This window comes from Phyllopteryx taeniolatus, chromosome 12, assembly GCF_024500385.1.
Source record: "Phyllopteryx taeniolatus isolate TA_2022b chromosome 12, UOR_Ptae_1.2, whole genome shotgun sequence".
In the NCBI taxonomy this organism is placed as follows: Eukaryota; Metazoa; Chordata; class Actinopteri; order Syngnathiformes; family Syngnathidae; genus Phyllopteryx; species Phyllopteryx taeniolatus.
The window spans coordinates 26,077,506-26,221,684 of NC_084513.1; the positions used below are offsets into that span (position 1 = coordinate 26,077,506).

The 144,179-nt window shown below is 42.0% G+C and overlaps 2 long non-coding RNA genes across 4 annotated transcripts; one reads left to right on the plus strand and one right to left on the minus strand.

Annotated features, from left to right (window-relative positions):
- Positions 1–21,033: 21,033 nt before the first annotated feature.
- On the minus strand, positions 21,034–110,370 carry LOC133487183 (uncharacterized). 3 transcript variants are annotated; one of them, XR_009791233.1, is made up of 7 exons: positions 110,330–110,370; positions 108,771–108,884; positions 91,042–91,110; positions 45,887–45,936; positions 45,532–45,577; positions 44,308–44,480; positions 21,034–21,350 (listed from the first exon to the last, which is right to left on the minus strand). It is a non-coding gene; the product is annotated as an uncharacterized LOC133487183 (long non-coding RNA). The 3 variants fall into 3 exon arrangements; XR_009791232.1 differs by lacking the exon at positions 21,034–21,350 and adding an exon at positions 37,292–37,487; XR_009791234.1 differs by lacking the exons at positions 21,034–21,350; positions 45,532–45,577 and adding an exon at positions 37,292–37,487.
- On the plus strand, positions 21,344–84,548 carry LOC133487184 (uncharacterized). Its single transcript, XR_009791235.1, has 3 exons — positions 21,344–21,497; positions 84,204–84,305; positions 84,384–84,548. It is a non-coding gene; the product is annotated as an uncharacterized LOC133487184 (long non-coding RNA).
- Positions 110,371–144,179: the final 33,809 nt, after the last annotated feature.

Below are 144,179 nucleotides of genomic sequence, written 5' to 3' on the forward strand. Positions count from 1 at the left end.
GAGCGACAATGACATGGCAAGACATGTGACAACGACAATGAACCGACGAGAACTGAAAGAAACCAGGGAACTAAATACAAACAAATTGACGAGACAACGAGGAACACCTGGACAAGACGAGAACAGGTGGACACAACAACCTAATGAGCACACGACAAACATGGAACACAGGAAAACATTGAACAAAACTAAACACAACCCAAACCAAAACACAGACCATGACAACCACATTCAGATGCATCCAGGAGATGGGCTACAACTGTCGGGTTCCTCGGGTCAAGCCACTTCTGAGCCTGAGCCAACGTAAGAAGCGTCTCAATTGGGCCAAGGAGAAGGACTGTTGGCCAGTGGTTCAAGGTCCTCTTTTCCGCTGAAAGTAAAGTGTCCCTTTCATTGGGGAATCAAGGTGCAAGGGTTTGGAGGAAGACTGGTGAAGAACAGAACCCAAGCTGCTTGAGGTCCATTGTGAAATATCTACAGTCAGTCATGATTTGGGGTGCAATGTCCAGTGCAGGTGTTGGTAAACTCTGCTTTCTTAAATCCAAGGTCACCACAACAGTCTACCAGAATGTTTTAGAGGACTTCATGATTCATTCTGCTGAGGATCTGTATGGAGATGCAGATTTCATCTTCCAGCACCAAAACCTGGTTTGATGCCCATGCCATCACAGTGCTTGACATTTGTGTGTTGTGCCTTTAAATGGTGTGGCCGACAGAGTGATTTGTAGTCCTCCTCTTGCTCTCTTTCTTCCCTGCAAGGCAGCTCTGGCAGAGCTCGGCAGACGTCACGCTCACTTTCCAGGGTTTCGTAATAGCACAATCAAATACACATTTCACTTTCTTGGGAACCATAATAAGGGCTAATGCACACTCCAAAAAAGTCAACCAAATACTGTATGCCTGAAATAAGTGACGCGAATGTTTAGGCTGTGTGACAGAAAGTGAGCGTTACGCATACATGTCAGGAGGTATAGCTCCTGAACCCAAGAAATATTTAACCCTAACCCATTTGTTTGCACTTCTGTGGAGGCCTGAAACTCACTTCGACTTGAGTCATATCTCGCAAGTCAAGGGAAAAAATATGCCAAAAAACCTAGAAGTTGGGGCACCCCTAAGTTAAGGTACCACTGCAGTTGTTTTCTTCTCTGCTTTGACAACTGTTTACAATTTACACCAGGACTCTTAAAATCATGTATGACACTTGCGACACTTGTGACACTTATGTGTGTGTGTCTGAATTTATGCTCTTCTCTTCTGCACGTCTTCCTGGAAGTCAGAGTGGTCTTGTTCAGCCACGATTCAGACTTGTTTTTTCTGCGAATGGGCTCCAGAGAAGCTACCACATCGACAATGTGTTTACATGTGTTTAAAAAAAAAAAAAAACTCAGACTGTCAATAACATTTTCAGTTGTCACAACATTTTCAAGACAACAGACAACTGAGCGGTCGATCATGCAATACACTCTATGACGGCGCTGCAGTTCATAAAGACGTGAAAGAGTAAAATAAAATGAAATAGGCAGATGATCTGCGAAGACAAGAGTCTCATGTCTCAAAATAGCCAACTGAGAAGCCATGTGACAAGATGAGCTCAAGCTTGTGACCAGTATGTCTGTGGGTCAAATCAATCCGATCAAGTTAAAAGTATCAGTAACGTTTAAAAAGTCACAAACCAATGGACTGTTTGATGCAAAATACAGTAAATAAATCTTAAAATTCCCTACACAGTTATACTTTGGCATGATTCCAGCCAGAAGATCAGTGAAACCGTTAATAAAATCAATCATAAAACACAATATTATGTTCCGTTTTAAATTTAATTATTTATGCCACAACAGTTACAATGGAAAATAACGATGGCTAAATGTATTTTAACTGAAGAAGTTTCCAAAGACCGCGACATTTGCACCAAAATTGTGAGGTCTCAGTTATTAGCAGGGCTTAACACTTTTGCAATAGACTTTCTATTATGAACTACTGTCCAATCTGCCTACCCTCTGACATTTTTTCTTTCTTTAAACCTTCCAAAGAAAAGTCATTCACTTCCTTAAAACAGTCTTCATACAGTAATAACTATAATTAACATGCCATACTTGGTTATTTGTGTTTGATTGCCATGACAACCATTTCACCTAAAATGGCTAGAGTAGGCAGCTTTCCAAACCTCCAAGCACAGTAATCATGAAGGAGAGGGAGAATAAAAGGGTGGGGGGAGAATGTATGGAAAGGAAGATCTCGATCGCCAACACACACACACACACACACACACACACACACACACACACACAGTGCTTTGACGGTTTGTCTTATAATTTTCCCTATACTTCATACAACAATATAAATATGTTCTGTACACAGCCTCCAGTACATACAGTACAACCCATCTCCAAGCTTCATGTTTTGTCTCAGTCTTATCACTCATAGCAACCAGACCTTGCGGTTTATGATTCTTTTTCAAATCATACATAAGCAAATTATTAAAGAATGACGTTAGAATGCATTTGATTAACTGTCATAGAAATCAAATGAGATGCTGTTTCCTTCTTTTAACCTAATCTTCATATTTCATTTTGTTCATTCAAATTTGCAAATTTCCTTCAGTGGATTTGTCACATGATCTTGAATATTTAATATCTCAATACAGTATTTAACATCAGTGTTATTTGGAGTAGTAAACATTCATGAAAACACTAGACAATACATACATTTGATCGGTCCTTACCTATGTATTTACCCTTGAGGGATTCTAAGTAAAGTACAATAAATTAAATTTACATACCAGTAGTGCTACATACCTTGGGAGCGGTAAACATTCAATAGCTTTTTTTCTCTCCTTACCTATTTACCATGAAAGATTATGATTACAATATAATACATTTGAAATTACCTGGTGCATATAGTTAAATTTTTTAGAATCATCAAATTCAAAGTTACATATTTTGTTTTTCTGTTTTTCAAATAAAATAGTGTTTCTATGTGTATGTTTGGGTGACCTGGGGCCTGGGGGAGAGGGGGAGGGGGGGATAGACGCAAGTCAGTGCAGGAACCATGGCGGCCCGGCACAAGCATGTCTATATTTGCCGCTGGTTGCTAAGCTACTGAACTGGTTCATTTTCCCGCTGGTTTGGACATAAAGCACAGTAGTTACAATGGAAAGCCCTGGCTTTTCGTATAATGAGGAGCAGGAGATGTGATAGATGTGAAGCAGGTGGGGCTATGCTATATTTGATCTTAGGCTAAAATTTTCATCATAGAAAATGCAAAAATCACACATTTATACCCCTTTCAACCAACCTGGTATATTCAACATAGTACATCCATCGCTGCGCCTACTTTGCATCACAGTACAGCGTTTGCCTTTTGCCCCAGAGCTTTGGACACTGGGACACTGCATTAAGAACTTTTGCCATGTCCATGAAGGTTATCAACAGAATCAGTGACAAAGGGTAACCTTGGCGTACTGCGTCCAATCCTAACTAAACAAATCCTATTTATCACTGGCAATGCGGATCAAGCTCCGACAAAGGTTGTACAGGGACCGAACAGATGGTATTAGAGGTGGCGGTACCACTGACAGCACTCCTGGAGCAGCCCCCAAAGAACTCTCAGAGTGACACGGTCGAACGCTTTCTCCACAAAGTACATGTACAGTATACCGGTTGGGCAAACTCCCATACCTCCTCCAGGACTCTGCTGAGGAGGGGAAGAGCTGGCCTACTGTCCCACAGCCAGGGAGAAAATTACACTGTCCCTCCTAAATCTGAGATTCGACCTCCCGACATACCGTCCTCTCCAGAACACATATCAGTGACGCTGTGGCATGTGATCCACTGTAGTTGGAACACACCCTCCAGTCCATCTTCTCAGAAATGGGGACAACCACCCCATTCAGCCAATCCAGAGGCACTGTCCCAGATGGCCGTGCAAAATTATAGAGGCATGTCAACCACAACCCAACCCCCAACATCCACCAGCTTTTTGGAACGCTGGGTGGATCTTATCCACTTCTGGGGTACAATCAATGAGGAGCTTTTTAACCACTATTTGAGTTTAATGTGGCAGCAATGACTCACATGAGGTCAAATGGGCGCTTATTCATTGCAGAAAAAGAAACCTTACTCAGTAATCTCTACTCATACATTTGGTGAGTCGCAAATTGCTTGAGGATACAAAGAACATGACCAAAATGCTACTGTTTAACACAAACGCCATAGTCAGAGTTTGATTAAATAAATTCACAAATACCAACCTTATAGCAAATACACACATTCATAGCAATATGGACACTGGACAGGAACAAATGCCAGGAAAGAGCAATGCTTAGCCTGATTTTCTGCAACCTGGAGTTAAAAAAAAGCACCGTAAAGAATTCTGGGAAGCAGCAGTATCTGCCCACCCTTCTTCCTACCTACAGTGCTGAGACCGTCACTGTAACACATATTGCCTCATGGTTTAGCCACGAAATTCCCCATCTTTAGCCTCTTCACATAGATCACTCAAGCAGAGCATACCCGCCTTTTAAAGGCATGTGCTTGTGTTGAGCGTGGGGCTGGCGACCCCAAGTGGACAAAAAGGATACCTGCACCTCTCTAAAGTGTCACATATTGATATTGAATTGCATGTAGGAAACATTTTAATTTATATAAATAACGTAATAAATAATTGGGTGTCACTTTGTGGAATTCATCTATTGCAGGGGTTTTCTGGAACGTAACCACATTATAAACAAAGGATTACTATAAAGCGTTTCAGCCAATTCAATTTTAATGAAGAAAATAGCACGGTATTCTATAAAACAGAAAAAAAAAACTGGCTTTATAAAATGTAATTACTACATGGTCGACCATGCTGGAAGTCACATCAACAACGGCGCCTGAGCTATGACATCATAACCATTCTGGATGTGAGTTTTGACTTATTGTAGCGCCTAGCCAGTGTTTTCGCTTTGTATTTTTGTTTTAACGTTTTCAGTCCGTGTGGTGAAGTGAAAAAAGACAAGAGGCAGAAAATCACATCTACAAGAGTGCTGGGATATTTCAAATACCCATTGTTCAGTCAAGCTGCAGTTTATTAAGTCTGGTTTTGCAGTGACTATGGGTTCATACAGTACATGAACTGAAAAAGGGGACCACATGTTGTCTGGCGTTACTGGGTGAGTTGATTGACAAATAGAGCTACAGGAAGGGCATCCATCTACTGTATCTGCAGGCTCATATGTCAACTGTTTTTTTTTACTGTGGCATATCTGAAGCTTGCTTGTAATTAAAATTTGGGCTCACAACAAAGCAAATAATCGACTAAGTGATGGCTTGTAACTAAAAAAAAAAACTGTAAGTTCGGGCACTCGTGAATCAAGGTGCCTGTGGATGTGAATACACGAAATACTGAAATATTCTGCTGGAGTTTTTCTGCTTTGAATGTAATTCCGCTTTATTTCAACACTGCTTTTGAGAATGCTCCTTCTTTCAGAATAAAAGTGTTGCAAAAAGCCAAAAAAATTAAAAGGGAAAATCGAAAATCACTTGACATTTAAATCGTTGAAGCTTACAGAAATAGGTCGACTCTACTGAGATGCATCTCATACATCATGACATGCTGATGACACATTATTCAATGTCTACAATATGTGCTACATTTATGGCTATTTTCCAGAAAATGTACGTTGTATGTAATTTAAGGGCATCACAAACCCAAATAATGTATTTAGGGTTTTCTTTTTGTTGATCAAACTCATACAGGAGGAAAAATTCAGTGTAATAAATCAAACCAGTTAATCTATCTAGGATAGATAATCTGGGATGTGGGAGGAAACCGGAGTGCCCGGAGAAAACCCACCCAGGTACGGGGAGAACACTCCACATAGGCGGGGCCGGAATTTGAACCCCGGTCCTCAGCACTGTGAGGCAGGTCTGCTAACCAGTCGTACACCGTCCCAGCTCTTAGGGGACATGTATGCTTTAAATTACTGTAACTTATGCAGTTAATATTTAATCAAAGATTTAGCTTTAAGCAATACTATCTTTGTGCAGGTATGGGTTTGATAGTTTCCTGAGATTTGCTCTCAACATGAAAGATGGGTATTATGGAAATGTACCTCAGGGGAGGCTAACTACAAATGCAGTTGTGATGGAAGGATGAAAATAGAGGATGGGGCTGTGCACATCATTAGCTAATGTGACATGACCCTGTCAAACAAATAGTTATGATGATGGAGATTAGTAAGACACACCGAACCACCAAAGGGGTTTCCTCAAATCAAGTGTTGGTGAAAACCATCTTCACTTAAAAGTGCTTTTGAAAAGTAAGGCCAAGGGGTCTCAATACTACAGCTAATATGATTAAATCAGGATTGTGCAGGTCTTGTGCCTTAGGCTTTGGGTAGCTCAGCTCAGGGAATTTCTTTTCTGGGGCTCCGGAAGAGAGTCAACTTCCCTGAAATCCATAGTCCCTTCCAGAGGCATGTGTTTTTTTAATTTAGGCCTGATATCATGAAGAGGTGGTTGTGGGGTTCTTCTGAAATGACTAAAAGAGAGTCACACAACTGCTGATTCTTGGGAAATATAGAGGGCGAGGGAAGTGAAGCAAACCCTGTCTGAAGTTCCTCAGGATCAGGACCCAGTGGCTGACCCTTAACCTATGACCTTTGCAGACTAGTCCCTGGTGTCTCTGGAGTGGCATTGAAGCTCAACTGTGGGCTTGACTACTGTGGGACAACAGGGGGATTTCTAAGGTGAAACAAAAGTCTCCGCATTTAAAAGAGTACAGTCTATTTTGGAGGGTGGGGTGTTGGAAGACTGGCGTGAACAAAGAGAAGTATAAACAAAAAAACTTTTTAACACATCTTTGGTCAGTCAATAATTGTAATCCGGACCATTTTGTTGCAGACAAGCCTTCTGGATGAGTGTTGGTTTTCAGTACAGGAATTTATCCCAACTTTAAAAAATATAAATGGGTGTGGATTTTAACGCAAAGCCCAATATGGACATGGATGTGGGGAATCCAATTTCTTCCCCATTGCAAAAACAACCATGGTAGGTTAATTGAAGACTCAAAATTCTCCGTAGGTTTGAATGTTAGTGTGAATGGTTGTTTATCTATTTATGTCCTGCAATTGGTTGGCAGCCAGTTGAAGGTGGACCCTGTCTCTCGCCCAAAGTCAGCTGGGATAGGCTCCAGCACACAATGGATGGATGGATGTCCAATATGTATTAGAAGCAAAAATAGAAATTCATTGTCTTTGCAACAATATGGAACAATTTAATCTGAACGTGTACGAATTTCGTATTGTTTTTGGTACAATACAGTTGCTTGTAATAAGATCTTTTTTTTTTTAGCTATTTTCTGCAACCCTAATTCTCCTTCTTCAGTTGTTTTCAGTATTTGCAGACTAGTCTGGTCACAGCTTTGTTGTAAAAATTATATGAGAGTGGCACTTGCTAAGGTAAAAGTCAACGGCAAAAGACAGTCATTTAAATATTCAATGAGTAATATCTTTTTGTGTGTGAAATTTATATTTTATTAATTTTGTTCTTTGAACACAGTGATATTGTGTACAACGAATGCATGGTTAAATTTTTTTTTCTTCCAATTAATAAGGGTTCGGTGAATGTTTATATGAAACTTAGGTTCAGTCCCTCCAACAAGGTTAAAAACCTCTGCGTTAAGCTGTATTTTTATTTGTTTGTTTGTAATAAATATTTTAAGTTAATGCCTACAATACTGTTTATTTGCTTGGGTGTCTGACCTGTCACATTTTGTTACACAAGGACAGTAAAAGGATAAAGGTACATATATGAACCTAACACAATGGAATCAAATCGACGGAATAACGGGTGATTATTTTATGGGTCATTGGTTAAATGATGTATTCAAGATTTTCAACAAGGAAATCCAAGAGATTTGTACTTAGAGAGTTCTGAAGCTATGCTAAAAAAGCTTTACCTTTTCTAACTTAAATGCAGCTTGACACTGTCACCGCATTCATCGGCTGATGACACCGCATCGGGAGCAACTGGGGTTCAGTATTTTGGGATCAAGGACGCTGTGATAGGAGGGCAGGGAATCTGGCACTTGACAGGTGACTGACTACATGTTAGAATAAAGGGAGAGAAAATAAATAAAAGCAAATGGATTCCACAGTCCCGCCATGTAAGTCATGTCCAGTGGAATGCAAGGTGAAATGTGTGTGAGGATCATTTTTCATAGTTTGTCTGTGCTTTGCTGGAAATAAGCTAGGGATATGACTTGGCTCTCCTTTATCATCTCTGGACAGGAAAAGAAAACAAATATTCCACTGAGAACAATAGCTTCTGCAAAGTGACAGAGAGAGAAGCTGAGAGGGTGTGACATCATATTCCTCTGCCTGCCTGGGTTTCTTTTATCCTTCTCTCTTGTTTTTATCTGACAGCAAAATACAGCCCAGCTGAAAGCTTTCACATACAGCATGACCTACATCTTTTCTGTTTGTTTGAGATGATTTGGTAATATCTGTATCTTCAAAGGAAGAATACAATTATTATTGAAGAAACAGTTTATAAAAATGTCTTCTGTTAATCCTGGAAATCAAATACGTTTCTACTCAACAAAGTGTGAATTGCACAAGCACTCCTCCAGCAGTGTTGTCTTTGTTTTAACTTGGGAAGTGATAACAAATTATATCATATAATAATCACGTTGCAGCCTCACACTTGTCAGGTGTTTTGACTTTTTTTCTGACAGAATAAGTCAGTCAGGAAGCAATCTTGTCTTTGTGAGTTTATAATACAAAAAAGAAAGAAAGAAATCTTTGCGCAGAGGAAAAGGTACAAGTCGTCACACTTCTTACCCCTTACTGAAGAGCAAGTGAAAAAAATAACCTTCGTTAAACAGAAGAGAGAGAAAACAGAAATACACTCCTCTCATTCCCACACAATCAGCTTGGAACAGGGTGTTTTCAACTCTCACTCACTTAAGTCAGCATTAATTGTGTTATTTATACAGAAAGGGCACACAATTACAACTGCGTTTTTCAGCGAATAGTTTTAATTATTTGCAAATTGGCGATGGTTGACTGGATGCATTTCTCTCTCTTGTCATGCACCTTTTTGGTGTTCAAGGGTATGTTGCTGTCTGCCCCTTGTTGGTTGATCCCGGTTTATGCATTTGTGTAATTCTTTTAAGGTCAACTCTATTGTAAGGAAGCACAAATTAATCACTAGCATGCTTACCAATGCCATTTCTCCTGAAGAATGCGTCCTACAACAGCAAATCAAAACCAGCCATCAATTTGTCAGATGTATACAAATAGTAGGACATGTGGGTTCCCACCAAATTTGTCCTGTATCCCACTGATTTTGGTTATGTATGGTTGTGTATGTACTGCTGACAATATGACCTTTTTCAAACAAGTAATTGATGTGAACATTGTTATACTGCGTGTGTATATATATATATATATATATATATATATATATAGAGAGAGAGAGAGAGAGAGAGAGAGAGAGAGAGAGAGAGAGAGAGAGAGAGAGAGAGAGAGAGAGAGAGAGAGACCCTTTCCAAAAAATTGGAACATCATGGTAAATTTCATTTTCGTAATTCCATTCAAAAAGTTAAACTTTCATAGATTATAGATTCAGGGCCCACAATTTAAACAATTTCAAGTATTTATTTGTTTATTTTTACATAATTTGGGCTTCCAGCTCATAAAACCCATGAAATCAGGAATTCAAAAAATTTTAATACTGTGAAAAAATCAGCCTAAATTTTGCAGGCCATAAATGTTTTAAATTGAGTGTCACACACTAATCATCTGCTAAACTCAAAGCGCCTGCACAGGTTTCCCCAGCTTTAAATAGTTTCAGTTGGGTTCAATTGTCTCAGTTGGGTTCAATATGGGGAAGACTGCAGATTTGACAACTGGCCAGAAGACCATCATTGATACGCTCCATAAAATGGATAAGCCAGAAACGTTCATAGCTAAGGAGGCTGGCTGTTCACTGAGTGCTGTGTCCAAGCATATCAATGGAAAGTGTACTGGAAGGACAAAATGTGGCAGGAGAAGATGCACCAGCAAAAGAGATGACCGCGGGCTTCAAACAGAGAAGATTCAAGAATCTAGCAGAGATCCAGAAAGAGTGGAATGAGAGAGTCATAGATTAAAAAACCACCACATTCAGACGCATCCGAGAGATGGGCTACAACTGTCGGGTTCCTGGGGTCAAGCCACTCCTGCGCCTGAGCTCATGTAGGAAGTTTCTCAACTGAGCCAAGGAGAAGAAGAACTGGAGTGTTGGCCAGTGGTCCAAGGTCCACTTTTCCAATGAAAGTAAAGTGTGCCTTTCATTTGGAAATCAATGTCCAAGGGTTTGGAGGAAGACGGGTGAAGAACAGAACCCAAGCTGCTTGAGGTCCAGTGTGAAATCTCCAGAGTCAATCATGATTTGGGGCACAATCTTCAGTGTAGGTGTTGGTAAACTCTGCTATCTTAAATCCAAGGTCACCGCAACAGTCTACCAGAATGTTTTAGAGGACTTCATGATTCCTTCTGCTAAGGATCTGTATGGAGATGCAATTTCATCTTCCAGGAAGACCTGGCCCCTGCCCATACCGCCAGAAGCAGCAAAACCTGGTATTATGCCCATGCCATCACAGTGTTAACTGGCCATCCACCTCGCTGGATTTAAACCCTATTGAGAATCTATGGGGTATTATCAAGAGGAAAATGAGGGTCACCAGACCCAAAAACAAAGAACTGACAGCATCAAAGAAATCTGGCCTTCCATAACTCCCAGGCAATGCCACAGGCTGATTGCCTCAATGCCGCGGCGCAACGAGGCAGTGATTAAAGCAAAGGGATTCCCAACCTAGTATTAAAGACATATCGTTTTGAAAGTACCATATTTTCATTGATTTAATGTGACCCTAATGTCTTTCTTCACAGTATTAAATTTTTTTGAATTCCTGATTTCATGGGGGCGGCACGGTGGACGACTGGTTAGCGCATCAGCCTCACAGTTCTGAGGACCCGGGTTCAATCCCCGGTCCCGCCTGTGTGGAGTTTGCATGTTCTCCCCGTGCCTGCGTGGGTTTTCTCCGGGCACTCCGGTTTCCTCCCACATTCCAAAAACATGCATTAATTGGAGACTCTAAATTGCCCGTAGGTTTGACTGTGAGTGCGAATGGTTGTTTGTTTGTATGTGCCCTGGGATTGGCTGGTAACCATTTCAGGGTGTACCCCGCCTCCTGCCCGATGACAGCTGGGATAGGCTCCAGCACGCCCGTGACCCTAGTGAGGAGAAGTGGCTCAAAAAATGGATGGATGGATGGATTTCATGGGTTTTTTGAGCTGGAAGCCGAAATTATGTAAAAATAAACAAATCAATACTTGAAATTGTTTAATTTGTGGGTCCTGAATCTATAATCTATAAAAGTTAAACTTTTTGAATGGAATTATGGAAATAAATAAACTTTTCCATGATATTCAAATTTCGGGTAGCTGTTCAGGAATGATGCCGACTTTCGCGAAAGCTCGGACAACAGTCAAAGCACATACCTTAGCGCAGGCATTCATTCACATATGGTGGCGTAACTCGCCTGCCACTGCCCCCCAGTCTTAGTAAAGGTGTTCGCCGTCTCTCATCCATCGCTCCCACGCCGCTCGCAACTTCACTTTGAACGCCCTGTTTACACCAATGCCCAGTGGTTGGAGTTCGCTGGCAGTTGCTGCGCCACGGTAGTCCTTGGCGAGATGGTGCCTTTTCATAAAAGGAAAGCACCAAGACGGACCTCCTTGAAAGTATTCGATCTTCATGTCTTGTGCTATTGTTATTGCTTTCAGTCGAATGGTGACTGTAAAGACGCTTCTCCCCGCTGTTCTTGTGCTTGATTTTGAATTCTCTCGCGGCTGCTCTATTCCCATTTACAACCGTGTGACTGATAGCCTGTAGTTTGAATTGTGCCTTGTTAGTGCTCATAAGTTTACATACTCAGGGAGAATTTGTGAAATATTGTTTTGTTTTTGTTTTTTAATACGACTGATGACTGAACAACAACCATCATTAACTTCTATATGGTTATGTTTTTTTTTTAATGATAATTCTTTTCTGAAATGCTTGACAGTTTAATTTGAATAACATTAAAATAAAATGAAATGTGTTTCGTGTAGTCCTTCATGTTTTCTTAAAAGAATTGTACACATCTTACAAATCCTGCCTGGGTAATCAAACATATGATTTACGAAATAAAAGTAGGGCTGTGAATTTCAAAATAAGAGCAAGTAAATAAAAAGAAAGTACTGTGTGTTCAAATAAGGTGTTTAACTTCAGAACAATTATTTGAAAAAACTAACAAAAAAACATGTTTTGATCATATGGGTAGAAGCAAAATCATGCATTGTAAAAATGCATTATACATAGGTAGAAAGGTTTTCCAGAATTTTGAGGTCAACTTTGGGGGTGTGCATCATACATGGGTATACACGAGAAATTACGGTACATCATATGAGGGCATTCTTGGCAGGCTGTACAGCTTCATACTGTATGCTTTAAATACTGTATATACATTTACACATTTCAAACATCCACAGTTGCACTTTATTTAGTTCCTCTCTCAGCATTGCTGCAGGTCATGGAAATAGAAAGCCTTTGACATTGTATGATATAGATAAATACTTGTATACATAAAATGAAATTGGGGTGCAACTCTAAGAATTTTTTTTTATGACTAAAAATAAAGAGACAATAGATTAGAAATTAATAAACTACATTAGATTAGATTACCTTTATTAGTCCCACCATGGGGAAATTTGCATTGTTTTAGCAGCATAGAAAAAAACAAAACATGCAGGGAGGACACAGAAAATTTACCCATTGTATGTGCTCAATCACATTAACATATATACATAAACGTGTACACAGTGTAGAGGGGAAACAGGTTATTAAAACAACTAGTCCGGTATGAGTCCTGTTAGACACATCTCCGTAAACAACAGCAGGCTTTCCTCCCTGAAGTCCTTCTCATGCCGGGTTTGCATCTCTGCTTGACATCGACCAATAGGATTGTGACCGGCGCATCGCCTCCAGTGCTTGCTGTTGGCAACATACTTGCACGCCGTTGTCAACGAACCACGTTTACTGAAACTTTAGAGCATGATTCATTTTGTTGCTTGCTTGTAAGTTGCATCGTATTAAAAGTATGTGAACATACCTTCAGCAATCATTGAATGAACGTCCTCTCCCGATGACCGATTACGACCACTACATTTTTCCTTATTTTGTTCTTTTTTCCCCCACACAATAGATTGGCGCGATCCATTGTTGTGGGGCAGCGGTGGGGCTCACTGGGTGGCGGATCGAGGAGGGGTTGGGCGTGAGGGGTGGTGGTCCAGTGCCCTTGCCCCCTCCCTTGGGGGCTGTTTGGGGCACTTCAGTTGGGCTGGGCGACCGCCCTAGCTCCTGGGGAGTGGGTGGCGTCCCCCGCAGGATGGGCGCACTGGCTTGGCCCCGCTTGGCTCACCAAACATTACTTTCTTGGTCTGTCAAGAGTACAGGGCACATCTGTCAGTGTAGAGGGACTGTGGCCGCCTTGTGTGCTCTGAGTCAGTAGTGTGTGATTTCAATTGCATGAGCCACTTAATAGTGTGTTTGCAATGCCTATCTGTGTCAGTAGCCTGGTCAGGACGGTGCACAGCTCTTATTTGCCATGTTGATAGACTGTGTAATGAAAAAAGCCTCCCAAGCACAGAAGCCACACACACAGAGAGCAAACACTTAATAGACAATGTAATGTATACATTTCTCTCGATCCTCATCCTTATTCAACTACCAAAGGTTTTTGTACTACTACGTATGTAGAGTACAAAAAGTGTATTGTTGATTTCATTAAATGTAGCAGGAACATGTATTTTCTTTTTCATTTTTCACCAGTTGAAGCCACACCACATGGTTCCATCCAAAAGGAAATAACAGTGGAAAAAAAATCTGGAGATTACATAACTGTATTATTTTGCTTGTTGCTTTTTCATGAGTTGGCAGCTTACTACCTGAGATATGAAGGAAGACAACAAAAAGAAACAAAGAAACAGGCAGTGGTATTTTTTTTTATCTTGGAGGTGAACAGTTACCAAGCCGTGCTTCCATGGTGACTCAAAAGATGAAAAATTCCTGTATCAACACATTTATCCGACCCTCACCAAAAATTGAATTCTTTCACACACACCTGGCCGGGGGTGTTTTGCCAACTCTATAAAATATTGTGTAAATGGGTTGTGCGGCTTTTGCGTAATGTCACTTCGAATTTACAAACAAACACTAAGCATACAACACCTCTCGCCTCACACGATTATAATACCCTAATAAATCTTTTGGTGGGCACATTTGATGGAAATAAATCTTAAAGCCACTTGCTACTGTGAAGTAGTACTAATCTCTAGTATTGTTTCTTTAAAAGGCACTGATTGTGATCGTTATCTAATCTCAAGCCTTTAAATGTGTTTGAGATCAAATATAAGAGTTCAATTATTAATTCAACGAGGATTATTTGTACTCCATTCTATTTGAACCCAAACTCCACCTGTGAACCACCACTCGGAACATTGCCTTGGTTGACAGCTTCTCCTGTTCAGTGATGTGCACGGTGGATTTACTGTAGATGACATCCAATTCCATCGTTGACTTTGACAAACAGCATTCCTTCACTCCCTGTGGTCCAGCTTTGGGGCATTTGAGACTGGTCAACCTACTCATGGAGCACTGGGTTCAACTTAGTCTGTATAGCGCAACAGTAATTTCTATTGTCCTCTATGTACAGCTGCAGTTCCTCCCATATCCCAAAAACATGCATGGTAGGTTAATTGAAGACTCTAAATTGTCCGTAGGTGTGAATGTGAATGCGAATGTTTTTATATATTTATTTATTTTTAATACAGGTATGTGCCCTGCAATTGGCTGGCAACCAGTTCAAGGTGTACCCAGAGTCAGCTGGGATAGGCTCCAGCACGCCCGCAACCCTAGTGAGGATAAGCAGTACGTAAAATGAATGAATGAATGAATAATTTTCCCATGACTTTTGTGCCTTAAACATGAGCCAACCAAGCACCATTCATGAAGTAGCTGTGATATAAATCTTTTTCTTTTTTTTTTACCATCAAGTGCTCAGCCAAAATTCATCAGTACAGGCTTAAGATTAGTGGCACTTGCAGAGCTGATAAGACCTTCTCTGTTGTAACGGCCTTGTGATGAGAGGCAGCCATTTTTGCTGGTTGGATGACAAACTACAGTACTGGAGTTAAAACAGTAGTAGCAGACAAAATCCATGAAAAAATGCAGTGTTGATTTTGGAATATTTTGATATTCTGGAAGCCAATTTCATATAATTGTGGTGGTGGCTCATTTCTGTGGAAATATTCTTTAGTCTTGTTAATGTACCGTGAGCAGATGTGAATGAGAGCCGCTGATGACTGCTTTCTTTGTCTTCTCCATCCTGCACACTTAAATTGACCAGGAGATTTTGTTTCCCTCTCAGATATATAAGTGTGACAAGCTGTGTGCATGTGTGGATGTGTATGTAAAAAAATCTGTGTAGCTAGGTCAGCTAAAATCACATTGGTGGAAAAACTGGAGAAAACCCAAGGACTTATAATAGAGCATGAATTCTGTGTACACAGGGTCAGCACAGATGGCAGAGTCAGGAAGCCATGGACCTGCTGGGAGTTGAAGCCAATAGATTGATTAAACACCAGCCCCACTTCAAGGGGTCTCAGATGGGTCATATGAAGTAGCTCTGCTCGCTGTAATTCTGCTCTGTAACCTATCATGACACTCCAAATGTTTGTATGAACAGGGTCAGGAGGAAAGAGAGTGCATGGTGCTGAATGGACTCATTTTGTGATGTCAACACAAAAGTATCTTTTACAGCTGATGTGTTTTATTCAAAAAAAAAAAATACTTCAGTTGGGAAGGGTGCTCACAGATCAAATAACCAAACCAGTTAAGTTCAAAGAGCAAATGAAAATATTTACTGGAAAAGAGAAATAGGACAATCATGGCAGCATCCTCCATCTCGGTATGCTTTTACTGAGTCCTGGCAGGTTGACAGAGGACTCATAGAGAGTTGGCACAGCTGTGCAGCAGGAAAGAATGTCAACCCAAAAAGATTTACGTACTCTAACATTCACTATACTTTCATCTAATTCATATCGCTCTGCTGCATGTTACCTCTGCAGGAATAGCAGGTCTCCACCACAGCACTGAGGAGTGTAAATAAACATCATTTCCTCTCCTACATGCCCTCAAAGAGTATAAATTATACAGTGACTATCTAACTTTCACTCTTGTAATGAATTAAACAAGGAGGTTTGTAATCTCCCGTTCACTTTTCTAGGGAGATATCCATATAGTCACACAACTGTAGTTTAAATTTTTTTTTTGGTCATTTATTAAAAGGAAGTATGGGTTTTAATGGTTCATATTTTACCAATTTTATGTATTTTTCCTCAAGAAGATTAAACTGGCAGTCATTTCCAATCATCTCAATTCATTTTGGCGCAATTGGCAAATTACTACAGTAATTGCCTTTGGAACCCCCAAAATTTCATCGCCAAAATCAAAACACTGCCCTTATATATATATATATATATATATATATATATATATATATATATATATATATATATATGGAAGTAAAACAAATTTATTTGATTAATTTGTTGATGGTAGACCATGTAAAACATGTCTGCCATAATTAGTCATGGAGAAGTTGGGAGAACCAGGATCTATCAGGAATCAACCAAATTTGCTCCACAATGACCTTACAGGTAAATACCAAATGACCAACAGCTTGCTACTCCATAAAATCCAGGTCGCACTATCTGTGGAAAGAATTTATAAATTGTCAGAAGCAGAGAGATTGAATTTCTTGGTTTGGAAGGGGAACCACCACGAAACATTTTCAAAAGGTTGCAAAATGTCTATGGGGAAGCTGCAAATGGCTGTAGTACAGTCAAAAAGTTGGTGTGCTGCTGAGCCTGCTTTAAGTGACCTCCGTGACAAGCAAAGGAGTGGCAGACCATCATATTGATGAAAAACAGAACATACAGCCTCTAGTAGGACAGACAAAAACAGAGATGGATATAAACAAGAGGGAGAAGTACAAAGAGGGCCAGGAGGTAGGGTAGGGTGTGGTTAGGGAGAGCGGAAGTTAGTTGGGGTTGGCTATGTTGAAGAAGTGGGTTTTAAGGGTGGACTTAAAGGAGGAGAGGGTAGGGGTGGCTCTGATGTTAATGGGGTGTAAGTTTCACAGTGTAGAGGCGACAATGGAGAAGGCCTGGTCACCCCAGGTTTTGCGTTTTGTGGCCGGTTTGACAAGGAGGTTGGCACTGTGGGACCTAAGGAACCGGGAGGGCGTGTGACGTCGGAAGAGATTTGTGATGTAGGTGGGAGTGAGGTTATTCGGGGCTTTGTAGGTGAAAAGTAGGATTTCAAAGTTGACACACATTTTGTCAAGCTTTTGAGAATGTTTAGTGGTTTTTCCCTTTCACAGCAAAAAATTCAATCACAGCTCTGCCTCTGACGGGTATCCAACAATGATGTCATTTCCAAACTGGCCGACAGGAAGGGGACTTGTTTAAACGAAACGTTTTTAAAAAAATAACGTTCAAACTACAAACCTTGAAAAATTCAGAGAAAATTTCAATTATTAATAGGTTTGATTAAATATGGCTCATCACTTTTTGACTGTCACTCGTACAAGATAGTTTGAGCCTGGAACAGGAATGAAATCCTGTGGCATGTCAATTTCAGTGAAATAGCTCCTTGCAAAAACAAAGGAGTCATACCAATGGTGGACTTGGGGCAGGGCGCAACAGTAATGGACAGCCACATCGGACTATACGGGCATTTGGAAGAACAAGTTACTCAAGGAAATGGTGGCACAGACATGGAAGGTGAATTCCAAAGTGATTCGAGTAGCAGAAGAGTTAATATGACGTCTGATTAAAACAATAAATAAATAGACAAAAGTAGGTTTTTAAAAGAGAAAAGTTTTGTTTTGTGCTCTTAATTTAATGATAAATTATATTTGATACTGTAAAGATGTCTTTCTGCCCAAATGGTACCCAAGAACAAAGCCTCCTCCTTTACAACTGGAATGCTGGGATTTCTATCCCCTTCTCCCAGAGCGCAAATAAAATAATTAGATCAATCAGGCATGCATCTGCCAAAGAATGTGTATCACATTGTATTATAATGTTGGTTTCCAAACCAGCATGTAGTAAATGTGAATATATTGCAGAATTCCTTCATCGCCTTCAGCCATACACACTACATACCAACAAAAATCATCATGAAGCATTTTCTTCTGAAACATTGAGTTTTCTGGGACATTATTATAAATTTTGCTCCAACTTGTGTATGTTCAATGACTCGAGTGTCAAAGTGATGGAGCTTAGTGTCTACCGCCTGCCTCTCCTGTACTTAAACAACATTCAGCATAACTTATGTGAGTGCCAATCACTTCAAATGAAACGTGCAAATTAAACTCTCATGCTCAAATGCATAATTAGACCTTGCCTTGGCAGCAGAGCATAAACAGCTGAGGGTGAAGAGTAGAGTGCCTGAACATTTTTTTTTTCTGGAAGCGCTAGCAGTCATTGTCGAACTCAGTCCTCAAACGTAAGCTATACAATTGAAATTTCTGTATATAACAATATTAGTGGTATAATATTTAAAATATGGTCTTCATGTTGTAAATGCCTCAGCCTTGCAACAAAAGTGAATGTGTTTCAGTGTTTCATCCTCATTGCCAAAAAAAAAAAGTAGCAAGGTTAATACGCTGGAGAAACCATCAGTGAATGTCTTCTTGAAAATGCCCAAGACAAACAGTTAATAAATTAATGTTGTCCTTTCTGAAGTGGATCAGATGTGCATGAATAACACATTGCTGCCTTGGAAACAGAAGCCTCGTAGGGCCGAGAGAGCTGATTAGAGAGCGGCAGCTTGTTTCTCCTGAAATCCAATGTCCTCTGTGTTTGCAGGCAGTACATCCAGGTCGCAAAGGAGATCTGTCTTGACTCTTGTGGTTACGGTGGCATTCCAAAGCTGAGAAAATAAGTCCCCAAATGGTCCCCGACAACACATCCTTTTGCCCAATTTTACAGTGAAGGTCTTCACGAAATTATTGTTATAACATAAATACAGTGTTCCCTCGCCACGTTGCGCTTCACGTTTTGCGGCTTCAGTGCTTCGCGGGTTTTTCCCAAATATTCATAAAAAAAAAATAAAATTAAATAAAAAAATTTAAAAATACAGCCATATCGGCAGCCATATTGCGGAAAGAAGCGTTGTTTCATGTTGTTGCACGCGAGAGAAGGTTTCCCTGGATGCCCAACAAAGAGATGAGTTGACTCAGAGGCTTTGTACATGCCTGTACTGTACGGGCAGTCGTACAAGGCGCGTGATTGGTTCCCGGCGCGACATCGAGCAATGAGAGCACGAGAGGCTTTATCCCGTGAGCTGATTGGCTGCGCATCATTGCAGCCTCACCCGGCATCTTCCCTTGTTGTGTCTCGCCAGTCTCGTCCACGCTGTTGTGTTCGCAACAACTTTTTTTGTTTAAGCAAGTGAAGTGAAGCAAGCCCTTACAATGCCGCCGAAGCGCTGTGCCCCTGCGAAAGCTTCCTCCGGGGCGCCCAAGAGGAAGAAGAAGATGACGACCATCGGCAAAAAAGTGAAACTTTTAGATTTGATCAAAGAGGGCAGAAGTTATGCATCTGTGGCACGCCATTATGGCTTTGGTTTTATAATTAAAGATATAAGTAAATACGTGTACTGTTGTAATCTTTGTCTCAAATATGTAAAGTTTAAATACTGTTTACATATTTTAAACATTCTGGTACCCACATACAGATCCACGAAAATTCCTGGGGGGGGGGCAAATCCTACTTCGCGGTTTTTCACATTTCGCGGGGCGTTCTGGTCTCCATGAACCGTGAAAAACGAGGGAACACTGTAAATATAAAGTACAGTAAACCATCACTTATCAGGGTGGGAACATTCCAGAAAACCCCACAATAAATTAAAATTTCAAAGTGTCACACAATTATTTATTATATTATTATGTAAGTTAATAAGTTTCGTATATGCAATTCAATGCCATTATGTGATACTTTAGAGAGGCACAGGTACTTTATTTGTGCACGTGAGATCACAATCCACACACTCTGCAAAAACATATATCTAAGGCAGGTGTGCTGTGCTTGAATGACGTGAACAACAGCTCATGTCGACAGGATATGAACAGGCGATTCCTGTCTTAGGCATTGGCACCAGTCCTTACACTGACAGTCCTGGCAATGTAGTCAGCAAAAAGCATTATGGGGACCCAGAATTCATTGAGGTGATGTTTAAGAAAATCAAGCTAAACATGGCTCTTTACTTGCATTTGTTCTGGTCAATATTGTTACGAGTGTGTGCATTAACTATTTGTCAAGCTAAGGTTGGTATTTGTAAATTTGTTTAATAAAACTATGACAGAAGCTTGTGTTTTAAACATTGGCTCTCCAGTCACGTCTTTTTGTATTTGCAAGCAATTAGGTCAGTTATCAAATGTATGAGTTGAGATTACTTAGTAAGGTTGACCTTATGTGAGTCATTGCTGCCAAATTAATATTCAAGTCGCCAATAATGATTACGTCATCAGAGATGTGAAGGTGAGTAACTGCACTACACTGACCTATAAAAAATTCTGTGATGAACTCAATCTGCAATAAGTGAACAGTGATATAGCCAAGGATTACTGTATAACACTGTATAATGTATTATAATACATTTATTTAGAGTACTGTAATGCTTGTGGATTTTTCTTTAGTTCACAGGGTTCAGGGAAAACTGTGTGACTGTGGCAGATACTGTTGTTGGTTTCTCCTCCAAGTGTTGAGCTCCTGCAGTTGGCCACAGCCTTTAGGAACTTCCTGAGCTACTAAAACACCAGGGAACCATTGAGCTTGAGGTTTAGAGGCATAGGCAGGACAATGTTCAAATACAATCTTTAAACTTTGCAATTTTTATATTGTCAAGCTGTTGTGATGTATGCAATGTTGTGGCCAATTTACAGTGACCTGTTCATGCAATGTAAAATGCAAAACATACTTAAATCAAATCCCGTGGATCAGAAATGAGCTTCATTACCCACAGACATATCATGCACACACACACACAATTTGATATCCGGGCTGAGGCTTGGCATGGTGTCGGCATGCTGCTCTGTGGTGAGCAATGTGAGGGTTTAAAGGGATTTTATGGTGTTGACTTTGCCATGAACCAGCAGAGCCTCTGCACTAACCGCTGCCTCCCTCATCATTTGCGATGGGCCTCCAATCACTGTGGAAATCAAGGGTGAGAAAGACAGAAGATTAGGAATCGTCTCCTTCATTTCCATTCCTCTTGTAGTCTACCTACACTCCTGGTTATATCACACCCTCCAATGGACAAGAGGTTATTGCCACACAGCCAAGTAGTTGTTATATGGTAAGTCACCTTTTGGAATTGTTATTTCAATCACAGGCTCACTGATGGTGTAGTGGTACACTTGCCTGACTTTGGTGCAGACAGCGTGGGTTCAGTTCCCACTCAGTGACGGTGTGAATGTGAGTGTGAATGGTTGCCCGTGTCTATATGTGCCCTCCGACTGACTGGCAACCAGTTGAGGGTGTAATCCGCCTTTCGCCCGAAGTCAGCTGGGATAGGGTCCAGCGCCCTGTGACCATAAGCAGTGGAGGATGGATGGATGGATTTGAATTGCACTAGAGGTACATTATCTAGCGAAAAACGAGTAAGTGACCCTCCCTCCCAAAAATGTTTAGAATTGCCTATGTTAACAGTTTAAACTCTCACTATGCCATAAACTGTGGTCCCAAAACATTTTAACATAATTTCAAGCTTGTAGCATCTTACTTACAATCTCATAACATTACCATTACATGTAATGCCTTATAAAAGCTATTTAATAGCTACTCAGCAAAGCAAAAACAAAACAACAAAAACAGATTCTCTGTAACTTCCCTAACAACCCCGGCTAAACTTAGCTCCTTCCTGACATACAAAGATCTTAGTACTGTATCTCAGTTGAGATGTATCACCACAACATACTTCCTTGATGGTGATTACTACTTTCCTACTAGCCTGGGCTTTGGCGCTACCTTGTGGATACAGAAAGAGCAAAAAGAACGCAAATGGGTGAGTTTATTTGCAAATTTTAATTTGTGTTCCTGTAGTTCTCTGTGAAAGCAGACATCACACATATTGTCTTTCATTTGTTAGAGAAATTAAGATTTTCTTTGAGGTCTCGTTAAAAATAGTTCATATGCTACATTAACAACCTTCAAATTGCTCACATTACACAGACAGAAATAAGACATCTTCCCAAAGCCTTTTTTTTTAATTAACTCTTTCACTGCCGTGGAAGTTTATATTCGTCAACTGGAATCCAAAGGTTTACTGCCATTGATGAATATATTCGTCAAGTACCTTTTTCAATGGCTTGGCGTGAAAGAGCGTCTCACCCAACTCGTCTGTGAAATTCAAGTTTCCACATAACTGTACTGCCAAACATAGGTGTAGCGTTGGTAGATCAAGATACTTTGAGTATAGTGGGTGAATCTGGGCTTTTCAAGTCAATTATGAGGGAGAGAAATACCAATAATGTCGGAAGGCGGACAAATTTAAGTATCTGACACTCAAACATAATGTGCATATATAATGTATAAACCGAGTATATGTTGCGGTAGGTAGTAGAGACTGTGTTGCGATCCTGAAAAAAGATGAGGCAGTTAAATGTGTGAACGGAGAAAGCCATTGAAAAAAAATGCCACTGACATTCAATTCAAAAAGCCCTTTCTGTCTTTGTTTTGGTTTTGCTTTATAGCTTGAGGTGTTACAAAAGTAAAAAATATTACCATCAAAGTCACTGTTTCTTTTCATAGATTTTTTTCCCTCCTCTTTTTGCTAAAAAAAAATCAATTTTTGCTGACACCAACCCATGTTCTAATGCTGATTACTAAAGAATGGAAAAAGCTAGAAACAAACTTCCATCCATCTTCCTGGAGCCTATCCCAGCTATCTTCGGGCGGGAGGTGGCGTACACCCTGAACCGGTCGCCAGCCAATTGCAGGGCACATAGAAACAAACAATCATTCGCACTCACATTCACACTTACGGGCAATTTAGAGTCTACAATTCATGGATGTTTTTGGGATGTGGGAGGAAACCGGAGTGCCTGGAGAAAACCCACGCAGGCACGGGGAGAACATACAAACTCCACACAGGCGGTGGCAATATGGGGAAATCTTTTTTTTTTAAACGGATGTCAGTGAATGAGCTAAGTATTGTGCTCCATAAAATGCTTAATCCAGCATTTTGGAACAAAAACAGGATTTTATGAAAAGCTCACCAGAGACCTAAGGTATATAGCAAAAATGTTGAAAATATTTTATTGCATGCTGGAGTGTTGATAGTGATTAAATAAAAAAGTGGGAAATGTGGTTAAAATTAAAATAACAGAGCAGAAATTATGTTCACCAACACCAGCGTTTTTCCTTTGACATGACACGAAGGTCGTAATTTATTAAGGTCCCATATTCCAGGCTCTAAATTGCGTGTTCACTTTAACAGATTGTGCGTGCTGTTGATGGGCTTGTTGCACGTGACTGACTATGATTGCAAGCTTTTACTAAGACCCCAAATAGTTGGAGATAAATTGTGCATTTACTAACTCTAACAGATTGCGCACACTCTTGACAACAGGTGTAAAAGTGGTGGAGGTGCATTTAAAGAGGGTTTCGCACCTTTGGTAAGCGCTGATGCCTTCCACCATGGAAAATTGATAGAGCATGGTAAGCACAATATGAAGTTTGACGTGGTGGAATTGGTTGCAGTGTAAAATAAACAAACATATTACTGAGTTACAGAAAATGAATCTATTGCACCTATAATTTTGGTGAAGCCAACAACAGCATAAAAAACAAGCTTTTTTCAAATGTATTTATTTATTAAAATACTCACGAGTGGCTATCCACTGTAACATTGCATTTAAAACATGTGACAGCACACTCAAAAAACTGCGCTGGTAGAGGCCAGCTCCAGTCAGTGGTCTCTTTCCACTTAATGTGGTGACGTCATATCCGTTGCGGGTAAAACGGTTTACCCTTTTCCTGCTAAGCAAAATATGACAGGCGTTTATTATAGCTTTGCGTAAACAACAAAGTATGAGCTCTTAAAAAGACAGATTTTTAAAGTAACGCAATCAATTCCATGAACATTGTTAAATTGCAATGTACACCTTGTCAACCAATTGCGACAGTATTTGATCAACTTCTCCATCTGTTTACGTGATTTATCAAGTCAGCACCCGTATTTGCGGGCACAAACCTCTATTAAATCGGGCCCTGAACGATTCCTGGCATTGATACGGTTGGATATTTAGGCTGCAGTTATTAACTGGCCGAAGGCTTATATCTGATAAGGTGAGATACACATCTTTGCCTTGTTCTGTTTTTAAAAACAGGTTTCAATTGGCATTAGCTGTTACACTTAATAACAAAAGTGAGCTTGTTTGCTACTCTTCAAAAATATCCATTCATTCAAAATGACACAATTTCGTACCAACAATGAAATTACAGTAACTTAAAAAGACTTGACAAAATATGAAAAACTGTCTGACAATTTGGGATTCATTTTTATTTGCACTGATTGCCAAAAAAAAAGCAACATCTTCTGAGCTCAATGATCGCCATACTTACTGACCTATTCTGGCAACCATTAGTTACTGAAAGAACACATCTGACAAGAAATGATTGTCATGAATTTTTAGTAGCCTGAAAAAAAGGCTATTGGTAAATATATAAGAAGAGGAGTTGCTGTGTCTTTGGCTCCCTCATTTAATTTTATACCTGTAAGGTGGCCCAGAAACCGCTCAGACCACTGGGACAATTTTAGGTGCAATTTTCAGGTAGGTCTGAAGCAGCCATGCTCAGACCTTTGAGCCAAGTGGTGTAATAAGGACGGCAATGGACCAAGACTTCAACTCATGTCAGTTTCAGCTCATACACCTTACAAGATTTACAATGTGTGATATTACGCTACTTTTCTGAATCTATTATTCTTAAATGACTACAGTGTGTAATGTGTCTCTAATTGAGCCATACTGCGTCTTATTTTACTTAATTTGGGGTCGTTTTTGACAGAAGCAAATTTATTTCACAAGGCACAGATGATGTCATCTTTGACTATAATATGCATAGCTACTTGGATATGTTTTTTTTTTGTTTTTTTTGCTGTTCTATCTCACCTTAAATTTAACTTGACACTTTAGCATGTTAAAGCATTTTTTTTTTTCACCAAAGGGGACTGCAGCATCTGTAAGTCAGATTTCTCAAATACGGGGCTGGTCAAAGTACTGCTGCGCTGGCCTGGGGGCTGTTTAGCCAGAAGTTCCTAATATAGAAATCAAACGTATCGTTCTCCAAGGGAAAATTAGTTGCTTGCTCAAATTTGTCTGGTCAGGGGGAAAAAAAGAATATATATATATATATATATATATATATATATATATATATATATATATATATATAGACACACACACACACAATTGGGAATTTTTTCATTCAGGCGTCTGACCATTGGAGGCTTCCCGAGAGGTCTCCCCCTTATATCCACCAGATTAAGACATAGTGGGTCCAGATGTGGCGCCACGCTGCAGGACATCCCCGAAAAGCCGGTTGACATGTTCGGGAGAGCAGCAGCGTCTCTCGGGCTGTTGCTGGAGTTGCTGGAAGAGCTTGAGGAGAAAGCTGTGCTTTTTCACAATCTCCTTCCGCCAGCAACATTTTCCAGGAGCTCCTGCCTCTGACTTTGGGAAGCAAACAGTCGTTGCTCAGGCTCTTGCTTGTTATTAAACAGGCCAAACTGTTTTCCTAATTTTTTTTTTTTTACAAATTTACAGTGGCCTCTTACCAATAGTAGTGACTTGTTAAATATTTTGCTTAAATTTTAAAATGTAACAGTTGGGCACTGTGATAGTGTAGATAAAGCGTTATATACTGTAAGTGTAGTCCATTTACCATTTACATGAAATCAGACTAAAATTTTCCAATTTCAGGTCAATTAGGATTACCAAAACTATTTGTATTTGCTAAATGCCAGGCTATGTTGGCTCCTGTTGCACAAAATCCTTGAAACTGCCGCTAATGGATCAGGACTGAGACCGACACGAGGGGCCATATTTTTATTATATAATATAATAAACACTACGCCACTTGACGTCATGTTATGTGCAAATGCGTGTCACTTCACGTACACGACTACATAAAAAGATCGGATTTAACAAAAATCCTACCCTGCAGTGTGAATATTTCCAAATAGTCACTTTTTGTCACAAAACAAACAGCAGATGTACGGGGGTGTTTTGACATAATCGCAACGGCCTGACCTTCTCCCCAAAAATGATCGCCACACCGTCGTAACCTTCTTATTTCTTATTAGTTTAAGCTCCTGTATGACACATGCATGTTACAATAGATTATTTAAAAGATTAGGCAAGGGTCATTCCATCGTAAATACAAAACTTGACTGTATACCCAGTTTGCTGTTTCAACTTGTAGATATTGGCTTGGCCTGTGAGGCAACTGTTCTTTTTTAGGTTCACCTCTGCTCTGTGTACTCGAGTCTTCAGTAGAGGATTGCTGCCGAGTATATTATAATATGATGTAGTATTTAAATGGACAAGTCCGCACAGCAATTACCGAAGTAAACTTTTGATTTATGAGCATTTCTTTCTGCATTCAGGTAGTGTTTTAAGTTTTTAGACTTGTAGACTAACTATGTACAGTATTTATTTATTTTTCCTTAGCATAGTGGTGTGATACCAAGCGGATACAGACTATTTTGCATGTCAAGACGTGTTGAAAAGGTGACAGATATGGCCCTGATCTATTTTGCCAGCCATTCACTTGTTTCCTGTGTCAGCCTTTCAATAATAATGCCCCTCCTCTCTGAGGCTTTTGTACTTAATGGGCTTCACATCCACACTTCTTGTCTCACTTATAGCAATAAACACATTTACTGCTGAGTCACAAGCTAATAAATTGCATTAAATTGTAACCTAGATGAATGTGCATACCGTATATGCTTTTCACTCTCCAAACTGACATCAAATTAACAGCCTGGCAGATATTTTAGGAATTTAAAATGTAATTATCGGATTAATTAACATTGATCATACTGTAAAGACAGCAGACTTGTTAAGTATAATGAAAAAGGAGAAAAATCCTGGAAGTCATGCATTTAAACTTTATAATGACAGGAGTCTAATGGCATGCAAGAACTCTTTGATTTTTTACCTTAAATGTCATGAACGGAACAGAGGATAGGACCCAAAAATGCACGACTCCAAAACAAATGGACAGTTTGAGAGGTTTAATAGACGGGCATAGGTCGGTACACAGGCAGGCAATCCAAGAAAGGCAACAGTATCCAAAAACATGAGGCAAAGAGGCAAGGTCGATAATCGGAACAGGGTCAAATCTTACTGTGAGTCTGTGACGTGGAAACAATGCTGGAACACGACGACAAGGTACAATGAACTGGCGACGAGAGGGAATGAGACACGAGGTTAAATACAATAGGTAATTAAGGTGAACGAGGCACAGGTGGTGAAGATGCTCACAGGAGCAGGTGTGTGTGAAACAGGGGGGGAAGACAGAACCCGGAACACACACCCATGACAGTACCCCCCCCCCCCCCCCCCCGGATGCGCAACATGGAAGTCCCGAATGAGCGAATCATCCATGATAAACGCAGACGGCACCCATGAACGTTCCTCAGGCCCATAACCCTCCCAGTCCACCAGATATTGAAACCCCCTCCCCCTCCGATGAGACGACAACAGCCGCTTCACAGAGAAGACAGGGCCCCCATCCACAAACCGGGGGGGAGGAGGGGGCCTGGAAGGCGGGACCAGAGGGGACTCCCGGGCTGGCTTGAGTAGGCTGACGTGAAAAGCAGGGTGGACCCGCATTGACCTTGGGAGCCTCAGCTTCACGGTGACAGGGTTGATGATCTTTGTGATGGGGAAGGGCCCAACGAACCTGGGAGCGAGCTTCTTGGACTCCACCCGGAGTGGAATATGTTTGGTGGAGAGCCAAACTCGCTGACCCACTTTGTAGTTCGGGGCCAGTGTCCTCCGACGGTCAGCAGCGGCTTTGTAGGACTGGCGCAGCAGCATCTGGCGGGCTCGCTCCCAGGTCCTCCTGCAGCATCTCACCAAGGTCAATGCCGCTGGAACTGTGGACTCTGGGGCTATGGCAGGAAACAGAGATGGTTGGTAACCATGCACAACGTGAAAAGGCGATAGACCAGTGGATGCAGAGGGGAGGGAATTGTGGGATAATTTGACCCAAACCAGTTTCTGAGACCAGGATCGCGGCTCCTGTGAAGCGAGACATCGGAGCCCTGTTTCCAGGTCCTGGTTCAGCCTCTCTGTTTGGCCGTTGTTTTCAGGGTGAAACCCAGATGACAGACTGACGGTAGCACCTATGAGATTGCAAAACTCCTTCCAAAATTGCGAAATGAATTGGGGACCCCTATCAGACACCACATTCTTGGGGAAACCATTGAATTTGAATACGTGATTGATCATTAACTCTGCAGTATCTTTAGCTGAGGGGAGTTTCGGGAGTGCAATGAAGTGAGCCATTTTAGAGAACCCGTCAACTACGGTGAGAATTGTGGTATTACCTTTTGAGGCCAGTAATCCTGTCACAAAGTCTACGGAAATGTCTGACCAAGGACGTTGTGGTATTGGCAGGGGTCGCACTCCCCAGAAGGACGTTGACGAGAGGATTTGTTAGCAGCATATACCTGGCAAGCGTTGACGTAATCGATAACATCCCTCCTAACATTAGGCCACCAAAAGCGCTGTTCGACCACTGATTGAGTCCTGGCAATGCCTGGGTGACATACCGTTTGGTTCATGTGAGCCCAGTGGATGACTCTTCCCCTTAAGGTCGGAACCACATAAAGCCTGTTTTCAGGGCAATCTTCAGGGCTAAGAGTGTTTTTCAGAGCCCCTTTAACCGCAGTTTCAATGTCCCAAACAAAAGCGGAAATGAAACATGACTTGGGCAAAATAGTCTTAGGGTCGGACAAAGAATTCTCTTCGCAGAAAATACGTGACAAAGCATCTGGCTTACCATTTTTAGAACCAGGTCGCTAGGATAACATGAAATTAAATCTAGTGAAGAACAGAGCCCATCTAGCCTGCCTAGCATTTAATCTTTTAGCAGTTTTAATATACTCAAGGTTCTTGTGATCTGTCAATACTAAAAACGGAGTCTGTGCCCCCTCTACCCAGTGCCTCCACTCCATCAAAGCCACCTTGACTCCCAGCAGTTCACGGTCACCAATGTCATAATTTTTCTCAGCTGGGGTCAGTTTTTTGGAGAGAAAAGCACAAGGATGTAATTTATCATCCTTGAGAGATTTCTGGGAGAGCACTGCTCCTATTCCGGCATCAGACGCATCGACTTCTACCACAAACTGCTGTTTGAGATCTGGCAAAGTAAGGATGGAGCGGAGGTAAAGCTCGATTTAAGTTTTTGAAAAGCTGCCTGACAAAACGGGTTCCATACAAAAGGTTTGTGTGGCGAGGTAAGATCATGCAAAGGAGAGGCTATAGAACTGAAATTTCTGATGAATTTTCTGTAGAAGTTTGCAAGCCCTAAGAACCTTTGTACATATTTGCGTGACGTGGGAGTAGGCCAATTAATAACTGCATCGACTTTGCAAGGGTCCATTTTGACTTCACCTTGAGCCAGGACGAAACCCAGAAAAGAAACGGACACCTTGTGGAACTCACATTTCTCAGCCTTGACATATAGTTGATTCTGCAGTAACTGCTGCAAAACAGAGCGGACATGAATCATGTGAGTCTCCTCATCCGGGGAGAATATCAAAATGTCGTCCAAATAGACAAAAACATAAACATTCAACATGTCACACAGGACATCATTGACAAGGTTTGGAAAACAGCTGGAGCGTTAGTAAGCCCAAAATGCATTACCAAATACTCATAATGTCCCGTTGGTGTGTTGAATGCTGTTTTCCATTCATCCCCCTCCCTTATCCTGACGAGATGATATGCATTTCTTAAGTCCAGTTTGATGAAAATCTTGGCTCCCTCCAGGAACTCAAAGGCGGTGGAGATGAGAGAAAGAGGGTACCTGTTCTTTACAGTGATCTCGTTGAGACCCCGGTAATCGATACAGGGTCGCAGGGTCTTGTCCTTCTTGTCCACGAAGAAAAATCCTGCTCCCGCAGGGGATGAAGATGGGCGAATGATCCCGGCTGCCAGTGATTCTTCCACGTACTCCTTCATGGCCTTGTGTTCCGGCCCTGAAAGAGAGAACAACCTCCCTCGTGGGGGTGTGGTTCCAGGCAGCAAGTCAACAGCACAGTCATAAGGTCTGTGGGGTGGAAGGGATTTGGCCTTGGACTTGGAAAAAACGTCTTTAATATCCTGGTAACAGGTGGGCACTAGAGATAAATCAGGATCCCCAGATGGGGTCTGTGGATTGTCCTTAGAAACAACATCACATGGCGGCTTGAAACAGTTCCGGGCGCAATTGCTGCCCCATGACATAACCTGCCCAGAGGACCAGTCAATGTGGGGGTTATGTAATTTCAACCATGGGTTCCCTAAGATAAGGTCATAATTCATGGCGTCAAAAACATGAAAACTAATGCGTTCCGAGTGAGAATCAGGAAATGTCAATGTGAGTGTTTGGGTGCGGTGAGTGATCTTGCCCATAAAACTGCCGTCTGCAGCATAGGTGTTGCGGTGGCGTTTTATTTGAAAGGTTCTAAGGTCCGTACGTCTAACGAGGAGGGAGTTAAGTAAGTTAGCGTCAGAACCAGAGTCAATTAATACAGGTGTATGAATTTCTTGATCAGGAGAGCATAGTGTCATTTTAGGAAGAACCCGTGTAGGGTCTTCCTTAATGAAATTCAGACTCACCTCTCCCGTGCCCTTGCTACCGGCACCAGCAACTTTGACGTGACAGTTGCTCACGGAATGACCCAACTGACCGCAGTAGAAGCACAGCCCGAGGTTCGTCCTCCAAGTGTGCGGTGACGCAGCCCTCCGCCAATCTCCATCCAGCTCGCGATCCAAAAGCCTCTTGTCGATCTTTACGGCGAGAGCGATGAGAGTGTCCAAGTCGGTCGGCAGGTCTAGCGGGACTAAATGATCCTTGACGGCGGGGGATAGTCCTTGAAAAAAGGCATCGTTTAGCGCCCGATTATTCCAATGACTCTCAGCTGCTAGAATGCGAAACTCAATCGCCTAATCTGACACCCTGCGCTTGCCTTGTTGTAAGGTGACAAGGGAGCGAGCTGCCTCACGATCTGGAGTGGAAAATTGAAAAATTTGCTCCATAGTCTTTACGAAAAAAGGCGGAATTGCGGCTCCATTCAGCAGTAGCCCACGCCTCCGCACGACCAGTCAGGTGGGAAATGACGAAAGCGATTTTTGCCCGCTCGGTGGCGAAGGCAGCTGCCTGCAGCTCAAAGTGGAGTTCGCACTGCGTGATGAACGGCTGAATGTTCCCAGAATCTCCAGAGAACCTCTCCGGTTGAGAGAGCTGTGGGCAGACAGCAACGGAGGTGGCAGGTGGCTGCATGGTGACTGCTTCACATGGAAATACCGTGGCGGTATTGGGTGTGGTGCCAACTGGTTCCTTCTCTTGAATAATTTTCATAAGAAGTTCAAACTGCGAGGCCACCTGTCTCATCATATTGTCCTGATGCCTTGACAGTCCCTCTAGATGAAGGTGGAGGGCAGCAAGCTGCTCATCCTGCTTCGAGAGGCGTTGACCCTGCGCTTGAAGGGCTTTGCGCACCGGGTCTGAGTCTGCTGGGTCCATGTTATGGCCAGTTCGTTCTGTCATGAACGGAACAGAGGATAGGACCCAAAAATGCACGACTCCAAAACAAATGGACAGTTTCCAAAAAGAGAGGTTTAATAGACGGGCATAGGTCGGTACACAGGCAGGCAATCCAAGAAAGGCAACAGTATCCAAAAACATGAGGCAAAGACGCGAGGTCGATAATCGGAACAGGGTCAAATCTTACTGTGAGTCTGTGACGTGGAAACAAGGAATGCTGGAATGCGACGACAAGGTACAACGAACTGGCAACGAGAGGGAATGAGACACGAGGTTAAATACAATAGGTAATTAGGGTGAACGAGGCACAGGTGGTGAAGATGCTCACAGGAGCAGGTGTGTGTGAAACAGTGGGGGGGGGGAGACAAAACCCGGAACACACACCCATGACATTAAAGGGATATTATTGGAAATTTACTTTTTAAGAAATTGTATAGTTGGGTCTGTGGGGTGCCTGCCCACTCATCAAGTGTAACATTAAACAACCAAGTGAATATTTGAATGAATATTAAATGAATATTTCATTATCTGCCTATTTCTGAAAATGTGTCTTTGCATTATGCAGTATACAGTATAAATCAGATCAAAAATGTAATAACAGGCCAGAAGACTGAGATTGATTTTTATATTTAATTAAACCAGTTTACATGAATAGGAAGTTTGGTAACAAGCACTTTTAAAGCTACTGTATGTTAGTTTGTTGGCCAACCACCATCCATCAAATGGTCCAACAGCCATATTGTAACAAGGATGATTATGTATTGTTTAGACGAACTAAAATTCTCCTCAAATTCTTATATCTTTGCATAGTTTCCCAACTTTAATGTTTAAGATCATCAAAGAAATGTAAATATCAGACAAATATAACCCAAGTGAACTTAAAATGCTGTTTTAAATGGTGATTTCCTTTATTAAAGGGAAAAAAAACTATTCATCGTTACCCAGCCCTGTGTGAAAAGATAATTATCCCCCTTATTAAATGATGAACGAATCGTGGCTAATCACAATATTTTATTAATTTTCACTGATCACACTCAAGCCTGATTACCTCCAGACGTTAAATCAAGAAATCACTTCAACAGAATCTCTCCCAACAAAATCAAGTCGGACAAAAAAAATCTAAAAAAGAAAGATCTAAAGAAATTCCAGAAGAGTTGAGAACTAAAGTAATTGCCATCTATCAGTCGGGAAAGGGTTACAAAAGCCATTTCTAAAGCTTTAGGATTTCAGCGACCCATAGGGAGAGCCATTATCCTCAGCTAAAGCAGCTAAATGGCATAACTCCTCCCCGGTACTCCAGTCATTTGATTCCTTTTCCGTCGTACTCAAGAAGGTCTTTGATCACCCCGTTCAGGGACGGGAAGCCACTCACCGCCTCCTTACGCTCACTCAGGTCGCCAGTTCCATAGCTTCTTATTCAGTCGAATTCAGAATACTTGCAGGTGAATGCGGGTGGGATGACGCAGCGCTGAGGGGAATTTTTTTGAACGGTCTGTCTGAGCAGCTGAAGGACGAGCTTGCTGCTCAAGACGAGCCCTCTCTCTCGAGGATGTCATTTCACTTTCCATTCGCCTTGACAACCGGTAACGGGAGAGAGTGCGAGAGAGGGGGGTTAGAGCACGTAAGATCATTTCCACTGGGGCACTGCACCATCAGCACCTCAACCGCCGCACCTCCTACTGCCCCTTCGTCACCCCCTACTGCACCAGATGAGCCCATGCAACTAGGTAACACACGACAAGACCCCCAGGAACGTCAGCGTCGTGTCACCCAGAGACTGTGTATTTATTGCAGTAAATCCATTCACTTTATTGCCACATGCACCTTCCGCCCAAAAGACCAGGCTCACCACGACCTGAGAGCGCCGTGGTGAGCCAAACCACTACTTCCCCATGCTCTTCTTCCCGTATGAACGTTCCTGCTTGCATTCTTGGTCCCGCTCATAATGCACCCATAGTTGCCCTCATTGATTCTGGTGCAGACGACAATTTCATTAATGAAGGACTGGCACATCAGCTCCAACTCCCTCTCCAACCACTTCCGTCTCCCAAGAAAGGCACAGCCCTGGATGGGCGAGTCATATCTCCTGTCACCCACTAAACAGTTCCATTCACCCTGCTGATTTCTGGAAATCATCGTGAGGACATCCCTCTTTCTGTCATCCCTTCCCCTGAGAGCCCATTAGTCCTCGGAATTCCCTGGCTCAAAAAACACAACAACGCAATTAATCTTTTACCGGGGGCCCCTCTTCCCTCCAGCCGCCTCTTCAACCTTTCCCGCCCTGAGAAAAAAGCAATGGAGGGCTATATCCATGACTCTCTGGCTTCTGGACTCATTCAACCTTCCTCGTCTCTTTGTCGAGAAGAAAAATACCACTCTCCACCCCTGCATAGACTAGTGTGGACTCAATGACATCACTGTGAAAAATAAATCACCACTACCCCTCATCGACCACTCTTTTGAACCCCTCTGTGACGCCCAGATATTCACCAAATTGAACCTACGAAATGCCTACCACCTCATCCGTACCCGAGAGGGAGTTGAATGGTAAACTGCTTTCAACACCCCCCTAGGACACTTTGACTATTTAGTCATGTCGTTCGGATTAACCAATGCCCCCGCAGTCTTCCAATCGTTCATCAATGACATCCTCCACGATATTTTAAACCGGTTTGTTTTTGTTTAATTGGACGACATCCTCATTTTCTCCCGCTCCCCCTAAGAACACTGCAGTCATGTACGCCAAGTCCTCTACCACCTCCTTGAAACCCGCCTGTATGTCTTTTTTATTTTATTTATTTTGTATTGTTTTGGGGGGTTCTGTTCGGCTGTTTGGTCAAGCAGAATGAAAGATCTGTATCCCTTTTATGCCGGAACAGTTTTACTGTTACAGTGGAGTTTTTAAGTTTCCTCTGTGGTTTCTTAGTATTATAATTGAAGTTTATTGAGAATCAGAGTAATGAAACATTAAATATGAGTGTTGCATGGGGCTGTAGTGCTACACCCTGTGAGGGAAGGACAGGACAAGCTAGAATAGGAGAAGGACAGGAGAAGAGGCATGCAGGACAAGGGTTGTGAAGCCGGCTGTACAACTGAAGTGTGGTGGGATTGACTGTGTAAATTCTAAGTCTATAGGACGAGAGTATGAGTGAGGGGATACACAAGCAATTGGCATATTCATGAGTTATTTGTCGCAGTAAGTGAGTGGCCCCACACCCAGTGAAAGAGTCCCAGGGGTGTGTGCCTGCGGACACATCCAAGTGAATTGACGCCGTTTGAAATGCACAAAGACTGACAGAAGTGTCCTGTAATTACTGTGCCTGCACCGTGGAGGCTGAGGACCCCAACCAATCAATTCTAGGGGCAGGATCGGGCTCAGGGATCCACCCGAGAGCAGCCCAGTGGACGGGACACGTCCCACACCGAGGAATCCAGGGCGGTCCGCCGCCCCCACCGAGGCGCCCTGACAACTGGCCACCTGGTGGGGGCCGCAGGGACCCAATGCCAGGCCCCCAGCCAACAACCACCTCCCCCACCACCAATCCACCCCGGCACCCCACCCCACCCCCAGGAGAGCCAGACCCCCAGTAGTCTTTTATAGACTAGTATTGAGACTCCTCTTTGTCAACAGTTATAAAAGGCCGAGATAACCTGAGTGAAATTAGAGTCAATGCGGCATTTTTCTTCTGACTTAGTAAGGTGTGTTTCTTGTAATAGGAGGAGGTCTGTTTTAAGTTTAGTCGTAAAATAAAACCACCTGTATGTCAAACCCGAGAAATGTGAATTCCACCTCTGCTCCGTACACTTCCTAGGCTACATCATTGCCAAAGGACAATTGCAACCAGACCCTGCCAAAATCCAAGCAGTCGTTAACTGGCCCACTCCCACCACCCGCAAAGAACTAAGTTTCCTCGGATTCGGCAATTTCTACCGCCGCTTCATCCACCAGCTCTCAGTTCCAATGGACCCCAGCTGCATCCCAAGCCTTCGACCAGCTGAAAACCCTTTTCACCAGTGCTCCCATCCTATGTCACCCCAACCCCTCCCTCCAGTTCGTGGTAGAGGTGGACGCCTCAGACACTGGTGCCGAGGCTGTTTTCTCTCAGCGGGACCCCTTTTCCCAAAAACTTCACCCCTGTGCCTTCTTTTCCTGTCGTCTATCCCCTGGGGACTGGACCTACGACGTTGGCAACCGAGAGCTGCTAGCCATCATCTGGCCATTGGAGGAATGGAGGCACTGGCTGGAGGGGACTGAAATACCGTTTGTCATCTGGACTGATCACAAGAACCTTGCTTACTTCCGTTCCGCCAAACCCCTTAACCCCGACAAGCTCGCTGGGCCCTTTTCTTGAGCCAATTTAATTTCAGCCTCTCCTTCCGAGCTGGATCCCGCAACAGCAAACCTGACGGCCTGTCTTGCTTATACTCACCCCCCTCCAGCCCTGCAGAACACTAAACCATCATCCTTTCCTCCTACTTCGTTGGGGCAGCCACATGAAAATAGAACAGATTGTCAAACACGCTCGAGACCCACCCAGATCCAAAGACCGGACCTCCGAACCGCCTGTTCGTACCTGATTGCATACGCTCTGACGTCCTTCAGTGGGCCCACAACTCCAAGCTCACCTGTCATCCCGGTACCACCGGCACCATCCATTTCATCCAGCAACATTTATGGTGGCCCAGTCTGGTCAAAGACAGCTGATAATGCTCTGTCTGTGCAGCAGGGAAGGCTTCACACCTGCCCCCTGCTTGTCTGCTGCCCCCTTACCCATCCCGAGCCGCCCTTGGTCTCACATCGCTTTGGACTTCATTACCGGCCTACCCCCTTCTGAAGGTAACACAATCATTTTCACTATTGTCGATCGATTTTCTAAGTATGTCCATTACATTCCCTTTCCCAAGCTTCCCTCTGCATTTGAAACTGCTAACCTCCTTGTTCATCATGTTTTCAAACTCCACGCTATCCCCATCAACATCATCTCAGACCGAGGTCCTCAGTTCTCCTCCCTTGTTTGGAAGGAGTTCTGTAAAGTGGGGGGCGCAGCATCCAGCTTGTCTTCTGGGTACCACTCACAGACCAAGAACCGGACAGAGCGGGCGAATCAGTCCCTGGAATCAGCTCTTCGCTGCATTGCCTCACGCAACCCCACCTCCTGGAGCTCATTCCTCCCATGGCTTGAGTATGCCCACAACTCCCTCACCAGCTACGTCACCAGTATGTCTTCATTCATGGCCTGCTGCGGTTTCCAACCTCCGTTATTTCAGGAACAGGAGCATGCAGTGGCAGTTCCCGCGGTAACGGATCACCTGAAAAGGGTCCAGTCCGTTTGGTGGCCTTGGTCCGGTCTGCGGAGAAAAATAAACGGCTCGCAGACCTTCGTCGTTCCCCTACGCTTGGGTACTAGGTGGGTCAGACCGTTTGGCTTTCCTCCCGTGACCTGACACTCCAGACTGAATCCTGCAAACTCACTCCGTGCTTTATTGGTCCATTCCGCTTGCTTCTGGGTCCAGTCAAAATCTAATCGTGACAGGGAAGGAGGAAGAAGAATGGCAACATTAAGCTGAGCATCATTCCATGATAAGGATTAAGCAGGACTTCACAATTTTTTGTTTAACATGAATATTAACATATTTTTGATGGTGAATATAGAACAATACCTTTACCTACACAATATAAAGAGCAAAAAGTTCTAAAAACATGCAGCCGTTGCAGGCCTGTAAAAAAGCCAACCACTCAAGTGGTAACTGGTTCTCTCCTCCATCCTATACCTTTGCTCAAATTTGACACTCCTCTCTTCATCTTTGTACTTACGAAAGCTGCATTAGCTTGCATAAGCTCACAGTGATAACAGAAAAGGCCACAAAGCCAGAGCTAGTTTCTCTGCAGAGAAATGTAAAATTTGAGCAAAACGATGAGATGGAGAGGAGAACCAATTGGAACTGTTCAGCTTGAACGGGAGCGATTGGTTGGCTTTTTTAAAAGCCTGCAGCCACTCGACAGGATGGATTTTTCATGTGTGTCTGTGTGTGTGTGCTCTTTAATCACATCTAAATGATGTAAATAATGTTAAAGAACTAAAATTTCAGAGTCCAGCTTTATCATATGAAACTATGGCGAATAATACATTCCAACTTAGTGCACTAACATTAGTGCACATACTTACAGTAAACACAATTTACTGATTTATAGATAAAAGTTATTTTTATGTTGTGTTTTAATAATCAACCAAATGTGTTCAGATTTCTGGCCTCACAGCTTTTATATGTTGTCTTCTGACTGACATTTGATCTGGTGTAAACTTTATGGAGGAAGAAGGCAATCCAAATCGAAGTAGCAGCTTACCCGTGTCTCAGTAAAAAAGTGCTGGCCATCGTTCAATCATACTGTGCACAGCAGGCTCTGGAGGCATATATACACACATATACACATTATAGAGTATGTGCAGCAAACTCTCTCTTTCTCTCTCTCTCTCTATATATATATATATATATATATATATATATATATATGAGGCTTCCAGCACGCCCGCGACCCTAGTGAGGAGAAGCGGCTCAGAAAATTGATGGATGGATATATAATGTTATATTTATGCCTTGTGAATGAAGAGGGAGATGAACTTTCTTTCTATCTCAATGCCTGCATTGAGTTCTGTGTGCACTGCAGTGTTCCCCAACCTTCTTAGCACCGCGGACCAGTTAGGAGCCGACATTTTTCTCACAAACAGGCTGTGGTGGCGCACACACACACACGCACACGCGTGCACACACACACACACACACACACACGTTTGCCTCGCTTCTGCTTACTCCTTTGCCATTCGTGGTGCATCCACTGTGGGTGCGATGCAGGAGTGGCGGTCGGAGCTCCTCAATGAGAGTAGACTTTGAACTACATAACAATAGTTCTGCCTGTTATGAGCTCAAAGGGACTTTGTTTGTAATAAATTACCAGTTCCCTAACGAAATCAACGAGAGGTGTAAAATGTTTTACCCGATGATGAAGAATCACTGTGGGAAAGGCAAACAAGCGTCACTTGTTGTCGACGAGCTATATGTCGACGACGACGACGTCACGCCCTGGCTCTTTTAGATAAGTAATTCTTCTGATTAGTTGTCGTTATTAATTATCAAAAGCGCATTGTATTTTGTTTAATTCTTTCCAATTTTGCTTAGACAAACAAAAAAAACATAATCAAGCATGCCCCCTACGACTCCCCAAAAATATCCCGTCTCTGCTGTGGGAAACTGGGAAAGCTGTATTGAGAGGTTGAATCATATCATACTCTTTGTACAAGAAAAAACAAGAACAAAAATTAGAAAATGAAATTGAGGAAAAAATTGAAACACCTCACAGAAGAATATGCAATTAATCCAACAGATACGCTTAGAAGCCAACTTCAAAAGGCAAAACATTAATTAGACGTTATCAAAAAAGGACAGATTTTCTACAACAGTTACGATACACTAACTTTGAGTACAATCAGGAAAATTTCTTCAGCCCAATAAAGAATAGTCATTAATTACAGCCATTCAAGATTCAAGAGTCACTGCGAGAAATAAATGAAATATTTTACAATTATTATAGCAGCTTATACGCATCTTCGAACAACCCAGACCAAAAAAAAATTGAAACTTTTATTAAGGAACTAAATATTCCTCAATTAAATAGAGAAATTAAAAACAGTTTTGATGTTCCTTTAACCATCACAGAATTACATAACGCATTAAAAAATATGCAATCGGGATGAGCGCCTGGCCCGGATGGAATCTCCGTTGAATTCTTTAAACATTTCTGATCAATACTAGCGCTTCTATTTTTCAGAACAGTCAAGGCAATAAACAATAAAGGTCAAATGAATAGCCATATGAACACAGCTTCAATTAAAGTATGACTAAAGTCAGGTAAAGACCCCACTCTCCCAGCTAATTATCAGCCGTCATCACTAATTAATGTAGATATCAAGATTATCTCGAAAGCCCTCGATACTTGAAAAGGTACTCCCGTCGATAATCCACTATGACCAGACAGGTTTCATTAAAGGTAGAAGTTCCACAAATAATGTCAGACGTCTGTTAAATTTAATAAGCATGTCAAAGCATAAAAATGTAAATGCAATCATCATGTCACTTGACGCAGAGAAAGCTTTCGATAAAGTTAACTGGGGTTTGTATTTTGCAGTTCTTCGCAAATTTGGCTTTGAAGACTCATTTATACATTGGATAGCAACATTATACAACTCACCGAAAGCGACAGTCACCACAAATAGGATTACATCACAAGGTTTTACTTTACAAGACAAGGATGTCCACTCTCACAAATGCTATTTGCAATAGTTATGGAACCTCTTGCTACCGCTATATGTCAGAATGGTAATATTAAAGGGATTTGCTCGCTAGTGACAGAACACAAAATCAGTCTGTGTGCTGATGATATTCTTCTTTATTAATGGAACCCAAGTCTTCAGGCAGTCTTCAATCTCATTAAAACATTTTCACAAATATCAGATTACTAGACCAAATGAACAATACTCCCATCCATCCATCCATCCATTTTCTGAGCCGCTTCTCCTCACTAGGGTCGCGGGCGTGCTGGAGCCTATCCCAGCTGTCATCGGGCAGGAGGCGGGGTACACCCTGAACTGGTTGCCAGCCAATCGCAGGGCACATAGAAACAAACAACCATCCGCACTCACATTCACACCTACGGGCAATTTAGAGTCTCCAATTAATGCATGTTTTTGGGATGTGGGAGGAAACCGGAGTGCCCAGAGAAAGCCCACGCAGGCACGGGGAGAACATGCAAACTCCACACAGGCGGGGCGGGGGATTGAACCCGGGTCCTCAGAATTGAGAGGCTGACGCTCTAACCAGTTGGCCACCGTGCCGCACAATACTCCCAATAACAGCAAATTCCTGGAATCCTGCAGATCAAATCCCAGATTACCCCATTTTTATAAGAAACATATTAGTATTTAGGTATTAATATTTCACCAAAACTCACAGAAATAACCAATCTAAATTACACACCACTTCTTGAAAAAAACTCATCTGATTTAAGAGGCTGGAATAATTTGCCTATATCACTACTGGGAAGAATAGGCACAATACAAATGAAAACCTTACCTCAAATAAATTATTTATTTTCAATGATTCCATTGAAGACCACATTTAAATGATTTCAAGCATTAGGTTCTGCTGTAATAAATTTTTATTCAAAAAAATAAGAAAAATAGAATCAGTCTATCTACTCTTCAGAAAAGTAAACAGGAGGAAGGGCTAAATGCACCAAACTTTAAACACTATTATTTAGCTAACCAATGACAATACCTCATCAAATGGCTGCACCACAATGAGGAGCATCATTCTTGGCTAGAATTGGAATAGATAGACTGCAACATCAAACTCCCCAAACTCCCATTTATTTCCACAAGTTTTAAACGCCATAAATGCTTCAAGAACCCAATAATCGCACCCATTTTAACGGCTTGGTGGAAAAGTTTAGAATCTACAGGATCGCAATTAGTTCCCAGTATGCTCTCCCCAATCTGTCATAATCCAGATTTTGAAATTAACAAAACACCCATTCATTTTAGCACATGGGAACAACATGGAATTGACCACCTACAACAACTATTGAATGATAATGTTTTTAGGACATGTGATGAACTGTTCCAAGAATTCAAAATAACAGGCGGAAACCTCTTGAATACAATAAATTAAAAGCAGCAATAAAAAAAAAGAATACAAACACTCCAGAGCACCCTCGAACTGCCGGAGTTTGTCAAGCAATATAGTGAAGCTTCTTCCGCGAAGGAAAAAAATCCCTCAAAAGTTTCAAAATTAATTTCATGCACTAAATCAATGCCCTTACCAATCACTAAATGGGAAGACCTTTCCATGGGTGCTGACCGTAACTATTTAATACAGATATGTAACAATAGGTTTAGAATGACAAAAAAAACGCCTAGTTTGGGGGGCGGGTGGGAAATCCACCTCCCACGCACGGGGGCGTTTAGTGGGTGCTGGCTGGAACGTGGGGGGGTCCCAGCGTCGGTGCTGCGAGGCTGGGTGGGGCGGCCCTTTTTGTCTGTGGTTGTCCTGCCTGATGGGCCCAACCTGCAGGAGCCTGGCCTCTTAATCATTCACCTAGCATACACGCACGCCACTCACTCTATATATTTTTATCCCTAGTCACATCTGGGCACACATACATATCCAGGAGTTCCTGGGGGGCTGGTATGGGGTCGGGAGGGTGCGGGTGTCGGACCGGGTTGCAAAACGTCAGTGCTGTTTCCCGGTCCGGGCGCCCTGCCCCTCCGCCCTACCTGCCCCTCTCCCCCTGGATTTTAATGCATCACACACACTCAACCACATGGTTTTAATGCACTACATACACCCATCTGTGGGGGACGGTGGGTCTTGTGTGGGGGGGATTTCGCTGTAAGGCAGGAGTGCCTGGCAGCCCTCTTCTGTTCGACTGATCGACTCTGATTCTCAATAAATATCTATTATAATACTAAGAAACCACAGCGGCAGCTTAAAAACTCCACTGTGACACAGTAAAACTGTTCCGGCATAAAAGGGATACAGATCCTCCATTCTGCTTGACCTCACAGCCGAACAGGACAAAAAAAAAAGCAACATATGAAGACAGTATACCTATTTACAAGTTAATACAAATATGCGTTGCAAGTGTTGCGCATGGGGTACTGTGGTGAGGGGCTGAGGAAGAACACTCACGATCGGCTCTGCATATCCAGAGTTGTGAAGAATAAATGTGTTGATCATATTTGAGTTGAATTTAATTCCACTTGAAACATAAAGCATAAAGTGAGCAGGTGCTGTGATAGTAATAATTCAGCCATTTGAGACGACTGATTTGTGACACACATCAATGACATGACATAATTTTTATGAGATTGAGGAGCGAAAGTCTCATTCTTGCAGACATTTGTCCTCGCTCCTCTCTTGCTCTCTTTGACTCATCGACTAGATCTCTGGTGGGAGGAGCTGAAATGTCAACAGAGGAATAAGGAGGGGGTTGCAAATAAAGAAATGAGATTTAGATGGAAGAGTCAAATTTGAGAAAAATTGGTGCCTATATTTGTAATGTTAATGATTATGTTGAATTGCCTACTTGCAACATCTTATACTACAATTAAATCAATATACACCAGCAGTAGATTATCAAAACAATACAATTTACTGCTTTATACTGGGGTATAAATGAATATTGAACAAAATTTAGGTTTGCCTGTTGGTGCAAACTGGAACAATCATTCCAATGACTCATGTAGCCCCTTGGAAAAATTAACAGCTGCTTTCCCATCTCCTCTACCCTTGTTCAGTTGGGATAGGATCCAAAAACACATCAGGACATTTTGACTGTTCTTGACCTTAAAATGGTCCCTAAATAGTGCCATTTCATGGGTAAAACCAAAGTCAATAAAAGGATAAACTGGGTGCAGATGGTGATCTGTTTTAATTGCCCCTTACATTTGTTTTAATTACATTTGCAGTGGTGCTGATGGTGGTTGCAGTGGCTGGGCTTGGTCCATCATGGATCCAAAAAACAGTGGAACAGTACAACTTGTCATCCTAACTACTCCACAATAACATATACTGTAGAACATGACGTTGACGAGTCGCTAATCACATATTTTTGCCTTGAGGAGGAGGCAGCTGCTTTCAGCAGCAAAGTGCGCTGAATGAAATGAGTCTGTCACATTAATTAATTGAAATTGTCTCACATTTTTGAATGTGCACCTTTGATAAGTGAGGGAGAAACAGTAAAGGGGTAAAAAAAAGGCAGACTCGAGTAGGATTTTTTCTGACCACATAACATCTGATAATGCCCAGTGTGTGATCTATTGTTGGTGTGAGTCAAAATGTAAAAGTATTAGTCAGCATGTGTGTCATCTGCAATATGGACATCACAGTCCAAAAAGTGCAATTTATTGTGATTGACATCTTCACATGTGAACTTGATGTTTTTGTCCACTGAGTTAATATGCTTGGTGAACGCTAGGACTTTTCTGATTTTAAGCCATCTGTCAGCCTCATACAGTATCTGTACCAATGACTTGAAGCTGGTCCCTAAAAGGAGTTCAGATTTTGGGATGAGGACGACACAGCAAAATAACAATTTAATCGGGAGAAAAATTGTCATGAGAACAGTATGTTTTTTCTGTAAATCGTGTGAAAAAGAAGGATAATCAAACGCTTTCTCGAGAGGGAAGTCGTCAGGGGTCCCAAAGAGGGATGATCTTTTAAAACATGAAAATGTGGTGGTGGGGTATTGGCTTGGTGTTGTTTTTTTCTTTGTCGTCGGTTCTTACATTGGTTTGGGGACTGGAGTGGGCGTTGGGTACCGTCAGTGTGGTGGTGCGGCCGGGCGTTTGCCTTGTTGGCTGTCTCGATGTTGGCATGGACATGTTTTGTGGTTTCATTCACCCGCTTGAGTGGAGATTGTTCCGGTGCCCTTGCCCCTCGCATTGGGACTCCCTGGGTCCTGGGTGGTCGGTAAATAAATAAATAATTAATAAAAAATAAAACATGAAAATACTGCAGACCAAAGGTATGTGTTTTCTATACAGTTTCAGTTTACTTTATGTGTCTTCTGCATATGTTTATAAATTCAGCCCTGGTTTACAAAACGTAACCCCATAATGCACATTGATTGATGTCTTTACTGCAAGTAATGCGGTCATCGTGACATAATGTTATCAAGTTGATGTTTTCACTGCAAAAAAAGCGGTAATTGTGATACAATGTATTGCACACTACATATACTGTATATTGGGGTGGGATTTGATTTTTAAAAACATTTATTTATTAGAGGCTTTGTTATTAATCTTGATTCATCAAATTTTAGTCATATATAAATATTTGTCCGAAAAAGCAACATGCTTTAATTTAAATGGATTTTAGTGGACAACTGAATCAAATAATTGACATAGACAGGAATATTATTAACTCTGGAAAATGCATTTGATTGGATTTCAATACAAAACTATAGAAAAACTAATAGAAAATATTATTTATATGAGCTGTATGCATAAAAACCTTAGTTCTAATATGTTTGACTGTATCTTGATTTAAATGATCTGAATTGTATTAGTATATAATGCAGGGACTCTTGCGGACTACCCTTTGAGAATCACAGATGTGATAAAGCACATGAATATTTCTTGATAAGTAAAATTATAGTTATTTACCCTAATTTCGGAACAGAAAAACTAGTTTTAGTGGTTGAATATTATACTTTATTAATTTCTGACTGGCGGCACGGTGGTCGACTGGTTAGCACATCTGCTTCACATTTCTGAGGACCCGGGTTCAATTCTGGCCTTGTCTGTGTGGAGTTTGCATTTTCTCCCTGTGCCTATGTGGGTGCTGTCCAGGTACTCATGTTTCCTCCCACATCCCAAAAACATTCATGCCTGGTAGGTTAATTGAAGACTCTAAATTGTCCGTAGGTGTGAATGTAAGTGTGAATGGTTGTTTGTTTATACTGTATATGCCCTGCGATTGGCCGGCAAACAGTTCAAGGTGTACCACACCTCTCGCCCCAAGATAGCTGGGATGGGCTCCGGCACGCCTGCGACCCTAGTGAGGATAAGTGGTACAGAAACTGGATGGATGGATGGATGAATCATTTCTGACTTTTCCAAAAAACCCTGTAAGAATTCAGTTAGAAATCCCTCATTCCTGTTCAAAATGGTAAAACGTGGAGAGCATTAAAGCACTTTATGATGCTGGATGGTCTCTGTGACAGATATGATAGTTGGTCTCATAATTTTACAAAGCATTTGTACATTTGAATTATTTACTGTATGTTCTAATACTTGTTCAAATAAACACTGATCATGATGTTGTAAGCACATTCAGTTATAATTTTGTATTTTGATCAAATACCAGTGGCAGGCATTTCGGATGTGGGCCTTCACTCAGCAGCCAAGTGGGTCCTTAGGCAGAAAGAGAAGAGGAAAGCTGATTTATTGACAGACCTCTGTAGGCATTTACTTTTTCATTCACAGAGTTACCATTATGCGGCGTTACGCAAAGTTCGAAACAAGAGGATTAATATACATTGAAAAGCAAGACTTCGAATCACGAGCGAGCGTGGTGGTGGGCTCGCAGAGAGATCTACCACCGCCACGGCGGCAGGGTCAGCAGCTGGCAGACTCGATTCTGCTGAGGAGTGGAGGGCCGAGCCTAAGTGGTTGTGTACATCTTCCTCAGCTGAGGGGAGTGAGGTTTCCAAACACCGATCTTTACAGTTTCCCGCTGAGCCCCACTTGGTGGACAAGCAGCAGTCTGGAAAACTCTGTGCTCACCAAGCTAACATCGCCACTTCGGGCCGGCGACAAGTCACGCCACGGGGTTAGCGGTGAGATCCGCTGCTGCCCCGGCAGCAAGTGTCCACCGATGGCCGACTCGGTCGCTTGGGCTAAGGGGCGTGAGGCTTCCAAACACCAATCTTTACTTATTGCCGCTGAGCCGCACTTGGTGGAAAAGGAGCAGGCTGGACAAACTCTGTGCTTGCCACCAGCTAGGTCCACCTATGGCTGACTCAGTTCCGTGAAGGAGCGGAGGTCCGAACCCAAGCGGCTGTGTGCGTCTTCCACGACTAGGCCAGAGGAGATGAACTCCGGCGTGAGGATGGTGGAAAACAAAAACCCCAAAAAACATCCATCCATCCATTCTCAACACCGCGTATCCTGTTCAGGGTCACGGGGCGCTGGAGCCTATCCCAGCTGACTTTGGGTGAAAGGCAGACTACACCCTGAACTGGTCGCCAGTCAGTCGCAGGGCACATATTGACACGGAAAACCATTCGCACTCACATATCCACTGAGTGGGAACTGAATCCACGCTGCTCGCACCAAAGTCGGGCGAGTGTATCACTACACCATCAGTGACTCACAATAAAAAAAACCTTCCATTCAAAAATAAATATTTGCAATGTACAGTCTGTTTTTTTCTCAAACACATTTACAGATACTAAATAGTTCACACTGCTGTATTTAAAAACTGACTAAGAGCTTTCCATGAAGTCATGTATTTGTTTTTGTTAATTTATTGAACCGGCGGCATGGCGGACGACTGGTTAGCACATGTGCTTCACAGTTCTGAGGAACAGGGTTCAAATCCTGGCCCCGCTTGCGTGGAGTTTGCATGTTCTCCGTGCCTGCGAGGATTTTCTCCAGGTGATCCGGTTTCCTCCCACATCCCAAAAACATGCGTGGTAGGTTGATTAAAGACTCTAAATTGCCCGTAGATGTGAATGTGAGTGCAAGTGGTTGTTTGTTTGTGTCCTGCGATTGGCTGGCGACCAGTTCAGGATGCACTCCACCTCTCACCCGAACATAGCTGGGATAGGCTCCAGCACGCCCGCGACCCTAATGAGGATAAGCGGTACAGAAAATGGATGGATGAATGGATTTATTGAACCTTATCCAGATAAGGTATTTGCAATGCCAACCTGGCTGCAGACAACAGAGTAAAACAAAGCAAAATAGAAGGAAATACATACAGTATACAAACTGTATGTGATAGAGTAACAAGTTAAATATTACATTACATCATAGAACATGGTGAATAAAAGGTCCATAAAAGGCATGTGAGCGGATGTTCTCGAAAACTCGAGAACTTGCATGAAGAAAAATGTAATCACCTGAATGCCAAGAAAAAAAATTCTTTTTGAATAAATAAATATATTAATGAATCTAGAAACCTGCAGATGACTATAGATGTGATTTATTGTTGTCAAAGTTGTAGTGGAACTGTGTAAGGATTCAGGCTTATGTCCCCATTCCATTTTCCATCTGAGAAATCACATCTATAGTCATCTGTAATCTTCTTTTAGATAGGGGATCAGAATCATCTTTATTTTGCCAAGTATGTCAAAAACACACAAAGAATTTGTCTCCGGTAGTTGGAGCCGCTCCACTATGACAACAGACAATTGTCAATTGACTTTTGAGACATAAAGACATTGTGAAACACAGTCACTGAGCAATAAAAGGTTGCTAGTGTTAATGCCGTTGTTTTTGAAATTATTTTATTTTATTATTTTTTTGGACAATTGTGTAAAAAGATGCAGAGATCTCTCACAATGAGAGAAGTTTGAATGACTAATAGAGAAATAGTCCCGTGCAATGACCACTGTGCAAAGGGCGCCGAGATTTCAAGAAATGTATGCAGTTTAAAGTGACGAGGAGTTCGATAATCTGGGACAATGTCGATTGTGCAAATAGTGCAGATGCAGATGCTGCTCAGGCACGAGTGGCCAGTATTGTTAAACAACAGATATGCAAATAGTGCAGCGTGGCAAGACTACTACAGTGAGTGCACGAGTAATGTATTATTGGCCTGACAGAAATAATTTTTTCCTGATCATGCAGATATCGGGATTTCAGGCACAGGGTTCATTTAAATATCCATCCATCCATTTTCTGAGCCGCTTCTCCTCACTAGGGTCGCGGGAGTGCCGGAGCCTATCCCAGCTATCTTCGGGCAGGAGGCGGGGTACACCCTGAACTGGTTGCCAGCCAATCGCAGGACACATAGAAACAAACAACCATTCGCACTCATATTCACACCTGCGGGTAATTTAGAGTCTTCAATCAACCTACCACGCATGTTTTCGGGATTTGGGAGGAAACCGGAGTGCCCGGAGAAAACCCACGCAGGCATGGGGAGAAAATGCGGACTCCACACAGGCGGGGCCGGGGATTGAACCCCGGTCCTCAGAACTGTGAGGCAGATGCTCTAACCAGTCTTCACCGTGCCGCCTTCATTTAAATATGATTTTCATATTTAAATTTGGGCATGGACAGGAAGGGTTCGGCTACTCCAACATGTGCGCTCATTTCCACGTTGATTGGGATGTACGAAGGAAATGTGCTGGATTCATGCGTACGCACTGATTCATACAGCTGGATATTTTTGTGCGTACAACGTTTTCTGGATTTGAACGTACACCATGTTTCAGTAGGAAATTCACACAAGTCATTGTACATGAGGCCGCAGGTGAAGGCTGTGAAAAGTAGCCCCAGTGACAGTGCAGCACATCACAGCAGTGTGTAAGATGCTGGCAGGCAAGGCATCTAGTCCCCTCCAAAGGTATTGGAACGGCAAGGTCAATTCGTTTGTTTTTGTTGTATACTGAAGACATTTGGGGTTCAGATCAAAAGATGATAAAGGTTCTCCCGATTAGTTTGGATGCATTTTTCTTTAAATTGCCAGACAAAATGGTTTGCCAACCTCCACAGGGCAGGGGTGAAGGTATCACAATCCACTGTTCAAAGACTTTGAGAGAAGAAATATAGAGGCCATACCACAAGATGCAAACCACTCATCAGCAAAAAGAATCGGAAGGCCAGATTGGATTTTGTAAAGAAGTACAGAGGTGAGCCACAAATGTTTTGGAACCAAGTTTTCTGGACTGATCAGACCAAGATTAACCTCTACCAAAGAGATGGAAAGGTCAAAGTATGGAGAAAGAAAGGATCTGCTTATGATCCAAGACACACAAGCTCATCAGTGACGCATGGTGGAGATAATGTCATGGCTTGGGCTTACATGGCTGCTTCTGAAATGGGATCACATGTCTTTATTGATGATGTAAATCATGATGGTAGCAGCAGAATGAATTCTGAAGTCTACAAAACCATTTTGTCTGGCAGTTTACAAAAAAATGCATCCAAACTAATCAGGAGAAGCTTCATTGTGCAACAAGACAATGACCCAAAACACACTGCTAACACAACAAAGGACTTCATCAGGGGGAAAAAGGGGAAGGTCTTAGACTGGCCAAGTCGATCACCGGACCTTAATCCAATAGAGCATGCATTTTATCTCCTGAAGAGGAGAAAGTGGGTGCAGTCAAGGCCTGGAAAAACATTTGTCACTGTGCTCTTAGGAACCTTAAGCAGCAGAATTTCTTTTGTAACCTTGGCCAGATCGGTACCTTGTGACAATTCTGTCTCTGAGCTCTTCAGGCAGTTCCTTTGACTTCATGATTCTCATTTGCTCTGACATGCATTGTGAGCTGTAAGGTCTTCTATAGACAGGTGTGTGGCTTTTCTAATCAAGTCCAATCAGTATAATCAAACACAGCTGGACTCCAATGAAGGTGTAGGATGATCAAGGATGATCAGAAGAAATGGACAGCACCCGAGTTAAATATATGAGTGTCACAGCATGTGATATTTTAGTTTTTCTTTTTTAATAAATCTGCAAAAATTTCAGCAATTGTGTTTTTTTCTGTCAATATGGAGTGCTGTGTGTACATTAACGAGGAAAAAAATGAACTTAAATAATTTTAGCAAATGGCTGCAATATAACAAAGAGTGAAAAAATTTAAGGGGGCCTGAATACTTTCCGTACCCACTCTGTGTGTGTGTGTGTGTATGTGTGTTAGTGCGCGTGTGCATGTATATATAGATATATGGAAAAGTGAAAGTTTGTATGACCTTTCTTAGGGTGTTATTCACACCATGAGCCCTCTCCTTTATGAGTGGAAAATGGTGGACGCCCCCAGATGTATCAGGAATGAGGTAAGATGTTGCAAACGGGGGAGTTAGTGGGTCAAGAAGCTTGGGCTTGTTTTCATTGCCAGGTCCAATCCTTTCACACAGTGTGTGATGGTCTTGACTCACAGCCACTTCTTGCTCAGAGCTTGCTATACCCGTTCTATTCCAGAAAATATTTAAACTGAGCAGTTTTACAGATGGTGCTTGTGAAACGTGGATACATAATGGAACTTTTTGAAAGTAACAGTACTCTACTTAAGGTGATGGCAGACCATGTTGTGACTTCGAGACAATTATCACACATCAAACACATATCTACAATGTGATCCAAAACTGTATAATGTAATTATTAGTTTTAGGGGGCTACAGCCAAGTTAATCCCCCAACCTCGTTGAATCTTCGTACGTCCCTTTTTTCATCTTGTGTTGAGTCACAGCCAAAACTCACACAGTTACAGCAATATATTACAGAGTGCATTGACCTATTTTCTGAACAGAGATCATATTTCCAATGACTCCTTTACAGGGGTTGAAGTCAAAATGAAATGAAAGAGAGTTGCCATGTGGAGAACATGTACTGGATACAAGATCATAAACAATACGCCAGCCAAATTTGCCCTAACAGCTAAAGATTAAAGATTCTTCCATTTGATGTCACCATTGTCCTTTAGCCCATTTCTCAACTAACAATAGTGCTTAATGACAGAAATAATTTATTACTTAAGATGGAGCTTGGAATCAATGATCCTCATAAGAAGAAATCAGTCCCACAAACTTTTCAAAATGACATTTTTCAATGTATTTCTTTTTTCTCAAGAACACAAGAAATGTGTATTCGCTCAGCTCATGGGGAATAGCGGTGTGCCGCAGCCGGGCCCAGGCTATCTCCTTATCCTTGAACCCTAGAATTCAAGCCTATGAAACTTTATTGTTCTGCTATATTGTTGTTATGTTATTGTTATTTTTATTTACTTTCTCACTTTTCTTAGTTTTTTTTTTTTCAAATAAATAAATAAATGTAATGAATTTGATCACTTCTGAATTATTTTTAAAAGATCAAGTTATTTTTAGAAAATTAAAAATTCATTATAATAAATAAAAAAATAAAAAAGAACAATACAAATAAAATAAAATTAATATAATCCTCCCATTCAATTAATATCTTTTACAGCAATTGTTTGGGAAGAAGGTGGCGTGGTGGACCACCTAATAGTTCAAAGGTTGTGGGTTCGCATCTAGGCTCCAGCCTTTTTGTGTGGAGTTTGCATGCTCTCCCCATGCTTATGTGGGTTTTTGTCAGGTACAGACGTCCCTCGCTATATCACAGTTTGCTTATTGCAGGTTCAGTGTATCGCAGATTTTATTTATTTATTAATCAGTTTATTTGAAAGGGGACAATGCAATTTCATAAAACACATGAAGTACACATGGTTAAAAAAGCCAGAATTAGCCAGAAGGCTAGTTTTCATCTGTAGTCCTCTGGCCATGATGTAAAAAAGCAGTAAAATACAACTACAAGACAATATAATACAGGATACGTAATCAAAGACTTACAATACTATTAAGAGAGAATAAAACCACAAATCATTTGATCATAACAAAAAAAAAACATCATAGCATACTTGTCCTTTAGTGTTGGAAGCTATAGGTGTTAACATTTTCAGTTTTTTTGTGAAGGCTTTGTATGTTGTAAGCAGTTTAACCTCCTCAGGTACTGAGTTCCACTCACCAGCGCTCCTTACTGAAAGTGCTCCAGCGCAGAGGAATGAGACAGTCACCTCTGACAGAGCCTTGAGTGACACGCTCAGAGCTGTTTCTTTGGCTGATGAACTCAGCCAGAGGAGCTGGAGCCAAATCATGCAGTACTTTATAAATCAAATTTAAATCTGCAAATATGTGAAGACTGTCCCAGTTTAAAAGACTATTTTTTTTAAATTGCACAGTGAGGATAGTGCCTTGGTTTTTTATCCATCACTTTAATTACTTGTTTGTACAAAACTTTCAATGGTTTTTTTTTGCATTCTGACCAGCCTGGGACCAACTGGTTATGCAATAGTTAAAGTGACGAAGAATCATTGAATGTAAGTAAATTTTTGCGGCTTCAGTTGACATTTCATTTCGAATTGCACGAAAATTTGCGAGGTTTAATTTGATATTTTTACACAATTTGTCAATATGGGCTTTAAAGGAAAGCTATTATTAACCCAATATATTTGTATTGGCTGACAATTTGCATTTTCTCTCCATTAACAAGTATGTCGGGGTCAAGTGATACTCTATTTGTTTTAGTGAAATACATGCCTACAGTTTTAGAAATGTTTAGCTGTAGACAGCACTCCTGCAACCAAGTTGTGATACAGGACATTGTATTAGTGATTTTAGCAGCAACAGTATCTTTGGAGCGACCATGAACGAAGAAAACTGTGTCGTCTGCATACATTCCGCACTCTGCTTCAGAACAAACAGTGGGCAAATCGTTGATATAAAGACTAAATAAAAAGGGCCTAATATTGATCCCTGAGGGACTCCAGAGGTTAGCTTAAGAGACTCTGATCTGCAGTTGTTAACTGATACAGATTGTGTTCGGTCATGCAGATATGATTCAATCCAGCTCACAGCTTTGCGAGAGAAGTAAAATTTTGAGAGCTTGGTAAGAAGAACAGAGTGATTTACTGTATCGAAAGCTTTCCTGAGGTGCAAGAACTCCTCCCTTGTCGAGAGAAGATTTTATTTTCTCAATGAAGAGGCATGTAGCCATTTCAGTGGAATGATTGGATCTGAAACCAAACTGCACGGCGTGGAGAGAGGGGGAGCTGCTGTTTAAATAATGGACAATCTGCTCTGACACCCATTTTTCTGCAACTTTGGAAATGGCCAGAAGAATGCTTATAGGTCGGTAGTTATTCAGAGAAGAAGATTATTTCTCATTGTACAGTACAGTTACTCATTTGCACATATTAGGTAAACATCGTTAGCTAATTGAATATAGCCTACCACCACTAGTTGGAATGAATTGCAATCCATGACAGGTGGTATAGACATAGGGAGGATTGAAAAAGACAGTGGTGCGCTTTTAATCACTTTATTTAAAAAAAAGTCACAAAATACAGTAATCAGAAGCACATACTCAGCACATCTGCCTGTAGCCTCTGCTGACACTGTCACTGTCCACCACAGTAGCAAATGTCAGTGCGTTCTCAAACGTCTACTATATATATATATATATATATATATATATACACATATACACACAAACACAGACCCTTTCCAAAAAAATGTAACATCATGGAAAAGTTTAGTTATTTCCATAATTCCATTAACAATGTTAGACTTTCATAGATTATAGATTCAGGGCCCACAATTTAATTTCAATTATTTATTTGTTTATTTTTACATAATTTGGGCTTCCAGCTCATAAAACCCACGAAATCAGGAATTCCAAAAATTAGAATACTGTGAAGAAATCAGACCAAATTTTGCAGGCCATAAATGTTTTAAACTGATTGTCACACTAATCATCTACTAAACTGTCATTAAATTGCTTCAGCTTGGTTCAATTGTCTCAGTTGGGTTCAATATTGGGAAGACTGCAGACTTGACAACTGGCCAGAAGACCATCATTGATACCCTTCATAGGATGGGTAAGCCACAAACAATCATAGCTAAGGAGGCTGTCGGTTCACAGAGTGCTGTGTCCAAGCATACCAATGGAAAGTCTACTGGAAGGAAAAAATGTGGCAAGAGAAGATGCACCAGCAAAAGAGATGACCGTGGGCTTCAGCAGATTATCAAACAGAAGATTCAAGAATCTAGCAGAGATCCAGAAAGAGTGGAAACAGGCGCGAGTCACAGTTTCAAAAACCACCACATTCAGACGCATCCGGGACATAGGGTACAACTGTTGGGCTCCTCGGGTCAAGCCACTTCTGAGCCTGAGCCAACGTTGGAAGCGTCTCAACTGGGCCAATGAGAAGAAGGACTGGAGTTTTGACCAGTGTTCCAAGGTCCTCCTTTCCGATGAAAGTAAAGTGTGCCCTTCATTCGGGAATCAAGGTCCAAGGGTTTGGAGGAAGACGGGTGAAGAACAGAACCCAAGCTGTTTGAGGTCCAGTGTGAAATGTCCACAGTCATTCATGATTTGGGGATTTCTTAAATCCAAGGTCACCACAACAGTCTACCAGAATGTTTTAGAGGATTTCATGATTCATTCTGCTGAGGATCTGTATGGAGATGCAGATTTCATCTTCCAGCACCAAAACCTGGTTTGATGCCCATGCCATCACAGTGCTTGACTGGCCAGCCAACTCGCCAGATCTAAACCCCATTGAGAATCGATGGGGTATTATCAAGAGGAAATGAGGGGCACCAGACCCAAAAAAAAACAAAGAAGAACTGACAGCAAGCATCAAGGAAATCTGGGCTTCAATAACTCCCTGGCAATGCCACAGGCTGATTGCCTCAATGCCACGGCGCATTAAGGCAGTGATTAAAGCAAAGGGATTCCCAACCAACTATTGAAGATTAACGTATCATTTTGAAAGTATCATATTTTGATTGATTTAATGTGACCTAAATTTCTTTCTTTTTTTCCCTACAAAAACTGAGAAGTAAATGATTTCTTCATAGTCATCTATATTTTCGAATTCCTGATTTCGTGGGTTTTATAAGCTGGAAGCCCAATTTATGCAAAAGAAAACAAATAAAAACTTGAAATTGTTTAAATTGTGGGCCCTGAATTTATAATTTATGAATGCTTAACGTTTTGAATGCAATTATGGAAATAAATAAGCCTTTCCATGATATTCAAATTTTTGGGAAAGTGTGTATATATATAATTTCTTCAAAATGGGTTTCATAGTCCCCACTGCTGGTGTGCAATAATTGTTGAGAGAACATCATGCAATTATTTTGATCACCTATATCAACACTAACATACGCAGCTCTGATAACGCTGGCCAGTCTGCACCCAACCACCTTCCCCCCTCTCTCTGAATGGGGGCTTACTCTAGAAACATCAGCCAGGAATCTCCACACAACACAAATAACCATCTGTCACCCCCAAAATAATAAATATAAAACAAAAATCCTGTGCATGCACACCAGACATGAACAAGAAAAGAGCAGAAGGAATGAAAAATAAATAGTATATTGGTTAGAAGCTCCCTCTGGCCTCTTTTTCCTCACCACAGCTCATGACCTCGCTTTACCTACTCCTTCACATTCCCACTTTGCATTCGTCGATTGCTCATAATTAGCCCAGTGAGACCGATTTTTGTTAAATGAGTGGCACTAATTGTGTCTCTGTATTATTTTTGTCCACCTATATGGAAAGAAGTAGTCAAATAGAAAGCAGCTGTTCCATTTTACTCCCCTCCCCACCCTTTTGACTGTCATGTCTGGTTCAGACCTGCTTCTGTTCTTCTCAGTTTGTGTATTTTTGCCTGGTGGTGATGGCAGCTGTGGGTGGTATGATAATGAATATCACAGAGAAAAGAATGCACACATTATACCACCGTTGGTTGCTGTCATTACTCTAAACATTTGCACAATGATACATGATTATACAGTATAAAATCTGCCTGTTTGCATCAGTATTTTATTAATAACTTAACCTTTGCAGCTTTAACACAAGCATGTGTCAGCTCCATCACAAAAGAACAGGTATTTCCATTATCATCGCCACATTTTGTTATTTAATTAAAGTATAATATAGTTTGAATATATTTGAAACAGTGGTTAAAACAAGCATGGGAAGAAAAAACATGTATGTCCACGTGGTTCTATGTGCCAGCTTTAGTTTGCATTCTGTGGCTACATTGTAAGCAGATTTCCATGTTCTCAATCGCAGCCCATTGGAATGTAACTGGAAGTCAATGCAGGACAGGGGCATGTGTCATGATGTGAATAATGCTCATTGGCAGTGGTATGTGCATAATATGTGGATGTGATGTTTGAGTCTTCTAGTGATTTGTATGTGCGAACGGGATGAAGACTAAATTTAAGAGGATGTATTCTGTATACCTCACCAAGTGTACTTTCTAAAAAGAGTACTAGTTTATTTTTTGGCTGTCTGATGTTTATAGTAAATCGTCTATAGTAAAAGTGTATCTTATGTCTTGCCGCAGGAGGTGGTGGCAACCATGCTCTGACCGGACATGACCCTTTTCTTAATAAGTTAAAAATATTGTCATAGGCGAATTAACAGTGCCCTGGAGGACAGACTAATGATTGCCCACCAGCTCAAGAAGGCCAAATACCATGACCTGATTGATGAGGCTGGCATTATTTCTTGCAAATTATCAGGCTGGATCCTAAAAAACTGCGGAAGGTCACTGGGGAGGTTGCCACAGCAGCCGATCCCAGCTCCAAGTGGTTGTGGCTGTCAAGGAACCACAACTGGAAGCCCATCTGCAGGTGTAGGCCAGGTGGGTAGTCATCAGCTAATGGCAGTATGCCCTGGGCTATGCCCCTTCTGGTCTGGACTGCGAGGCGGTTGCATGGCCCCCATCTTTGGGGGGCCCCACCTTTCATCTCCTCCAGCTCGCATGGGCCACGGGGTGGTGGCTGGCCCCTACGGCAAATCTCTTTGTCAGGTTGGGGCCTCTTGCTCTCCTGGGAGTGGGTGGGGGTCGACAGTGGCAGGGTGCACTTGACGGTGGGTGGGTGTGGTCGTTGGCTAGGGGCCGCTGCGGTGGGTTCCCTGCGTCCTTCTTCATGCATGGGGGGTGGGGGGTCCTGTCGACCGGGTCCCTCTGGGATGGGTGCCCTGGCTTGCGCTTCCCTCTTGAATGGGTGTGGCCGAGTCTGGCCATCCTGATTGTGCCTGCACAACAACCTATAGGACACTACTGAAGACTAACATGCATGCATGAAGTTGTTGATTCACTTGCATGTCTCCGTAGCCACACGACCATGGGAATTAGTTGCTTGGTGTGGGGCCACTCCTTAATTGCTATCCACAACCCTTTTGATTTTGTTAACTTCCTGGCTCAACCACTTACTAACTCACAAACTGGTAGAACTGTGCACCGTGACATTTACATGTTGTGATCTATTTATGTCAAAGGGATCGGCCCTCTACGTCATTTTGGGTGTATATCGTTGTTGTGCGAAAGCTCATATATTCACTGTGCATGATTATTGTCACTAAGTGACATTCATTGATAGTATCGTTTCTTTGTACTTTTGAGATGTCCTATTTTATTAACACTCCCTGAACACACATCACTCATGTAAGGCCAGGCAAACAGTAAAGTTTTGTCTACTGCACTTCTGTATGGCTGCGCGTACCAATGGAGTGTAGTTTTCCTTTGCCTTTTACATACCCCACTTGCTCAGTATTAACAAAGCAAAACAAAACTGTGGTTATGATGGAACGGACTGACAAAGAATCATCAGTTCTGTATATGTGTCTTGTCCAAGAGAGCTTGTTGATTAAGTTTTGTCTAGTGTCTGTTTTATGTTTCCTGTTTTATCTACTCTCCTTTCTTTCCTGGTAACTTGTCCTCCCCCCGTGTGTTTCCTGCCCTTCTGATTGTCTTCCCCGCTCTGATTGTTTCCACCTGTTCCCCATTACCTTGTGTGTGCATTCATTATCTCTTTTTCTCTTTGCCCTGTGGTAGTTTCACTTGTTCGATGAGTAAGGCCTGGTAGACAGATAGACTTTTCAAAACTGAAAAGATTTTTTTTTTCTGACAGACCCCGCACATAAAGATAAAACATCTGGCATTTAACAGTTTTAGTCGTATTGTGTGTGGTGTGCTCTGATAATATCAACAAAGAACACCACACACATAAAGATTCTGTTCAAACCCCGAATTTTTTGCCATTTGCCATTTTTATTTTTAATTTACCTTTTATATATTTTGAAATATTTTTGTTTTTGTATGACTACCCCAAACTTCCCTAAGTGGGTCTAAAATAACCCACATTCATTTCCTATGGAATCTGATGGGAAACTTGTATTCTTATCAACTGTGACTGTCAGGAATATGTATTTAGTTGAACACACAGGCTGTTTAAGAAGTATCACCTCTTCCACAACCTATTTGAATTCCCCAAAAAAAACAATACATCTATTATATTCTTTTGACCTAAAAATGTTAGCATTGCATTTATGATTACTGTGTGAACGAGTATGTGTTATTGCAGATCAATTCAACACAATTAGCAAGTATACAGTTAGCTAAAAACATCTAACTCGCTAACATTACTGTATGTGTCAAACTCAAGGCCCAGGGGCCAGATCTGGCCTGCCACATCTTTTTTTTGTACGCCAAAAACTTGCGCCTTTTTTTTTTTACACTGAACTGCTTCCACATTTTTTATCCAATCCAACGTCAATATATTCCAAATATTCATGGGAAATGTGCTTGTATTTTTCCTCATTGAAATATTACCCACATTTCCCATAATTCCACATTTTACACCCAAAATCTTCCATTCATTTCTATTGAGACATTCAACAAAATGGTTCCACACAATTCCCATTCCACGTTTAAAACATTCAGTCATTCAGAACTTCTTCAAAACACATTCCCACATTACCCACATTCCAAATTTTTTTTACCCCTATTTAACATTTTGTCATGTTAAAATACACACATTTCCCCACATTCCACTCAATGCTACCTTGTTTCCTCCTGCTTCCACATATCTTAATCCAGTCGAACCATTCCAACAACAAAATATTTTCCACATTCCCCACATTTTACACTGTGCATCACTAAAATACCCACATTTTACCTACAATAAGACACATTCTACATTATTTAGCGACAGTTTCCTTATTTCTCAACCGATTCGCACCGTTTCAACTTCTACGTGTTCAGCCAACCTGTGAACAATTCCCATTCCCCAAATTTCACAAAATTTCAAAATAAAAGGCTGAAATTCTAAATGTTTACAAATTTAGCAACCGTTTCCTTATTTAGCTACCGATTCGCACTGTTTCTACTTCTACGTGTTCAGCGCATTCAAGTCAGAATTAGAATCGTCTTTATTTTGCCAAGTATGTCACAAAAAAAACACACACAAGTAAATTGTCTCCGGTAGTTGGAGCTGCTCTAGTACGACAACAGACAGTCAATTGACAGAGAATACTTTTGAGACATAAAGACATTGAGAAAAACAGTAGCTGAGCAATAAAAGGTTGCTAGCAATCTGATAATGCCGGTACAATTAATTTTATTTTTTTGACAATTGTGCAAAAAGATGCAGAGTCCTCTCGCAATTAGAGAAGTGTGAATGACTAATATAGCAACCAATAGTCCGGTGCACAAGTTAACCTGGGAACCATTCGCATTCCTGAAATTTCACAAAATTTCAAAATAAAAGCCCGAAATTCAATTTTTTTACAAATGTAGCTACAGTTTCCTTATTTCTTAACCGATTTGCCGCGTTTCAACTTCTATGGTTTCTGCTCATTCTAGCCATCCTATGAACCACTCCCATATCCCAAATTTCATATTTTCAAAATAAGTCAGAAATTCAAAATTTTTGGAAATTCAGCTAGTTTCCTTATCAACCGATTTGAACTGTTTCAGCTTCGACATGTTCAGCTCATTCAAGCCATTCAACTATCCCAAATTGCTAACACTCTCTAGATTTTCAAAATAAAAGCATATCACTTCATTCCATATCATTCAATTACATTTCACATTATTCCATAGTATTCAATATCATTTTATATGATTCCATATTATATAATAACATTTCACAATTTCAATCAGCATTTCAGCATGCACAGTCTAGCTTCAGCTGTTCAACAGTCTGGGGTCTCCGTTGTCGTATTTTACACTTCATAATGCGCTACACATTTTCAATGGGAGACAGGTCTGGACTGCAGGTAGGCCAGTCTAGTACCCGCACTCTTTTACTACGACGCCATACTGTTGTAACAAGTGCAGAATGTGGTTTGGCATGGTCTTGCTGTAATAAGCAGGGGCGTCCATGAAAAGCCGTTGCTTGGATGGCAGCATATGTTTCTCCAAAACCGGAATGTACCTTTCAGCATTAATGGTGCCTTCACAGATCTGTAAGTTACCCATGCCATTGGCACTAACACAGCCCCATATACCATCACAGATGCTGGCTTTTGAACTTTGCGTCCATAACAGTCCGGATGGTTATTTTCCTCTTTGGCCCGGAGGACACGACATCCACGATGTCCACAATTTCCAAAAACAATTTGGAATGTGGACTCGCGAGACCATAGAACACTTTTCCACTTTGCATCATTCCATCTTAGATGAGCTCGGGCCCAGAGAAGCCGGCGGCGTTTATGGGTGTTGTTGATAAATGGCCTTTGCTTTGCATAGTAGAGTTTCAAGTTGCACTTACGGATGTAGCACCAAACTGTATTTACTGACATTTGTTTTCTGAAGTTTCCCTGAGTCCATGTGGTGATATCCTTTACACATTGATGTCGGTTTTTGATGCAGTGCTGCTTGAGGGATCGTAGGTCACGGTCACTCAATGTTGGTTTTCGGCCTTGCCGCTTTCGTGCAGTGATTTCTCCAGATTCTCTGAACCTTTTGATGATATTATGGACCGTAGATGATGAAATTCCTAAATTCCTTGTAATTGTACATTGAGGAACATTGTCCTCAAACTGTTGGACTATTTTCTTACGCACTTGTTGACAAAGAGGTGAACCTCGCCCCATCTTTGCTTGTGAATGACTGAGCAATTCAGGGAAGCTCCTTTTATACCCAATCATGGCACCCACCTCTTCCGAATTAGCCTGTTCACCTTTTTTGCCACCTGTCCCAGCTTTTTTGGAACGTGTTGCATCCATAAAATTGTAAGTTAATGATTATTTGCTAAAAACAATCAAGTTTATCAGTTTGAACATTAAATATATTGTCTTTGTAGAGTATTCAATTAAATATAGGTTGAACATGATTTGCAAATCATTGTATTCTGTTTTTATTTATGTTTAACACAATGTCCCAACTTCATTGGAATTGGGGTTGTAAGCCAAAATAGCATGAACACATTGATTCCTATATGTTTTTTTTTGTTTTTGTTTGTTTTTATAACCCTGTGGTTATAAAGTGTAGGGTCCAGTAACTCATGCCTCTAAAGGTTAAATTAATGACTGTTTCTTACACACATGAAAATGTTCATACAGCAGTATCCCATTCCATACTGTAATTCCAAGATCTCTCAGAATTTTATCTCCAACGTGTGTTTGTTGTTTTGTCCACCATTACGGTCTACCTTTCTGTTATAATTGGATCAGATGACCAGGGAGAGTGTTTGCCATTATGACAGGCATAGTTTTTGGATGGAGTTACTGTATCTACTGTCATTTAGTGCCATAGCGCCACTGTTTCCGTTTTGACATCCTGATACTAGGACAGAACTTCCTCAGTGAGTCTTATCAGGTGCGTACAACCACAACAATTGAACAGACCCAATGACCCACAACCACAAAGCATTGGGGGGGGTCAGCTAGTATTTAGCATGTTTTAGTACCCTGTTAAAACTGTATTGTGAAAAATAGCAGAACATTTTCAGCACATTTACACACTGCACCACATGTATTGAAACTGAGGCCAAATCCTTTATATTTTGCTGGGCACTGAAAGTATTTGAGTTTGACATCAAATGATAAGTATAAGGCAAGAGCTCAACATTTCAACTTTTATGTCAAGGTATTTGCCTCTGGAACTGATGCACAACCTAATGACTGATTAGATCCACATATTTTTCATGTGAGTAAAAGTATTAGAAGATGTGATGTTTTGTTGCCTAAGTGTTTCCTATTGCATTGCTTAGTCAAACAATACATAATGCTGAAAGTTTACACTCAGTTTAAGATTTGGGTTTTGCATGTATTAAAGGTGAAACAAGCATAAAAATCAGAGAGCTATTGTGAAGCTGAGAAACTATGGAAAATCTATCAGTCACTGCACAAACTTGGTTGGAATTTATCAAAAAGTCCAAAGCTGAATATAAGAAAATTATATGGAAGTATTTTATGGACAAGACAAATATTAACTTTTACCGAAGTGATGGAAAAGCTATAGCTTTGTGAAAGAGGATCTGTTCATGATTCCAAACATACTATGAGTTCATCCTTGAACCTGAAGGTGATGGCTTGTGCTTACATGGCTTCTTCTGGGATGGGTCATTATCTTCACTGATAATTCACACAGGGAGACCGCGTCCAAATTCACTCACACATCAGCAGAACATTTTTTTTTATCTGCCCATTTAAAGAAAGATACGACCTAGGTGAACAAAGCCTTCATCATACAGCAAGGCCATTACCAAAAACACACATCCAAAACAATAAAGGACTTCAGGATTTCGACTGGCCAAGTACTTCTCCAATAGAACATTAATTTTAGGAGGAGACTGCAGGGAGTAACCTGCAAAACAAACAATATTTGATGCTTAGTGTAGTTTAATATGTTTCCCTGAAATATTAAACAGTTGTGTCCTCCCACTGTGTTTCAACTCGTCTAGGGTCATTGCACTTTCAACGTGCAATATTTCTTCCTCATCTTGATGATAATGATCAAGCGATGTGAGAGCTGGCGGACATCTGATGATGCCTTTGATGTGTCAACCAGAATATAGTCTTGATCATCTCAATTTGGCTAAAATCATAGTTTTGTGTCAGGGACCCCGGAACAATTGTAAAGTCATAATCCACAAGGTAAATTGGGAGACTTGTTTCCAAAGTTGGCCTTGTACAAGATACTGATATACAGGATTTTGAAATCATATCTGTACAATAATGTACTGTCTGGCTTGGAGGACCGTGGAAAAATAATCCAAAGAGTAGATTGCTGGTTTCATAAACCTGAATCTGTGCAAAAACATGAAATATAGGTTTGGTGGTATTCCTGCTGAGCATTTTTGCCTCACGCACCTTGGCTACTGCCTTTGCACAGGTTTCTAGCTCGCTTCTGCCAGGGAACACCTCACTAAGCACCTCTGAGGGCCCAGGCAAATCATTAGCTGGGGACCACCGATCTTAGATTTTTGGCTCCTTTAGGCTACGTTTATGCTAAGTTCGTGGCGCACACCGCACCCAGGCCACCGTGGACAAAACAGGAGGAGAGACAACGCAGGGGGACAGGCCGTGATTGCTGTTGATGCCTGTCAAAACATTTGCCGTGGTAGTGATAGTGCAGATGAAAAACCTAGTCAGCCATAGTCAAACAGAACACACGTAACTAAACCTGTACGTAATAGGTTATCACACAACATGGGGGCAGTTGGTAGTGGGACAAGAAGCATTTTTATTTCCTTCTCACACTTGCCACCTACGACTCTTCTAAAGTCATGTTTACCTAAAATTCCCTTCCTGGCATACCTGTTTGATACTTTGTGTGTGTGTAAGTGTGTTTGTGGGTGAGACTGTGTGCGTGTGTGTGTGTGAGACTGTGTGTGTGTGAATGAGTGAGTGAGTGCGTGTCCGTGACCGAGAGAGGCAGACAGACAGTGACAGAGACTTATACCCAGTACATCTCCTGTTAGTGGAGCAATGGAATGGATTTCTGCCGTCCACCCACTGTTTGACACCCTAGGTCAGACCTGGGCAATTATTTTCAACCTGCAATGGAGGGCTACACCAACAACAACTTTTTTTTTTAGTATCCTTTTTTTTGTTTCTTTTATTGTAAAAGACAACAACAAAAAATCAGTACACTATGTGTTGTGTTTAGCTGCTACTTCTAATCAGAAGAATAAGGATATTGTCTGAATATAAAAAAAATATGAATTGTGTTTCAGATTAAAGAGGAAAATGTGTGGAAAGTAATTTTCTTTGAGTGAGGAGTAAAACTTAGGCAATGGGACTGATTTAAAGTGCTCTGCCAGAAGTGTGTCAGACTGCATGTCAATGTGCTCCATCTGAACATCACCAGCTGCATTATCCACATTGCAGGTGAAGGGAGACGAAACCATGTTCCTATCACTCAACTGTTTTTAAGTCTTGAAATTGGCTTAAAAACTCAACATGCAGTGATTCTAACATGGATGAGTACTTGTGGAGGTGATCAGATGATAGTGTGGCTTCCTGCAGTGTTGGCATGTGAGTGAGAATGTCTCTTATTTGGCTTGAGAGAAGCAGCAACTTTCTCATGAAAGCCTTCACTGTGCTGTACGTGTCATTCACAAAAAGGCCCTTACATTGCAGTTTGAGATTTAGTTTAAGTTGGTTGTTAGTTAGTTGGTTCATTTCATTTCAGCAGTCACAACTACAGCAAAACAAGTCATTTTACATTTACCACTGCGAAGAAATCGCTTCATGTTGTCCCTTTATTGACTGCATGCAAGATGAGTAGCTGCACACTGACATGTACATCACAACTCTCATCCAGAGCCAGGGAAAATAGTCAAAGTTGAAAATTATTTTATTCAGCTGAAGCCAAATATTTACAGTGCGTTCAGAGAGGAGCATATTCTCAAATGTTCTCTTTTTCTCTGTGGATATCGGGGCAGCGTGTCCACCAAACACTCCTTAATAAACTCTTGACAGAAAAGGCTTTACTTTTTGGGGCGATTTTGTGAGATACGATGTAAATTGTCTTAGCTGCTTCTCTGGGAATTTTTTCTCTCTTTTTTTTTTTTTTTTTTTTTTTTAAAGAGTCCCTGCCTTGTCTGCAGCTAGCTTCCGACTCCTTTGCGTGCTCTCCGTCAGTCAAATCTTGTATTTTCCCCTGTTTTTGGTGACATAGTGGCGATTTAAATTTTAGTACTTGAACACAATCTCTTTGCCACAAACTATGCACACAGCTTTACCTTGGACTTCAGTCAATAAATATTTAGCAGTCCATGTCTTGTTGAAAATGCAGCATTCGGTATACACTTTTCTTTTTTTAACGTGGGCTGACATTTTTGTTGGCCAGCCAGCGGGCAAGTGCTGGCATGTTGCCGTCCGCAGTGAGCACATGCAGACGCATCTCGGGTTTTCAAAATAAAAGCAACACACTTGTTGTGGGCACAGAATAGACGGGGACATATAATACTCAGGTCTGCCCGAGGTGGTACTCAGCCCCCAACTCGTATGCATCTTTATCTTTAATAAAAAACACCTGAAGCTGCATCTCTCTGCCTCCTCTGCAAGCTCTCACACTGCCTTCCGATGCCGGGCTACTGTGTATCCCATATCATAGACAGAGAGGTTGAGAAGCCACTATATCCCACTTCCACAGGGCATAGAGGTATGATGGCTTTCCAGCTAGTTCCAGCCACTCCACTGTCAGGTCTGAGTACTTGGCTCACTTTCGCTCAATGGTGGCCCTCCACCCTCTCCTACCACGAGACAGTTAACACCACAAGAGTTCTGAGTCTCGCTGACTCTGGACCACATCACAATGGCCGGCCAAACAGTTGTTTCCATGATCTCTTTCGGGAAATAGTATTTCTCAAGGCTGAGAACCATGCTCGACTCATTGCAAGATTGATACTGATCTTCTCACCAGATTGTACAAACTGGACAGGGTGCTTTCCTAGGGTTGCAAGCTGATCGGCTGTTTGTAACTTGCCCGTGTGATTCTGCAACTTCTATGTTGTGGTGCCAAAGGGTAAGCAGAGGGTCACCGGTTTATATCCCCGCCTGAGCGCATGTCATCATTGTGTCCCCAGGGCAAGACACTTAACCCACTTTGCCTGCGAATGAATGTGGGTGTGGGTATGGTGGTGGTGGTTGGAAGGGCTGTAGGTGCAGAATGGCAGCCACACTTCTGTCAGAGTGCCCCAGGGCAACTGTGGCTAAACAAGTAACTTGCCATCACCAGGGTGTGACTGAGGAGTGAATGAATAATCTGTGAAATTGTAATGGGTCTTTGTCTAGAAAAGCGCTATATACAGTGGGTACGGAATGTATTAAGACCCCCATAAAATGTTCACTCGTTATATTGCAGCCATTTGCTAAAACCATATAAATAATTTTTTTCCTCATTAATGTACACACAGCACCCCATATTGACAGAAAAAACAGAATTGTTGAAATTTTTTCAGATTTATTACAAAAGAAAACTGAAATATCATACATCCATAAGTATTCAAACCTTTTGCTCAGTATTTAGTAGAAGCACCCGTTTCAGCTAATACAGCCCTTTGCTGTGACACTCATATATTTAACTCGGGTGCTGTCCATTTCTTCTGATCATCCTTGAGATGGTTCTACACCTTCATTGGAGTCCAGCTGTGTTTGATTATACTGATTTGACTTGATTAGGAAAGCCACACACCTGTCTATAGAAGACCTTACAGCTCACAGTGCATGTCAGAGCAAATGAAAACCATGAGGTCAAAGGAACTGCCTGTAGAGCTCATAGACAAAATTGTGGCAAGGCACAGATGTGGCCAAAGTTACAAAAAAGAATTCTGCTGCACTTAAGGTTCCTAAGAGCACAGTGGCCTCCATAATCCTTAAATGGATGACGTTTGGGACGACCAGAACCCTTCCTAGAGCTGGCCGTAGGGCCAAACTGAGCAATTGGGGGAGAATAGCCTTGGTGAGAGAGGTAAAGAAGACCCCATAGATCACTGTGGCTGAGCTCCAGAGATGCAGTCGGGAGGTAGGAGAAAGTTCTAGAAAGTCAACCATCACTGCAGCCCTCCACCAATCGGGGGTTTATGGAAGAGTGGCCCAAAGGAAGTCTCTTCTCAGTGCAAGACACATGAAAGCTAAAAGTTTGCTAAAAAAAACACCTGAAGGACTCCAAGATGGTGAGAAATAAGATGATCTGGTCTGATGAGACCAATATAGAACTGGCCTTAATCCTAAGTGGTATGTGTGGAGAAAACCAGGCACTGCTCCTCACCTGTCCAATACAGTCCCAACAGTGAAGCATGGTGGTGGCAGCATCATGCTGTGGGTGTGTTTTTCAGCTGCAGGGACAGGACGACTGGTTGCAATCGAATGAAAGATGAATGGAGCCACGTACAGTGATATCCTGGACGAAAACCTTCTCCGGAGTGCACAGGACCTCAGACTGGGCCGAAGGTTCACCTTCCAACAAGACAACGACCCTAAGCACACAGCTAAAATACCGAAGGAGTGGCTTCAGAACAACTCCGTGACTGTTCTTGAATGGCCCAGCCAGATCCCTGATTTAAACCCAAATGAGCATCTCTAGAGAGACCTGACAGTGGCTGTCCACCAATGTTCACCATCCAACCTGACAGAACTGGAGAGGATCTGCAAGGAGGAATGACAGAGGATCCCCAAATCCAGGTGTGAAAAACCTTTTGCATCATTCCCAAAAAGATTCATGGCTGTATTAGTTCAAAAGGAGGCTTCTACTAAATACTGAGCAAAGGGTCTGAATACTTATGGCTGTGTGATATTTCTGTTTTTCTTTTTTAATAAATCTGCAAAAAATTTCAACAATTGTTTTTTTTCTGTCAATATGGGGTGGTGTTTGTACATTAATGAGGAAAAAAATGAACTTAAATGATTTTAGCAAATGGCTGCAATATAACAAAGTGAATAATTTAAAGGGGTTTAAATATTTTCCGTACCCACTGTAAGTGTAATGCATCATTATTATCATGGCCTTGGATTATTTATTAAATTATTATCACTATTATTATCACTGGCCGTCAATGTGAAATTTTGTTGTGTTCTGTATATAAAGAATGCTCTCCATAGCCTACACAACTAACCACAGGGCATTGTGAGCAGGCATCATCATGCATTCTCCTGCCACAACTCTCACCTCTTGCACTGAACATACAACTTGAGTCATTTGGATTTATCTTTTCTTGTTATAATTTTCTAATTTCATTCCATTATATATGTAGTGACACATAGCATCACCCATAGTACTGTAATAATACATTATTTGCATTTCTATACCTGTACTTTGCACAATTATTATCTAATCAATGTCATGAATCTGGCAATAAAAGAAATCAAGAAAACAAAAATAAGTACACTAGTAGAGGAGAGGCAATAAGTCTTACTTTATATTGAGGTTTAATAAAAAAATGTTCACATTGTCAAACCACTAAAAATACCATATGCCAAGATTAATGACTTAAGCCTTATAGGTTTGTCGTTAGGTGCTATATTATTCTTGCATGTGACTAAACAGTACTGCTTTGGGCCTGGCTGTTGATTCCATAGGCGAGATAAATAAGATAAATAAAGTTCAACGTGGCCTGCTATAGGTTTCATCTCATTATGGATCAACTATTTTACTGTTGAAATACCTTCAGAGGGGACTCAGGAACGATTGTGAAACAAGTTTCTCATGTTGATGACAGAGTTACAAGTTGTTACTATCTTGACTTGTTAAGTTAAAGCTGTTTTATGTATAAAGTCTATGGGACGAAGACGCAAGACTCTGTATCACTCCAAATATATGAGCCTCTGTAATTTGCATTTACAGTATAAGAATTATGCTATACAATATAGGTGTCAGAAAGGTTCCAAGACTGGTGTCACAAAAGATATTTTTAAAATCCAAACTACAAACTACCAGTTTTCCTCTTATAAATAATTCCCCTGGAGTCTAATGCACTTTCCCAGCTTTCTCTGTCTTCATGCACTCCTGGAACTATTCTTCCGTGATCCTCCGCAGCACCGTCCATCGTCCACGTCTTCAAAACAAGTCCCCTTGATGACCCCTTGAGCTTCCAGTACAAAAAAAAACATTAGCTTAACCGTACCCATTATTTGGTAATGTACGCCACACAAGTTACAGAATGTCATCAACATTAAACAATAACTTAAATATGAGTGTCGTTGAAGCCACATTAAATCAGCAACTTAGTGCAGACTTGACATGCCAACACAATACAATAAGTTCCTAAACGTAAACAAGCACACCATTCTCAGTACACTGCCGATTGTGGTCCATGAAAGCAACTGTGTGTGTGTGTGTGCGCGCGCGCGTGCCTTTGTGCGTGAATGTACGTAAACATGAAAGTCAGTGACACACACACCATTGCTCCCACCACAGTAATTTTGATGCGAAGAGTGAGAGAACCTTTTTGCTTACTACGTGATCTCAGCCATACAGCGCGTTCAACCAGCTCACAGACGATGAGCGTTCTCACTTTTCATTGTAAATATTATTTAAGATAAGTATTGTATCCAAGTGCAGCAGCACACTTGGACTGCTGTTTGTTTGAATCACCAGCTACAAATTACTATTTGGTGAGAGACATTGATGATGCAAAAGTAACTATTGTTGGATTGAAGAAGTGACTGTAGTCTAAGTATTTTCCTGTGAAAATGTAACGCGTTACTTTGCTCGTTACTCAAAATGGTGGATTTTTGGAGTAACGCGTTACTAATGTGTTACCGGCATCACTGGACATGCGTTGTCCTGCCACAACTCTCACCTTTTGCATCGAAAGCCGCAAACACCACAGGATTTCTTTGGAGACATGTCGGTTGATTGTGTGGCCCACAAGAAGGGAAAATGAAATATACATGTATACAGTTTTGAGACGAGTCCTGTAACCTTTCTAATACGCCACATACAGTCATAATGGATCGTTTATTGTTACTGACAGAATGATTAGGGGAATGAAGGATTTGTATAAACATAATTACCCAGGGGCAAATTCCTAGTATGACATAACTTACTGATTGAAATAGTTATTGGGGAATAATAAAAACAATACTACCAGAGGAAACGATAGGAAAGTGCCATCTCTCATCAGTTTTGACTGATGTTTATGATGTAATTCCATTATACGGTATTATCATAACAATTTGCTGGGAGCAAAGGTAAAAATATTCATTATAATCTACCTCTGCTTCAAAGCAGCAACTTAATCATAGAACATGCTTGTCACAGTGATTTGGAATCATCTGATTGACTTCAGCAGATTGTGTTGAGTCACTATCAGTGACATTTAGCTGTCATCCCCCTTTATTCGCTATCTTGTCTTCCTCAAGAAATTATTGCCTCTTTCTATATTACATCCCGACACGTTTTTTTATTTTAACAGATATAGGCAAGTCAAAATAATTTTGCAGCAGAAGGCAACATCCACTTTTGTTTGAGTCTACGAAGTGATCGAGAAGCTGTGGCTGAGGTGACACTCACCCCTCATGTTCAGACTGCTGTGTCAGTTCTATTACCCACCATGATGGGGACACTCAGAAGTGGACAAATGCAATGTCTGAGTGAATGAGAGGTCCAGTCCACCTTGACTCATCAATCATCTGTGGCCTTGACAGCTTCCCACTGAACGTGATACAAGTAGATGAGATGGAGAGGAAACATAAAGGCGATGTGTCAATTGAAGGTAGAGGTGCCAGAAACAAATTACTTATGTCCAACTAAATGATTGTGAAAAAAAGTACTGTAACATGTTCAGTTGCCATAACAGTAATATATAGATTTCCCCTGTGTAGTAATGTATTCTTCCACTGGGTTATGTTAAATAACTTCACTGTGTTACTTACAGAAATATTCCGTAAAACAAAGATCAGGTGAAACTGTATAACATTTACATTTACTTGTGTGCTTTTTAAATCAGTGTCTATTACACGAGGCGAGTGTGATGTAGGAGCCAAGTGAAGCACATAGTTATTTGGAAATTACTTCAATAATAACTTTAATAACAATTGTGTCAGGTCACTGCAAAGCCTGGATTCAGAGCAGTTCACTTAACAGCCGAGAGGGTGAGGCTTTGAAGACTCAGAATTTGTCTTGGACCAAAGTCATGTAATGCTCAGTAATCCACAGATAGCAGGTCAGGAAATGCTAAAATTTCATTGTTGTCTTAATCCATGATTCACAGAAAGCAGAACATGAAAATTCACACTTTGTTTTCTTTGTATGTGAATCACCAACAGCCACGGTAATTGCGAAAATGTCTTAATGATGTTAAAAACTGTTTGAAGTGATGCCTTGGGTTCTTGTAAATAAAGGATATCATCAGCATAAAGAATGACTTTGTGTTCTGACAAAGGAGATTCCTTTTAATATTAGTGTTCTGCCGTATTGCTATTGCCAGTGGTTCGATAAATAGTGCGACTAGCAGGGGCGAGAGGACATCCTTGTCAAGTTCCTCTTTGTAAATTTAAACTTTGTGATGTGACCCCATTTGTGGTGACAGTTGCTTTGGGTGAGTTGTATCATGCCGCGATCCAGTGACTATATGAGTCACCGAAGCCAAATTTCTAAAGTACATGAAAAAGAAAAGACCAGTTAACTTTGTCAAAAGATTTTAGTATTTAGATTTATTATGCTGAGACATACTTATTAGGTTTATCAGTCGCCTGACATTGTTGGTGGAGCGCCGACCATTAATGAAACCTGTTTGGTCAGAATGTCTTAACCACGGGAGAATTTTTTTCTAGTCTGTTGGCGAAAGCCTTAGACATGATTTTGATGTCCGTATTAATTAGTGACAGCGGTGGGTAATTAGCTGGATGAGTGGGATTTCAGTCTTAGTTTTATTTATTTATACATATATCTTCTTATTCTTCTCCTTTCGGCTTGTTCCTTTTCCATGTCAGCCTGTCTCAGGCATCCTCCTCTCTAACACCAACTGCCATCATGTCTTCTCTCACATCTATCAACCTTCTCTTTGGTCTTCCTCGAGCTCTCTTGCCTGGCAGCGACTTGTTTCTTCACTTCCTGAGCACACTCACCATTGTTCTGCACTGTTGACCCCAAGTATTTAAAGTCCTCCACCCTTGCTATCTCTTCTCCCTGGAGCATCACTCTTCCCCCACTAAGCTTCTCATTCATGCACATATATTGTCTTACTTCGGCTCATCTTCATTCGTCTCCTTTCCAGTGAATGCCTACACCTTTCTAACTGTTCCTCCACCTGCTCCCTGCTTTCACTGCAGATCACAATGTCATCTGCGAACATCATGGTCCACGGGGACTCCAGTCTAACCTCATCTGTCAGCCTATCCATCACCACTGCAAACAGGAAGAGGCTTAGGGCTGATCCCTGATGCAGTCCCCACATCCACAACTCCTCTGTCACACGTACAGCACACCTAACCAGTGTTCTGCTGCCCTCATACATGTCCTGTACGACTTCTCTGCCACTCCAGACATCCGCATGCAGTACCACAGTTCCTCTCTAGGTACTCTGTCATACGCTTTCTCTAGATCTACAAAGACACAATGTAGCTCATTCTGACCTTCTCTGTACTTCTCCATCAACACCCTCAAGGCAAATAATGCATCTGTGGTAATCTTTCTCGACATGAAATCATACTTTTGCTCGCAAATACTCACATCTGTCCTTAGTCTAGCCTCCACTACTCTTTCCCATAACTTCATTGTGTGGCTCATGAACTTTATTCCTCTATAGTTCCCACAGCTCTGCACATCTTAAAAATTTTCTTAAAAATGGGCGCCAGCACACTTTTCCTCCATTGCTCAGGCATCTTCTCACTCGCTTAGAATTCTATTAAACAAGCTGGTCAAAAACCTCCACACCCACATCTTCTAGATGCTTCCATACCTCCACAGGAATGTCATCTGGACCAACTGCCTTTCCATTTTTCATCTTCTTTAATGCCTTTCAAACTTTCCCCTTACTAATCATTGCTACTTCCTGGTCCACCACGCTTGCCTCTTCTACTCTTCTTTCTTTCTGATTTTCATCAAATCCTCAAAGTATTATTTCCATCTATCCAGTACACTGCTGACACCAGTCAACACATTTCCATCTCTATCCTTAATCACCCTAATTTGCTGCACATCCTTGCCATCGCTATCCCTCTGTCTGCCCAACCTTTATAGATCTTTTTCTCCTTCTTTAGTGTCCAACCTGGCATATATATCATCATATGCCTCTTGTTTGGCGTTTGCCACCTCTACCTTTGGCCTACGTCGCATTTCCATGTATTCCTTTCTCCTCTCCTCAGTCCTCTGTGTCCCACTTCTTCTTAGCTAACCTCTTTCCTTGTATGATTTCCTGTACTTTGAGGTTCCACCACCTAGTCTCCTTCTCCATTTTTCTACCAGAAGATACACCAATTACTCCCCTGCCTGTTTCTCTGATCACCTTGGCTGTAGTGGTCCAGTCTTCTGGAAGCTCCTCCTGTCCACAAAAAGCGTATCTCACCTCTTCCCAAAAAGCCGCACAACACTCTTCCTTTCTCAGCTTCTACCACATGGTTCACTATATATATAATCTTCCCTGCTAAAGCTACTGCCCCCGTGACCCGACCTCAGATATGTGGAAGAAAATGGATGGATAGTATACATCAGAAATGTTTATAGAACTCAGAGAAAAACCCATCATTGTCTGAAGCTCTACCTGTTGGCATATCGTTTAAGGCCTTATGTAACTCTGCGAGAGTTAATGAGGCATCTAAAAACTCGTTACTTTCTGAAGTTAATTGAGGGATATTTAGGTTATTGAAAAAAGATTCAATGTAATCTTTATTTGGCTTGTTATGGGGTGAATATAAAATGCAGCCCTATGGGGGGAACAGGTCAGTGCAAACTGTAGGCCGGTCCCAAGCCCGGATGAATGCAGAGGGTTGCGTCAGGAAGGGCATCCGGCTTAAAACTTTGCCAAACAAATATGAGCGTTCATCCAAAGAATTCCATACCGGATCGGTCATGGCCCGGGTTAACAACGTCCGCCACCGGCACCGTCAACCTGCAGGGCGCCGTTGGAAATTCAGCTACTGTGGGTCGAAGTCAAAGAAGAAGAAGAGGTGGAAAGCGGGTTCTTCGGCAGAAAGAGAAGAGGAAAGCACAGAGCCTTGAACTGAATGTGGGGACTTTAAATGTTGGGACTATGACAGGAAAATCTCAGGAGTTGGTTGACATGATGATTAGGAGAAAGGTAAATATATTGTGTGTCCAGGAGACCAGGTGGAAAGGCAGTCAGGCTCGAAGTTTAGGAGCAGGGTTTAAATTATTTTACCATGGTGTAGATGGGAAGAGAAATGGAGTCGTGGTTATTTTAAAAGAAGAGTTGGCTAAGAATGTCTTGGAGATGAAAAGAGCATCAGATCGAGTGATGAGGCTGAAACTTGAAATTGAGGGTGTTATGTGTAATGTGATTAGTGGCTATGCCCCACAGGTAGGATGTGACCTCGAGGTGAAAGAGAAATTCTGGAAGGAGCTAGACGAAGTAGTTCTGAGCATCCCAGACAGAGAGAGAGTCATAATTGGTGCAGATTGTAATGGACATGTTGGTGAAGGTAATAGGGGTGATGAAGAAGTTATGGGTAAGTACGGCATCCAGGAAAGGAACTTGGAGGGACAGATGGTGGTAGACTTCGCAACAAGGATGCAAATGGCTGTAGTGAACACTTTTTTCCAGGAGAGGCACGAACATAGGGTGACCTACAAGAGCGGAGGTAGAAGCACGCAGGTGGATTACATCTTGTGCAGACGATATAATCTGAAGGAGGTTACCAACTGTAAGGTATAGGTAGGGGAGAGTGTAGCTAGACAGCATAGGATGGTGGTGTGTAAGATGACTCTGGTGGTGGGGAGGAAGATTAGGAAGACAAAGGCAGAGAAGAGAACCATGTGGTGGAAGCTGAGACAGGAGGAGTATTCGGGAAGAGGTGAGGCAGGCTCTTGGTGGACGGGAGGAGCTCCCAGAAGACTGGACCACTGCAGCCAACGTGATCAGAGAGGCAGGCAGGAGAGTACTCGTGTATCTTCTGGCAGGAAAGGAGAGAAGGAGACTTGGTGGTGGAACCCCACAGTACAGGAAATCATACAAGGAAAAGGGTTAGCTAAGAAGTAGTGGGACAATGAGAGGACCGAGGAGAGGCGAAAGGAATACATTGATATGTGACACAGGGCAAAGGTAGAGGTGGCAAAGGCCAAACAAGAGGCATATGATGACATGTATGGCAGGTTGGACACTAAAGAAGGAGAAAAGGATCTATAGAGGCTGGCCAGACAGAGGGAGAGAGATGGGAAGGATGTCCAGCAGGTTATGGTGATTAAGGATAGAGATGGAAATATGTTGACTGGTGCCAGCAGTGTGCTAGCTAGATGGAAAGAATACTTTGATGAGTTGATGAATGAGGAAAATCAGAGAGAAGGGAGAGTAGAAGAGGCAAGTGTGGTGGACCAGGAAGTGGCAATGATTAGTAAGGGGGAAGTTAGAAAGGCATTAAAGAGGATGGAAAATGGAAAGGCAGTTGGTCCTGATGACATTCCTGTGGAGGTATGGAAGCATCTAGGAGAGGTGGCTGTGGAATTTTTGACCAGCTTGTTCAATATAATTCTAGTGCGTGAGAAGATGCCTGAGGAATGGAGGAAAAGTGTACTGGTGCCCATTTTTAAGAACAAAGGTGATGTGCAGAGCTGTGGAAACTATAGAGGAATAAATTTGATGAGCCACACAATGAAGTTCTGGGAAAGAGTAGTGGAGGCTAGACTCAGGACAGAAGTGAGTATTTGCGAGCAACAGTATGGTTTCATGCCTAGAATAAGTACCACAGATGCATTATTTGCCTTGATAATGTTGATGGAAAAGTACAGAGAAGGTCAGAAGGAGCTACATTGTGTCTTTGTAGATCTAGAGAAATCCTATGACAGAGTACCCAGAGAGGAACTGTGGTACTGCATGCGGAGGTCTGGAGTGGCAGAGAAGTATGTTAGAATAATACCGGACATGTACGAGGGCAGCAGAACAGCGGTGAGGTGTGCTGTAGGTGTGACAGACGAATTTAAGGTGGAGGTGGGACTGCATCAGGGATCAGCCCTGAGCACCTTCCTTTTTACAGTGGTGATGGATAGGCTGACAGATGAGGTTAGACTGGAATCCCCGTGGACCATGATGTTTGCAGATGACATTTTGATCTGCAGTGAAAGCAGGGAGCAGCTGGAGGAACAGTTAGAAAGATGGAGGCATGAACTGGAAAGAAGAGGAATGAAGATTAGCCGAAGTAAGACAGAATATATGTGCATGAATGAGAGGGGTGGTGGGGGAATAGTGAGGCGACAGGAAGAAGAGATAGCAAGGGTGGAGGACTTTAAATACTTGGGGTCAACCGTCCAGAGCAATGGTGAGTGTGGTCAGGAAGTGAAGAAACATGTCCAAGCAGGTTGGAACGGGTGGAGGAAGGTGTCAGGTGTGTTATGTGACAGAAGAGTCTCTGCTAGGATGAAGGGCAAAGTTTTTAAGACAGTGGTGAGGCCAGCCATGATGTACGCATTAGAGACAGTGGCACTGAAGAGACAACAGGAAGCAGAGCTGGAGGTGGCGGAAATGAAGATGTTGAGGTTCGCTCTCGGAGTGACCAGGTTGGATAAAATTAGAAATGAGCTCATCAGAGGGACAGCCAAGGTTCGATGTTTTGGAGACAAAGTTAGAAAGAGCAGACTTCGATGGTTTGGACACGTCCGGAGGAGAAATAGTGAGTATATTGGTAGAAGGATGATGAAGATGGAGCTGCCAGGCAAGAGAGCTAGAGGAAGACCAAAGAGAAGGTTGATGGATGTCATGAGGGAAGACATGATGGCAGTTGGTGTTCGAGAGGAGGATGCAGGAGATTGGCTTACATGGAAAAGGATGACACGCTGTGGCGACCCCTAACGGGACAAGCCGAAAGTAAAAGAAGAAGAAGAAGATGGGGTGAATATAAGCTACTGTAGTAGTTGTAAAATATATAATTAATATCCTGTGTTGATTGAGTAAATTTGCCATTTGAATCTTAGACAGATGTAATTTGTGTTTTTTCTTTGATACGTTGAAGTTAGTTTGCAAGACATTTTCCTGATTTATTATTGTGCTTGAAATTAGTGTATCTAAGCTGTTGTCGTAGGAACTCCGTTCTTTTTGATAATATCCAATCTAGTTGTTGTTTCGCATTATAAAGTTGGTTCCTAAGTAGTTCTGTCGGATTCATTGCATATTCCTCTGCGAGTGGAAATGCTTTTGCCTCTTATTACAGCTTTCCCTGTTTCCCAAAGAAAGGATGGGGATGCAGTTGTGGACTCATTCATATCTAGAGAATCTTCCCATTCCTTCCTTACAAATATATCAAACTCTTGATATTTCAGTCGAGAAGTATTAAACGCTAGGTTGGAGAAGAGAGATTGCAGCATGATCGCTAATTATTTTTGGATGTATTTTGGAAGTTCTGTTTTGAGCAATTTAGTTATTTGTGAGAAAGTAGTCAATTCTACAGAAGGACCGGTGAACTGAAGAAAGTGTATTCCCTTTTTGTATGATTTTTAATTTTTTTTATTTTTTATTCTCCATGTCGGCGAGTCCAAAATTGTGCATATATTAATCTCATTTTCGGGAGGATTGTGATTGTTTGGAATTTTTTAAATGTGAGCAGTCTATGGTTGGATCAAGTACTATATTAAAGTCCCTACCTATAATGATTGTTCAGATGTGAAAAAAGTGTGTGAATAAAAGTTGGATAATCAATATTAGGGCCGTATACATTAACTTATGTGTATAATTTGTTAAACATAGTTGACTTAACCGACTGGTTAGAGCGTCAGCCTCACAGTTCTGAGGACCCGGGTTCAATCCCCGGCCCCGCCTGTGTGGAGTTTGCATGTTCTCCCCGTGCCTGCGTGGGTTTTCTCCGGGCACTCCGGTTTCCTCCCACATCCCAAAAACATGCATTAATTGGAGACTCTAAATTGCCCGTAGGCAGGACTGTGAGTGCAAATGGTTGTTTGTTTCTATGTGCCCTGCGATTGGCTGGCAACCAGTTCAGGGTGTACCCCGCCTCCTGCCCGATGACAGCTGGGATAGGCTCCAGCACGCCTGCGACCCTAGTGAGGAGAAGCGGCTCAGAAAATGGATGGATGGATAGTTGACTTAACAATTATGTATCGGCCTTCTGGGTCAATTGTTGTGGTATTTAGTGTAAACAGTAGTCTATTATGAATTAGTATTGAGACTCCTCGTCTGCTGTTATAGCTAGCTGAAAAGGACAGACTGAAATTTAAATATGTAATTGTACATATGGATATGTAATTGTACATATGGATATGTAATTTTCTTCAGATTTTGACAAATGGGTTTCTTGTATGAAGAAGAGGTCCGTTTTTAATTTTGTGATATAATCCATAATCTTAATTCTCTTTGCCTGTGAACATATGCCATTTACATTCCATGAAACAAAAGTTATACTTGACATATTAGTGATAAGTGTACAATTGTTATAAGTGAACGTGGGACAATCTGTGTGAGTGTGTCATCTATACGTGTGTGGGAAAGGTAGATAACTCTCAGAAATATAATATGTTTAATGGGAACTTTCTCACTGTGTAGCTGGTCAAATGAAGTTGTGTTAGGAGGTATTATTAATTGAGGTATTGAACGTGTTATATATGAGTTCAGCATAGAAAAAACATGGAAACGGAAGACAAGGGAATATATCACGAGTTACGGTGGGGGCAGGGATAGGGGAGTGGCCATTCGGTAAGTGGGGGAGGTAAGGGGAGTGTGGGGTGCCATAAAGAAAGGAAAAAGAAGAACCAAAGAGAGAGAAAAGTTAAAGGAAAACAAGGGAAATGACCCATGTCAGTGAGTTGAGGGTGCAAGAGGACGTGCTCAATTCCTTTTTTTCCCCTAAACAGATTACTCCAGGGTTTTTGAAGAATAATCATCTTTTATTGTATACCAAATATTAGAGCAAACTTGAAAGGAATTTTCATCGATTAGAAGAGCCAAGGGGTGACTTTAGAATCGCGGAACAGTTGACCATCTATGTATAGTATGTCCACAACGAGTGAGGCTCGTTTTCCTTGTTGACGGTAATTCTTCATTAGAGGGTACAAGAGTTTCCGTCGCTCGTTGATTTTGCGTGGAAACTGGTCATTCATACCAAACTGTGTACCCCTCCCGCCCTTTTGACTTTCCAAAGACTTTCTGCTGGAAATGTTGGAATTTAGTGATGGTCCTCCTAGCCTGTGTACTCTGTGGAAGGGGATGTTAGCGAGTGTATCCTTCGGGATTTTCAGTGCTGTCGACATTAAGTTTTTTATGAGCCTCTGGATTATCAGGTGTACTCTCTGAAATCCCGGAAAAAAATGAGTTTATCCCACATGCTTCTTGACTGTAAATCCAACATTGCTTTTTTTATTGTTATTTTTCTTGAGAACTTCTACCTCCGTTGTCATCACTTAAATGGCTGAATGAAGTTTGGCATTGTCTTCTTTTAGCTCTCTAATTTGTTGGTGCGTGAACTCCAAACTGGTTTTGAGCTCCTTAATCTCCTGGTGTAATAGATTGTCAATGGAGGAAAGGACTTGAATATGGGCATCAGGAGAGCAAAGTTGTAAATCTTCAGTGCTCGTGGACGAGTTAGCCTTTCATCTTTTCAGGAGATTGCTGCAGTCGTCATGGTGAGCTCCGCTAGCTTGCATGATGAAGCGATTGAAAGATCTGTCGATGAAATCTTCGAGTGGCTCCGCAAAGGTATCTTGGTGTTAGAAGGGATTGGAAAAAAGTAAACAAAAATAATCAGCCCCCGTAATAAGAGAAAAACAAAAATAGATGAGGAGGAAATTAAGTCTCGGGGTTGCTAATCTGATTTTGCAGCGTAGCCGGCAAAATTTCATCTGAGAAATCTCGCAGTCTCTCGTGGTGTCAGAGCATGTCGCACGTCAAACGTCACAGTCCTCCGTCCTCTTGGCGAGTCTTAAACCATGCTTCTATAGACGCAGATTGACTATGCTTCATTCATCCCTGCTAATTATTGTGAGTTTTAGATGCGGGACGCACATCAAATGAGATCCCTGACATTATTATTTGATCTCCAACATCTGTTGCCTGCATAATTTATATGGTAGATGACATTAGCAGATGGACATTTGTTACCGTATTGTCGCGACCATAAGGCACACCGTATTAAAAGGCGCAGTCTCAGTTACGGGGTCTATTTCTGTATTTAACACATACATAAGGCGGACTGTATTATTGGGCGCAGGCATCGTAAAACATACGCTAGCTTAAAACATACAGTAGCATGCATGCTAGCGTATGTTTTTAAAAAGGCAGGGCGTGCCTTTAGCGTCCTCCTTCACGCGCACCCTTCCTCCTTCAACGTCCTCAGTCACGTCCGCCTTTCCTCTATATAAGCAGCGTGTCGGCAGGAAATGCTCCCAGTCAGTCAAGCGGAGCGCTCATCAAAGTCACACAACAACATTTACAGATTTTGGAACTCGGTGTACACATAAGGCGCGCCGCATTATAAGGCGCCCCGTCCATTTTGGAGAAAATTTAAGACTTTTAAGTGCGCCTTATGGTCGTCCATTGCTTTACACAACTGTCTCTCCATTTGCTAACAAAAGCTGAAACGTAATTTGGATCTACAATTTGTCCGTCCATCCATCCATTTTACGTACCGCTTATCCTCACTAGGGTTGTGGGCATGCTAGAGCCTATCCCAGATGACTCTGGGCGAGCGGCAGGCTACACCCTGAACTGGTCGCCAGCCAATCGCATGGCACACATAGATAAACAACCACTTGCAAACTCCACATAGGTGAGGCCGGATTTGAACCTCAGAACTGTGAGGCAGATGTGCCGCCCTTCTGCAATTTGTCCTATCACGAAATCTGCAAATTAGTTTTCCTATATTTGGTAGCTATGTGGCAAAGTGCAAACCACAGGCATAATATACTATTTTCCTGAGGCTCTGTGGTACAGAGATGCAGATCACTGAAAGTGATTAAACTTTACAAGCTTCACTTTCCTTCCTCTTTAGGTGGCGCTGAAGGTTTTATGTGGTCCCAGCCTCAGTATAAAAGAGTTGCAATGAACAATCTACACACAGCTGATGGAAGATTTGGTGGACATTACCTCCTGCATGTCAGTTTGCCACCTTTCAATACTTTTGATTCCATGCTTTTCCTTGCCTTTCTCGGCAGAAAACTCAGATTAAGTGGTTTGATTCGTGGTGATTAAATGTATTCAGTCATATTCACACACAAGTCATACACTGCCTGCATAGTACTTTCGGTCTTGACAAATCTTAAGGATAAATCCTAATTCCTTTGTCACAGACCAAGACAAGACAATAGATTCTGAGACAAAATATGTGGAAATATGTCTAGCGGGTGAGAAGATGCCTGAGGAATGGAGGAAAAGTGTTCTGGTGCCCATTTTTTAAGATTATATTAGATTAGATATTTATATGTATGTATGTATGTATGTATATATATATATATATATATACACACAAACATACATACATATAAATATCTAATCTAATATAATCTTAAAAATGGGCACCATCGAACCAGACTGAAGTGTAAATTTTGTGCACCTCTAATGTCCATCCATACATTTTCATACATTTTCTGTACCTTATTTTATCCTCACTTGGGTCACGGAGTGCTTTCTCAGCTGACTCTGGCTCAGAGGTGGGGTACACCCTGAACTGGTCGCCAGCCGATCGCAGGGCACCCACATACAAACAATCTTTCACATGCACACCTATGGACAATTTAAAGTTGCCAATTAATCTTCTATGCATGTTTTTGGAATGTGGGGGAAACCAGAGGCGAGGCCAGATTTTAACCCGGGTCCTCAGAACTGTGAGGCAGATGTGCTGATCAGTCGGCCACAGTGTATATGTGTGTTTATATATATATATATATATATATATATATATATATATATATATATATATATATATATATATATATATATATATATTCACACACACACGCACAATTAGTGGTACACCAATACATGTATTGAATTGGTCATGGTTCACACTAAATATGTCATTTTATATTTACTGTATCAAGCTCTGACGTGGCGGCACGGTGAGAGACTGGTAAGCACATCTGCCTCACAGTTCTGAGGACCGGGGTTCAAATCCTGGCCCCGCCTGTGTAGAGTTTGCATGTTCTCCCCGTGCTTACTTGAATTTTTTTCCGGGTACTGTGGTTTCCTCCCACAACCCAAAAACATGCATGGTAGGTTGATTGAAGACTCTAAATTGCCCCTAGGTGTGAATGTGAGTGCCAATGGTTGTTTGTTTATATGTGCCCTGCGATTGGCTGGTGACCGGTTCAGGGTGTACCCTGCTTCTCGCCCGAAGTTGGCTGGGAGAGGCTCCATAACGCCCAGAATTGAAAACAGATGGATAGATGGAACCTCTGACGATGAGGAGCTGTGCTAAGCGTGCTATGCTTCTCCTCTCGCATTCATTCCGGCCAAGAAAGGGTGCGTTTGGAAATTCACCCTGACGCCCTAATTCTACTCTCAAAATGCGCAATCCCGAGTCTAGCAGAGCAGCGCAGCAGTACATTTCCGAACGCACCCCAAGCTACTGAGACAATAGCTCACCCGCCATTGCAACATGGCTACAGCCATACACCATCCTGTTATTGAAAATCCTCCACCATCCTTCAAATCCGGCCTTTGGAACTACTTTGGTTTTAGTGTTACGTATGTCCTAGATGACAAGCATGTCATAGACAAAAGTTCAACGGCATGTCGCAAGTGTCACACATTAACTACATCAGTTCAAATACAACAAACTTGACATCACATTTATACTGACATCACCCCAAAGAGAAAATAAGTGCCAGACAAAAACAAGGGGCATGCATTCTCCAAACTTTACCCAACTTATTGAACAGTATGATTCATCGAGAACAAAATAAATTTACCGGGCTACTGCTGCTTTCATTGTTGTCAATTGTGACCATATTCTGCCATGGACAACACCGGTTTCATAACATGATGCGGAGTGGAGACTTGAGCCCCATTGTAACTGTTGCTCCAGTCTGACCACAGACGGCTGGATATTGAGAGCTACTGTACTTGACTGTTTGCGCACTGTATGAGTGCAGAAAGGGAGATGAAAAGCAAGGTTCTTCAGACACTCCTCCTCAACAGTAAACACTACTGATGATTTCACCAAAGGTCTGATAGAAGCTGTGGAGCATTGGAATTTAATGCGACCATGTACAGGTGCATCTCAATAAACTAGAATATAGCAGAAAAGTCAATTTCAGTATTCATAAATTAAAATATGAGTTTTGCTTTTTGAATTGAACTACTGTACCTAACTTTCGACGCAATTCTAATTTATAGAGATGTATGTGTAACTATACGTGTGACAACTGTAGGGATTAGGTAAATATAAAGAAATAATTATCTGTTAATGACATGCTTACTCTAAAGTTCGAGTCAAGCCCCCACCCCGGCTGCGTTGCTTGAACGCGGCATGCTCCTTTGTACATTGTTCATGGCCTCGATAAAAAAAATTTGTGATGAAGCATTGAGATGAAGTTCCCCACAACAAACTTCAGTTGCAAACAGACTACAAATAACTTACATGTTGTTTGTCTGAGACAAAACAGTCCCACGCCAATGACGTGTTTTTTCATCGACAAGATTGAAAAAACTTTATTGGCCGTCAGAAAATTACAGTACTGCGCAACAAGACACATGACAAGGCTAAAAATAAACTAGGTTTTGGATTCATAAGTTATATGTCTTGTGCGGAGCCAATTGATGACGTAATTGATCGGATCGGCGACATAAAATATGAAAAACGATCAGCATAAAATGCTAATAACCCCGGCCGGCCAATAAAAGGTAAGGGGAAGCCTGTTTATTCAAATTCTCCTGATTTGTTGCCAAGTAAAATTGGGGTATTGGGGAATAAGGAGTGTGGCTGAATTTTGTTAAGGTCGTCTAGACCTCAGTGTAGATTGCATTTATTCGTAAGTAGAATGTCATGTTACTGTTTTGGACCCTGGATGGCGCTTTGCACCCTCTCGTCCTCTCTCTCCCCTCTCCTCTCCGTTTCAGCTTCTCCTCAAGCCACGTCTCCAATCAACCCTCATCACCACCTACATTTAAGTCTGCCTGTTCCTGGAAATCCTTGCCAAAGTATTGCAGCCTCTCCTAGCGGTACCACGGCCCACCGTACTCATGTAAGCTACTCAACTCCTCGTTCCCTTGTTAACTCTTGTGTCTCCTTGTTCCCAGTGTTCCTGACCCACGTCATTCCTGCCAGCCGCCTGTTCTGTCCACTGCCTGCCACCTGTCCCCGCCGCCGCCTGTCAACACATCCAGGACCACTTCCATAACCTTTGCTCAATAAACTGTTCATCATTTTACATCAGCCTCCGCCTGCACTTGGGTTCAGCTACTTCCCATCCGTGACATAGAAATCGCGATAGGATCGCGTACGGATCTGGGATACGTTGAATCGGGGACTCGGTGTCTGGGACACAATGTTTGGGAGGTTTATTGTAGCCCAACACTAACTTCAGAGGTCTGGGACCTCGTGCTGGGGGCAGTGGCATAGCCATCTGCTGCAAGTGGTAGTGACAACCTCACACTATAGTTAGTACGTGTGGGTCGAATCTCGGGTCCTCCGGCGTTCAACAATACTTTGCGCCGCGGTATCCGGTTGATGACAATAAACTGCCGGATTGACAAAAAAAAAAATAATTTGAAAAAAATAACTAAATATATATATATACAAGTAAAAGCGTCAAGAATAACCTGCGGGAAAAATAAAATCATAAAAATAATATAAGCATGTTGTTGCTGATTGTTTGTGATATTGTTTGTTACAATGGAGTGTGTGTGGAAAGGTGAAAAGATGAGGGTTTGTTTTGAGAATCTGGGGAATGATGAAATTGTTGTGGGAGAACAAATTAAAATAATGTGGCTGTATTTCGAGGAAAATATCTCCGGAGATGATAAAGAAAAGTTAAAGGCCATTCAAAAGATGAAAAGGATGTTGGAAAAATGTCAGGATGCTGGCTTCTTTCCTAAAAATGATGAGAGAACTAATAAATTACAGGTTTTGGTTCCAATTTGTGATGCTTTTGCGGCATGAGAGCAGGAATTGCGGAAAGAATGTAAAAATAAAAACGTGTTTAAAAATCGAGGGTTACGAACTTGCCCTGATAAAATGGCAAAATGTCAAACAAGATTCTGTCAGCTGGCTGCTGCGACCAAATTACAAAAAAAAACAGTTAAAAAAGAGAACGAAGGTAAACAATTAAAAGTGTTTACTCAGGCGGGGTGCAACCCTTCAGCCCCCCTACCCCACGCATTTCCTCCACAGCCTGAGCCTGCTGTTCAAGCGCTGTTCGCAGAGATAATTAGAGATTCTGTAGCGTTTGATATTGTGGGGGATCAACCTGTGGGTAGTGGGCCCACTCGGGGCTCTAATCATCTGTCCTCCAGTGTGGCTCCTTCATCAGGGAGGTGGGGCGGCCTTGGGAACACGACCGAATTGACTACACAGGAAGCCAACTTAGTGGCTTTCTGAGACGAAAGAAGAACACGCAGCCTGCCAAAGGGGTCTACTGCAGCATGTGAGTTGGAGAGGTAAGAATTAGGTAAAGTTAATGCTTGTACTGATATTTCAGACTTGGATGATTTATGTTTGCAACTCAAGGCAGCTCATGCCAAAATAGATAAGCAGCGAGCACAGAGCGAGGCTGAAGTTAGGCGGGTTTGGGGGGAAGTCTGTCAGTTACTAGGGGAGGCAGCTCGCCAGGAGCAGAACGGTGATTGGCCAAATGTGGCAATTGCTGATAAGGAGGAAGCGAGGCACCGAGAAGGAAGTAGCGAGCAGTGAAAGCCAGCCACAGATGGCGAGAAAGAGGAAGATGACTGTTATTCGGCTGGCGAAAAGACCAAAACTAAAAATAAGAAGGGAAAAATTCAGGGGCCTCTTTTGCTGAGCTCAGCAACACCACACCAATGGATGTATGCTCCATTTTCTATTTCTGATCGTACATGTTCGAGTGAGAAATTACCTCCCCCTACTGGGGGAGGTGCAATTTTTATGCAGCATTTCACGGATCTTACACAAGGCATGGCGCTTGCGATGGGTGATTTAAGAGCAATTGTAGGAACTAAGCTCACCTGTCAGGAGTTGCAAACACTAGAGGAGATCAGCCGTACGACAGCTTATCGTGATGATCTTCCCTTAAATGGTGAGATTCTCTGTGAGATTGGAGTTGCCATGCATTAAATGTTCCCGCTCCACTTGGGGTGTTGTCCAACTGTGATTTTCAGATGTCTGACGGAGAAACTGGTCTTGCTTATTTGTCACGCACGCGCCGAGATTGGTCGGAAGCGTCTGGGAGTGATCCATCAGCTAGTCCGGTAATGACTCAACTTTTCCGAGAGGCGGTGCTCTGAGGAGCGACCCCCACTTCCACCCCCCTAGTGGCAGAGGCTATGAGAGACAACCCAGCCATGACAACGGCAACACCGGATGAGTGGAAAACAAACTTTTTACATTACCTTGCCAGACATATTGAGAAGGAAAAAGTTAATACAGATAAGGATGCCTTATTAAAAAAAGAATTATTACATTTAGAGGTCCAGGAGGCAAAACGTCTAAATTCACAGTCTATCAAAAAGGAGAAACAATTGCTTCAGCAAAAGACCACCACCACCGCCGCTCCACCTGCTCTGGCTCAGACTCCAACTGAGGCACAGCATTACCAATTGGGACCGTCAAGCCAGATCTATCAGCGAGGGCGTGGACGAGGAGCGAGCGTTAAGGGTGGAGTGAGACCGGGGGGGCTGGATGGGTCGTGTTATAACTGCGGGATGTGGGGTCACTGGGTGAGGGACTGCCCCTGTCCACCAAGGCCGGGGTGCTCTTGCAGTATTAAGTTTGATAAGTGCTCGCCACAGTGCCGCCACTTGCTTCATCAAAACGCATCCTCCCACCAACCTGAATGGAACAGGCCAACTCCGCACCCTGCGATACCACACCATCCGCCAAATGCCTACCTGGCATCGACACTTCTGGGCCAGTACCCCGTTTGCCAATAGGGGTGCCCGGGAAGCCTCGATGTGCAGTCACCTGCATTCCGGTGACTGTAGATGGACATCATCTCTCCATGATGGTCGACACTGGCGCTCGCTATGCTACGCTCAGTGAATTGCATCCTCATGTTCCGGTGAGCGACAGGAAAGGCACCTTGGTTGGCTTTTCGGGGGTCCCCGAGCTTCTGCCTTTGACAAAACCTACTCCTGTGCAGGTGAGGAAACAGAAACTGACTCATTCATTTATTTATCCCCCAACTGCCCAGTGAACCTAATGGGCCACAACATGTTGATTAAGTGTGGGGCCAGCATATTTTGTGGGCCAGTGGGGCTTCAAGTGATCTTTCCGGATGGCACTCAGATTGACTATGATTATGGACTAGGGGCACCACATGTTATGCTTTCCACCACCCCCACAGCAGATCAAGACTTATACGCTCTATTGGGCAGCCCTGAACCCAGAGTCTCCCTGGGCTGTGGGTTCAAGGTTTTGAGGGCCAAGGTTCAATGTTGTCATCCCACAGTGACTTTCCTGGGCTGAGTGGTCTCACTGGTAGGTACAGCTGTTTGGGAGTCCATTTTGTCCCATCCAAAACCACGCACTGTGAAGGACATGTTGTCCTTTTTAGGTTGGACTGGATACAGTCGCTAAATATGGGGAGTTGACTGCCCCCTTGAGTGCCATGATTGCTGTTCATGGCATGCGCAACTTGTCAAACAATCACTCGCCTCAGCAGCAGACTTACGCAGACCCGACGACTCAAAACCGTTTTACTTCGATGTTTCTGAAAAGGCTACCACTATATTTCGTGTGCTTTTTCAGAAGCAAGTGCTAGAGGACTCTGCATCTTTTTGCACAATCGTCAAAAAAATTAAAAATAAAATTTATTTTTTTTTTACCGGCATTACCAGATAACAAGTATCCCTTCATTGGTCAGTGACTGTTTTTCTCAATGTCTTTATGTCTCAAAAGTGTCTGTTTTCGTACTAGAGCGGGTCCAACTACCGGAGACAAATTCCTTGCGTGTTTTTTGGACATACTTGGCAAATAAAGATGATTCTGATTCTTATTCTGATATAGAACTGCCACAATGGTTAAGAGCAGGTTTTCTCACAGCCACAGGGATGCCGATAAAGCATCAGGATGAGATCATTCGACTGTGTGAGGCTTTAATAAAAACCCCGCAAGGTGGCTGTGATAAAATGTAAGGGACATAGTAAAGGTGATGGTTTGGTAGACCAAGGGGATGAGGCGGCGGATGCTGCTGCAAAGCAGAAGGCGGGTTATTTGCCAGTATAACAGATGGTGTGTTTGCAGAATCAGGATCAGTTAAATTATTTCCAAAAGTGATGTTAGAAACATTGCTAGAGGACCAAAAGTGTGCGTCCCCAGAAGAGAAAACTATTTGGAAAGCCAATAAGGCTTGTGGCGTCACCCTGATAGTCATCATGTTCTCTCGGCGGTTCGGCTTCGTGTCCTGGTGGAGGAGGGTCACGGACCAGCACAAATAAGGTACAAATGACACGAGCACTTACACATTGGTGGCACCCTCATCTACAGGATACAATTGAGAATTTGTTTCAAAATTGAGAGATGTGTCAATTATTTAATATTCGGCCAACCATGAAGGCCACCTCCAGGGCAACTTTCCGTTGCCTAAACATCCGGGAGAGGAAATTCAATTGGATTTTACAGATATTTTACAGATATGCTCACCCCTGGAAGTATTTCGGGTTGGTGAGAGGGAGGCTGGGGGTATCTGGGGGAGGAAGGAATCCTGTGCTGTTGACTATTAAGAATTTCTGGCGTGGACCCAACATGACACATATACGGGATAGGATAAGATGTGAAGGGCACGACCAGGGGGTTTTATATCCCTCTTGGGGCCGATGTCCCTGGGAAGGACCGAATTGCTTAGAGTTATTTTACAGTTCCCCCTTGTTGGAGCAGCAGAAGTCAATACAAGTGTTCGATACCAGTGACTTGTCCATTCCCAAATGATTTTTGGTGTCAACCGGTATAGATGAGACTGCTAATACCTGGTTGCAGGCGGTGGGGGACGTAGTCAACCGCACAGGGGTGGCAAATTGCATTATCCGTTCACCCCCCAGACCGCTGCTGCAGATAGTGCCTTCTATTTTGAGTTCCACTATGACCACCTCTAATTCCATTATCCCGTTTTCCCAAATCAATTTCGGATTGTGCAATTGAATCGGTGCCTAAGGATAATGTGAAGCCTGATCGTTGGATGATTCAGTGTTCCCATTGACAGCCCAGAATGTGACTCCTCCCACTTTCAAAGCATCGACAGTAGGGGGTCACATTTGTTTTTAGGGAAACTAGCTGCCCCGACTGCCATTGACATAGGACAGATTTCACGTTCTTTATGTTTATGTCTTATATGATTTAACAGATAATGCGAGTGCCAGGTGACTAACCAAGGCTAGGGCGGATATTTGGTGTGGAGGGGCCCCTTTGTTAGGATGGCTGCCTCCAAATTGGTCGGGGAGATGTGCTGTAATCTTAATTTCACCTGTCACTCTGTTCTCCTTCAATCATGCAGAACCTGAAAAATGGCAGTTGCCCCCGGCATGGGGTGAAAGGGGGCGTAGGGTCTGCTGAGACTGTTTGTCGGCTGCCACGGGGCTCCCTTCTCTGGTATACATTGATGCCATTGGAGTGCCGCGAGGTGTTCCGGATGAATATAAATTAGTGGATCAGGTAGCTGCTGGTTTTGAGTCGATGATATTGTGGGTCACCCCCAATAAGAATGTAGATCGTATCAATTATTTGCATTACAATCAGCAGAGACTGATTAATTTCACAGCAGACACAGTGCCAGTGATTCATGGGCAGTTGTCTGCGGCGTCTTTGATGGTTTACCAGAATTGCCTGGCACTGGACATGCTTCTGGCAGAAAAAGGTGGGGTCTGTTCGATGTTCAATGATCGATGTTGTACTTTTATCCCTAATAATAAAGCCCCGGATGGCAGTCTGAGGAGGGTACTGTATGGGTTGAGGTCTCTGTCTACCGTATTTGAAGGAGCATTCGGGGGTGGAAAACGCTTTTGGGAACAGTGTATGCTTTCTTCGTTTGGGAAGTATAAAGGTTTGGTTACTTGGGTCATGGTCTCGGTTACGGTGGTGGTTGGGATGTTTGTTCTTTGCAGATGCTGCTGCATTCCGTGTTTGCGCTCCCTGTGTAATCGAGTAATAGTAACGGCGATAGAGGGAAGATTTGGTTAGCCTCCACCATATCAGATGCCCTTGACCTCTGCACCTGTAGCTTGGTTCGGTGCGATGGGAGGGGCTGATACTGGCCCCGAGCACTATACCACAGCTAACACGAACGCCGCACTGGTAACGCTTGCCGAACAAGTCAATGAAATTGAAAAAAAACACCCGGACTCACCCCTCATTATTAACACTATGACTAAAAGATTTCCTCGTGAAAACCTCACAGTGCTTCGTTTCTGGCCATTAGTATTTGACTGTTTAGAAGAGTGATATCATCTCAAACTTTGGGTCCAGCTCGGGAATCCTTACAGTGGAGACATTTTTCCAAGGACCACCTCATAAATTTCACTCCATCTCTTTTCGAGGAAAAAACTAGCTGAACCAGTAAAATCATAGCTGAAATAATACAAATAAGTTGCGGTTCCCCTTTGTTTTATTGCAAAGAAATACAACTATATCAAGAACATATATATTTAATGACCATGAAGTGTCTTTGACTGTCTAGAAAAGTGCAATATGTTCAATACATAAAATTTCATTATTATAATTAATTTCCCCTTATTCCCTTTCAAGGAAAAGCAGGAATCTAGGAAATGTCACCTGCACTGGGAAGACACAGATCACTGGTGTCAAACACAAGGTCCACAGGGCCGCCACATCATTTGAAACCTGCAGAATGATTGCGAAAAGATTTCAAAAGCATGTCTTGTTACGAAACAGGTTTTTCAATAAATCTTTTAACAAATTGTTCAATTGTTGTAATATTGCATATCTGCTTGCTGTTATTTTTCCTTGAGTTCTGATTCCAAAACAAGTTACACATCTATTCTGGGGTTGAATTGTAATGATAAATGGGGAAATTATGTAATAAACTAATATGATAATGCAATTATATATTTGTCTACATTTATCTTCTGCTAAATGTTCTCCTATATTTCAGCTGTCTTTTAGCACTGTGTTGGATGCTCACAGATTTATTCTAATGGCCTTTTCATAATCCCTTTTGAGAGTTGCTTTTTCTTTGATGTTGTCTTTATTTTTCGCTCATTTTCATGCATGCCACAGGGACAACAATATATAGTCATTTCCTCTTCTTTCTCACAAATACAATATGACAAGCACATTTTAGCATATCAAGTATGAAAATAAATCCACATTATGAGCATCTTCTTTGTCACTGACATGCGTCCACAATGTCCTGCTGTGAAAATGTCCAAAGTTTAACACAGGTTCACACAAGTCCCAAAAGAGAAAACACAGTCACTAAGTCAGCTGTGCGTCAAACAACCCCCAGTAATCTACCAAAATCCATGCCAAACCAAAAAACATACAGTAGCTTATTTTAAGGGAGTAAGTGAACACTTTTGTGGTTTCATGGGTCCCACTCAGCAAAGTCTTGACTGCTGAAGTCAGATGAGCCACAAGCATCCTACAAAGATGGCCAATAAAACCCTCAAAATAGATACAGCAAAAGGACTTGCATGCATCTTTTCTTTTCCATTGACATGTAATTTAACAAATACTTCACTCTTCATCTTTATTTATATACAAATTTAAATTACTTTCCAGACAAATTAATTTATATATGGATATATATAAATATATTTATATCAGTAAGATGCAGTTATATTAGTCATTTTTGGAGATGATAAAGACTATATGCCTATGACTATTGTTATGTTGTCTTCATACATGTGTTGCTGCAATATTGTATTTATGCTCAAATAGCCATTGCTTAAAGGGTTATAACACTGAGATACCGATACTATTTGTTAGGCTGTTGATGGTGTTTTGCATTGTTTGTCAGCATTAAGCTAAATGGACTTACCTCAGGCAAAGCCAGGGGCGATTCTAGCATCAGAGGTTTAGAGGTGCTGGGATTCATTGTAAAGCATTCCCCCCACCCCCAAAACAAAACAACTATGCCTATCAGTATGCTGTTCAGTCGCACCTTGGCTTTAATATTGCATAACATAGCTAACTTCTCATAATCCAATTCAAACAGAGGACTGTGGTACTGTATAACCACATGAATTGTTCCTAGGGCTAGGAAGGAAATAAAATGTCAGTTAACTCCTGCCTAACAACATACACAGTCACTTATCGTTAAATGCAGCAAAAATGAGGACTGGTAATAATAATAGACAAAAATAATAGTGTCTTGGTTTTGTAGTTAGAGTTAAGAAATGTGCCACATATCCTGGTTTAGGCCGGGCATTTATGCCATATCACTGGAAGACAGCATATTGCTCTGCGTAGGTAGCTCAGAGCCCAGTGGAAGAGAGGTGGGAGGGATTGGGTGGAGCAAACCATTTTGAGGCAATGGGGGAAGGGGTGAAGGGAGGGGGGGGGGGGGGGGGGGGGGGGATTGCTGTATTTCTGTTGTTGAAATATGTTACAACCATGTACTGTGGTTTTACAGTTTTAATTTTTAAACAATCAAGGTTGTTTAAAAAGGAATTACAGTTATCCCTCGTTTATCGCTGGGGTTAGCTCCGGACCACCCCGCAATAGGTGAAATCAGCGAAGTGACCACGAATTATTCTGATTATTCATTCATTCCTTCATCTTCCGTTCCACTTATCCTCACTAGGGTCACGGGCGTGCTGAAGCCTATCCCAGCTATCCTCGGGCGAGAAGCGGGGTACACCCTGAATTGGTCGCATATGCATATTTCAAAGCTGTATGAACCTCCTCAGACTCTTGTTAATCTTCTTCATACTCCTATTAACCCCTACCGCAGTCTTATATAAACACCTTCTATTCTTTTAAACACCTTTTAAACTATTTAAAATACAGTAATGCATAGTACTACTGTACACTATGTAAATTGTATTCCTTTTAATGTGTTTTAAGTTATTGGGGGTAAAAAAAGGTGGCGGGATATGCATCTATATCAACAAAAAATGGTGTACTGATGTGACGGAGATCAGTACACACTGCAACCCGGACTTGGAGTCGTTGTTTTTTAAATGTAAGCCATTCTACTCACCGTGGGATTTCGACTCTTTCTTCCTCGCTGGTGTCTACCTTCCTCATTCCTCCTCAAGCTAACACGAATGCCGCACTGCTAATGCTTGCTGAGCAAGTAAACGAACTTGAAAAAAAGCACCCAGATTGACCCATAATTATTATCAGAATCATCTTTATTTCGCCAAGTATGTCAAAAACACACTGGGAATTTGTCTCCGGTAGGTGGAGCCGCTCTAGTATGACAACAGACACTCAATTGACAGAGAATACTTTTGACACATAAAGACATTGAGAAAAACAGTCACTGAGCAATAAAAGGTTGCTCGTAAAATGGTAATGCCGGTACAATTTATTTATTTTTTTGACAATTGTGCAAAAAGATGCAGAGTTCTCTAGCAATGAGAGCAGTTTGAATGACTAATATAGCAATAGTCCGGTGCAATGACCATTGTGCAAAGGGCGCCGAGACTTCAAGAAATGTATGCAGTTTAAAGTGACTAGTAGTGCAATAATCTGGGACAATGTCGATTGTGCAAATGCTGCAGATGCTACTCAGGCACGTGAGTGGCCAGTATTGGTCAACAACAGATATGCAAATAGTGCCGTGTGGCGAGACTACTACAGTGAGTGCACTAGTAATCTATAATTGGCCCGACAGAAATGTAACAACAAACTCAAGACAAAAAAATTGCCAGCATGTTGCAATGGAATTGTAGGTTAGCGCCTACCTGAGGGAAGGAGCTGGAAGAGCTGGTGACCAGGATGTGGAGGGTCCAAGAGGATTTTGCATGCTCTTGTCATAGTTCTGGTTGCTTGCAAGTCCTCAAGGGTGGGTAGGGTTGTACCGACTAGCTTTCCAGCAGTTTTGATTATCCGTTGCAGTCAGAGTTTGTCCTTTTTTGTAGCAGCACCAAACCAGACTGTGATGGAAGAACACAGGACTGATTAGATGACTGCTGTGTAGAACTGCCTCAACAGCTCCTGTTGCAGGCCGTGCTTCATTAGAAGTTCATCTTCTGCTGGGCCTTTTTGAGGATGGAGTTGATGTTGAACTCCCACTTCAGGTCCTGAGAGACTGTAATTCCCAGGAACTTGAAGGTCTCGGCGGTTGACAAAAGGCAGTTGGACAGCATGAGGGGCAGCTGTGGCGAAGGATGCCTCCTGAAGTCCGCAATCCTCTCTACAGTCTTGAGCGTGTTCAGCTCCAGGTTGTGTCGGCCACACCACAGCTCCAGCCGCTCCACTTCTTGTCGATACGCAGACTCGTCCCCGTCTTTGATGAGACCGATGGTGTCTAAACTCAACCACGAACTCCCTAAATACAAGCAACGCATTGACTGTCCTACCAGGGAAAACAACATTCCAGACCACTGATATACCACGCTAAATGACGCATACTTTACTATCCCCCGCACAGCTCTGGGCTTGTCTGATCACTGCTTAATTCACTTAATGCCAACATACAAGCAAAAACGTAATTGTGCAAAGCCTGTGGTGAAAACAATTGACCTATGAACTTTGAAAGTTAGAACTTTAAGACTGTTTAGACTGCACATATTGGGGTGTCTTTGAAACTTCAACTGGCAGCCTGGATGAATATAGGGACATTGTTACAACCTATATCAGATTCTGTGAATGATGTGTGTGTACGTACCAACAAAGACATTTCCCAGGTTCAATAACAACAAGCCGTGGTTAACTGCCAAACTTAAGCAACTTCGCCAGGCTAAAGAGGACCTCTATCGAAGTGGGGATAGAAGCCTGTATAATTGCTTACTAAAGAAATTAACATCGCAAAGAGAAATTATACAGGAAAGCAAGAAAAACAGTTTACCGGTAACGACTCGAAGTCAGTCTGCCATGGATTACAATAGCTAACCAATTAAAATCGACCATCCCCCCAAGCAGAGAACAATAAAGAACTACCTTACGACTTGAACACCTACTGCAGATTTGAAAAGGACACTTTGCTGCCATAAAAAAGGACAAACTCCGACTGCAACAGACAATCTAAACTGCTGAAAAGATTGTCGGTAACCCCCTACCCACCCTTGAGGACTTCTTAAACAGTTAACTTACAATTCCATTGTAACATGCTGCCAATATTGTCTTGAGATTGTTGTCACATCTCTGTCACGCCAATTATACATTATTTGTGTACTCACTGTAGTAGTATTGCCACTATTAATTACATTGAGTAGGGCCTGACTCACATTAAGACAAGAGTTTTCATGCATCTAAAATTCCACTGGTCACTGGGTTTTATTGTGTGTGTGCGCACTGGAGGCGATGTGGCCACCATTCTATTAAGAAACACACACATGCAAAGCTAGCAGAGGTCTGTGGAGACAATGAATTGATGTGAGGAGTGTCATCCTGGATAAACAGAACTTGAGCCCACATGCTGCTACATCCTGCAAAATATTCTTTTTACACTAACAGCTGGGCGAAACAGTTTAGAGGATTTATACATCCTTTGCTCACTCTGTCTCTGTCACATTGCATACGCATCATTTTCATATAATTTGATCAATAACCAGAAAGACACGTAAAAGAAAATTACAATTTTTTATGCTGCCTTGCTTTTATGTGGGTAAATGTCTCCCATGCTGAAAAAGTCATGTTTAAAGTCCTATTTTCAAAAAGTTATTGATGATTTAAATTTTAGGCATTCATTGTAAAGGCAATCTTTAGTGACAGAGCAAATGGTGGTGGCCCATTATAATACACTTCCTTTAATAACGATAGACATAAACAGCTTCAAAAAAATCGAATCTTAAAGCTCTGCAGATACAAGTTTATAAACGATCCTAACTATTCATTAAACCCATTACAGTATTGTCTTTATACAGTTGTAATAGCGGTAAAGGCATGCAATAATTCCGACACTTTAAAAAATTCATACATATTCATTCATATCTCAGAAATAACACCATTTATTTTACTGTTTGTTATTGTTTGGTTGCCAAATGGCTGCCTCACATAATGAGGCTTTCTCCAGTGGCATTAACGGTAAAGGCAGCTTGAGTGACAAAGAAGGACCGTTTTTAAAATAACCCCCAAAAAAATAAAGGAACTCTGAAAAGACGAAGATGCATTTGTATTAGTCTTCATGGAAATTGGAAAAGGCATAATAAGGAAATGGAGAAAAATCCTATACATCCAAAAATGTAATTAGAATCTTCAGAAAAAATATTCCAAATCATGAAACTTCATTTTGGACACCTAACGGTAAAGATATTTTGGCAACAAAGGTTTGAAAAATACTACTTTAGAATATTTGTCTGAGAAACAATTATGACCTTTTGATGGACAATAACTGCCAATAATTCAAATGCTCAGCAGTAAAATTTATTGATTTTCAAAAAGAAATTCAGTGGACCATGTCTACCATTATTCATCTAATTGCACTATACACACATTTTTCACACAAGGTCGGTGTCTTGGTAGAGTATGTACCATCAACAGTTCAACATCCTAGATGGTGTTAGAGCCAAATGTCCTCTGCCATCTGCGAAGCTCTGATGACACCCTGCCTCGCTCCCTCTAGTGTGTGCAGATAAATAACTGAGTAATTATGGCCTCTTAAAATATGACATTGCCTCACTTTAAGAGAACGGGACCGCTGGATGAGGTGTGAAAGGTCACGGTGTCGAAGAAATACAATCATCACATCAACATCTTTTTTTTTTTTTTTCTTTTTGAGATTTTAAGATTTTCATTTATTAACACTCTTCCCTGCTTGGACTTTACCGAGATAGCCTAAAATGACTGGTCGAAAACAGTAATTGTGTATAATACGCACCCAAAAGGTGTCTGGAAAACCCTTCTACTTATGTATAATGCATTTTTACAATGCATGATTTTGCTTCTACCCATATGATGATAAAAAGGAAGTATCATCTGTATTTTGTTTTTTCAAAGAATTCTTCTGAAGTTAAGCACTTTATTTGAACACATACTTTCTTTTTATTTACTTGATCTTATTTTGAAAATCACGGCCCTACTTTTATTTAGGAAATGAGAAAACGTGTTGTGCTCATATGTTTGATTACCCAGGCAGAATTAAAAAAAAAAAAAAAAAGAACATATTTCCCAAATTCTGCTAGGGTATGTCAACTTATGACCACAACTGTACATGCGTATATATGCAGTCATACGTACCCCTGTCATATTGGAATGAAAGTGTAGGCTACACCTTTTTCATAACCTCTAGGTGGCGGTGGCATACTAGAATGAAAGTGTACACCTTTTTCCATAACTTGTAGGTGGCGGTGGTATATTGGAATGAAAGTGTACAACTTTTTCATAACCTCTAGATGGCGGCATACATGTGAAAGGTTTTTTCCCCCCATTTTCCCCTATACCTATGTATAATGCGCACAATTGACTTTTGACAAAACGATTTTTTTTTGGGGGGGGGAATGCACATTATACACAAGCAATTACCGTAGCTTATATGATGGTTAGTATTCATCAAGTGGTAAGGGAGAGAAGGGGACGAGAGCAAAGGATGAGGTTGGAAAGGAATGCGCAGCTGGAGGAAAAAGCAGCAATAGGGGGAGGATTGGGTTGTGCTGCTGTGACTGTAAATGGGATACAGCATCGGGGGGTTCACCATACAGTACACAGGTTAGGTCAGGAAGATATATGAAGGCTTGTCACATTGTGAAGGTTGAGGTACGATCTCTATTGGTCCAGACAGTGACCTCCAGCACAGGGGTAAAGCATTTCCAGATGTCTGCCAACAGTTACTTGAGTTGATTCCGTGTGCTGCTTATAGGAGGCCAATACAGCAGATTGGGAGAGGAATGAATTTGGCTTGCAAATCAAATGGCAAGCATTGACATAAAAGTTCCTGAAAGAGTGTTAGAGGGTGGGAAGCAAGTGGGATAACACAAAGGAGGACTTTGTGCCTGTATGTCTACGTGTCTGTGCATAGATGTTGGTTGACAGGCAGATAGAAATCAATACTTTGGATGTCTGTGCTTCTGCACATATGGGGCCCTATTTTTGTGACTAGCGTAAATCCGGCGCGGTGGACGGGGCAACGGTGTGCCAGGGGCAAGTTAGACTGGTGTAGGTAATTTTGCGGCACCACAGTGGGTATGTTTACAGTTGACATTACCTTTAAATGTGGCGTGCTAGTGGCTTACTGACAGACTTTGACATGGTGGCGCGCAGACAACCTATTCATTCCCAAGAAGAAACTGATTTGCTCATCTGGGAGGTTGAAGCGTGCAAAGTATGTTTATACGGAAGTAGAAGCAGACCGCCATGGGTGGATAATGTAAAGTTGGCTTGGGAGGAAAGCACAAGTATCTGCGCTGTGAAGCAGGCACTTGGGGAAAATAATAAAAATAATAATAATACATCTTTTTTTGTAAAAGAGGAAGTGAAAATAAACAAGTGAAATAATCTTGAATGTGATTGACTTGGACTGGCCTGGTCACCAGTGCAAATGAGATGTTCTGTCTCAACTGGTCTTTTACTTGGTTAAATAAAGATTAAATACAAAAAATAAAAATAAATTTAGTTGCACAAGGGTGCACTGCCTCTTATAAATGGGACTAACAAATCACATTCAAACTCATGTTAAATGGGAATCCACACACACTTGCCACCAGTTTTTAAGTGCCCAAAAACCAACAACACATCCATAGGGCATGCATAGGGCCTTTGCTTTATTCACTGAAATGACTCAATGAAATATAACTACTGTTACCATTTGCACAGCAAAAACAACAATAAAAACATTTGGAACTTACCCCAAGGTGTTTTCTCACATTAGAAGTGGGCTGAAATGTCCAAGTTTGGGCAGACACAAATTCTTGTGTCAGCATATGTGCCTTTGTGTCTGGTCATGTGTCTGCTTTGACTTCAGGGAGACACTGTATGATATCAATTATCTATTTTAACACCCCTCTGTTGATCGATCTACAAAATATGTCACAACAACATACATAGTATGCAATACTGTAGCTTTCTGAAAAAGACGCTACTGCTTTTCTGAAGTTTTCTGAAATACCTTATATTGTAACCATTCAACAGGTCACTGTCAGCTGGTGTCACAACACAGAAGACAACCTACACTTATAAAAACAACTAAAATGAAAATCAACAGGTGACTATAACACACAGACAACTGTTATAATGGGGAAACACAAAAAAAACGTTGAACACAACATACATGTAATTACCGCAAGTACCACATGCCACGAGGCATTCCAGGAAGTTTGCGTCCACTTCTCCCGGGGCGAAAGTGCATACTGTAAATATTAAAATTTTGATATTGCCCCGACGCAAAAGGCATAACTAATGCGTGTCGCTCAAGTTCAATATTCTAGTGGGATCCATTAATGCATTTTGTTTAAAGGTCAGATGACAAGATGTTTTGGGGTCAGTTAAAATTCATATTTGCATTGTTTATATGTTATGTAATATATGCATGTAACTTCCAGCAAGTTTTCAACCATAGTTTAGCTAGAAATTAGGTTTTTATGATATATTATATAATATTGAGCCCTCCCCGAACGTACCCGAAGCTCAAGACACCGGGGTGTGGTTACTCTATCCACCACAAGGGGTACCAGAAGTGACGTTGCAATTGACAAACACAGCACGCTACCCACTATATGCAATGGCGAGCAACATGTTGGAATATGAGGAGGAGGAGGAGAATTTTGACATACTGGAGCACCCAACTGAACTAGGAATCGTCAAACCGTACATGTTTGAGCCGATCAGGAGGTCGGAACAGTGACGATGACGAGCAGCCAAGTAGCAGCTGTACAACAGAAAAAGAGAGTGGCCACTGGCTTGATGTGACAGTATGGCAAAAGCATGTCACTCCAGGGGTGCCAATATTTTTTAGCACGACTATACGTATGATACAACCCCAATTCCAATGAAGTTGGGACATTGTCCATCCATCCATCCATTTTCTGAGCCGATTCTCCTCACTAGGGTCGCGGGCGTGCTGGAGCCTATCCCAGCTGTCATCGGGCAGGAGGCGGGGTACACCCTGAACTGGTTGCCAGCCAATCGCAGGGCACATACAAACAAACAACCATTCGCACGCACAGTCACACCTACGGGCAATTTAGAGTCTTCAATTAATGCATGTTTTTTGGGATGTGGGAGAAAACCCACGCAGGCACGGGGAGAACATGCAAACTCCACACAGGCGGGGCCGGGGATTGAACCCGGGTCCTCAGAACTGTGAGGCTGACGCTCTAACAAGTCATCCACCGTGCCGTTGGGACATTGTGTTAAACATAAATAAAAACAGAATACCATGATTTGCAAATCATGTTCAACCTATATTTAATTGACTACACTACAAAGACAAGATATTTAATGTTCAAACTGATAAACTTGATTGTTTTTAGCAAATAATCCTTAACTTAGAATTTTATTGCTGCAACACGTTCCAAAAAAGAACAGGGTCATGTTTACCACTGTGTTACATCACCTTTCCTTTCACCAACATTCAATAAACATTTGGGAACTGAGGACACTAATTGTTGAAGCTTTGTAGGTGGAATTCTTTCCCATTCTTGCTTGATGTACAGCTTCAGCTGTTCAACAGTCCGGGGTTTCTGTTGTCTTGTTTTACGCTTCATAATGCGCCACACATTTTCAATGGGATACAGGTCTGGACTGCAGGCAGGCCAGTCTAGTACCCGCACTCTTTTACTACGAAACCACGTTGTTGTAACATGTGCAGAATGTGGTTTGGCATTGTATTGCTGAAATAAGCATGGGCGTCCATGAAAAAGACGTTGCTTGGATGGCAGCATATGTTTCTCCAAAACTTGTATGTACCTTTGAGCATTAATGGTGTCTTCACAGATGTGTAAGTTACCCATGCCATTGGCACTAATAAAGCCCCATACCATCACAGATGCTGGCTTTTGAACTTTGCGTCCATAACAGTCCGGATGGATCTTTTCCTCTTTGGCCCAGAGGACACGACGTCCACAATTTCCAAAAACAATTTGAAATTTGGACTCGTCGGACCACAGAACACTTTTCCACTTTTCAGCAGTCCATCTTAGATGAGCTCAGGCCCAGAGAAGCCGGCGGTGTTTCTTGGTGTTGTTGATAAATGGCTTTTGCTTTGCATAGGAGAGTTTCAAGTTGCACTTACGGATGTAGCGCCAAACTGTATTTACTGACATTGGTTTTCTGAAGTGTTCCTGAGCCCATGTGGTGACACCTTTACACATTGATGTCGCTTTTTGATGCAGTGCCGCCCGAGGGATCGAAGGTCACGGGCATTCAATGTTGTTACATGCAGTGATTTCTCCAGATTCTCTGAAACCTTTGATGATATTATGGACCGTACATAATGAAATCCCTAAATTCCTTGCAATTGTACGTTGAGAAACATTGTCCTTAAACTGTTCGACTATTTTCTCACGCATTTGTTCACAAAGAGGTGAACCTCGCCCCATCTTTGACTATAGAATGACTGAGCAATTCAGGGAAGCTCCTTTTATACCCAATCATGGCACCCACCTGTTCCCAATTAGCCTGTTCCCCTGTGGGATGTTCCAAACAGGTGTTTGATGAGCATTCCTCAACTTTCTCAGTCTTTTTTTCCAAATGTCCCAGCTTTTTTGGAACATGTTGCAGCCATAAAATCCCAAGTTAATGATTATTTGCTAAAAACAATCATGTTTATCAGTTTGAACATTACATATCTTGTCTTTATAGTGGATTCAATTTAATATATGACATGATTTGCAAATCATTGTATTCTGTTTGTATGTTTAACACAACGTCCCAACTTCATTGGAATTGGGATTGTATATTCATATATGTTTCCGTGACACGGCACAAGCTTTTGCATCGTATTCAGTATTCCTATATGTTGTGTCCCCCTCGCTCGAGTAGCGTTACAACACGCCGCACAAAAAGTCTTTGCCGTGTCTATTGGCTTGTCATATATACTGGGAGAATATAGTCTGGTCGGATGAGAGCAAAATTTTGCTGTTTGGATGCCATAATGCACACCATGTTGAGAGCAGAAATGGCACTGGACATCACCCTAAAACACCGTTCCAACAGGGAAGTTCGGAGGTGGGAACATGATGGTGTGGGGCTGCTTTTCAACAAATGGTACTGGTAAACCTCACATTATTGAAGGACGGATGAATGGGCAAATGTACCGAGACATTCTTGACATTCTCTGCTGCCATCTACGAGGATGATGAAAATGAAACGAGGGTGGACATTTCATCAGGATAATGATCCAAAACATACTGCCAATGAAACTTTCAATTGGTTTCAAAGAACAAAAATAAAGCTGCTAGAATGGCTTAGCCAATCACCTGACTTGAATTCTATCGAAAATCTATGGAAAGAACTGAAACTCCATAAAACTCCATAAAAGAAGCTCACGGAACATTCCAGATTTGAAGACTGATTGTGTGGACGAATGGGTCAATATCACACCAGAGCAATCAATGCGACTAGTTTCTCCATACAGGAGGCGTACTGAACCTATCATAGCAAACAAAGGCTTTTTATTAAATAAATACCAGTTGGCATGTTCAATGTCATATCACATTAAATAGCTGCAGTATAAAAAAGAGTGAAAAGTTTAAGGGAGTCTCAATACTTTCCATACCCACTGTATATTGGGAAAAGCCATAGATAGGACAACGGTAATTAGTATCACTATGTCACTATTATTCAAAACTCCCGAACTGCTATTTTAACAAAAATGAAGCAGTAACACATGAACAGAGCACACAACATTACTCACAGGCATACATATATTCTCTGTTCTGTGGAAGCAACAAATATTACTAAATAATAATAATTATATTAATATTACTAAAGCTTACTGTCTACTGATCGTTGACATTGATCATGTCTACATGTATCTCACGGTGTCCCCAGTCAGGCTAAGACGTGCATACTAGAGGTAGCAGCATAGTCATTACAACAACGTGGAAGCAAACTGATGATGTACGCTCCATGAGCCTGAAATGCACTTTGTCGTAAACAAGATTCGATATGTGTTTTATTGCAGTGTGAGCAATTTGTAAATTGATAAGCGTTTCAAGTTGTTTAGTACGACTTGCTTTCATTCTGTCTAACTTTCAATGTAAAAGGAGGAAGGTTACACAAATAAGACTCCAAGGTTAACCAATAGATTCACTATTGAACAGACCGTGGTGGTTTACTGGAGGAGGATGAGAAAACAGAAGTGAAAATGAAGGGAGGCATGACTCAGTGTCCATACCTCCCCCTGACCTCTTGTTTCGCATTACTAGCACAAAGAGCACGGAGGATGAAGACGTGATTGTGAATGAAACCATGCGATGGTACAATACTGTTGTGTGCAAAAATACATTGATCGATTTAAGATGTGTTTTTTTTTTACTCTCTCACACAAATTAGAGTTGTAGATGGGACAGTTAAAACAACAGTAGGGTACATGCAAATCACATATGATGCGAATTAGTTTATAACTTGCAGCTACTTTTAGAACAACCGATTGCTACTTTCCTTCCTCAGGATTATCCATACTGCTCCACCTCAGTTAAGGTGTCCACACCACACCAACACCATGCCCTGACCTCGCTATCTTATCCAAAAGTGGATTATAAATACTGAGCCAACATTTACGAATAAATGTGAAATACAGCTCAACTTTATTTATATACTGTGGCACTTTAACAACAGCAGTGTCACGTGGGGGGTTTCGAAGGCGAGGAAGGAGGACCCAAGTGCAGGGAAGAAGGGAGGCAAGGCTGGAGTCTCAAAAAAATATATTTAATTTCCCAAAAAAAAGGCAAACAAGGAACATGGATAAAGCAAACTAAACAAAGTCCCACAACAGACAACCAAAGGAACAAAGAAACACTTGAATAAAAAAACTGGAAACAAAACATGACTGGTGAGTAAGACGTGGCACAGACAGAGACAATGACACCTGACAATGAGAATGAAGCGACAAGAACTGAAAGAAACCAGCGAACTAAATACAAACAGATTGACGAGACGAGGAACACCTGGACAAGACATGAGCGGCTGGAGGGAGCTCGTTGGTCGACACAAGGTAGAAGGTTGAGGAGAACAGGTGGACACAACTAACAACATAGAACATGGAAAACATGAAATAAAACTAACCACAACCCGAACCAAAACACAGACCATGACAAACAAATTGCTGTAAAGACAATAATTAAAATAATAAGACAATCATTAATTACTTAATATAATTTTATTTTCTGATTAAAATATACAGGACCTCCTGTGAGGTGGCACGATGGTTGACTGGTTAGCACTTCTGCCTCACAGTTCTGAGGACCCGGGTTAAAATCCAGCCTTGCCTGTGTAGAGTTTGCATGTTTTCCCCGTGCCTGCGGGGATTTTCTCCGGGTACTCCGGTTTCCTCCCACATCCCAAAAACATGCATGGTAGGTTAATTGGCGACTCTAAATTGCCCGTAGGTGTGAATGTGAGGGCAAATGGTTGTTTACATTGCCCTGCAATTGGATAATTCCGGCTTCCACAAGTGGTACATTGGCTGACACACCTGTATTAGGTGACGTTATTTTGATTGTGACTTCCCCGTTTTGATTCCATGTCTTTCTTCACCAGTGCCTCTTGACTGCTCACTGCAGTGTCCTTCTCCCAGCCTCGCTCTGTGTTGTCTTCCAAGTCCCTCCTCTCCTCAGCCGATCCAAGGACCTCCTCTCGACTTGCCATCAGCTTCCTTGCATCGCCCAGCAACCCACCAACTTGCTGCTCGCCTTGTGATGCTCCCGGATATTGGTCACGTGCTTGCTTGTTAATCATTAAACAAAACTTCCTCTCTAATCATCCGTTTCCTCTACGCTTGTGGGTGCGCATCTATAGCAACAAAGTCAGCCGTAATAGAATCATCTGGTCTTGAAAAGATGCAGCCAGCAACCACCAGCAATTTAAAGGAAGCCCTCAGGGCCCAAGGAATTTTGGTCAGGAAACATGACCAGCTTCTCTAAGGGTGCCAGTGCCGACCAAGCCTCTTCTGTGAGTGCACCATAAACCCCACACCACCCCACCACACCCGATCCCACTTTGCCTGCCCTTCCTCCTCCTCCTTGGGAAACTTTGTTCCAATGATGGAATTTTGTTCCTATCAATCACAGCAAGTCATCCAGGTATTTAAGAAGTGAAACAGCCCCAGAACATTACACTACCACCATGTTTGACTGTTGGTATGATGTTCTTTTTCTGACTTTTTCATGAACACTGACTTAAACTGAGGCAAGGGAGGTATGCAGTCCTTTCGATGTTGTCTTGGGTTTCTTTGTGACCTCCTGGATGAGGCGTCGCTGTGCTCTTGGGGTGATTTTTGTACGCCGGCCACTACTGGGAAGGTTCACACCTGTTCCATATTTTCTCCATTTGTGGATAATGGCTCTCACAGTGGTTTACTGATGTCTGAAAGTTTCAGAAATGGCTTTGTAACCCTTTCCAGACTGATAGATGTGAATTACTTTATTTCGTGGATTTTTTATTTTTTTTTAATCTTTTGACTGAAATTTTGTCAGACAGGCTCTATTGTCAGACAGGTTCGATTGAAGTGAGTTCTTGATTAAATAGGCCTGGAGGTAATCAGGCAAAAATATTTCTGTCCACAAAATTAACACTTCCACATCCATACTGTAATAAATAACATACCAGTTCCCCACTTCATAAATGTAGCATATAAATGGGCTTGGTTTTCACAGCAGGCAGTTTGGTTCGCATGACCTCAGTTTCTTTCACTAGCATCCTGATTGAAATAAATTGCCTTCCGTCTCTCCGGGGGTGTTTGTTGTTTCTGCAAAGCTCAGGCCTCATTGGTGGAACTGCAGTTTCTCAGTTTGTGCATACGTATGTTACCTCCTGTGGCTGAACAGACTCCTGCAATGCCTGGTTATCTGGATGGTCATACCCTTAAACGTTGTTTAAATTTAGAAAAAAATGATTGAAATTGAACAAATCGATTCTAGGACCAAACGTGTGCCATCCTAAAACCTTTATTCACTGCACAGCCGTTTTACATTCTTAACTGTCTAATCAAGTTTAAAAATGCTAACCGGGTACTTTTAATTAACTACTTGCTTTTAGAGAATCTCCTATAAAATGTTATATAAGATAAGTTAGTTCATACATGTAGCTCTCTTGGTTGAGGATTAGTGAAGCTAGTGGTCAGAATGTATGAGGTACTTTCATCTTCAAATCACAAGAGTAGATTGAAGATCATATTCTGGTCAGCCATAAAATCATACAATTATAAATACAATCATAACTATCCTCAAGCTATTATGACACAAACAAAAAAAGCTTTACAGCAGTCCCTCTGTGATTGCAACGGTAACATTCCAGAACCCCCCGTGAAATTTGTGAAGTACCAACCATAAATCTATTTTAGTATTTAAGTATTTAAAAGCTTTATGACCCTCCCCACACTCTTAACCTTTTCCACACTCTTATTAACCTGTCCCATATTCCTATAAACACTTCCTGTATTCTTCAACACTTTTTACACTTTTAAACATACTGTATATAATTTTAACAACATGGTAGACAGTAAAATTATATGTGTACGTACCATTGAAGATACAAAGCAAAGCAAATTTATTGATGTAGCGCATTTCATACGCAAGGTAACTCAATATGCTTTACATTATCAAAAGCATTTAAAAAATAATGGGAAACATATAAAGCAGCTTAAAAACATTGGGAAAAAAACAACAACTCCAGTGCAGGAAAGATCATTTTAAAGTGGAAATGTTCAAAAAAGCATAAGAAAAAAGAAGAGTTTTTAACCTGGACTTAAAGACATTGACAGTTGGTGGCGGACTAAAATTCGATTGCTACCTTATTTCATTTGCCTGCAGCATAGCGGTTAAAAATTGCTTCGCCATGTTTGCTTTGGACTCTGTGCTTCATTATCTGATCTTAGTCAGCAGATCTCAGAGCCCTACTGGGCTTAAATGTCATGAGCATGTCTTTATTCACTAAAGCATTTAGTAATTTATAGACCTGTAGCAGAACTTTAAAGTCTATTCTAAAGCTGACTGGGAGCCAGTGTAGAGACTTTAGAATTGGAATATGTTCTGATCTCTTCGTTCTGGTCAGCTGAGCTGCAGCATTCTGAATGAGCTTCTGCTGATAATGCTCTTTTGGGGGAGTCCAGTCAGAAGACCATTACAATAGTCAAGCCTTCTTGAGTTCAAAGCATGTATGAGCTTTTCCCGGTCTGCTTGGCACATGCATGCCTTCACTCTGGATATGTTCTGCCGCTGGTAGAAGGCTCTTTTAGTGATTGATTTGATATGACTGTTGAAAATCAGGTCAGATTCTATCAACACAATGAGGTTCGTCGCCTCCCATATTCAGCCCATAACGTGCCATGTACGATTTCACATTGGTAAACTAATGAATGTGGAAGCGGCGGCTTTGTGTTTTCCATATGCATGAGTCTTTATCTCCTGAGCAACTTTACACCATTGAATTTTATGTCTTCTTTTTTTTTTTCAAATGTTTTTACCATTTATAATTTCTTTAGACTAGAAAATGTTTATTTTCCCACAAAATAATATAATTTTTTTTTATATATATGTACCCCGCCTCCTGCTCGATGATAGCTGGGATAGACTCCAGCACGCCCGCGACACTAGTGAGGAGAAGCGGCTCAGAAAATGGATGGATGGATGGATATATATATATATATATATATATATATATATATATATATATATACATAGTATAGCGTTAAATGAAAGTTTATACAACCAAAATCCCCTGCGATATAGCAAAAAATATGCAATATATAAATATTAAATATATATAAATATGTACACTTTAAAGGTTCCATATTTTGGCTATTTTGACCTCCATAGAGTGACTCTCTAACATGGACTTAGTATAAAAGGATCAATTCCATTAAAATAAAACACCTTGGACAGTCATACGAGTGTCCAGAAAGGGCCCCTCTAACAGCTACTTCGGTCTGACACAGTTTTGCATCCATTTTGTCCATATTTGGCTCAGACTGCCCCCTTTCCTCTGATTGGTTGCCTCCGTATAGAAGACACACTTGTGAGAGCACACGTGTTTATGTTGACAGCACTGTATATAATATCCATCCATCCATTTTCCGAACTGCTAATCTTCACTAGGGTCGCGGGCATGCTAGAGCCTACCCCAGCTATCTTTGGGCCCTGAACTGGTCGCCAGGCAATTGCAGGGCACATATAAACAAGCAACCATTTGCACTAACGTCCACACCTAAGGTTTATCAATTTAGAGTCTTCCATTTACCATGCATGTTTTTGGAACGTGGGAGGAAACTGGAGTACCTGGAGAAAACCCACGCAGGCACGTGGATAACGTGCAAACTCCACACAGGCAAGGCCGGATTTGAACCTGGCTCCTCAGAACTGTGAAGCACATGTGCTAACCAGTCGTAGCCCCTATAGAAAATAATAATATATATCAAAAGGCTGATAGCACGTTGACACTTCCTGGGTTTAATAATAGGTCACACGCTATCATGGAATACACATTGTTTTCCACAGCGTTTATCCTTTGCTGTTGACGTCATGCCCCCCACCACCATTATAACCCTTCCTCTGTGCTACTAAATCACCTTTCAAGGTCAGACCTGTGCTCTGCTCTCATAATTACCACTAAGGGGATAATTAGTTTCTACAGCTCAAGGTCTCTGGCACCACTCTGCACACCTTTACACTGTCACCTGGGCCCCACCAAGAAAAATGAACCATTGCACATAGTGGGTCAAGTGGGTCTGTTTGTTCTATAATAAGGTCCCCTTTGGAGTGATGCAGTGTTTGTATCTATGTCTGTGTGTATTTGTACAAGGAACATTACCATTGAACTTACTGTTGTGTCTCACTTTTATAAAGAGACTATCACAGTGTCAACTGAGGGAGGAAATAATTTGCCTCCATAATTAATGAAAGACAAAGAATAAGCCATTTGTATAAGGCTGATATTTTATCAGCTTGCACACCCTGGGCATTATTAATAAACCCTTTTTTTCCACTAGCCACAATACAGTGATTTTCAGTAGAATGTAACTTTTACACCTTCTGCCAGGCTGTTTACTAGATACATGAAGGAACACTCTCTACCATACTGTAGATCCAATAAAACTATTAGCTACTGTTGTGAAAACAATGACAGGTCCCGCCAAAGAAATATTTGATTATACATGAATCACTTCAGTGACTTATGGTGTAGCGGTACAGTACATTCACCTGACTTCCATGTAGGCTACGTGGTTTCAGTTCTAGGATTGGGCATCGAGAATTGAGAACCCATTGGAACCAGGACTAACGTTCCGGTTCTCCCGGAATCGTTCAAATTTAAAAATTTCGGTTCCCAGTTTCAATGCCTAGTCCGCCAACCCCGAAGAAGCGGCGAAAACCAATAACGAACGCGCACGAAGACATGCTTGTCCCCAACTGCGGCCCCAACAAAACCACTCGACCACTCGCCTCAGTGCAGCACTTGGAATAAGATTATATTGTGCAAAGGAGGCTGTCTCAAAAGGGTTCTCTGTCAATTTACTGTCTGTTGTCGTACTACAGCGGCTCCAACTACCGGAGACAAATTCCTTGTGTATTTTTTGGACATACTTGGCAAATAAAGATGATTCTGATTCTGATTCACAATGTGTACTGTCTGACGCGCTCCGAGCCTCAGCCTACATCGCGCGAAGCTTCAGTGAACTCAACTCAGTCAATTGGGTGAGAGAAACAATAAAATAAGTCTTTGCCAACATTGAGACAGCTAACAAGGTAAACGGTTGGGTTCTCTTTTGCACTGATGGTTTTTAGCGTTTATTTGAGTCTTCAAACCAACGTAAGAGCTGATGACAAAAAACAAAACTTACCATTGAGCTAAAACTTCACCGTAGCAACTTTACATCACAATGAATTGGGTCAAAATTCCCATAAACGTCTCACAGTATCACAAACAGTAACCTTGTGGCTTATCGGTGGATAAGGAAAGGAATCAACGTTTTATAGCATTTGGTTCCATCCATTAAAAATATTTTTTTTTAAATCACCGGTGCCGTGTGAAGTTACTTTTCGTGCCAAAATGCTGAGTTCCGGTTCGTACCCTTCAAAATAAAATGCTACATGCTTAAACCAGTCACGTTAAAACGTGTACATATAAACCATTTGACTTGATAAAAAAGTCCCAAATAACGATTTTAACAATGCTATATTCATCTTTTAGCTGAAACATTAATCATTTTTGTCAATTGGGTTAGTTCCACATACATTGCCTTTTAGTTCATAGGTTTAGTATTGATACTGGTTATAAAGAGCCAAGAGTCAAATGTTAATTTTAGTCTATGCTGCGGGCTGCTAAGAAAATGGATGTTCATAATTTGGACACTCTTTGTTGAAACCATGCAAACCTTTTTGACCCAACCCCCTAAAAGAATCGGAATCGAGAATCGTTTGGAACCGCAATTGAAATGAGGAATCGGGACCGGAATCGCTCAAATTCAAATGATGCCCAACCCTATTCATTTCCCACTCAGTGATGGCATGAATTTGAGTGTGAATAGTAGTCTGTCTCTATATGTGCCCTGTCATTGACTAGCGACCAAGCTAATCAAATGGGATAGGTGCCAGCTCCCCGTAACCCCGAACAAGAAAAGCGGTATAGACAATGGATGGATGAATACTTTCTACCATCTGTTCAGAAAATCTCATTGTGTTTAGATCAAATGTTTTCTCTTCTGCTCTCCCACATTGTCTGGATACCTCACATTTAATCATTACTCACTTTCACAGCATGGATTCACCCCTTTTCCATCACCCTAAATCTCTCATCTGCCCTGATGATGCAGGGGGAAAATGTGCACAGCACACACAATTATTGTGAGCAAAAATTGGTTTCTCCACAACCTCATCTTCGTTCAGTATGTACCACCATGAGCTCTCTTGTCGCCTCATGCAGGCAGACGGTTATGTTCTTCAGTTTCAGTTTATTTTTGAAAGGGGACAATGCAATTTCATAAAACACATGAAGTACACATGGTTAAAAAAGCCAGAATTAGCCAGAAGGCTAGTTTTCATCTGTAGTCCCCTGGCCATGATGTAAAAAAGCAGTAAAATACATCTACAAGACAATATAATACAGGATACATAATCAAACTATACTATTAAGAGAGAATAAAACCATAATTTTTTTGATCATAACAAAAAGACAACATAACATACTTGTCTTTTAGTGTTGGCAGCTATAGGTGTTAACTAGCCACATTTTCAGTTTTTTTGTGAAGGCCTTGTATGTTGTAAGCAGTTTAACCTCCTTAGGTACTGAGTTCCACTCACCAGCGCTCCTCACTGACCAGGCTGACTTACTGAAAGTGCTCCTGCGCACAGGAATGAGACAGTCACCTCTGACAGAGCCTCGAGTGACACGCTCAGAGCTGTTTCTTTGGCTGATGAACTCAGCCAGAGGAGCTGGGGCCAAATCATGCAGTACTTTATAAATCAAATTTAAATCTGCAAATATGTGAAGACGGTCCCAGTTTAAAAGACTGTATTTTTTAAAAATTGCACAGTGATGATAGTGCCTTGGTTTTTTATCCATCACTTTAATTACTTGTTTGTACAAAACTTCCAATGGTTTTTTTGCATTCTGACCAGCCTGGGACCAACTGGTTATGCAATAGTTAAAGTGACTAAGAATCATCGAATGCAGGTAAATTTTTGCAGCTTCAGTTGACATTTCATTCCGAATTGCACGAAAATTTGCGAGGTTTAATTTGATATTTTTACACAATTTGTCAATATGGGCTTTAAAGGAAAGCTGTGAATCTATTATTAACCCAAGATATTTGTATTGGCTGACAATTTGCATTTTTTCTCCATTAACAAGTATGTCGGGGTCAGGTGATACTCTATTTGTTTTAGTGAAATACATGCCTACAGTTTTAGAAACGTTTAGCTGTAGACAGCACTCCTGCAACCAAGTTGTGACACAGGACATTGTATTAGTGAGTTTAGCAGCAACAGTATCTTTGGAGCGACCATGAACAAAGAAAACCGTGTCGTCTGCATACATTACGCACTCTGCTTCAGAGCAAACAGTGGGCAAATCGTTGATATAAAGACTAAATAAAAGGGGGCCCAATATTGATCCCTGAGGGACTCCAGAGGTTAGCCTAAGAGACTCTGATCTGCAGTTGTTAACTGATACAGATTGTGTTCGGTCATGCAGATATGATTCAATCCAGCTCACAGCTTTGCGAGAGAAGTTAAATTTTGAGAGCTTGGTAAGAAGAACAGAGTGATTTACTGTATCAAAAGCTTTCCTGAGGTCCAAGAACACCGCCCCTACAACTCCACCCTTGTCGAGAGAAGATTTCATTTTCTCAATGAAGAGGCATGTAGCCATTTCAGTGGAATGCTTGGATCTGAAACCAAACTGCATGGCGTGGAGAGAGGGGGAGCTGCTGATTAAATAATGGACAATCTGCTCTGACACCCATTTTTCTGCAACTTTGGAAATGGCCGGAAGAATGCTTATAGGTCGGTAGTTATTCAGAGAAGTTGAGTCACCGGATTTAAAGACAGGGGTAACAATAGCAGATTTCCAGGCCTTTGGAAAGTGACCAGATGAAATTGAAAGATTAATGATTGAGGCAATAGGAGGAGCAAGAGTTGAACCTAGATCTTTGAGCATGCTCGTGTCCATTCCAAAAACATCCTTTGCCTTAGATGGTTTGAGTGAATGAATTAAATCGATAACTTTGGTCTCAGTAATATTTGTAATAGTAAAGAACTGCGTTGTAGACAATGCAGGGTATTCCTTCCTTTGTTTTACAGCAAACTTAGAAGAGATTTCTGACACAGATTCAATGAAGTAGTTGTTAAAAGCATCAGCCATCACTTGAGGTTCCGTCAGGATGTTTCCATTTAATTGAATTTGCATTAGTTTTGTTTTGTTATTTTGTGTAACACCCAATAGTTTTTTAATATAATTCCAGGTTATTTTTGAATTTCCCTTCGCACTATTCAGAGCAGTAATGAAAAAGTCAGCTTTAGATTTTCTTATTTCTTTCACTACCCTATTTCTCAGTGAGATAAAGTGCTGTCTATTGTATCCTGATTTGACCGACAACTTCAAGGAATGATCGCGTTCTTTCATCAGTTTCAGAATAAATGTGTTTAACCAAGGCAGGCCATTCTTTCTAGCTTTTAGTTTAATTATCCGTGTAAATTGTATAATAATTTATTGTATTTTGTTGGCAAATTTAGAACAATCCTCATCTAAATTTTTACCAGCGAGTAATACATCCCAGTTTACTTCTTGGATGGAATCTTGGAAATTTTGTTGTTCATGTTTTGGTATCCTATTGGATTCAGTGGTGGCCAAGGGTTTGAAGCGCTTTTTATTTAATTTTCTTGAAACCATTATAAGATTGTGATCAGACAATCCTGTGAGCATATTGTATGGCTTCAAGATCATTTCTGGCCTATTAGTAAAGGCTAGATCAATCTGAGTTCGGGTGGAGTTTGTAATTCTCGTAGGGCCATTAATAACCTGAGTCATATCCATATCATCCATAACCCTTTTCAATTTTTTCCTAAATTTGTTAACTTCCCAATTAACATTTAGGTCACCCATTATTATCACCTCTTTTGCAAGATTGAGTTGTTTCAGTAACATTTCCAGCTTTTCATAGAAAGCGGCATTTGATGAGGGAGGCCTATAAATAACTACAAGAATAAAAGACATTTGCTGTGACAAAGAAACAGTTAGTCCAAGAAATTCTAATCCATTCTCATCTGTAACATGTATTTCATTACAATTAAAAGTGACCTTGGCATAAATCATAACACCTCCTCCCTTAGAACCCTGTCTGTCGTTTCTAAACATTTTATAACCAGGTACAGATAGTATTGCTGAGGGCGAAGATTCATGGAGCCATGTCTCAGATAGGCAGAGGAAGTCAATATTTGAGTCAGTGAGAAGGTGATTGACCTGATCACTTTTCGTTAAAATGCTTCGTATATTTAAGTGTGCACAAAGAATGCCTTTTCGTTTACGTGTTGAGTCCCATATTAATTTAGAGTTATTAACGGTTTGGAACGCCCTCCATTTCCGGTGCTTTAGTATTGCGGGGTTTGGCAGCCCCCTGTTTCTTTTATTGGCAATGTTTGCATATAGCTTTACGCTGCCAGCTTCCGCATCAGCCGTCGGTGGTGGTGGTGGTGGAGGCCCAGCCGTCGGTGGTGGTGGTGGTGGAGGCCCAGCCGTCGGTGGTGGTGGTGGTGGAGGCCCAGCCGTCGGTGGTGGTGGAGGCCCAGCCGTCGGTGGTAATTTCTCATTTCTAATTTCTCTATCCTTTTGCCTCTTTTCCTTCCTCTCTAACTCAGTGATTGATGCCAGCTAAACTCATAAAATAGGCAGTAATTCAGGAGCAAAACGCTACAATTGTTTGACAAGCTAGACATTGACTTTAAATGACATGGTGTCTCTGTAGCCTTTCACTGGCTGCATTTTCACAGCTTTTTCCCGACTTGCTGTCTTTAAGGGACAAGTGTGTGGAATGGGTGGGGGTGATGAAGTCGAGCTTAAAATTTGACAGCTTCATATAGTATCATAGGTGGAACAGACCAAAGTGTGAAATTTAACATCTGAAACTCACTATGCACACAACTTTCTGTTTAAAAGAATAGTCACTATTATGCTGACATTGCCACACCTCTAATTATTTCTGTAACCACAGTCAAATCCAATAGATAAATTCAAATCTGGGTCGACCAAAAGCCTACTCCTCTTGGGACATTGTACCACTCATGCTTACACAGATCCACCCCTGAACAAGTAGCCTCTCCTTCCAAGATCATTTGGCACAACTCAAATAGTTATAGTGATTTTCTTTACCATCAATGGCCATTAAATATGTTGATAAGTTACTGATCAACACCAAGCTTTTACATATGATATATACTGTTGAGTATTGATTTTAAAGCAAAAATGTTCATGTGTAAATATCTAAGATCTCAAATCAATTATGTGATTCAAGAGGGCCCTCTAGCATAAGTGTGTCTCTCTTTAATTATCTCCAATGCAGATGTCTCTAATAGGGGTAAAGACTCTTAATTGACAAGGGGCGCTTGGTGAACCTTGGCGGCAACATGGCCAGCTTGCCAAGGCCAAATGCTCATTAATGTTAGCATTTATATAAATATGTATATGTATAGATATACTGTATATATATATATAAAAGGGGACGTTTGCAGTGTTAGAACTGCTAGCATGAGGAGAGCCAAACCGACTGACCCACCTTTTATTCAGACGTAGGGGAGCGTCACAGATCCGCCAACCGCTTGTTTCTTTCGCCTGTCGGACTCAAGGCATACCTGGGAGGAGAACTGAGGACCTCGGTCCGAGACGATATCAACGGGGATGCCGTGGAGCTTAAATACATGCAGAACTAAAAGGTTAGTGGTCTCAAGGGCAGAGGGCAACTTGGGAAGGGGTATGTAATGGACACACTAGGAAAAACAGTCAATGACGGTAAGAATGATGGAGTTACCTTCAGAGGTGGGTAGGCCGGTAACGAAGTCCAAGGCAATCTGTGACCAAGGGCGGCTCGGGATGGACAAGGGGTGTAGCAAACCAGCTGGGGACAGATGTGAAGTTTTCACCCGGGCACAGACTGAGCAGGCAAGAAGAAAATCCCGGGTGTCTTTAGGCAGGCTGAGCCACCAGAAGTGTTCTTGGATGAACTGGAGGGTGCGGGTGATTCCAGGACGACAGGTGAGCTTGGAATTGTGGGCCCACTGGAGGATGTCTGAGCGTGCGGAATTGGGCACGAACAGCCAGTCAGGAGGTGTAGTCTTGGGATCCGGTTGGTTATTCTGAGCTTCTTTAACCACTCGTTCGATTTCCCAAGTCACTGCCCCAACAAAGCAAGTGAAAGGAAGGAAGGGTTCCAGTTCGACTGGGCTGTAGGGGGGTGCATACATGCGGGAGAGGGCGTCAGGCTTGCCATTGCGGGACCCAGGGCAGAAGGAGAGAATGAAGTTGAACAAGCTGAGAAATAAGGCCCAACGAGCTTGTCAAGGGTTAAAACGTTTGGCGGAACGGAGATAAGCGAGATTCTTGTGGTCAGTCCATATCACAAAAGGACTCTTCCAGCTAGTGCCTCCACTCCTCCAGGGCCCAGGCGATGGCCAGCAGCTCACGATTCCCCATGTCATAATTCCTTTTGGAAGGGGAAAGGTTACGGGAAAAGAAGGCATAAGGATGCAACTTTTGGGATTCGGGATCCCGCTGGGAGAGGACGTCTCCTGCCCCAGTGTCAGAGGCGTCAACTTCCACAACAAACTGCCGGAAAGGGTCGGTGTGTCTAAGGATGGGTGCACTGGTGAATAGCTCCTTAAGGCGTTCAAATGCCTGTGAGATGGTAGGGGTCCAGTGGAAGGGGGAGCTGGTGGAGGTGAGGCTGGTGAGAGGAACGGCCCCTTTGCTGTAATCACAGATGAAGTGGTGGTAGAAATTGGTGAAACCTAGGAAACAAAGCTCTTTGGGGGTGGAGGGGATGGGCCAGTTGGTGACTGCTTAGATCTTTGCCGGGTCGGGTTGTAACTGTCCTTTGGCAATGATGTATCCTAAGAAGTGTACGGAGAAGAGATGGAATTCACATTTTTCAGGTTTCACAAATAGTTTGTTCTCCAGTAGGTGTTGGAGGACTTGGCGGACATGTTGGCAATGTTCCTCGGGAGAGCAGGAGAAAATGAGGATATTCTCTAAGTAGACAAAGATGAATCGGTTGAGCATATCACAGAGGACGTCGTTAATGAAGGTTTGAAAAACTGCCCGAGCGTAGGTTAACTCAAAGGGCATGACAAGGTACTCGAAGTGACCGAGGGGTGTATTGAAAGCGGTTTTCCATTTGTTCCCCTCTCTAATACAGATAAGATGGTAGTCGTTGCGCAAGTCCAACTTGGTGACTATTTGGGCGTCGCAGGGGGGTTCGAAGGAAGGGTCTATGAGAGGCAGTAGGGCTTTGTTTTTCACGGTTATCAGAATCAGAACAGATCAGAATCATCTTTATTTGCCAAGTATAGTTGGTAATAAATGCTACTTTGGATTTATCAGATGGGTAAGTCAACGGTTCCAGATAAAAAAGAAGGCTGCAATTTAAAAGAAATTGGCCACATGAACCTAGGTCCCCCAAATAGGGTTCGGGAGGAGGGATGTGAGGCTCTTTGTATGGGAGGGGGCATTGGTCCGAGGCTGCGGACTCGGAGGGAATCATCACAGGAAGGCTGTCGGAGTGTATCTGGGAGGATATGTGAGATATTTTTTCTGGGAGAGGGTGTTTAAGAAGTTTATAATTCCGCAGAGGGCTTCGTCTTGTCTGTCTATATGGAAGCCATGGAGGGCGAGCGCTTTTCCCAACGCCTTCAAGGTTGCTGTGTCCATGTTGGCCAGAGTATTCTGTCACCAAGGCACATATTTTACAATGGAAAAATCTCATGGCACACCAACAAACAAAAATGTCACGAAAAGGGGATACATTAATTACTGTATGTATTTCCTGCCATCAAATAGAAGAGTGTTTATTTGTTCTGTCTGTCACTATGCCTCACTGGCATAAATAGATGATCAAAGATACATTATTTCTAGTAAATAGTTTTTTGACCAATTACTGTATTTTCGCGATCGTAAGGCACACCGTATTAAAAGGCGCAGTCTCAGTTACGGGGTCTATTTCTGTATTTAACGCATACATAAGCCGCACCGTATTATTGGGCACAGGCATGGTAAAACATACGCTAGCTTAAAACATACGGTAGCATGCATGCACGCTAAAACATATGCTAGCATGCATTCTAGCATATGTTTGTAAAAACACAGCGGGAGCAAAACTGAGTTTATTGAAGTATTTAACAATGTAAACAGTGACTTCATTGTACTTTATTGAAGTATTTAACAATGTGAACAGTGACTTCATTGTACTTTATTGAAGTATTTAAGAAATGTACTCACGTTATTTTTTGATCAATCCTCATCCACAAATCCATCTAAGTCCTCATCTTCTGTGTCCGAAATGAACAGCTGGGCAATTTCGCCATCAAACATGCCGGTTTCCCTCTCGTCATTGTCGGAGTCAGTCTCGTTGCCGGGGGGCTGTTCAGCAATGATGCCGGCTTTCGCGAAAGCTCGGACAACAGTCAAAGCAGGTACCTTAGCACAGGCATCCACTTGCGAACGATGGATTCGTTTATCTTGAATTCTCTCTCGGCTGCTCGATTCCCATGTTCCTCCGCGTAACTGATAGCTTGCAGTTTAAACTGTGCTTCATAAGCGTGTCTCTTCATAGGTGCCATTTTCGGGGATCCTTACTCAATATATACCCACTGGGGGCGTGCCTTTAGCGTCCTCTTTCACTCACACCCCCTTTAATGTCCGCATGCTGTCTTCAGCCTTTCCTCAATATAAGCAGCGTGTTGGCAGGAAATGCTCCCAGTCAGTCAAGCGGAGCGCTCATCAAAGTCACACAACATTTACAGATTTTGGAATTCGGTGCACATATAAGGCGTGCTGCATTATAAGGCGGCCCGTCCATTTTGTAGAAAATTTAAGACTTTTAAGTGCGCTTTATGGTCGTGAAAATACGGTAAGTAAAAAGCGCCCATGACACACTAATGTGCCACGGCACACTGGTTGGGAATCACTGCTTAAGATGAACCTGTTCAAGTGTACGATTATACATTGGATATAATTAAAGTGTGGTCTTTGCTGGTAGATGCAGGGGACTAGGTTCATCTGGACTTAGGTTTACTCTGATTGTGGCGGTTAACAGACTAACGTATCTTTACTAATGGCCATTACCAAACTTCCAGGACACGTATACGCAACCAATTAAATATTATAATCAAATTCAATTGCCCAACCCTTATTTTTATTTCATAGTTTTGATCATAGCCTAAAATTATATTATGAAAAATCTGAATTTTTTTTGTTAGACTAAAAAACAACTAGAAAAAATAAACAGTCATTTTTTATTTTGGGATTTTTCATAGCCACTTCAAAATGGAAAGAAAAAATGACTGACTGATTCATTGTTTGAAGGCAGTGGATTTTGAATTGAACCATACAATTATTGTAATCAGCTTTTCATAAGCTTGAAATTGGTCTCTAGTAAATGCTCAAACCCACATTTTTATCAACTGTAACTCTCGTCACATTCCATCTTTTTTCAACATTGGTGTGTGTGTTTTTATTAATAATTGGGAGAGAAATATTGAGCCCCAGCGGGAGGGACAGGCCTTCCTTACTCTGCTTGGGTAAATACTCACACATTGCAGCAACTCAAAAGAAAGCACATGTCCAAATACCAACTTGCAAACCCATTCCAAAAGGCAGAGGTCTAAGTTCAGCTCAGACTTAGGTAAAGTCGCAGTAAAGCTGGGTGCCCTGAGGGGTAATAGGAGAGGCTGAATGAGGCAGTCCGCAGCTTTACATTGTGCTGACGAGATGAGAGGGGCTTGGCACTATTTCATGGGTCGCTTCATCTGAAAAAAATCGTTTGGAGGTAGAATTCTGGCGAGTTTGCAGTACACATGGTGTGTGTGTGTGTCTGGGGGGGGGGGGGGGGGGGGGGGTGATTGTGTGTGTCTGTATACTTGTTTTCTAACATTGTCGGCCAATTTTATCAATCAATTAATCAAACCTTTTTTTCTATAGCACCTTTCATACTTACAAAGCAATGCAAGGTGCTTCACAAAACAAATGACAAAAAGACAAACAAATCCCTCCCACCCACCCACAATTCTCTGAGCCTCTGGGACACCCAACACCTGTGTGAAAAAGTAATTAGTTTCAAAAGCTGAGTAAATGCCTAACATAGGGGCTGAGACATGGCTGTGAACAGAGTGGAGTAACGAAGCGCTGATTTGATTTATCAAATTTGTGTAAAAAGAAAATTTAAAAACGCTTTGCACAAATGTCTTACCTAATAGATGCGTAATACTCTCTGTAGTTGTGCACCGGTATATAAAAGAAAATATAATAAACTTCATTTGTTTAACACATTTCCTACAAGGATTGCATCTCAAAGGGCGGCACGTTGGTCGACTGGTTAGCACATCTGCCTCACAGTTCTGAGGACCGGTGTTCAAATCCTGGCCCCGCCTCTGTGGAGTTTGCATCTTCTCCCCGTGCCTGTGTGGGTTTTCTCCAGGTACTCCGGTTTCCTTCCAGGTTGGGTGAAGACTCTAAATTGCCCGTAGGTGTGAATTTGAGCACAAATGGTTGTTTGAAGATATTTAAAGATATTTGCAGCCGAATAAACATAATGAAGGGGTAATAAAATGCATAAATAATACAAAATATTTAAAAGCCTGAGTAAACAGGGTAAACGGGTATTTCTTTTGAAAGTATCTATTGAGTTGGCTTCCCTGATATCGAAAGGTAAGTGTCCCATAGTTTAGGGGAGTTGGTATCAAAGGCTGCATCCCAAATTTTCCTTCGACTGCTGTAAGGAAGCTCCAATAATAAGTTGCAGTCTCTCTGTGGTACTATATATTTTTTGTGGGGGGGGGGGGGAATGAAAAGTGCATTGCAAAGTCTGCTTGAAATGAAGGCATGTAGTAGGTTTTCAGAACTTTCAATTTATAAGTGGTCACTTAATCGATGTTTTTACGGTGGAAACGCAATGTCTTTATCACCCTAATTATGTAGGATATGAAGTTTAAGGTCCCATATTTTAGCTATTTAGACCTCCATAGAGTGACTCTCTAACATGGTCTGAGCATAAAAGTGTCAAAATTAATTTGAAAAACTCCTTGGTTTTGTCATAGGAGTGTCCAGGAAAGGCCGCCCTGACAGCAACTTCTGTTTGACCCGGTTTTGTATCCACTTCGTCCATATTTGCCTAAGACCACCCACTTTCCTCTGATTGGTGCCCTCCGCGTAGAAGACCCACTTGATGCTCCTGCTCCTTAAACAGAGGGTGTTGGAAACCATAACATGCCATGAAGGGAGACATACCTGTGTTGGAGCTGGTGAAGGAGATGTGGGCATATTCAATCCATGGGAGAAAGGTGCTCCAGGAGGCGGGATTGCTTGCGGCAATGCAGCGAAGAGTGGACTCCAGATTTTGATTTGCCCGCTCCGTCTGGCCATTGGACTGTGGCTGATAGCCAGAAGACAGACTGGCTGCTGCGCCACTGCCTTACAGAAGTCCCTCCAGACCTGGGAGGAGAACTGAGGACCTCGGTCCGAGACAATGTCTATGGGAATTCCGTGGAGTTTGAATACGTCAAGGACAAGAAGGTTTGCGGTCTCAAAAGCAGAAGGTAACTTGGGAGGGGGTATGTAGTGGACACACTTGGAGAAACGATCTATGACATTAAGAATGACAGTATTACCTCTCACTTGTGTTACCTCTACCAACTCCCCATTTCAATGGAAACCTGTTGCTTCCCCAGCCTTCAACCGCCTCAAAGAACTGTTCACCAGTGCCCCTATCCTGAAACACCCTGACCCCTCCCCCCAGTTCATTGCGGAGGTTGACCCCTCAGACACTGGATCTGGAGCAGTCCTCTCCCAGCGGGACCCCCAGACCCAGAAACTGCTAAGCTGCTGAACCCCCGTCAAGGTTCGCTGGGCACTGTTCCTCAGCTGTTTTAATTTCAGCCTCTCCTTTCGTCCGGGGTCTCGCAATACCAAGCCAGATGCCCTCTCTCGCCTCCATTCACCTCCTTCCAGCTCTGAGGAGTCTGAACCCTCCCTCCTCCTGTTGTGCTGCTACATGGGAGATCGAACAAGTGGTTAGGGCAGCTAAGAGAGACCAACCAGACCCCAAGACCGGACCTCCTGAACGTCTTTACGTGCCCGAGTCTGCCCGCTCTCAGATCCTTCAGTGAGGTCACAGCTCCAAACTCACCTGTCATCCTGGAATCTCCCGAACCCTCCAATTCATCAGCAAACTTCTGGTGGCCCAGCCTGGTGAAAGATACCCAGAAATTCACCATAGCCTGCGCCGTGTGTTCCTGGGGGAAAGCCACACATATGCCCCCAGCTGGCTTGCCCATCGCGAGCCGACCCTGGTCCCACATTGCCTTGGATTACCGGCTGAGGGGAACGCCAACTTTTCTATAGTCCCTGATGAATCTGTGGTAGAAGTCTGCGAAACCCAGGAAGCATTGCAGCTCCTTGCAGGTGGAGGGGATGGGCCAGTTGACAACTGCCCCAACTTTGGATGGGTCTGGTTGTAGTTGTCCCTTAGCAATAATGTATCCCAAAAAGTGTGCAGAGGTGAGATGGAATTCACACTTTTCGGGTTTGACATAGAAGCGGTTTTACAGGAGGCACTGAAGTACTTGGCGGACATGTTGTTGATGTTCCTCCAGTGAGCGGGAGCAAATGAGGATGTCGTCTAAGTAGACATAGACGAACTGGTTAAGCATATCTCATAGGACGTCGTTGATGAATGTTTGAAAAACGGTGGGCGCGTTGGTAAATCCAAAGGGCATGACCAGATATTCGGAATGTCCGACGGGGGTATTGAATGCTGTTTTCCACTCATCTCCCTCCTTAATGCGGATGAGGTGATAGGCGTTGCGCAGGTCCATCTTGGTGAAAATCTGAGTATCGCAAAGGGGTTCAGATGAGGGGTCGATGAGGGGCAGCGGGGATTTAGTCTTGATAGTGTTTTTGTTTAATCCACAGAAGTCAATGAGGGGACGGAGAGTGGAATATTTCATATCAACAAAGAAGAAACTTGCCCCTAAGGGTGAAGAGGTGGGCCGGATGAGTCCAGAGGCTAGGGAGTCACGGATGTAGTTCTCCATGGCAATCTTTTCAGGGCGGGAAAGGTTGATGAGGAGACGAGAGGGGTGAAGGGGTCGAGGAAGGTTGATGGCGCAGGCATAAGAGGTGTGTGTGTTTGTGTGTGTGTGTGGGGGGGGATGTTGGGGAATTGGCTAAATCCTTGCTGAAGAAAACCTGGATCCTCAGAACTGAGAGCAGATGTTCTAACCACTCTTTCACCGTGCCGCCAATATAAGTCTTCTTCTTCTTCTTTTCCTTTTGGCTTGTCCCGTTAGGGGTCGCGACAGCGTGTCATCCTTTTCCATGTAAGCCTATCTCCTGCATCCTCCTCTCCAACACCAACTGCCCTCACGACATCCATCAACCTTTTCTTTGGTCTTCCTCTAGCTCTCTTGCCTGGCACCTCCATCCTCATCACCCTTTTACCAATATACTCACTATCTCTCCTCTGGATGTGTCCAAACCATCGAAGTCTGCTCTCTCTAACTTTGTCTCCAAAACATCAAACCATCGGCAGATGTTCTAACCATTCTTTCACCGCACCGCCAATATAAATCTTCTTCTTTTTCTTTCGGCTTGTCCCGTTAGGTGTCGCTACAGCGTGTCATACTTTTCCATGTAAGCCTATCTCCCGCATCCTCCTCTCTAACACCAACTGTCCTCAAGACATCCATCAACCTTTTCTTTGGTCTTCCTCTAGCTCTCTTGCTTGGCAGCTCCGTCCTCATCACCCTTCTACCAATATACTCCCTATCGCTCCTCTGGACGTGTGCAAACCATTGAAGTCTGCTCTCTCTAACTTTGTCTCTAAAACATCGAACCTTGGCTGTCCCTCTGATGAGGTAATTTCTAAATTTATCCAACCTGGTCACTCCGAGAGCGAACCTCAACATCTTCATTTCCGCCACCTCCAGCTCTGCTTCCTGTTGTCTCTTCAGTGCCACTGTCTCTAATCTGTACATCATGGCTGGCCTCAAAACTGTTTTACAAACTTTGCCCTTCATCCAAGCAGAGACTCTTCTAACACACTTGACAGCTTCCTCCACCCGTTCTAACCTGCTTGGCGCTGTTTCTTCACTTCCTTACCACACTCACCATTGCCCTGGACGGTTGACCCCAAGTAATTAAAGTCCTCCAGCCTCGCTAGCTCTTCTCCCTGTACCCTCACTCTTCCCCCTCCACCCCTCTCATTCATGCACATATATTCTGTCTTACTTCGGCTAATCTTCATTCATCTCCTTTCCAGTGAATGCCTCCATCTTTCTAACTGTTCCTCCACCTGTTCCCTGGTTTCACTGAAGATCACAATGTCATCTGCGAACATCATGGTCCACGGGGATTCCAGTCTAACCTCTTCTGTCAGCCTATCCATCACCACTGCAAACAGGAAAGGGCTCAGGGCTGATCCCTGATGCAGTCCCACCTGCAACTTAAACTCCTCTGCACACCTACAGCACACCTTACCGCTGTTCTGCTGCCCTCGTACATGTCCTGTATTATTCTAACATACTTCTCTGCCACTCCAGACTTCCGCATGCAGTACCACAGTTCCTCTCTGGGTACTCTGTCATGCGCTTTCTCTAGATCCACAAAGACACAATGTAGCTCCTTCTGACCTTCTCTGTACTTTTCCATCAACATCCTCAAGGCAAATAATGCATCTGTGGTACTCTTTCTAGGCATGAAACCATACTGTTGCTCACAAATACTCATTTCTATCCCGAGTCTAGCCTCCACTACTCTTTCTCATAACTTCATTGTGTGGCTCACCAACTTTACTCCTTTATATTTCCCAGCTCTGCACATCACCCTTGTTCTTAAAAATGGGCACTAGCACACCTTTCCTTAATTTCTCAGGCATCTTCGCACACGCTAGAATTCTGTTGAACAAGCTGGTCAAAAACTCCACAGTCGCCTCTCTAGATGCTTCCATACCTCCACATGAATGTCATAAGGACCAACTGCCATTCCATTTTTCATCCTCTTTAGTGCCTTTCTAACATCCCCCTTACTAATCATTGCTACTTCCTGGTCCACCAACCTTGACTCCTCTACTCTTCCTTCTCTCTCATTTTCCTCATTCATTAACTCTTAAAAGTATTATTTCCATCTATCCAGCACACTACTGGCACCAGTCAACTCATTTCCATCTCTAGCCTAAATCAATGCTGTCTAGCCACACTCTCCCCTACCACTACATTACAGTCAGTAACCTCCTTCAGATTACATCGTCTGCACAAGATGCCTGCGTGCTTCTACATCCCCTCTTGTCGGTCACCTTATGTTACTGCCTCTTCTGGTAAAAAGTGTTCATTTGCATCCTTTTTGCAAAGTCTACCACCATCTGTCCCTCCAAGTTCCTTTACTGGATGCCATACTTACCCATTACTTCTTCATCACCCCTTCCTTCACCAACATGTCCATTACAATCTGCACCAATCACGACCCTCTCTCTGTCTGGGATGCTCAGAACTACTTTGTCTAGCTCCTTCCAGAATTTCTCTTTCACCTCTAGGTCACATCCTACTGTGGGGCATAGCCACTAATCACATTACACATAACACCCTCAATTTCAAGTTTCAGCCTCATCACTCGATCTGATACTCTTTTCACCTCCAAGACATTCTTCGCTGATTATTCCTATAAAATAACCCCTACACCATTTCTCTTCCCATCTACACCATGGTAAAATAATTTGAACCCTGCCCTTAAACTTCTAGCCTTACTGCCTTTCCACCCGGTCTCCTGGACACAAAATATATCACCTTTCTCCTCATCATCATGTCAACCAACTCCTGAGATTTTCCTGTCATAGTCCCAACATTCAAAGTCCCCACATTCAATTCAAGGTTTCCTCTTCTCTTTCTGCCTAAGAACCCACTTTACACACCTCTCCATCGTCTTCGACACACAGTAGCTAAATGTCCACCGGAGCCCTGCAGGTTAACGGTGCTGGGGGCGAACGTTGTTAACCACGACCAATCCGGTATGGAATTCTTTAGATAAACGCTCATATTTGTTTGGCAAAGTTTTAAACCGGATGCCCTTCCTGACGCAACCCTCTGCATTTCGCCGGGCTTGGGACCAGCCTACAGTTTGCACTGGCCCGTCCCCACCATAGGGCTGCATTGCCGCCAATTTAAGTCTAATGTATTATTATTATTATTATTATTAGACAAAATCCTTTAATAACCACATCAGACACACAGAGGGGATGATATGTATGTGGACATATATACATTTATTATTGATTTACATTTATTTTAAATATGTATGCTTCTACTAAATGGAACAGTCCTTAAATGGTTCAGGTCCTACCTAGAGGAAAGGAGTTATTTTTAACCATTGGTGTTCAAGCTCATCGAATGGCAATGACCTATGGGGTCCCTCAAGGGTCAGTTCTTGGACCCCTCCTGTTCAGCCTTTATATGGTACCTTTGGGTCAAATTCTTCAGAACTTTATTTTTGACTATCATACCTATGCAGATGACACACATTTACATCTAGCAGTGTCTCCAGATGACTACAGTTCAATTGAGGTGTTGTGTCACCGTCTAAAACAGATAAATAACTGGATGAGCCAAAATGTTCTTCAATTAAACTACAACAAAACTGAAATAATTGTATTCTTGCAATAAAGAAAAGAGAATTGCTGTTAGTCACGCTCTTTAAAAACCAAAGACCAAGTCCTTACATTATCCATACTTTATACACACACACAGGAAAAACTATATATATATATATATATATATATATATGTATCAGACATAAGAGATGCTCCCCTGCAAAAAGACTCTTTTTCTTCTTTTGAAGATAGCGACCAAAAGGTGGGATCCTCTCTCCGAGAAGACCAAGCTGGGACAGATCGACAACGGAACGCAAATACAGCAATGAACTAGCCATCCATCCATTTTCTTTACCGCTTATCCTCACTCGGGTCGCAAGCGTGCTGGAACCTATCCCAGCTATCTTCGGGCGGGAGGCGGGGTACACCCTGAACCGGTCGCCAGCCACTGGGAGGACATGCAAACTCCACACAGCCGGGGACGGGATTTCATCCCTGGTCCTCACAACTGCTTGGCAGATGTGCTCGGTAGACATGCTAACCAGTCGACCACTGTGCCGCCAGCAATGAACTATTTGCTTAATATTCAAACATGCATGCAAGGCGCCACCCACTGGCGTTTGAGAGTACGGCAACCCGTGGATTTAAATTCAGTGTTTTTAACTTAAGATAAAATGGCCATTTTGATATTTCACAAACTCTGCAGAAATATTCCAAATGTACGCCTTGATGTCTGTGTCAGTGTGTCAACTTTACAGCTGCAGGTGCGAGACTTTGAGAACTGTTTGTCTTGATTTGAACGCCAAGCAGCATGAAATGTGATTGAACTATAAACAGTTGATTTGCCAAGACTAAAATTTAAACTATCATTCTATATGCTTGAGCTATGAGTGAGAATACAAAGTTGGGAGTATTTTATATTAAGATAAGATTTTTACACCATTCTTATGGCTAAATTGCAGACTGACAGTCACGTTGATGGGTGTGGTCTTCCTCCAGTCTCCTCCGTCTTCTTGGACACGCCTCCGGGGTATTTAACCTCTGCGTCCTCCCACTCCCTCTTTCGTGTCTGGCTCTCTTGTTTTTCCTTGGCACGGCCGAACCTTCCTTTTCCTTTGTCCTCTGGCGTCACCACATGCGCGAATGCCCGCCGCAACCAAGCCGGCGGCGTTTCGATCGACAAAACCGGTCACGCGTCTTCGATCGTTTTTTTTTCTAGCTGTGATCGGTCGGCGTAGCCTCAGCAAGCAACTACCTGCATCCCATACCGGTCTCGCACGCTGCTGGGAACAAGAGTAGGGATCGCCACAAGGTAAATCGGCAGGAAATCTACGAGCGCACCCCGAGGTGACAACAATTTTTCTTCTTCCACCTCTTTTTCTTTTGTTTTATTTTTCTACAACTCAACCTGCTTTGCTTTCCTCATGAGATGTCCGGAGAAAGACCATTCGCGCCGACCAACTGATCTACGGTCGTGAGTACCGCACAATAAGCGTTGCTAGAATGTAAAATATTAGTGCCTAATAACTTTGGTGAAATTACTAGCTTCACACAAAATCTCAATTTTGCTCTCTCTCTCTCTCTCTTGTCCGGACTGAACGCATTACACGCTGACGTTTTCAACTTTAGTCCAGCAACACGGTGTTCTATTTCCCTTTTCATGCGCCTGTTTTTCTTTCCGTCACCATTATTAGGGTTATTTTCTTCCTGTAGTTAGACTGTGTGTTTCCCTATAGATCCATTGTAGATGTCATTAAATATTCTATAAAGTTCCACTCTGTTGTGTTTTGAGTTTAATAAGGAGACCTCTGTCACCTAGGACTCCATCCATCCAACCATTTTCTGTACCGCTTATCCTCACAAGGGTGGTGGGCATGCTGGAGCCTATCCCAGCTATCTTCGAGTGAGAGGCGGGGTACACCCCAAACCGGTCGCCAGTCAATCGCAGGGCACATATAAACAAACAACCATTCGCACTCACATTCACACCTACGGGCAATTTAGAGTCTTCAATCAACCCACCATGCATGTTTTTGGGATGTGGGAGGAAACCGGAGTACCCGAAGAAAACCCACACATGCACGGCGAGAACACACAAATTCCACACAAGCGGGGCTGGGATTTGAACCCCGGTCCTCAGAACTATGAGGCAGACTCACAGGTCAGTCACCATGTCGCCCATCTAGGACTTGTATTTCAGAAAATGTAGCAACCTTTGGATTATGAGAGGTTCGTCGTCGCTTTTCCTACATTTTATACATATAAAAAGTGACGTGGTGCCCTTTACTGACAAAATTTTTTGATTTTAATGGTAAAAACATAAATCGGACTAAACCGGAAGCAGCTGCTTCGACAAATGTATTTCTTAAATAAATTACGTTTTATCCAAACACCATATATATATATATATATAGATATAGATATATATATATATCCATCCATCCATCCATCCATTTTCTGAGCCACTTCTCCTCACTAGGGTCGCGGGCGTGCTGGAGCCTATCCCAGCTATCATCGGGCAGGAGGCAGGGTACACCCTAAACTGGTTGCCAGCCAATCGCAGGGCACATACAAACAAACAACCACTCGCATTCACATTCACACCTAAGGGCAACTTAGAGTCGTCAATTAACCGAGCATACATGTTTTTGGAATGTGGGAGGAAACCGGAATGCCTGGAGAAAACCCACCCAGGCATGGGGAGAACATGCAAACTCCACACAGGCGGAGCCGGGATTTGAACCCTGGTCCTCAGAACTGTGAGGCAGACGCTCTAACCAGTCGTCCACCGTGCCGCCTATATATATATATATATATATATATATATATATATATATGAAATCTTTATCTTTTATTCTGGCCACTCAACATAAGCTTGCTTAGCATGTGCATACAAATAAAATTTACAGTATGCCTCCACAATGTGAACATCTTTGCGCTAGTGAAGTGTAAATGGAAGTTAATGTTGTGTGTCAGATCTTTGTAAGGGTCCATTACACAGGTGGAGTATGTTAATCTGATACAATAGGCTCATCGCCCCCAACCTTACTTTATTTTATTTTTTTTAAACAGAAAAAAAATAGACCTCCCTTGGCTGAGAATAATAGGATGCAGCTGATTGTACTTGGGCACGTACAGCCCTAAAATCCATCGCAATATTGACACACTTTTACACCTTCCCTCGCTCAAACCATTCCCATATGTCCTGTCTGACTGGTGGAATTACACCACTGTGTAAGATGTTGCTGACTTACATCCTCTACCATGTCAGCCTTGCTTCCTTTTTTTCCCTGAATGAGGAATAGGAGGCCGCTGCCATGACTTTTAGCTTGTCATGATGATTGGAAGGTAAAAAAAACAAACACTGCTTTTCCCGGGATGAATCACACATCCATGCTGCAGTTCCTGCCTGAGTCTGATTTCCACAGACCTGAAGGTAGACACGCACATGGACACAGGAGAATTCCACACACACTGTCTGCCTTCATGTGGCATAGATATATAAGCTGAAAATAAAAAAGCAGGCCAATTCCCAGGCAAGCCTTTGAATGTTAAGTGCTTTCAGACGGTTGGATCCAATTTCATTACAACCATTGTATATTTTGAAGGGGGCCAAGGTCTGGACACACTGGTGGAGAGGAATGTCTTGGAATGTGTTGATAAAAAAAAATGAAATAAAACAAAAAGGTATTCATCTCTATTAGAATTTGGTTAATTCATTAGAGGAGCTATGGTTGTGGAAGGAAGAAGAAAACAATCACACACACAGCAGAAAACTTAACAAACATTAAATTAATGGAAACAGACGGGCGAAGTCCATTGTAATCTGCCACAGCGCCATGTTTTTCATTTCACAAGATTTATTCCCATATTAACCTATTACTAATTTGTGGTAGTATTATAACATTCGGTTCTTCATTCAGTTCTAAACACAGTGATGACAATCTAAAATACAAATGATCGTCCATTGCACAAGTGAGGGAGTAAGATTATACCAGAAGTTCAATTTCGATTATAATGTTAGCATAATACATTCATTCATGAACAGTATTGAATGTGATAATAGAACAGCAGATGCCCTACAGATATGCCTGCAAGAGTTTTTTATTTATTGATTTCAGTATCTATTCTCTAACCCTTTGTCGCAATACAGCCACTATGAATATAACCTTGTTTGCTTCCATTGATCTGTTTCATGGAGTGGATAAAAATGAAAGAGTTAAAAACAATTCCACCTGGAGTAAAAAAAAAAAAAAAAGTTGAATCCCCCCCATCTCATCTACAATATCATGAGATGCTCATATAGCAATTGTGTGACAATTCAGAACTTCAGCTTATGAACAGATTTCCTTTTCATAACAATCACGACATGTAGATGATTGAAGATATGCCATATGTTCTGTAACACTCGCTTTTTTGTTGATGTACATAATTAACCTGGCAAAACAGATGGACACTGATTATATAGATCATTTCAAATGTAGTGATCACAGAAATCCATCATGCCAAACATTACACTAGGATTGTGGATGTTGGAGAGTGACCAACGATAGAGGCCAGCTATTAGCATTCTAAGGCAGCCTAATTTATTTATATTATTATTCAGTGAACTGACAACGCACCACATATTTAATTATCAACAAAAGCAAGAAATACTGTTTAAAATGTGCTTGTTTTAGGCAATGTTTTTTCACTGCTTTGTTGCCAGTTCGTTCAGACGCTCTGACTAAATTCCATTAGCACACCTTCACATACATTCACACCAACAATAATGACCAAAATAACACATTAGCACATAGCAATTATCTCAAAGTGAACATACAAGGTTACCTGGCCAATTTAATATATCACTGGGGTCAACACTTAGTTTTTTTTGGTGGGCCCTTTTCCAGGAATCTGTGGCCACATGGGAGCACATTGGTTTATGTATTTATAGATGTTGAGGAAAAATGTAGCTCCGAGCTAACCTTGTCCTTTCAAGCTCCACATTTATCAAGTGTTGTGAAAACCTTTCCAATTTGCAACATGTACAATCTGAAAGTAGTACTAGCCACCTTTTGTTGTCACGCTCTGAGTTAATTACCACAACAATTAAATACAAAAAAAGAAGGGAAAAAAAGCCAAGAAAGTCACAATTACTTGAAACTTATGTTACGAATACTTCTTCTTTTCCTTTCGGCTTGTCCCGTTAGGGGTCGCCACAGCATGTAATCCTTTTCAATGTAAGCCTATCTCGTGCATCCTCCTCTCTAACACGAACTGGCCTCATGTCTTCCCTCACTACATCCATCAACCTTCTCTTTGGTCTTCCGCTCACTCTCTTGCCTAGCAGCTCCATCTCATCATCCTTCTACCAATATTCTCACTGTCTCTCCTCTGGACGTGTCCAAACCATCGAAGTCTGCTCTCTCTAACTTTGTCTCCAAAACATCGAACCTCAGCTGTCCCTCTGATGAGCTCATTTCTAATTTTGTCCAACCTGGTCACTCCGAGAGCGAACCTCAACATCTTCATTTCCGCCACCTCCAACTCTGCTTCCTGTTGTCTCTTCAGTGCCACTGTCTCTAATCCATACATCATGGCTGGCCTCACCACAGTCTTATAAATTTTGCCCTTCACCTGACACCTTCCTCCACCCGTTCCAACCTGCTTGGACCCGTTTCTTCACTTCCTGACCACATTCACCATTGGTCTGGACTGCCCTCGCTATCTCTTTTCACTGTGGCCTCACTCTTCCCCCTCCTCCCCTCTCATTCATGCACATATATTCTGTCTTACTTCAGCTAATCTTCATTCCTCTGTTTTCCAGTGCATGCCTCCATCTTTCTAACTGTTCCTCCAGCTGCTCCCTGCTTTCACTGCAGATCACAATGTCATCTGCAAACATCATGGTCCACGGGGATTCCAGTCTAACCTCATCTGTCAGCCTATCCATCACCACTGCAAACAGGAAGGGGCTCAGGGCTGATCCCTGATGCAGTCCCACCTCCACCTTAAATTCGTCTGTCACACCTACAGCACGCCTCACCGCTGTTCTGCTGCCCTCGTACATGTCCTGTATTATTCTAACATACTTCTCTGCCACTCCAGACTTCCACATGCAGTACCACAGTTCCTCGGGCCACGACTGATCTGGTATGGAATTCTTTGGATGAACGCTCATATTCGCTCAACGTTTTAAGCCAGATGCCCTTCCTGACGCAACCCTCTGCATTTATCCGGGCTTGGGACCGGCCTACAGTTTGCACTGTAGGCCCATAGGGCTGCATTAATCTTATGTTACTAATATCCATCCATCCAATATCCATCACATACAAACAAACAATAATTCGCACTCACATTCACACCTACGGGCAATTTATAGTTGTCAATTAACCTACCATGCATGTTTTTGGGATGTGGGAGGAAACCGGAGTGCCCGGAGAAAACCCACGCAGCCACATGGGGAACATGCAAACTCCACACAGGCGGGGCCGGGGATTGAATCCCGGTCCTCAGAACTGTGAGGCAGTTGCCCACCGTGCCTCCATGTTACTAATACTATAATTATTATTATTATTATTATTATTATTATTAATTCGATTAAAAATTGCATCCCAAACTTAACGTACAATAAACTTTTCAGACATTATCGTACTCTTTTGCTGACTACCGTGACTGGCCAAATCAGACTGGAGTAGTTCAGGCTGTGTGACTGATTACATGCTAAAGTGTCTTTTGTTCCTAATACTGTATCTGTGAGTGCAGACACACTTGTTTCTTTGAGCGTGTCCACCTGCGCTGAGCTGTGTGTGCGTGCACAGTAAAGATTACTTAGTGGGCAAGAAAACCCACTCAGAGTTATTGTGAGGTAATTGCTCTCACCTGCACATTAAGACATGTCATCAGACCATAAATCAGACAGAGTTGAGATTTACATTCCAGGGGTCCACTTCCAGCTGCTTAGAATGATGTGAAAACTTCCTGGGAATGAAGATTTAGCCACTCACTCGTCCAGAGGGAATTGAAGTTTTCCTTTGGTTTTATGTCTTACTTACCAACACTCTATCTAATGTTGATCTGTAGTTGTTCCGAATTGGTACGTATGCACAAAAAATGAAGGATCAGCTTTTGAAAAAATATTGAAGATGCACAATGTATTGAAATTAGTCATTTATAAAAACAGTAAAAATAAAAACTGAAACTGGGAATTAGCTAATGAGTTGACTAAATGTGGTAAATAACAATGAAATTGACATTTCTCATCACTTATAGCGTGAGGGTGAAAAGTGAAAGTGATCAAAACGAATGAGGGTGAAAAGTGAGGGTGAAAGTGAACGGAAAGTACTCCAAGTGTTACTATGTGCCGTATGTATGTATGTATGTATGCATGTATGTACGTATGTACTGTACAAACTGTACCTGTGTCCATCGCTGACTGGCTGTAGGCAGTGGTTACTCAAAAGGCAGGTTTCGCGACCATATGCTTGATCAAACCAGTCATGACTTCCGTCCATCCATTCTCTGTTCCAAATATCCTCACTAGGGTCATGGGTGTGCTGGAGCCTATCCCAGCTGACTTTTGACAAGACGGGGTATAGCTTGAACCAAAGCTGTAGAAAGCAAAGTCTGGACACCCTTTCAACTCACCGTACTGCTTGCCATTGGTTAAATCCACATCACATGGTTTATGGACGCCAATGGCGGGCAGTGCATTTGGGACCTTGGGGCCTTCAGTGGAGATTTAAGTGACCCAATCCACCCCTTAACACCACCATTATTATGTTGCAATTTTACAAAATATACAAAAAATGCGATATATCAATGCGTGGCATTACAGAGAGAAGGAGAGAAAGGGAGATTTTATTTTCTTATCATTACTTGTGGCAGCTAACGTAGCGATTAACAGGTGTACTTGTGTCTCTCTACTCGTCGTTAAAGCACACAGCCGAGAAATTTATAATCCTGTACACACTCTTCTACCAACTGCATCGCAAGTTTCACTCCTCCAACCAAAGTGACATTATCACCCATGCAGAAATCACATGACAGCTCAAATAACAACACATGAAGGAATAATGATACTAAAATGAAAATACTTCTCCATGACTTCAGTTTTTACTTCAGTCTCTTTGTGAATGTTTAGTTGTGTGGGTGTGGTGTGGTTAGAATCTAATCTTTATCTAACTGTTAGCTAGATAGAAGTATACTTGACAAAGCAAACCTTTGTATGGTGACAATATAAGGCATTCTATTCTATCAAAACGATGTTAAGTATGCAATATTTAACCAGCAAACAAAGCACTTCCAGTTAATACTCTTATTTTGAAACCCGAAATTGCACCACTTCTGGTAAGTGACAGAGCCTACCGTGACGATCGCCAGTTGTGGACTAACTTGTCAGAAACATAACTTGTGCTACTACTGGTAACATAACTGGTATCATTACTTGAAAAATGGACAAGTTAGGAAAAATAAAATGTATCGTACTCACCACAGATGATTTACAGATAAACTCCATCCACATGTTCTTTTGCTTCTACCTGTAAACTATGTAGAACTCATAGCGTAGTGCTCTGAAATTGCCGAATAAATCTTTTACCGGGTCAAAACAAGTAAACCAGCAATGGTGTTGGTCGACCTAACCTCACAATGTCTCTCTCTCTCTCTCTCTCTCTCTCTCTCTCTATATATATATATATATATGTACATATATATATATATATACATAAATTGTTGTATTGTCCATATATTTTTTATTTAGTACTGCTTGCTTAAAACTAGATGTGGCCTCAGCCACGGGGAGCTGTGGTTGTGTGGTTTGTTTTTCATAGAATGGCGCCATCAGAGAACACCCAGATAAGGGCAAAGGCCGCCAAACAAGGACGAGATGGAGCCACATGAGGATGACTTGCCCCCTCCTGCCCTTGTATTGTTATCTCCTGCACTTGTATTGTCAGCTACAAATTGAGCAACAGACCAGTTCTTGTGGTGCAGGTGAGAAGTCGGCTTCAGGGAGAGAGAGAAAATAGCTCAGAATTCTGTGACTTTGTATACTTTAGCTGAACTCGGAGATAAAAAGACAGAACAAATTGCAATCTTGTGTGAGTTTCTTAAATAGTGACCCTTTCAGAGAAAAACAAACACGCAATGGTGAGTTTGGCAAAGGTTTATTAATTTGGGCCTCGGGCCCTGGGTAACAGGCAATTGGTGCAAACGTTCCAACTATATATATCCATCCATCCATCCATTTTCTGAGCCGCTTCTCCTCACTAGGGTCGCGGGCGTGCTGGAGCCTATCCCAGCTGTCATCGGGCAGGAGGCGGAGTACACCCTGAACTGGTTGCCAGCCAATCGCAGGGCACATAGAAACAAACAACCATTCGCACTCACAGTCATGCCTACGGGCAATTTAGAGTCTCCAATTAATGCATGTTTTTGGGATGTGGGAGGAAACCGGAGTGCCCGGAGAAAACCCACACAGTCATGGGGAGAACATGCAAACTCCACACAGGCGGGGCCAGGGATTGAACCCGGGTCCTCAGAACTGTGAGGCTGACACTCTAACCAGAGAAGCGGTGTTGTGTTAAACAGAAATAAAAACAGAATACAATGATTTGCAAATCATGTTCAACCTATATTTAATTGAATACACTACAAAGACAAGATATTTAATGTTCAAACTAATAAACGTTATTGTTTTTAGTAAATAATCATTAACTTGGAATTTTATGGCTGCAACACATTCCAAAACAGCTGGGACAGGTGGCAAAAAAGACTGAGAAAGTTGAGGAATGGTCATCAAACACCTGTTTGGAACATCCCACAGGTGAACAGGCTAATTGGGAACAGGTGGGTGCCATGATTGGGTAGGAAAGGAGCTTCCCTGAATTGCTCAGTCATTCACAAGCAAAGATGGGGCGAGGTTCACCTTTTTGTGAACAAGTGCCTGAGAAAATAGTCAAGCAGTTTAAGGACAATGTTCCTCAACCTGCAATTGCAAGGAATTTAGGGATTTCATCATCTACGGTCCATAATATCATCAAAAGGTCCAGAGAATCTGGAGAAATCACTGCATGTAAGCGGCAAGGCCGAAAACCAACATTCAATGCCTGTGACCTTCGACCCCTCAGGCGGCACTGCATAAAAAAACGACATCAATGTGTAAAGGATATCACCACATGGAATCAGGAACACTTCAGAAAACCATTGTCAGTAAATACAGTTTGGCGCTACATCCGTAAGTGCAACTTGAAACTACTATGCAAAGCAAAAGCCATTTATCAACAACACCCAGAAACACCGCCGGCTTCTCTATGCCCGAGCTCATCTAAGATGGACTGATGCAAAGTGGAAATGTGTTCTGTGGTCCGCCGAGTCCACATTTCAAATAGTTTTTTGAAATTGTGGACGTCGTGTCCTCCGGGCCAGAGGAAAAGAACCATCCGGAGGGTTATGGACGCAAAGTTCAAAAGTTCACCACTCCGATAGGCGTTCTCTTTAGCCTGGCAAAGTTGGCGAAGTCTGGCAGTGAACCATGGCTTGTTGTTATTGAACATGCAAAATCTTTTTGTTGATATACACATCTTCACAAAAGCTGATGTAGGAGGTAATAGTGTCCGTATTTTCATCCAAGCTGCAAGTTGAAGTTTCAAAGACACTCCAATCTCTGTAGTCTAAACACTCTTGAAGTTCCATCTTTGCTTCATTGTTCCAAAATTGATTTACTATTTACTATTACTATTTTCACCACAGGCTTCACACTTTTAAGTTTTTCCCTGGATGTTGGTAATAAGTGAATTAAACAGTGATCAGACGAACCCAAAGCTGCACAGGGAACAGCACGCTACGAGTCCTTCAGCATGGTATAGCAGTGGTCTAGAATGTTGTGTTCCCTGGTGTGACAATCAATGTGCCGCTTGTATTTAGTTCGTATTCATATTAGGGAGTTTGTGGTTGAGTTTCGTTTTGTTAAAGTCCCCAAGAATAATGAGGGGTGAATCTGGGTGCTAGTTAGTTTACTTGGTCACCCAGCGTTTGCAGTGCGGCATTCGTGTTCAGCCTGGTGGTGATGTAAACACCGGTAAGTGGGATTGAAGCAAACTGGCGTAGCGAGTCGAATGCTTACAGTTCAAAAACAGTGACTCCAAGTCTGGGGTGCAGTGTGTGTTGAGCTCTGTGACATCAGTCCACCATTTTTCATTGATAGAATATTCTGCCACCTTTTGTTTTCCCTGATAGCTTCACGTCGTGGTCCGCTCAGTGTAGTTGGAAGCGCGGCACGAGTACGACGCCGTCAGGGATTCGTTCACAAAGCCAAGTCTTAGGGAAGCAGAGGGCGGCAGAACAAGCAAAATCTTTACTGTTCTTAATGAGGAGATGAAGCTCATCCATTTTGTTGGGTAACTCATGGTGTCACACCGTAAACAGCTAATTAACTCAAAAGACCTGTAAAAGGTTTCCAGAGGCTTTAAACTGTCTCTCAATCTGAATCAGTAGGCTACACAACCATGGGTAAAACAGTCATTGAAACCCTTCACAAGCAGAGTAACTTACTTACTAAAAAAGCTGGTTGTAGACAGAGTGCTGTATCTAGGGTTGTCACTATTCATTTGTTTTTAGAATTGATTATAATATAGATATTTTGTCAAGTAGTAAAATGCATTTTATTCTCATTTATGAGGGCTGGACTCATATCCTTAAAAAAACGCCGACTACCAATCAGCTCACTCATACATCGTGTTATATGTGCATTACACATCTAAAAATCTTAAAAAATCCCTTACAGATGCTCCTCTATCGTTTTTGGCAGCGTTTTTCACTAGCCCAATACCGCATCCATCTGCAGCAAATGTCCGTACGGGAAACATGCATAGTGGCCAAATGGTTCCGGGTGGCGCAAATTGGTTCCTTGTGGCACAAATATGTTCTTAATTATCTTTATTATTGCGTCGACCAATTTTTGTGGTTGATTTACCAGAGTAAGCTGATTTTATTTTTTCACAGCCCGAGCTGATTCCAAGCATATTAACAAAAAATTGAGAAGAAAAAGTGTGTTTGGAAAAGACACAACAGCAAAAGGAATAACGGCAGCCATGAGAGGATTCTCAGGCAGAATCCACTCAAGAATTTAGGGGAGCTTCACAAGAAATTAACTGAGGCTGGAGTCGGTGCATCACCACACACAGATAAATATCAGACATGGGCTAACAATCTTGCATTTCTCGTGTCAAGCCACTCATTAACCAGAGACGTCAGAATAATAATAAGAAGAAGAATCACCTTTGATTGTCATGAACATGCATGCATGCACACGAAATTTGTTCTCTGCATTTAACCCATCACAGTGAACACATACACATGTTAGTGGAACACACTGGAACTGATTTTATTTTCCAGCAGGACCTGGCACCTGCCTACACTGCCAAAGGTAGCAAAAGCTGGTTCAATGACCATGGTGTTATTGTGCTTGATTGGCCAGCAAACTCTCCTAAACTGAACCTCATAGAAAACTATGGGCTGTTGTCTAGAGGAAGATGAGAGACACCACACCCAACAATGCAGATGACCTGAAGGCAGCTATTAAAGCAACCTGGGGTCCCTTTACACCTATGCAGTGCCACAAGCTGATCCCCTCCATGCCACGGTGCATTAATGCAATAATTCATACAAAAGGAGGCCCAACCAAGTATTGAGTGCATAGAAATTACCATACTTTTCAGAAGCTTGACGTTTCATCCTTTTTTGATTGGTCATACGTGATATTCACATTTTGTGAGACACTGAATTTTAGTTTTTTTTTCTCTAAGCCAGGCACGGTGGATGACTGGTTAAGACATCAATGTCACGGTTCTGAGGTCCTGGGTTCAAATCGGGCCTCCCAGTGGGGAGTTTGCATGTTTTCCCCATGCCTGTGTGGGTTTTCTCCAGGTACTCCGGTTTCCTCCCACATTCCAAAAACATGCATGGTAGGTTAATTGAAGACTCTAAAAGGTCCGTATGTGTGAATGTGAATGTGCATGGTTGTGGTGGAACTGGTAGTGACCAGTTCAGGGTGCACCCCCGCCTCTGGCCCCATGTCAGCTGAGATAGGCACCCGAATACCTGCGACCATAGTGAGGATAAGTGGTTCAGAAAATTGATGGATAAGCCATAATCATCAAAATTACAAGAAAATCTTGAAATATTTCACTCTATAATGAATCTATGTAAAATAAGTTTCAATTTGTGAAAGGACTTTTTCACGTCATTCCATTTTCTTTTAGATGTACCTGTATTCCAAACACAAATTCCTACCAGTTTGGACAGACCAAGTTGACAGCAATGGTTGTTATCAATTTTAGCATTTGACAAACAATTCTGCTAATAGACGATATTATCATTGGCAGCACAGGACTAACTTCATTCAACATGGCTACTAATCAGAATCATCTTTGGCATATGTTCTGAGTAAACGAATTCAAACAGATGTATGTTGTTTTGTCTCAACTTGTTTATTAGTCTACTGTTTAAGTTGGCTAATAATGTGCAGTCAACTATGGCGATCCTTGGTGGGACTGGGACAAACTGGCATCACTACGTTTCTCATGTAACAGATACACATTCACACTTACCACTATCTTTTTTTTTTTTTCCTTCATTCTCGTTTTTTTTCCTTTCTTTTGCGTGCTGTAATCTGTGCCTATTTCAAACAAGCCTGCAAGTAGGGGGCCCCATTAGAAAGCTCTCAGACACCCAACATGTTATTGCGTTGTCTGTTTAGAGTTGTGACATTTATATAGAACAATATCAGCTGCCTGTCAGAGGTAAGGCCTGCCAGCCAGCGGCGCCAGTAAGGGGCCCCTTTGCGGGTGTTTCTGACAGCCACACGTTGTCGTTGACCTGTTAAAGCAGTAGTTTTTCATTGATATGTCAGCCGTATCCCGGGACCCTCCTCAGCTCGGGGACCGAGGCAATTGCCTGCCTTGCTAACCCTGTAGCGACGCCTTTGCCTGGACACATGGCACAGGCAAAATGTTGGTACCCTTCCTCCAAAGCTTCAAAGCCACAACTGTTATTAAAATAACTTGAAACTGAAGAGATTACATTTTGCCAACTTTGTATTTGGACAGACGAGACAAAGTTAGAGCTTATTGACAAGCAGTGATGCCGGTGATGCGTTCTCCAAAATGCCACCATTTTGAGTAACGAGCAAAGAAACACGTTACTGTTCCTGGGTAAGTAATTAAACTACAGTCACTTCTTCAAACCAGCAATAGTTACTTTTGAGTGATCAATGTCTCTCTCACCAAGTATTAATTGGTGGCTGATCAAACAAAATGGAGTCCAGCTATTCAATAGCATTGAATGGTGGGAGTATTGATGTGTGTGTATATGTCCCCAATATCAAACCTCCACTCACTTTCACGTACACACAAACGCACACACAATTGCCTTCGTGGACCACAATCGGCATCCATCCATCCTGTAATCCCGTGAATTGAGTGGATCATCACTGAAACCAAATTTTATTGAGGAGAAACCCTGTCAGCTCAAAGGGGTTTACCTCGTCATAATTGGATAAAATTATTACACCAACTTCATCCATGTTTTGTACATCTCTTGGCATTTTAACTGCAAAACCGATATGCAAAAGCACAGATATTAAAGTGACACCTGCCACAATATATTAAGCGTTCCAATCTTCTTTACCCAAAAACAAATACTGTAAGTCTATATGCATTATTGAAGGCAGGCTAAAGCTATGCAATAAAGTCAAGATGAACTCTGCAGTCTGCAGATGAAAACAAGCTGCGGGAGCACTGTTCTTGTAGGATTTGTGCATGAGAAAATAGATTAAATTTTTAGTAAAGTATACTAGCTAGCACTGAATATGCGGAGCAAGTTATGTGTATTCCTCCCGTATCCCACCGCAAAGTGGTACTGTATAATCTGCTTTGAAAATTGGTTCTTTACTTTCAAACACAACATTTGTTTTTATGAGGACTGGTATCAGGAACAGGCCTATTGGGTGCAAAGTCAGGCAAAGGCTCCCATCAAATCTGATTATAAATAAAAAATACTGTAATACACTATAATTACATGTATTGTTTCAGGAACTGTTACAACTTCTGCTGTTGTCAAGTGCATTTTCACACAGATTAAAGCTTTTTTTTCTGTGAACATGGCAAAAAAAGATACTCTTCATGTGAACAGACTTTGGTTACCATTTGGTTCTCATATTCCTCATTTATTTGGGTTAAATTATGCAGTCCAAAGCTCCTTTTTTAAATAATTTACCAGTGTGCTGCTCAGCGTCCCCAGGGAGCACAACATTAGATTCAATTTCAGGCCCACGTCAGGCAAATTTAGGACACTCATGTAGACGCCTCCTGAACGCACAGCCTGGAAGGCTACTGGACGGCGTGTGTGGCCATGCAAGCATGTCTGCGTATGACTTTATGCATGCATGTGCAAAGAATTGTGTATGCCCCTGCCCAAAGGTCTCAGCCTGCCTGCATGCTGAGAGCCCATCTACATCGTTTTCATTAGTGCCATCTTGCAAGAGACTATCGGGCATAATTCAGAATTAATTGTGTGGTTTCATTCTGGTAGTTTTAAACAGGGTTCCCATATGACGCTTACAACGTCAAATGAATTATTATGCGGAGGGACAGAAGTGCACACACCTGGGTGCGCACAGATAAAATTAATTAGTCTAAACTTTTTGACTTTTTGTACCCCGGCTGTTTTCACTTTGGGCAATGCCATTTTGCCAGCATACTTTTCTGATCATAGACATTTCTCATAATCTTGTCACAGAGGATGAAAATAACAGGGCTTGTTATGAGCAAGTGTTTTTAAAACAGTCTCCTTCTTTGAGAAAATGTGTGTTTCAGCCATGTATACACATTGATAAGAAAGTTAAGAAATATGAAGAAGACTAACAAGAGACTAAATATGTATTCAGCATGTTCAGGGTGCTATGGAATTTATCTACCTCGAAGAACAAGTATGCCAGGTATTTGTTTTACTTTTAATTATTTTAAAATCTCTCTTTTTCACTGTGCATTAAGTGAGGGTTATGCTACTGCTGCTGCAGTGTACTATCCAAATGTAATCTACTTAAGCAGGACGGAGAACAAATCTCAAATACTATATGACATACAGTAACTATGGCTGCCATGATGTGATTATCTGAAGATTTTAAGAAATGCACAATAACTGGCACTAGGAACGCAATACATCCATCCATCCATCCATTTTCTGAGCCGCTTCTCCTCACTCGGGTCGCGGGCGTGCTGGAGCCTATCCCAGCTGTCATCGGGCAGGAGACGGGGTACACCCTGAACTGGTTGCCAGCCAATCGCAGGGCACATAGAAACAAACAACCATTCGCACTCACAGTCATGCCTACGGGCAATTTAGAGTCTCCAATTAATGCATGTTTTTGGGATGTGGGAGGAAACCGGAGTGCCCGGAGAAAACCCACGCAGGCACGGGGAGAACATGCAAACTCCACACAGGCGGGGACGGGGATTGAACCCCGCTCCTCAGAACTGTGAGGCTGACGCTCTAACCAGTCGGCCACCGTGCCGCCTGGAACGCAATACATGACAAATCTATTCAAGTGTTATGTTGTTTATGCAACCGCAAACCCTAGAACTAAATAAAAACATTTTCTTGACTGAAGTTTCAATATTTAACTACACTCCAAAGTCTGTTTTTTTCACTTCTATAGGCATTTTATTATATACTGCAGTATATTCCTGGTGTGGCTGGTCTACAGTATAAGACGCAATTTCAATATGAAGTGTGTCAAGTTCATTTTAATGAGTGGAAACATACTTAGGGCGGCATGGTGGATGACTGGTTAGCACATCGACCTCACAGTTCTGCGGACCGTGGTTCAAATCACAGTCTTGCATGTGTGGAGTTTGCATGTTCTCCTCGTGCCTGCGTGGGTTTTCTCTGGGTACTCCGGTTTCCTCCCACGTCCCAAAAACATGCGTGGTAGGTTGATTGAAGACTCTAAATTGCCTGTAGGTGTGAATGTGAGTGGGAATGGTTGTTTGTTTATATGTGCCCTGCGATTGGCTGGCAACCAGTTCAGGGTGTACCCTGCCTCTCGCCCGAAGATAGCTGAGATAGGCTCCAGCGCGCCCGTGACCCTAGTGAGGATAAATGGTACACAAAATGGATGGATGAATGGAAATATAGTTATTGTGCTAAATGAGATCCGGATTACACATGGTTGTGTTTTTGCCATACATTACAAGGTACAAGGTACTTTGATTGTCAATTCTTCAATATGCGTAACATATACAGAGGATTGAAATCACGGTGCTACAAAATAATAACATCAATATAAAAAGTTAAATAAAACTATGGTATA